Here is a 127655-nt window from a genome sequence, read left to right as displayed (position 1 = left end):
TATTATTTTAAATTATGTACTTTATGCATCATTAGCTTTCTCAATTCTTATGCTAATTCACTATTTAAAATCTTTCGGTACACATCTGTTTGTGAGTATGACACAAAGATGGTACATTTCTCATGTGTATTTCTTGAGTTTACATATATCTTCTCATCCTCATACAGCAAACCCATAAGACAACGGGGGCAATACTGCATATACCTTAGAAATGGTAAAAGAAATTTTTTTAAAAGATTTTATTTATTTATTTGACACAGAGAGAGAGATCACAAGTAGGCAGAGAGGCAGGCAGAGAGAGAGGAGGAAGCAGGCTCCCCGCCAAGCAGAGAGCCCGATGTGGGGCTCGATCCCAGGACCCTGAGATCATGACCTGAGCCGAAGGCAGAGGCTTCACCCACTGAGCCACCCAGGTGATCCTAAAAGAAATTTTTAATACGAAATATGTTACAGTAGCAACTTTACTCTAGCTGAGTGACCTCAGGCAATTTATTTCCCTTCCCAGGGACGGTGTCTTCAGTTGTGTAGACCTTCTAGATATTGGTTCAGGGTGCCAATGACAAAGCAAAACCACTTATATATAGTGTGTAACTTAAAATGATTTGGTACCTATTTTGAATATATTGCCTAGGAATCAGGATGCGGTATCTCTTTTTTGAGAGTAGAAGGTTGTGTTTTCAAATGAGAAAAAGAAAAGAGGTTTCATTCCTACTTACCCAACAGATTTTGGAGGCTGATAAATAAATAAATAAATGTTTCTCATCTCTCTGAAAAGACTGTGTCAGAGTTTTAGCTATATCAGAATTGCTTACATCATACTTTAAAGCAAGGATCCAGAGAGTTTAACTGGAAACATGCAGTCTTCACGACAAGCTGATGAAGTGTGAGAATGAGGTTAGTTGGATACAGGGACATAAAGCAAGAAAAGATGGTTTTGTAGACACTCGGGTCTACCCCAGTGGAGAAAGGTCACACTAACATTCCGTAATGTTGTTGCATTCAGTCAATGGGGGAAAATTCTTCTAAGACTTTTAATTAAGGTGAGGATGACAAACAGCGTATCAACACCTTCCTGGAGAAACATTAGTCACCTGGAGAATCATTTCCATACCCAGACTGGGAACAAGTATGAACAGAAAAACGAGATTTGAAAACGACCTGTTCAGACCCTCATAGAATGAAACACTGTCTGTAGGGATTCATTTCTAACAGCCTGGCGATGGTGGTGGGGGGAAACAGAGAGGGGAAGAGTGGTGGCAGTCAAGGGAGGTTCTGCCTTCAAAGGGTTTGGAGCCGGAATACACAAAGCAAGCAGCAACACTAAAATGCTGAAGGCAGAGGTGTCCAAGCTCTTTCCAGATCGTGGTGTTTGATACTCTCCCCTCTCCTGAAGGGCTCTGTGGACTCCTTTGCCATCCACAATATGAGCTTCCATCTTGAATCTGATTCTTCAGGTGTCCAGTCCACCAGCTGTAAAGAAGGGGACAGGATGGGGGTGGCTGGGAGTAGGACATACTTAAGCATCCTGGCACGGTGCTGATAGGGGTGTAACAGATGTGTGAATAGAGCCATCCGACCTGAAGGGAGGCAGGCCCTGACGGATTCTAGAATGTTCACACAGAGGGTCACCTTTGATCCAGCTCTCATGAGGTAAAGGTGCAGTGGTGAGTGGGGTAAGGGACGGACCAGCCAGGGTATGGGTTGGGAGAACTGGCATTTCACAGAGATGGAAAGGGACGTGCATACAGGCCAGAGAGGCTGCAAGAATGAGGCGTGGTTGGAGCGTGGTTCTTGCTTCTCACCATCCTCACCAGCTTCATTTAGACCATGTTCCTTGAATGTTTCTCATGGCCTTCTTCACCTCCAGCACTCAGTTGCAAATCCCCACCAAAAAAGTCATTGTGAGTGTAACCTGATACAGGATTCTAATTAATTAATTAATTAATTAAAAAAGATTTATTTATTTATTTGAGACAGAAAGCATGAAAGGGAAGAGGTCAGAAGGAGAAGCAGACTCTCTGCTGAGTGGGGAGCCTGATGTAGGACTTGATCCTGGGATTCTAGGATCATGACCTGAGCTGAAGGCAGTTGCTTAACCGACTGAGCCACCCAGGCACCCTAGGATTCTAATTTAGCCAGTCATGGAAGGCTAAAGAAGAGGGCCAGAGACACTAACGACACAGTGTGCTGAGCACTTACGAAGTGTGTGGCTAAGCCCCTTACATCGTTATCAGTTAATCCTCATAACAACTGCATGGACTAGGTACTATCATTCATTCCTTCATTCATTCATCCATTCAGAGTAAGATCTATGCCAAATGTGGGGCCAGGACTTACAACCTCGATTTCAGAAGTCACATGCTCTATTCACTGAGCCAGCCAGGCGCCCCTATTCCCATTTTTTTTAAAAGATTTTATTTATTTATTTGACAGACAGAGATCACAAGTAGGCAGAGAGGCAGGCAGAGAGAGAAGAAGGGAAGCAGGCTCCCTGCTGAGCAGAGAGCCTGATGCGGGGCTCCATCCCAGGACCCTGGGATCATGACCTGAGCTGAAGGCAGAAGCTTTAACCCACTGAGCCACCCAGGCGCCCCCTCATTCCCATTTAAAAAAAAAAAAAGATTTTGTTTGAGAGAGAGAGCCAGCGTGCGAGTGGGAGGAGCAGCAGAGGGGGAAGTGGAAGGAAAACCATACTCCCCACCAAGCAGGGAGCCTGATGCAGGACTTGATCCCAGGAACCTGAGATCATGACCTGAGCTGAAGGCAGACACTTCACCGGCTGAGCCAGCCAGGAGCCCTGTCCCTATTCCCATTTCTTTTTCTTTTTCTTTTTTTTTTTTAAGATTTTTTATTTTTTTTATTTTGTCAGAGAGAGAGAGAGAGAGAGAGAGAGCGCGCGCACAGACAGAGGCAGAGGGAGAAGCAGGCTTCCTGCCGAGCAAGGAGCCTGATGTGGGACTCGATCCCAGGACGCTGAGATCATGACCTGAGCCAAAGGCAGCCGCTCAACCAACTGAGCCACCCAGGCGTCCCCCTATTCCCATTTCTAAGTGAAGACACAGGCACAGAGAGTCTGGGCATCTTGTCTGAAGTTGTCCTGCAGGGAGCTATGGACTGTGGTTCTAACCCAGGCCAAGTGACTGAGGGACCTCCACTGTCAGCCAGTGTGCTGTCCTGCCTCAAGACTGTGAGCACTGCCAGCACTGGGACAACAAACAAAGGGCATCCTATGCTCATATGAGGCTTTCCCTCCTCATGTGAAAAGGACAGAACAGTGAGGGAGTAGGTGACTGCCTACTGGTACTAGACTACCAGATCTGCCTTCAAGAGAGGATGTCCTGCCCAGCTCTGAGGGTTATCCAGAGTCAGCCCTCTCCTGGGCTGCTGAGCTGCCTTGCCCAAGGTCATGCCATTTCCCAGGATGCACCATATCCGATGACTAATTCAGGAGGCTATGTAAAGCCATCTAGGGGCAATAATGCAGAAGGGCCATGCTGGTCCAGAGCCTCCCAGGGAGCTTGGCTGAGTCCGTGGCTGGGTTCACACGGCAGCTCAACTTTTCCCTCCCTCAAAAGGTGTTGACCTCATGGACATTTTTTAATGAACATCTTGCCACTCTGTCTCAGCCTGCTTCCCTGGGAACCCAATTTGGGACAAATCAGTTCCTTGACCAGAGAAGTCTGTGGCCTCTCACTTTGTGTCCAGTATAACTCCATTCACATTACAGATCTGCCTCAGCTCATGACGGAGTTACATCTGGATAAGCTCACGATAAATTGAGAATATCTTAAGTCAAAAATGCATTTAGTAGACCTAACCTACCGAACGTCATCGCTTAGCCCAGCCCACCTTAAATGTGCTCAGAACACCCACATTACCCTACAGTTGGGCTGAATCATCTAACACAAAGCCCGTTTTATAATAAAGCATTGAATATCTCATGTAATGTATTGAATACTGTGCTGAAAATGAAAGACAGAATGGTTGTCTGGGTGCAGAATGGTTGTGAGTGGATTGGTTGTTGATCCTCGTGATCGCTGGGTGACCGGAGCCTTGGCTCCCTGTCGCTGCCTGGCATCCTGAAAGAGTGTGGGTGGACCAGGAAAAGATCCTAATTCGAAATTTGAAGTAGTGTTTGTACTGAATGCATTTCACATTCGCCCCCTCATAAAGTTGAACAATTAAGTCAAAGCACTGGAAGTTGGAGACTGTAGTTTCAAAACCATCTCCCTTATTTTAAGAAACTTTGATTTTTTTTTATGTTTCCTGATAAATACCCAAGAGCATAAGTTTATAAAATTCTCAAAGGTCAGCCACACAAGGATTCAATGCCCTCTTTTGTGTTGATAGACTTTATTTTTTTATTTAAAATTTTCTGAAAAGACTTTATTTTTAAGTAATCCCTATACCCAACATGGGGCTTGAACTTACAACCCTGAGGTCAAGAGTCACACACTCTACCGACTCACACACTCTACTGACTGAGCCAGCCAGGCGCCCCCCCCAGTAGGCTTTTTTTAATCCTTTTTTTTTTTTTTAAAGATTTTATTTATTTATTTATTTGACAGAGATCACAAGTAGGCAGAGAGGCAGGCAGAGAGAGAGGAGGAAGCAGGCTCCCTGCTGAGCAGAGATTCCTGATGCGGGCCTCGATCCCAGGACCCTGAGATCATGACGTGAGCTGAAGGCAGAGGCTTTAACCCACTGAGCCACCCAGGTGCCCCGCCCTACCCCCCATAGGCTTTATTTAGAGCAGTTTTAAGTTCACAAGAGTATTGAGCAGAAGGTATGAGTCCCCTCCACCCTCTGCCCACCCCACCCTCCAGGCACAGCGTCCCCAGATACCCATGTCCATTTCCTTTGATTTTGGCAATAGGTATAGGTTATGGAAATAAGACCTCTTTAAAACCAAAACTTGGGGCACCTGGGTGGCTCAGTGGGTTGAATCCTCTGCCTTCGGCTCGGGTCATGATCCTGGGGTCCTGGGATCGAGCCCCGCATCAGGCTCTCTGCTCGGTGGGGAGCCTGCTTCCCCCCCATCTCTGCCTGCCTCTGCCTACTTGTGATCTCTCTCTCTCTGTCAAATGAATTAAAAAAAAATCTTAAAAAAAAAAACACAACCCAAAACTTTCATTGAAATAGTTTACATGATTTTTAAATAGTCACTTTTAATGTTTGATTCCAATAGGCTCTTGCTATGTGGCGGGCTCCCCAGATATTCTGAGTCCCAGGGTCCTCATGTCTACAATTGGAGTAACAATTTTTGGGAGGATTAAATTAGATAACATATTCAAATGGCACTTAATAAAGATTCAGAAAATGGGCTTTTTTTTTTTTTTGAAGATTTTATTTATCTGTCAGAGAGAGAGAGAGAGATTGAGCACAAGCAGGGGTAGCAGCAGGCAGATCGAGAAGCAGGCTCTCCTCTGAGCAAGGAGCCCGACTGAATCCCAGGACTCCAGTGTCATGACCAAGCTAAAGGCAGACGCTTAACCCAACTGTGCCACCCAGGCGTCCTGAAAATGGGCATTTTAGTGTAAAGGGCACTACACAGGCCATATGATGTGTGTGTTTTTCATGGCTCCTGTAACACATTACCACAAACTTGGTGGATTAAGACAGCAGAAATGTATACTTTCGTTCTCTTAAGAGTCTGGAAGTCTGAACTCTCCGAGTAGGCAGGACTCCCTCCCCCGGAGGCTCTAGGGACCTACCCTTCCTCCTATCTTTCAGCTTCTGGGGGCTGCTGACACTCCTTTACTGAGGCTGCATCTGCTGGCATGTTCCCATCATCTTCTCACCTCCCTTTTCTAAGGTTACCTGTGATCATGCTCAAGGCCCACCCTGATAACCGCGGGATAATCTCCCCAACTCCAGATCTCTAATGTAATCCCACCTGCAAAGACCCTGTTTCCATTTAAAGGAACACTTCCAGGTTCTAGTGATTAGGATCTGAATTCTTTGCTTACCACAGTTAATCACACAGGGGGACACATTTCCTGTCCTCAACATTTCCTCTTTGACCACTAAAGAAGTCCTTTGTCCCTTCTAGTTTGTCATTCAAAACCATCTGCCTTGGGGCGCCTGGGTGGCTCAGTGGGTTAAGCCACTGCCTCCAGCTCAGGTCATGATCTCAGGGTCCTGGATTGAGCCCCGCATCTGGCTCTCTGCTCGGTGGGGAGCCTGCTTCTCCCTCTCTCTCTGCCTGCCTCTCTGCCTACTTGTGATCTCTCTCTCTGTCAAATAAATAAAATCTTCAAAAGAAAAAAAAAACAAAAAAAATCTGCCTTTTTTTTTTTTTTGAAGATTTTATTTATTTATTTGAGAGGGAGAAAGAGCAGATAGGAGGGGCAGAGGGAGAGGGAGAAGCAGACTCCCCACTGAGTGGGGAGCCCCCTACGGGGCTGGATCCCAGGAACCTGAGATCATGAATTCAGGGGAAGGCAGATGCTTCACCAACTGAGCACCCCTCCCCCCACCCGCATCTGCCTTATTTCAAGAAACTTCCTCCCTCTCCCAGAGGAACAGTGGCGCCCAAAGTTCGGTAGTTTCGTTAAGGTTTCAGCACCGGACCATGTTGTTATAGTAGAGGCAACTTTCCAAGGTTTTAATTAATTTGAGGATGGAGCACCGTTTCTCAAACTTGCATATTCCAGGCCTCTGTGAGTCATTAGGTCGTGTGAACTTTGGGAATCCGAATTTTTCAAAGTTCCCCAGGGCAATCTTATCATCAGCCAAGATCTGGCAACTTTTTGATTTCTATGAACTGTATCAAACTTGTGGAAGCAGGGAATTCCCTTTCCCGCCTGCTGGGTGTGTCATGGTTACATGACTAAGGTTTTATTAAAAGGGTGTGGGGGTGGGGAGGGAGGAAGAGCAGCCCTGAAAAATGTACACTCCCGTCTGTACAGTATTTACTGAAAGAGTTCCCTTTCGGGACAATTTCCAATCCCGAATTAAACAGAGGATGACGACTGCCTGGGTTTGGCAGTCCTGCGGCTGTCACTAGCTGGGGACCTCGCGGGTCTGACTGATCCAGCCCCGGCCGCGCCCTCGGCGGGAGCCAAGCCTCTATCACGGTGAAAGCCGCTCCGGCAAGGGGCGGGGTGGGGGCGGCTGGGCTCGTCCAGCCCGGGTGCGGGAGTGGGTAGAGAGGTCCGGAGGCAGCGGGGTGGGCGGGCTCGCTCCGCGCCACTCCTGCAAGCGGCAGCCACTCCAGAGTGACGCGGGCAGGGGGCGTGGGGAAGCGTAGTTCTATTTATTCTGGCTGGGGAGCCGGGCCCCGGGCCGCTCGGCGCTGCCGGAGGAGCTGTCCCGAGTCGGAGAGCGGGCGCATTCTTCGGAAAGGGCTAAGAACCCAACGCCCGCGGTGGGCCAGGTGGGGGCGGCCGTGGTGCGCTGGCCCGACGCACAGAACATTTTCGGGAATTATGGAAGTCCCTTTGGGGATGATGCGGCTCAGAGTCTGGCTCAGGCGGGAGCGATGAAGGCGCAGTGTCCAGCTCAGCGGTGGGGTGCTGGGGCGCAGTCGGGCTCACCCGGGAGGCGGTAGGGGTGCAGTGTCCAGCTCAGCCGTGGAGTGAGGGGGGCGCAGTGTCAGGCTCAGCCAGGACAGGATCCGGAGGGGGAGCCGGCTGCACCGGGGGTGATGGGGCTCATTGTCAGGTTCAGCCGGGGCTGATGGGGGCTCATTGTCAGGCTCGGCCGCGAGGTGCCAGGGGCCCCGGCTCAGGTTCAGACCGGCGCGGTGGGAGTTTGCAGCCGCAGCGGGGGGCGCGGTTCTCCGTGGCCGCAGCGGGAGGCGCCGAGCGCTGGGGTCCGGAGCTCCCGCGGAGCCGGGCGGCGGGAGGAGCCCAGCGTGGCCACCGCCTCCTCCGGCCGCAGGCTCCTCCTCTCCCCCCGCCTCCTCCGTCTCGTCCTCCCGCCCGCCCGCCCGCCCAATCGGCTGCCCTCGGCCCAGCAGAGCCGGGCAGCTCGTCGGGCCGGCAGAGGCTGAGCGCGACCCTCGCGAGCCGCGGCGCCGGCCGACCGGGGACAAGCGCGACTCCCGGGACCCCGCTCTGCCCCGCGCTGCCGCCGCCTCCCATCGCTGCGGGGACGCTGGGGCGCGCGCCGCTGGAGCCGAGGCTCTCTTCCTCCCGGAGGGGAAGACCGGAGAAAGCCGAGCGGCGGCTCCGGGAGCGAGCGAGCCGAGGCCCCTGCCCCCGAGGCTCGGGGCTGGAGGAGGAGGAGGCGGAGGCGGAGGGAAGTGCGCGTCATTCCCGGGAGGAGAGCGTTGCACCTCCGGGCAGAGGCTGCGGCCGCCAGTTGCATAAAAGCAGAGGCGGCGGCGCGGGGCTCCAGGGGCTCTGGCCATGGAGAGAAGATCCGGACACGGGGACGCTGGGAGCTCGGCTCCGTCTCTTTGGACCGCGGTGTAGGCACCTGAAGTAGCCGACGCTAAGTGGGGGAGGGGAAGGTAAGCCGCGGAGGGGTTCCCCCCGCCCCGCCTCCCCAGCTGCCCGCTGGGGCCACTGCGAGGTCGCCGCCCGCGGCCCCGAGCACCGTCCCAGCTCCCAGCCCCCGGCTGCCGGCGGTCTGGCATTTAGGCATTTCTGCTGAAACGGAAAACATCCTCCCGCCCCCCGAAGCCCCCTCCCGTCCCCGCCCCCCGCACTCCGCGGTTCCCGGTCTCTCTCCTGGCTGGGTCCGGAGTCACCGGACTCCCCCCGAGTAAATCCTCTCCGTAAGAAAGGGTCTGGGGAACGGCGTCTTGGTTTCTTTCTCTCCGTCTCTCTTTTCATTGCGTTTACGGGGAAGGAAACAATGGACCTTTGAAAGTCGGTGTGAACAGCCTCAAACTTTCCGGAGAGGGTTGGGGTGGGGGGATAAACCCCACAGGAAGCCGACCACAGTGGAAGGTTGGTGGAACGTGCGTTGCACAGTCTCGGCTTCTGTGCGCGCGCGGACGCGTTTGGGGGTGACCTTTGTCTCTTTACTGTTCCACTGGGTTGGTGAACCAACCCTTCAGCCCTTACCCCGCTTTGTGTTAGTAAAAGTAAGTGGGGGGGGCTTTAAAATCGCTCGCAGCTTTCTTTACAGTTGGGGTAGCCTTGGCACTGGACCCCACTCCCAGCTTTACTCTGCAGAGTTGGGAGGTCTTGGCAAAGGAGGGGGTCCGGCTCTGCGAGGATCCCAGAGTTCAGTAGTTAATGCCAGTTGCTACATCCTTTGCAATCAGAGCAAGGTCCCGATGTCCCTGGTTGCTCTCTGCTGAGGCTTATCACCAGACCTCGCTGTGGAGCGGAAACCGCTCACTTAAATTCTCTGGCTAAGGTTAGGAAAACAGACTTTGATATACATCTCCTTTCATCAACAGTCGGGTTAAGGATGGAGTGCTTAATAATTTTAAGAACTTGCATTCCACACGGGAGCCACTCACTGGCTTGTGTCCACTCTCCTGGTTTCAGCGTGACAATGTGATGCCTTGTTGCATAATTGCGTGTGTTGAAGGTAGGCGGATCTTGCTTTCTGGAGCCCTTACAGGGACGAAATGAGAATTTAGAGGCACTGGGATGGAGGGAGATTTCACCGGAGCTGAGGGAGGCTTCAGCCCTCAGGGCAGCCAGACATACCTGTTGGAAGTGGCTCTGTGTTAGGAATGCCTTTCAAGTGGTTAGCCTTAGGGTTCTTTGGTGGGCATAAAGGAGCTCTTAACCTTTGTTTGACCCTTGAAGGAAGCTTGCTGTTTTCAAAATTGGTCTGGGCATCACGCTCTGGTTGTGTGCCTTTGATGAGCTATTCAAAGGGCTCTTTTGGGTTTGCATTTCTGGGCAAAGCAGAACAAAGTACTTGTGCTTAGTGGACACTGGGTAGAACCTTCTGGTGTTGTGTCCTTTACCTGAAAGTCACTCCCTTCACTTTCTGCGTATCTGCGTACCTGCACTCCAGGGTCTGAGTGTATGCAGATGGAGCCGGAAGTCTGCTTCTGGCTTTCATTTCATTCCACCTGATGCTGTTTGATCTGATGGATGTGTGTGTGCTTTGGCTCACAACAGTAAGGTTAGAAGTGAATTTTGAGTCCTCGCTTACCTGTTCTGCTTTCAGGGCCTGCGGACGAAGCTGAGGCATGTGTGGACACGGAGGTCAGATAGTACACTCTTCCCCTGTGCTTTTTCAGGTTTTCTTGGTCCCAGCGAATTTATTTGAGTCCAAGCTCCTTTGTTGATCTAACCTGAAATCTGCAGATTTTCGGAAGTCTCCGATTTCACAACAGGAAACCTGAATGGGACAACACCTCCTTCGTGTTCTAATGAACCTAATCTTGCCTGTTCCCAGGCTACCTTAGGAACGGTGGGAAGACAGTCTAGAAAGTAAAGTAGTGGTGGGACATGTCCGAAGTTGACAGGCTGCTACTTACCAGCTCTGCGCCTCTGGGCCCCGGTTCTGAATTTGAGAATGATACGATGAGCCACAGTGCAGAAGGAGATCATTGAAAAGATTATTATTAGGTACGGTTTTAGACTCCCATGGGATACTGGATGTAAAGGTGTACTTTGTAAAATTCTATAAAATACGAGTCTTGGATCATCCAGCCACCCCCCCCCCACCATGCATTAAACTAACAGTTTTTTTTCACCTGTTGTGTGTTGGGCACTTGGGAAGCAGTCTGAATGCCCACACCGTGTTCTTGTCTGTAGGGAGACGGAGTTGGATGGAGTGGGTCAAGCTTGGAAGTCACAGGGAGCCAAGATCATCTGTGTGGTGGCTTCTGTCTGTAAGGAGAGAGGAGATGGTCTCTTGCTGTTGAAAGGAATGAGCCTAGGCTGGGAGAAAAGGAAATGAACAATTAGAGAAGGCGCAGTAAGTGTGTATGAATGTTTGGAGCATTGTGCGTAGAATGCTTTAAGAATCCAGAGGAGGACCAGATTGGGAGTGCGGGTGGGGGAGAAAGCAATTATTTAGTGAGAAATAAAATTTTTGAAGTCACACAAAAATAGTAGGGATTGAACACTGGTGTCGGCGGTACCATTTTGAAACATAAAGTTTGGGAGTATTTGAAGTCAGAATTGAGTTTAAAATGAGGCTCTGACATTTGCCGCTGGACAATTCCCCCACTTCTTCCCATGTTGTTGGTTCACCTGTAAAATTCGTTTAAGAATACTTTATCCGATTCTAGGGGCGCCTGGGTGGCTCAGTGGGTTAAAGCCTCTGCCTTCAGCTCAGGTCATGGTCCCAGGGTCCTGGGATCGAGCCCTGCATCAGCTTTCTGCTCAGCGGGGAGCCTGCTCCCCGCCCCCCCCCCCCGCCTGCCTCTCTGCCTGCTTGTGATCTCTGTCTCTGTCAAATAAATAAATAAAATCTTTAAAAAAAGTTAAAAAAAAGGAATACTTTATCCAATTCTTTGAGGATTAAGTTTGATTTAATTTGCTGTGTATGTAATAAAGGACCATACAGGCTAACGCTGTTGGATATCAAAAGGTACTTTGAAAACATGTTCTTTTTAGAGCTTTTTAGCTTCAGATCATAACGGTCTAAACTGAGTCTAAATGGTCTCAGTGACCAATTTGTGTTTTGTTGACGCTTTCTGGAGTGTTCTGAATCTCAGCTTGAGTGCAGTTTTTCAGATGGTTATGGTGGTTATTGTCGAAGAGCATTCCTCAGCGTGTCCAGGCATCTTCCCATCTCAGCCACAGGAAATCTTTTCATTGCGTTTGGGTTGTGAGCAGTAATTACAAGGATGGGCTGGCCCGTACAGTGCCTCAATTGAGAGGGGCTTGTCTTGGTTTATACTGTAACTGCCGCGTTCTTCCCCGTGTCCCAAGCCACGTTAGCCCTTCAGCTTTCCTCTCCCCTAACAAGGTGAATGTGGAAAAGGGAAAAGAAAGGAAAAGCCATGCATCTGCATTTTTGAGACCCTGACAGTGACCCTGACTCGTCTTCTCCATTTTTTTTTTCAAGATTTTATTTATTTATTTGACAGACAGAGATCACAAGTAGGCAGAGAGGCAGGCAGAGAGGGAAGGAGGAAGGCTCCCCGCAGAGCAGAGAGCCTGACGTGGGGCGACGCGGGGCTCGATCCCAGGACGCCGGATCGTGACCTGAGCCGAAGGCAGAGGCGCTAACCCAGTGAGCCTCCCGGGCGCCCCACGTTTTCTCCATTTGTAAAGAGGTGGAATTTTCAACGATGCTATGAAAGAAAGGGCTGTTCCCCCAGTAAGAACAGTTGCTGTCTGGGTGAAACTTGAATCTAGAAGTACTGTTGGTTTTAATCTAGTTGCCTTATTCTCCATGTGAAATGGTCTTAAGCTCATCTCACATTTTAATAAGTTGCCTTTGATAGAAATCTTAGTCACATATTTAAAACTATCACGTTCAATGTGATTTGGGGAGGCGGGGGGGCAGTATGCACATCAGTCAGTTTTTAGGACATGTTGAATCTTAGCATGTAGTTTGAAAGGGCTTTAAACAATATTAAAATGAGGAAGTTGAGACCCAGAGAGGCTAACTAATTAGGTAAGGTCATATAGTAAATTAATGGCTGAGCAGGGACAAGAACCCCTTTGTCCTCATTTCCAGTCAGCATTTTTCCCCCCACTAATATACTCTAATTTGTACCTGTTTGGTTTTGTTAGCAATTTAGTTATTTTAGTGTTTTAATGGGGAAATAATTTGCATTTGGGCTTAGAAACCCCTTGCACCCAAGTTTAAAGCATACACTCTACCTTTTTTCATTTGGTAGGATTTCTACATGATAAGATGCACACAATGGGGTGATACTTCTTGTAAGAAATTTCTGGCAAATAGGGAACTAAGCGTAAAAATAATGTTAGCTTTACTTGCATTTTTCATAAATAGCACACGAATGTAAAATATTATAGAAGTGCACATTTTTTTTTTGAAAAGCAAGTTCCTGGAAACATTCAGATTTGTGTTGTGATTCATAGGATGTAAGTGTATTAGAAATATGTTGTCATGGTCTTTCGTTTTCCCTGTACTTGATTTGGGAAGCCATTAATGTTGGTTGTCAGGAACTATGTTCAGCAAATATTTTATTGCATTCCTAAGATGTGCAAGGCTCTGGGCTGTGAGCAGTACCAAGATGAATGAAACATAGGGTCTTTATTAAAAAATGCCTCTTTAAAAAAAAATGGCATAGACCGGGACTCTGTCTATGACTTAAAACACAGAATTGCTATCTCCCATCGAATCTGTCCTTTAATCGATTAGGCAAATCTGCCTTGAAATTGTAATTAGTAGTCTAACCTTGTGGCCAGAGTTGTAATGTGACATTCATTTTCGTTATGTGGTCACACGTGCTCAAGCTTTGATACTTATGTTATCAGGGTTTCATCTTAGTTTGGACAATAAGTAAAAAATTGACAGCATTCAGAGACTTTATATTTTGAAAAGTTTGCCTGAGAAGGCTCATATGAGACTTAGCTTTCATATAATTTTTAAAATGGTGTTAAGACCGCATAGGAGTGTGATTGCAACATTGTTGCCTGAAAGGATTGTAGTTTCAGGCTATGCAGGTTGAGCCACTGAAGGGTTCTCATTGACTCTGAGTTTGAGATAAGTATCTTACAACATAAGAGTATCCACAAGCCAGATGTCTTGGGTCGTATCTAATGACGAATGCTCTCCAAAGTGAAATTGTTACTGATTTGGGGGCTCCTACCTAATTATTGCCTGGTACTTGGATACCACCCATCTCCTGTTCTCACCATGGTCCTCACGGATGATGACTCACTTCCCTGAAGAATGAATAGGTTTTTTTTTTTTTTTTTTTTTTTTTTTGCATACAATGAGGTTGGAAAATTAATTGTTAACATTTTAGGGAGCGGAAAGATTAAGTTGAGCACAAGGACAATCGCCTGATTCCTGTTTCAGAAAGGAATGAGAAAAATGAGTTGTCTTTTTTTATTGTGGTAAAAAAAACCAGATTGGGTTTTTACTAGGACCAATGCCACCTCTCTAAAATCCACTTTGGGTGAGGATCTCGAAAATTCTCTTTGCTTAATGCCAAAGATGTGGCTTTAATTGTGCAAGGGGTAGTTGATGACAGCCCCTCGCCAATCACCCTAGGACATGCTCAGATAGAAGTGAGGTGCTGGAAATATGGAGAAGCTAGCAGTTTGGTAGCGAGTGGGCTGGGTAGGGAGATAGAGTGGAAAAGGCCAAATGGGAGATGAATCGTCTTTTCAGCACGGTTAATGATGTCTTTTGATGAATGTTAATAGCTGCTTTCCCAAGTGCTTGTGCCTGTCCTGTCCATATGGTTGCGCCTCAGTGTGTATGGTCAGGTCCTGGATAACCCCCCACCTCCACCCCCACCCCTGGTTACCGTGTGGGTTACCATGTGGTCTGAGCTTGGCGCTAACCTTCAAGTATTTCTTCTTGTTCCCTGTTTGTGCTTCAGGCCCTTGAGGTCATCACACAGCCCGTGTTTACCTGTCCCCCTGCCGCTGGCTGGAATCTGTACCTGCTCAGCACTGCGAAGTCTAAGCACCATCTAGTGCTGAGTTCTTGCTGATTCGTTGACGCTCAGGCACTGTTGACTTGTGATGAACTTGGAGGCTGAAGGAGGTGTAATAGGGTCCCTTCCCTAAGCCTAGCTTTCAGACGCCCCAGGAGATCAGGCACTGCAACTGTTTTTATTTTGACCAGGGACGCATCTGCAGCCTTCCAGAAAATACAAGAGACTTCTGTTGTTTCTCCCATATTGGTCATCGTTGGACAGCATGTTGTCATGTTAGTGGCTGAGTTCCGTGGGAGATTTTGGTTTATACATGCAAAGGAAGCTATTAGTAGTGGTCTGGTGGCATGCATTTGGGTAAGTCAGTTTGCCAGGGCTTTTAAAAATGAACTCTGTTGCGTTTGTAGAGATCTAATAAACTTAGGCTATCACCTCTTCCGCCCACCAGCCCAGTGTCTTTGCCTGGACATGCATTGTGCTTGTTTCCTTGGGTCCTCTCCTGACCCGTCCCCTTCTCCCCAACACTGAGCTCCGAGCTCCTTGAAGGTAGAGATTGTGCACCATCGGGTCCCCATCATCTAGCAGAGTCCTTGTCCCATAAGAGATGTTCAAGCCTAAATGTGTTCCCTTTGGTGCAAGCCTTTACTCTCGGGGGTGAACACTGTATTAAAAATAGGCTATGTGCTGTAGGTAAAAGAAACAGTGCATTTGGACTGCAGTCCCGGCCCTGCCATTAATAGAAACTCTGCCTTGATGCTGGATCGTGTGGCCCCAGATCTCTTCAATCTGGGCATCTCATTATTCATCTGGAGTATTTCCCTAGCTTGAAAGTCATGCCCGAACATCCATCTCGTTACCCGCTTTCTACTGTCCTTGCATTTTGATGTCTCAATCTCGAGATCGTAGACTCTTGGTGCATCTCTGCTTCTTTATCAAACAAATCTCTGTCGCCTTTTCTTTTTTCCTACTTTTCGACATTTTAACCAACATAACTTTCTTGGCTCTTTCTTCTTGAGAAGTATTTTCGGGCTTTGTCCCTGGCGCTCGGTGGAGAATGCAGCCCGCAGGCGGCTCTGCCCTTTGCTGTAACCTTCATTAAATCAGCCTCCCCCAGGTCAGACGTTGGCTCTGGTTCTTTCTTTCGAAGGCCAGCTGCAAGGCTGATGACACGCCTGGGTCTGCCATTGTGTGCCTCTGTGGCAGCCATCCGTCACTGTCAGCAGGTTGGGAGCCTGTGTCCGCCCAAGCTGTGGGGGAACAAGGGCGAAGGGGGATGGTGGAAGCAGCGTTGGGAAGGAGGGGAGAAGAGAGGGCAGCTTTTCAGTGGAAAGAATTAAGGAGATAAAGGAAATAATACCCAGGAAAAGGAAATAGGGAAGAGCAGAGGACTGGTAGGTAAAATGACGCAGCCTCCCTTTTTTCAGGGCTCCCAAATTGGAGATTGTTCTGCCTTCCGTTGGGTTTATCCAGTAGTTCTTTCCTCCCCCACCAGGGGCCTACCTCCTTGGCTTTTTTAAATTTAATTTCGACCGGGTAAGGAATGTCAGACATTCTTCATTGTCAGCCTTTCTCTCCCCCGTTGGTCTGTGGGTCTGTTTCCTTTTTTCTTTTGCTTCTCTTTTGTTGCCCATGGTAATGTTCTTTAGCCTTTGCTCTGTCAGCCATCTTGGCTTTGGGGTCAAGCACTGTTTTTCATGGAGATGCTTAACAGATTTGAAAAAGACAGGATTAATGAGTATCCTTGGTGTCGGGAAAGTCAGACATCTGCCTCCGGTGCCTTGCTTAACATGAGAGGACTATAAGGACGAACCAAAAATATTTCTCAAAGGTTTCCTATATAACTTTAAGATGGGAAAGAGTTCACTTGGTTTGCTTTGGGCATTAGATATTATAAATAAATAAAGACTCTTTGTTCCGAGGGATCCATATTTAACAGGAGATTCTGACATAATTTTCAGGGATATATCCACTTTAGTGAAATTGTAGGTGATTTGCTAATCTGAATTCCTTCATGGCAGACCCATAAACCCGGCATTTGTTGCTTCGTTGTTTTCAACATAATCTGACTCTCAGTATTTTTAGTTAATTTTTGTTTTCCAGGGATTTGTTATTTCCTAACTATGGCTTTCTGGCAACGAGCTTAACAGTAGAGCTTAACAAAAAGCAAATTTCTAAGCAGGAAAAAACAAATGTCTTCTGGCTTTCAATAATGCTTATTCTGACTCAAATGCTTAGCGACAAAAAATAATTTTTAGTCAATTTAGTCTTTTTAGGAGATTATAGGTTTGAAAAATCCCTTGTCATTTCTCTGTATTATATTTTAACGGAGTTAGTTATGTACTGGGAGTGTGGTTTCCTCTTGAGGGAGGGGGTGATGTGAACAGTGATGCCCGGTGCTGGGTTAGAAGTCTGGGGGTACTGGTGTTTTCTTACATAATAGTAGCTCAGCTTTGGGGAGTATCATGCATCATATGTGTCTAAATTGACCAGGTGGAAAAAGAAGGTAGGGGAATAAAAATGAAGATTTCTCAGCCCCTTATCCTTTCCCTGCATAGGGAGGAGTTTTTGTTTTTGTTTTCATTTGAGAGACCGAGAGAACTGCGCACAAGCAGTGGGGAGGGTCACAGGGAGACGCAGACTCCCTGCTGAGCTCGGACCCCCCCCCCCCCCCGCCCCCTTGCAGGACTGGAGCCCAGGGCTCCAGGATCATGACCTGAGTCGAAGGCAGATGCTTAACCAACTGAGCCACCCAGGTGCCCCTAGGGAGAGGTTTTTAATGGAGGATTGGTGTTTCCCCTCTGCCTCTGAATATTGCCCTGGGCATGATCAGCTTAGTAAAAGTAAACCAGAGTGAAGTACATAAACTAACCATGCCAAGTGTCTTATTTCTTGGGAACATGACAGGCAGTTGCAGGTGATAGTGACTCATCTTGGTTTGGAGAGTTGAAAGAAAAGACAGAGGCCTGCCTCTGCAAGGTAATGGTGGAGAATATGTCTCGTCTGAGAGCGCTGTTGTGTTTGGAGGTCTCAGGGTGTTGGAGTCTTTGGGTGTATGCTTGCACAAACCAAGCTGATCTCTGAGTGAAACTGAACTTAACTTTCCTCCACCATCTGTCTGTTTTCTCCCAAATAGCTCTAAGTACAAACCTAGCATTTATGTTGAAATGTATTTTAGGGGTGCCTGGGTGGCTCAGTGGGTAAAGCCTCTGCCTTCGGCTCCGGTTGTGATCTAAGGGTCCTGAGATCGAACCCCGCGTTGGGCTCTCTGCTCAGCAAGGAGCCCGCTCCCCCCACCCACCCGTCTCTCTGACTACTTGTGATCTCTGTCTGTCAAATAAATAAAATCTTTAAAAAAAAAATGTATTTTGTCCTGTATGCTCTGGGAATAGGATATGCATCCAAATATATTCCTCTAAGCTTTGTATAGAAGGATGTCCCCCAGAAACTTTTCAACCATTGTTTTTGAAAAATCTTTATAATATGTATTTAAATATATAATTTTCATGAAAGTATTGCTCACACTTAAGTATTTATTTCACATTTTGAGAAACTAAAGGGCCTAAAAGTCAGTTTTGCTAAGCTTATTTCTTACAGAACAGCTTTATATGATTAATGTGTTGAGGTCATTGTTTATCAACTATAGACAGAGTCTGAATCTACAACAAAATGAAAGAAACACCCTACTGACCTCCCCCAGCACCCTAAACCTGATTCCTTGATGTCTTTCTCCTAAAAAATGGGAGATTGGAAGTTGGAAACATTAATTGGTAGGTTCAAGGCCATTAAGAGCTGGTTAAAATTTTAATTAGGTTATAATTACCAATAATTATAAATATCTATCATTTGTTTTCAAGGTAATTCATGGACACCTCTTGTTCCTGGCATGTGTTAACTTTTTGTTGTGACCAAGAGTATACCAGTGCGTGTGTGATAAAGACCTACCAATGCGTGTGTGATAAAGAACTACCAAATCTTTTTTTTTTTTAAATTAACATATAATGTATTATTAGCCCCAGGGGTACAGGTCTGTGAATCGCCAGGCTTACACACTTCACAGCACTCACCATGGCACATACCCTCCCCAATGTCCATAACCCCACCACCTTCTCCCTACCCCCCCTCCCCCGGCAACCCTCAGTTTGTTTTGTGAGATTAAGAGTCTCTTACGGTTTGTCTCCCTCCTGATCCCATCTTGTTTCATTTATTCTTTTCCTACCCCCCAAACCCCCCACGTTGCCACTCAAATTCCTCATGTCAGGGAGATTCTATGATGATTGTCTTTCTCTGATGGACTTATTTCGCTCAGGTTAATACCCTCTAGTTCCATCCATGTTGCTGCAAATGGCAAGATTTGATTCCTTTTGATGGCTGCGTAGTATTCCATTGTGTATATATCCCACCTCTTTTTTATCCATTCATCTGTGGATGGACGTCTAGGTTCTTTCCATAGTTTGGCTGTTGTGGACATTGCTGCTATAAACATTCGGGTGCACGTGCCCCTTCGGATCACTACATTTATGACCTACCAAGATCTTAATGAAAGGAAGTTTCCTCAGCCAGATTTTGGCCATTTGTTCCCAAACTCGACTGTAATTTGGCAGAACTGATGTTTCAAAAATTATGTGCTTGATCAAAGAAGAGTCAGCCTGAGATCAGCCTGAGATCAGATCAACTCATAACAAGTGTAGGTGGGATTTCAAAGACCTTAAATGAGTCAAACGTAGAGCATTTTCATTAGGTGTTCCATATGATGGGGTTGATACGCATGACGTATGAGATCCCCTCTGCACTGGGTTGGAGATGCTGAGTGATTTTGGGGGTCTGAATAGACGGCTTCCAGGGCAAGTGTCCTCAACCACTGTGTGAATAAATAAGCAGGGATAGTAGGTGGTTTGTGGCAGTAGAAAGATGCGAAAACTCAGCCCTTTTAAAGAGCACTTACTGGCTTTGAAATATTGCTGTGTCTGTATTGAGAAGACTTTCCCTTTGATCACAGGACTGTTTTCAAAGTAAGCTCTGTGCCCACTGTGGGGCTCGAACTCACAACCTGCTGATCAAGAGTCAAATGCTCTACTGGCTGAGCCAGCCCCGGGACCCAGCTCACAGCACTTTCTGGCTTTCAGCATAACAGTGTAAAGTGGAATGGAGCACTTCCCTTTTTCCTATGTGCCTGCTGCATTTCCTCCTGTTGTGCTACCAGGATTACAAAATATTGTGAAAGGCTGAGCTTATCTAGTTTGCCGCTCTTTATCTTTAGAATTCCTATTTGCAGTTGGTAATAATACCTTTAGTCACCAGCTAGACTGTGCACTTGGGTTGCATTTCGTAAAAATTAATGCTTTGGCTTTCTTGCTTGAAGTAGTAGATGTTCTCAGTTTTTCCCAAATCAAGGCCATAGATCCAGATCGATGAGACAAAATTTCTCAGAACCTCAAGTATGTTGAGGAAAGATTGAGTGGGACATTCGTGTCTGTGTGTGTGTGTGCGTGTGTGTGTGTGTGTGTGTGTGTGTACTGTAGAGGTAGAGTGTGATCTAAGTTCAGCAAGCACCTGGTGAGGATCTACTGTGTGGAAGGTGCGAATACTAAGTAAGTGAGACTAGTGCCTGTTCTCAAGAAACTTAAGTCAGCCACAGGGGACAGGTACACAAGTCCACAGGTTAACAAACATGAGGCAGAAAGCAAGATGATCAACTAGAGTTTTATTTAAATTTGTTATTGTTGTTGTTAGTAATCTCTATGCTCAACGTGGGGCTTGAACTTTAAGTCAAGAGTTACAGGCTCTACGAACTGAGCCAGCCAGGACAGGAGCCCCCCAACAAGAGTTCTAGGCAGAGCGCAGGGAAGAACAGCCAGGGAAGCTGTAGAATGCTGAGGTGACAGGGCCTCATGGAGAGCATAGCGTGGTGTTTGATGACTTTATTTTTTTTTTTTTTTTTTTTTTTTTATAATTTTATTTTTTATAAACATATATATATATATATTTTTCCCCCAGGGGTACAGGTCTGTGAATCTCCACGTTTACAAACTTCACAGCACTCACCATAGCACATACCCTACCCAATGTCCATAACCCCCCCCAACCCCCCTCTGCCCAGCAACCCTCAGTTTGTTTTGTGAGATTAAGAGTCACTTATGGTTTGTCTCCCTCCCAATCCCAACTTGTTTCATTTACTCTTCTCCTACCACATTAACCCCCCATGTTGCATCTCCTCTCCCTCATATCAGGGAGATCATATGATAGTTGTCTTTCTCCGATTGACTTATTTCGCTAAGCATGATACCCTCTAGTTCCATCCATGTTGTTGCAAATGGCAAGATTTCATTTCTTTTGATGGCTGCATAGTATTCCATTGTATATATGTACCACATCTTCTTTATCCATTCGTCTGTTGATGGACATCTAGGTTCTTTCCATAGTTTGGCTATTGTAGACATTGCTGCTATAAACATTCGGGTGCACGTGCCCCTTCGGATCACTACGTTTGTATCTTTAGGGTAAATACCCAGCAGTGCAATTGCTGGGTCATAGGGTAGTTCTATTTTCAACATTTTGAGGAACCTCCATGCTGTTTTCCAGAGTGGTTGCACCAGCTTGCATTCCCACCAACAATGTAGGAGGGTTCCCCTCTCTCCGCATCCTCGCCAGCATCTGTCATTTCCGGACTTGTTAATTTTAGCCATTCTGACTGGTGTGAGGTGGTATCTCATTGTGGTTTTGATTTGTATTTCCCTGATGCCGAGTGATATGGAGCACTTTTTCATGTGTCTGTTGGCCATCTGGATGTCTTCTTTGCAGAAATGTCTGTTCATGTCTTCTGCCCATTTCTTGATGGGATTATTTGTTCTTTGGGTGTTGAGTTTGCTAAGTTCTTTATAGATTCTGGACACTAGGCCTTTATCTGATATGTCGTTTGCAAATATCTTCTCCCATTCTGTCAGTTGTCTTTTGGTTTTGTGAACTGTTTCCTTTGCTGTGCAAAAGCTTTTGATCTTGATAAAATCCCAATAGTTCATTTTTGCCCTTGCTTCCCTTGCCTTTGGCGATGTTCCTAGGAAGATGTTGCTGCGGCTGAGGTCGAAGAGGTTGCTGCCTGTGTTCTCCTCAAGGATGTTGATGGATTCCTTTCTCACATTGAGGTCCTTCATCCATTTTGAGTCTATTTTCGTGTGTGGTGTAAGGAAATGATCCAATTTCATTTTTCTGCATGTGGCTGTCCAATTTTCCCAACACCATTTATTGAAGAGGCTGTCTTTTTTCCATTGGACATTCTTTCCTGCTTTGTCGAAGATTAGTTGACCATAGAGTTGAGGGTCTATTTCTGGGCTCTCTATTCTGTTCCATTGATCTATGTGTCTGTTTTTGTGCCAGTACCATGCTGTCTTGATGATGACAGCTTTGTAATAGAGCTTGAAGTCCGGAATTGTGATGCCACCAACTCTGGCTTTCTTTTTCAATATTCCTTTGGCTATTCGCGGTCTTTTCTGGTTCCATATAAATTTTAGGATTATTTGTTCCATTTCTTTGAAAAAAATGGATGGTACTTTGATAGGAATTGCATTAAGTGTGTAGATTGCTTTAGGTAGCATAGACATTTTCACAATATTTATTCTTCCAATCCAGGAGCATGGAACATTTTTCCATTTCTTTGCGTCTTCCTCAATTTCTTTCATGAGTACTTTATAGTTTTCTGTGTATAGATTCTTAGTCTCTTTGGTTAGGTTTATTCCTAGGTATCTTATAGTTTTGGGTGCAATTGTAAATGGGATGGACTCCTTAATTTCTCTTTCTTCTGTCTTATTGTTGGTGTAGAGAAATGCGACTGATTTCTGTGCATTGATTTTATATCCTGACACATTACTGAATTCCTGTACAAGTTCTAGCAGTTTTGGAGTGGAGTCTTTTGGGTTTTCAACATATAATATCATATCATCTGCGAAGAGTGATAGTTTGACTTCTTCTTTGCCGATTTGGATGCCTTTAATTTCTTTTTGTTGTCTGATTGCTGAGGCGAGGACTTCTAGTACTATGTTGAATAGCAGTGGTGATAATGGACATCCCTGCCGTGTTCCTGACCTTAGCGGAAAAGCTTTCAGTTTTTCTCCATTGAGAATGATATTTGCGATGGGTTTTTCATAGATGGCTTTGATAATATTGAGGTATGTGCCCTCTATCCCTACACTTTGAAGAGTTTTGATCAGGAAGGGATGCTGTACTTTGTCAAATGCTTTTTCAGCATCTATGGAGAGTATCATATGGTTCCTGTTTTTTCTTTTATTAATGTGTTGTATCACATTGATTGATTTGCGGATGTTGAACCAACCTTGCAGCCCTGGAATAAATCCCACTTGGTCGTGGTGAATAATCCTTTTAATGTACTGTTGAATCCTATTGGCTAGTATTTTGGTGAGAATTTTTGCATCTGTGTTCATCAAGGATATTGGTCTGTAGTTCTCTTTTTTGATGGGATCCTTGTCTGGTTTGGGGATCAACGTGATGCTGGCCTCATAAAATGAGTTTGGAAGTTTTCCTTCCATTTCTATTTTTTGGAACAGTCTCAGGAGAATAGGAATTAGTTCTTCTTTAAATGTTTGGTAGAATTCCCCCGGGAAGCCGTCTGGCCCTGGGCTTTTGTTTGTTTGGAGATTTTTGATGACTGTTTCAATCTCCTTACTGGTTATGGGTCTGTTCAGGCTTTCTATTTCTTCCAGGTTCAGTTGTGGTAGTTTATATGTCTCTAGGAATGCATCCATTTCTTCCAGATTGTCAAATTTGTTGGCATAGAGTTGCTCATAATATGTTCTTATAATTGTCTGTATTTCTTTGGTGTTAGTTGTGATCTCTCCTCTTTCATTCATGATTTTATTTATTTGGGTCCTTTCTCTTCTCTTTTTGATAAGTCTGGCCAGGGGCTTATCAATCTTATTAATTCTTTCAAAGAACCAGCTCCTAGTTTCGTTGATTTGTTCTATTGTTTTTTTGGTTTCTATTTCATTGATTTCTGCTCTGATATTTATGATTTCTCTTCTCCTGCTGGGTTTAGGGTTTCTTTCTTGTTCTTTCTCCAGCTCCTTTAGGTGTAGGGTTAGGTTGTGTACCTGAGACCTTTCTTGTTTCTTGAGAAAGGCTTGTACCGCTATATATTTTCCTCTCAGGACTGCCTTTGTTGTGTCCCACAGATTTTGAACTGTTGTATTTTCATTATCATTTGTTTCCATGAATTTTTTCAATTCTTCTTTAATTTCCTGGTTGACCCATTCATTCTTTAGAAGGATGCTGTTTAGTCGCCATATATTTGGGTTCTTTCCAAATTTCCTCTTGCGATTGAGTTCTAGCTTCAGAGCATTGTGGTCTGAAAATATGCAGGGAATGATCCCAATTTTTTGATAACAGTTAAGACCTGATTTAGAACCAAGGATGTGATCTATTCTGGAGAATGTTCCATGTGCACTAGAGAAGAATGTGTATTCTGTTGCTTTGGGATGAAATGTTCTGAATATATCTGTGATGTCCATCTGGTCCAGTGTGTCATTTAAGGCCTTTATTTCCTTGTTGATCTTTTGCTTGGATGATCTGTCCATTTCAGTGAGGGGAGTGTTAAAGTCCCCTACTATTATTGTATGATTGTCGATGTGTTTCTTTGATTTTGTTATTAATTGGTTTATATAGTTGGCTGCTCCCACATTAGGGGCATAGATATTTACAATTGTTAGATCTTCTTGTTGGACAGATGCTTTGAGTATGATATAGTGTCCATCTTCATCTCTTATTATAGTCTTTGGTTTAAAATCTAAGTGATCTGATATAAGGATTGCCACTCCTGCTTTCTTCTGATGTCCATTAGCATGGTAAATTCTTTTCCACCCCCTCACTTTAAATCTGAAAGTGTCTTCGGGTTTAAAATGAGTTTCTTGTAGGCAACATATAGATGGGTTTTGTTTTTTTATCCATTCTGATACCCTGTGTCTTTTGATTGGGGCATTTAGCCCATTAACATTCAGGGTAACTATTGAGAGATATGAATTTAGTGCCATTGTATTGCCTGTAAGGTGACTGTTACTGTATATTGTTTCTGTTCCTTTCTGATCTACTACTTTTAGGTTCTCTCTTTGCTTAGAGGACTCCTTTCAATACTTCCTGTAGAGCTGGCTTGGTGTTTGCAAATTCTTTCAGTTTTTGTTTGTCCTGGAAGCTTTTAATCTCTCCTTCTATTTTCAATGATAGCCTAGCTGGATATAGTATTCTTGGCTGCATGTTTTTCTCGTTTAGTACTCTGAATATATCATGCCAGCTCTTTCTGGCCTGCCAGGTCTCTGTGGATAAGTCTGCTGCCAATCTAATATTTTTACCATTGTATGTTACAGACTTCTTCTCCCGGGCTGCTTTCAGGATTTTCTCTTTGTCACTAAGACTTGTAAATTTGACTATTAGGTGACGGGGTGTGGACCTATTCTTATTGATTTTGAGGGGGGTTCTCTGAACCTCCTGGATTTTGATGCTTGTTCCCTTTGCCATATTGGGGAAATTCTCTCCAATAATTCTCTCCAATATACCTTCTGCTCCCCTCTCTCTTTCTTCTTCTTCTGGAATCCCAATTATTCTAATGTTGTTTCGTCTTATGGTGTCACTTATCTCTCGAATTCTGCCCTCGTGGTCCAGTAGTTGTTTGTCCCTCTTTTGTTCAGCTTCCTTATTCTCTGTCATTTGGTCTTCTATATCGCTAATTCTTTCTTCTGCCTCATTTATCCTAGCAGTGAGAGCCTCCATTTTTGATTGCACCTCATTAAGAGCTTTTTTTATTTCAACTTGATTAGATTTTAGTTCTTTTATTTCTCCAGAAAGGGCTTTTATATCTCCCGAGAGGGTTTCTCTAATATCTTCCATGCCTTTTTCGAGCCCAGCTAGAACCTTGAGAATTGTCATTCTGAACTCTAAATCTGACATATTACCAATGTCTGTATTGATTAGGTCCTTAGCTTTTGGTACTGCCTCTTGTTCTTTTTTTTGTGGTGAATTTTTCCGCCTTGTCATTTTGTCCAGATAAGAGTATATGAAGGAGTAAGTAAAATACTAAAAGGGTGGCAACAACCCCAGGAAAATATGCTTTAGCCAAATCAAAAGAGTTCACAAATAAAAAAAAAAATAAAATAAAAAAGAAAAAAGAAACAAATAAAAAAAAGAAAACCAATAATGAAAAAAATATAAAAAGGAAAAAATATATATATATTGGATAAACTAGTTAAAAAACGTTAAAAAAGAAAAGGGTAAAAGTTTAAAAAAATTTAGCAGAAGAAGAGAAAAAAATTGAAAAAGAGAAAAAAAATTAAATTAACTGCAAGGCTAAAGAATCATGGGGAGAAAGCCATGAGTTCCATGCTTTGCTTTCTCCTCCTCTGGAATTCCGCTGCTCTCCTTGGTATTGAAACTGCACTCCTCGTAAGTGAACTTGGTCCTGGCTGGGTTTCTTGTTGATCTTCTGGGGGAGGGGCCTGTTGTAGTGATTTTCAAGTGTCTTTGCCCCAGGCGGAGTCGCAACGCCCTTACCAGGGGCCGGGCTGAGTAATCCGCTCGGGTTTGCTTTCGGGAGCTTTTGTTCCCTGAGCGCTTTCCGTAGAGTCCGGAGGACGGGAAGGAAGATGGCGGCCTCCCAGTCTCCGGCCCGGAGGAGCCGAGAGCTCGGGGTCCCACTCCTCAGTGCGCCCTCAGGGAACAGCGTCCAATTACTCCCGTCACCCTGGCCTCCGGCTGCGCTCCGAGCTCACCGAGCCTGCGACCGGTTCAAGGTGAGCCCGAGCTGTGAGCTCACTCCTCGGCTCCGTCTCTGTAGCCAGCTTCCCCGTTCTAATACCTGCGAGCTCTGCGACACTCAGACACCCCGATCCTTCTGTGACCCTGCGGGACCTGAGGCCACACTGGCCCCGCATGGGCTTCACCCCAGTTAAGCCTCTGGAGCGATGTCCCTCAGCGGAACAGACTTTTAAAAGTCCCGATTTTGTGCTCCGTTGCTCCGCCGCTTGCCGGGAGCCGGCCCCTCCCCCCGGGGTCTGTCTTCCCCGTCCCTTTGGATTCACTTCTCCGCCAGTCCTACCTTTCAGAAAGTGGTTGATTTTCTGTTTCTAGAATTGCTGTTCTTCTTCTCTTCGATCTCCCGTTGGATTTGTAGGTGTTTGCAATCTTTAGATAAGCTATCTAGCTGATCTCCCGCAACCTGAAGTAGTCTCAGCTGCTACTTCTCCGCCATCTTGACTCCTCCCCCCCTGATGACTTTAAATGAGAATATATCTGTTTTCTTTCTTTTTACTTTTTTAAATTGTTCTTTATTCTTTCTTTAAAGATTTTATTTATTTATTTGACAGAGATCACAAGTAGGCAGAGAGGCAGGCACAGAGAGAGGAGGAAGCAGGCTCCCTGCTGAGCAGAGAGCCCGATGCGGGCCTCGATCCCAGGACTCTGAGATCATGACCTGAGCTGAAGGCAGAGGCTTTAACCCACTGAGCCACCCAGGCGCCCCTATATCTGTTTTCTTAAAATCATGCTCTTTTTTATAGGCCCAAGAAACTCTCGCCAACCTGAGCTCCTTTATCGTTATTGAAATTCCTAAGGAAAAGAAATTATTTTCTGTGATTACTTCTTGTAATTGAGTGCTCTTGACACATGCACAGACCCCTCCCACCTTGAGTTGCTGTTTGAGGCACTACGCTCTTTTTTATCCAACAGAACAATTTTATTTAAAATAATAGCAAGTTTTTTTTTTTTTAAGATTTTATTTATTTATTTGACAGAGATCACAGGTAGGCAGAGAGGCAGGCAGAGAGAGAGAGAGGAGGAAGCAGGCTCCCCGCAGAGCAGAGAGCCCGATGTGGGGCTCGATCCCAGGACCCTGGGATCATGACCTGAGCCGAAGGCAGAGGCTTTAACCCACTGAGCCACCCAGGCGCCCCAATAATAGCAAGTTTTAAAGTGTTCTTTTGTGAGTTTTTTTTTTTTTTAACAAAAGTAGTGGGTTTTGAATGTTTACCCTTTTTCAGCATTTGCATTGATATCTTTCAAGTTGATGTGGTTTCATATTCTTAGTCGTTTCCTGTATTACGTCCTTTAAATCTTTGCCTAAATTCCCTGTGAAGATCTTTAATGGCATGGTATTTATGTATATGATAGCATGAAATATGACAAGTGATATTTATTTATTTATTTACTTAATGATTTTACTTTTTAGCTAATTAATTATTACTAAGCCTTTCGGGCTGCCACTTTTTACCATCCGATAAAGAAATATGAGGTAATTCTTTGGAATGCCAGAAGTTATGCTTTGAAATCTTCATGGAGTACATTTCCAAACTCAAAGTGAATGAGTTGTCCCCACCCCCCCATTTTGAATTCTCTGTCTGTGTTTAGGGATTTAACTCAGTCTGTACTAGCTCTTCAAATACATCATAAAATGCTAACATGTTCCTTCCGTAGAGTACTGTGTTCTTTACACTAGGAAGATGGCCGTCTTAAAAATGACATGTAATATGAACAAATTAGTAGTGTATTGAGTAAAAACACTGGTCTGTCATAAAAAGTTTAAAATGACAGCTCAGACTCCCCTCAAAGTCTTGAAAGCTGGAGGGAACTCTTCATGCCTTCTTCTGTTAAGTGCCTCTTTGTTCTTGGAACCCCAAACTCACATTAATCCAGCGCTGTACATGAATTTTCTCTTCCTGTGGTTTTTTAAATAGCATTTTCTGTTCTCTAGCTTCTTTTATTGTAAGAATACAGTATATGGTACATATGACATACAGAATGTGTGGTAATCAACGTTTAGGTCCTCCATAAGGCTTCTGGCCAACAATAAGCTGTTATTAAGTTTTTGGAGAGTCAAAAGTTATACATGAATTTATGATTGCTTGTTGAGGGGAGGCGGGGATCAGTGCCCCTAACCGCTCCCCGGTTCAAGGGTCAACTGCCTTGGTCAGTGCCACTCTGCCTTCAAGGAAGTGATTAAAATTGAATTGAGGAAAAGAATTGAACCTAGGAATTGTATTTTTTAGGGATGCTGCACATCTTTTGTCTATCCCCCATAGTGCTTACCACAATTCTTTAGTGACCTCAAGAGCTCACAGTTGCTGACTGAATGAGCGAAATGTCAATTCTTCCCACAAATAACTTAAATCTTTAACTAGCAATCATTATATTTTTAGGTAATTGATTCATAGTACTACTTCTAAAGTAAACTCGTAAATGTCAAGTGAAATTCTAAAGCAGTGTATTTGTATCTTGTATCTTTAAAAATCATGATAAATGCAAAGAGAAATTTGCATAAAGTGATTTTTTTTAGTTGTAATGTTTTAAATGTTTATTTATTTATTTATTTATTTATTTACGTAATCTCTACCCCCAACATGGGGCTTGAACTCATGACCCCGAGGTCAGGCATTGCATGTTCTAATGACTGAGCCAACCAGATGTCCCTGGTTGTAATTTTAAGATGGTCTCAACAGTATGTTTACTTCTTAGGAAAAGAATGATTGTATTTGTTGCTTATGCATTTACATGTTTTCCAGTAGAGTGAAGCTTATGGGCTCAAAATATATGAACATAAATATATTTAGTTTTGGGGCACCTGGCTGGCTCAGTTGGTAGAGCAAGCAACTCTTGATCTCGGGGAGGGGGGTCAGGAATTCAAGCCCCATGTTGGGTGCAGAGTTTACTTAAAAAATGATAAAAATTTTAAAAATCTATATACTGAGGTTTACAAAAGAGTTATGGGGAGAACACAGCCACAAATATTTTTCATTTATTGATCAATTTAATTTATGGCCAACACCGTCTTGAGTTTTCCATGTTAGGATATCGTTTTGTGAATGTGAAGACACAAATTACTCCCAGTGGGTTGGTGGCTTCATTTAGCCTCTTACTGCCTGTGATTATATTGTGGGTACATCTGGAGACACATCATCTCCCACAAAAGGGCCCTCCAGCCTGGTAAGTAATAACAACCTTTCTCACCCCGAAACAATGAAGTATCAGATGATTGCAGCCTTGAACAAAAGCTTCCCACTCCCTTTCAGAGCAGATTATCTTCATGATTCCCCTCCCACCCTGGTGAGCCTGGCACTCAAGAGTATCTAGTTTAGGCCTTTCTTTGTTAATAGGGGATCATAAAGGGGTCTTTGTTAGACTCTCTCATTTGTTCCAGGAGGATGTCTCCATGATTTCATTCTGCTGTTTGGCACATGCGGCAGTTTCTTCAATGGCACCTTGAGTCATATTCACTTCCCTTTGTCACAAAGCTTAAGCTTCATCTAAATAATTACTTCTGTTCAGAAATCAAACTCCACTCACCAAGTGTTTTGACAGAAACACTGACTCTGAGAATGTTCTTTGCCCCGTGTAAAATCAACATCAATTCCTGATTAGATTCCCTTTCTGTCCCCATTAATTTCCAGGTCGTTTGGGTCCTGGGAAGGCTTATTGATGGCTTTTCTAATGACCACATTTTGTGTTTCATGGATTTGCTGTAGTTTAGAGCAATTTGGGGGTACCCTTGTGACTGGGATCTTATTCATTGTTTTGGCAGAAGATGAGGGGATTAATTACAAGGTACTAAATGAAATCAGGTGACTCTGAGATGCTCTAGTTACGAACGAAGGGAAGTAATGGAGTAGATTGAACATCGCGTTTCCAAAGCCACGGAACACGTTTATCCACGGTCCTTGCAAGAACGACATGATAGAAGCGTAGCATTTCTTGCTTCCTTGCATTCTTTCTTTGACTTTGCAAAGTAACAGAATAGCGTTGCATTCAAAACTTACTCTTTCATTCAGAAACTTCCAAGTGCTTACCCTAAAGAATAAAAAGGACTGACCTTGTTTTATGTGTGTGTCAGCTTCTCTTAGACTCATTGGTAGTGAACTTCTGCATGAAGAATTCTTTTTTTTTATACTTTTTTTTTTTTTAAGATTTTATTTATTTATTTGACAGACAGAGACCGCAAGTAGGCAGAGAGGCAGACAGAGAGAGGAAGGGAAGCAGGCTCCCTGCTGAGCAGAGAGCCCGATGCGGGGCTCGATCCCAGGACCCTGGGATCATGACCTGAGCTGAAGGCAGAGGCTTTAACCCACTGAGCCACCTGCATGAGGAATTCTTGAAAATATTAATATGCTCTTTCAGACTCAGCTCATTCTAGCCACACCCTTGCAAATCAGAAAACTGATTTCTTTGACATTATTGCCTCTCGGTTGTTTTGAAAGGCACATTAGTGTTTAAGGTTAAGAGCCTGAACTCTTAGCACCCTGGGTTTGAGTCCTGGCTTTCTCCTATACTAGCTAATGAACAATTCTAGACCTCTGCTTTTCTCATGTGTATGATGGGGACCATGGGAGCTACTGAGATTTGTCATGTTAAAGGTATTAGATGAGTAATATATGTGAGAAGTTTAGAACAGTGCCTGGCAGTAAGGACTGTGAGTTAGATTTAAAAAAAAAAAATTATTCTAACCATAATATTTGAAAGCCTATTTTATATATATATTTAAGAATTTTATTCATTTGACAGAGAGCAGGAGAGCACAAGCAGGGGGAGCAGCAGGCAGAGGGAGAGAGAGAAGCAGGTTCCTGCAGAGCAGGGAGCCCAATGTGGGACTCGATCCTAGGGCCCCGAGACCATGACCCAAGCCGAAGGCAGATGACCTAACCGACTGAGCCACCCAGGTGCCCCTGAACGCCTGTTTTTTTAAACAAAATGTGAGGATTCAAAGAAATTGTTAAAAACAGTATTCAGTTGCGTGAGTTGGAAGATCTAATTGGCTTTACTTAATGATTCGGGAATCAAGCAGCACCTCATGTTAGCAGATAGAAAGGGGCTCCGAAGAGCTGTCAACAATGGAAGGCAGAGGGGGCAGAAAAAGAAGTTTCTAGCAAAGAGTGGGTTGTTTCAGGTGCAGTCACCTTCCTTTGGGGAAAGGCAGGGGTCTGTCAGGCTGATGATCTTACTAGGGCCGACCAGGTAATTCCAGACTGGTCGAAGGTTACATTCCTGAGAGAGCCTGAAACCGATGTTAGGTTAGGTGGGTCCAGTCTTGGTTTGGTAATGTGGCCTTAGCACAGTTTGGTCCTGTTATCTCTTTTTTTAACCAGAGAATGTAGACTTTAGGTGTCCTGACTAAATGAATTCCTAGTCTGTGGCTAAGGGATAACGCAGGTAGAATTGCTTAACTTGCTTCACCGAAAGATAAACCCAGTGGGGACATCGAACACCCAAACGGGAAGGCTTGTCTGTGGGAACCTGTTGGGGCCAACGTGTGGTCTTTCTAGCATGTGTGGACTTTAACTTCAGTGTGAAGAGCTTAGAGTCCTGGTACTCAAGAAGTTTGACCTCTTGCTCACGTGTCTCACCAGGTTTGTGTTTAAGAAATAAAATCCACGGCCCTCCTGGTACCAGCTGAGCCGCAGTCCCTGGGGTGGAGAGCCCAGGAATCGACATTTTTATCAAATAGCGCTGGGGACTCGCAGGCACGATGAGCACTGAGAGCGGTCACCTTAGGAGAGCGGCTGTCAACCCAGGCGCTCATTCAGATCCCTTTGGGGGCATGAAAAAGATGGGGGTGCTTGGGTCCTGACTTTGTTGTTTGGGGTACGGCACGGGGCGGTGATGTTAGTGGTTGACTCCAATGTGCAGCTAGGGGCAAGAAGCAGTGACATACATTAGAGGACAGTTAGTGGTTCTATCAGGCATGTGAGCTGACCTGGTATTTTCAAAGAGTCGTTGAAGTGGTTACTAGGCACTGTGTGGGAAGGGAGGAGCGGGGAATTCTTGCATCATGGCTACCAAGTTCTGTTGGGGATGGTGGAAATGTCCTGGAGATGGTTGGTAGGGATGGTTGTGCAAAACTGAAGGAACTAAAGGCCACTAGACTGTGCACTTTATAATGGTTGAAGTGATGAGTTTTATGTGATGTGATTTGATCATCATAAAAAACACTTAATAAAGCCATTACTGGGGTGTCTGGTGGAGTGTTGGTCCATTGAGCTGCCAACTCTTGGTCTTGGCTCAGGTCATGATCTCAGAGTCCTGGGATCGAGATCCCCTTCAGGCTCTGCGCTCAGCAGGCTCTGCTTTGAGGAGTCTCTCCCTCTCCCTCCCCGGCTCGATTGTGCACACTCTCTCAAATAAATAAATCTTTTTTTTTAAAGATTTTATTTCTTTATTTGACAGCCAGAGATCACAAGTAGGCAGAGAGGCGGGCGGGGGGCCGGGGAGCAGGCTCCCTACAGAGCCCAGAGCCGGACGCAGGGCTCAACCCCGGGATACTGGGATCATGAGCAGAAGGCAGAGGCTTAACCCACTGAGCCACCCAGGCACCCCTCAAATAAATAAATCTTAAAAAAAAAAAAAAAAAGCCATTACAACTCTCACATGTCTGGACCTTAATTTTTTTTTCTTTTCGCAGCAACAGTGTATCATGCATGCCACTGATTCCAGGGGACACTCCCCTGCTTTCCTGCAACCTCAGAATGGAAGCAGCCATCGCTCGTCTGGCTACGTTCCAGGGAAGGTTGTGCCCCTGCGGCCCCCTCCTCCTCCAAAGAGCCAAGCTTCAGCCAAACTGACCTCCATCAGACAGGAAGCCCGGGCCACCTTTGCTTTCTCCACCGAAGAGCAGCAAGCCCAGAGAGAAAGCCAAAAGCAGAAGAGGCACAAAAATACTTTCATTTGCTTTGCTATCACTAGTTTCTCATTTTTTATTGCACTTGCGGTCATTCTAGGGATCTCCTCGAAATACGCTCCAGATGGTAAGTGTGCAAGTTTGCACGTCGTGGGCACGCACGTGTCTAGAGCACGTGTTCTAGGAGAAGAACGAGGGAAGGAAATGGGAGGATAGAATTAAAAAGAAAAACTCACGTTATCTTGACTTGGCTCTAGCTAACTCATATATAGAGAAATGGAGACATAACTTATTAAAGCAATTGTTAAAGGAATCCATTGGAAATGATACAGTTGAAGGATTGCTCTTCCTTTCCATTTTGCTGCTTTGTCCCAGTGCTCAAGACGTTCTTGGAGCATTTTTTTGTAAAGTGTTCATTTTAAGAGTCTTTAGTGAATTCTTGCAGGAGCGCAATTTCATCCTTTGTGGTAGGTATGATTTTCTGACTGCTGGGAATTTTAGTGATAAAAATGACTGAATATAGGGGTACCTGGCTCAGTCCATAGTGTGTGTGACTCTTATGTCCTGGTTGTAAGTTCGAGCTCCATGTTGGGTGTGGAGCCTACGTATAATAAAAGTTTTTAAAAAATACAGTAAAACAGTTACTAAATGTAGTGACAAAGCTACATTTGATTTTTTAAAATTTTTATTTATTTATTTTTATAGATTGTTTGAGAGGGAAAGAACACAAGTGTGAGTAGAGGAAAAGGGCAGAGGGAGAGGGAGAAGCAGACTCTCCACTAAGTGGGGAGCCCAATGCAGGACTGGATCCCAGGATCTGGAGTCATGACCTCAGCAGAAGGCAGATGCTTAATTGACTGAGCAACCCAGGCACCCGATTTTTTTTTTTTTTTTTAATGAGGGAAAGTGCTAAGATATCTGTTCGGTGGCTTGAAATCAGCTGGGGAACAGTTCTAAAAGAGAAGCTTCCAGTATTTTGAGGAAACAATTTGTATCTTTGAAGGAAACCATCCAGTAGGATGATCTGATACATTTATCTAAAAGTCATTTATTACTTCATAGTTAAATATCATGTAGGCAGGTTTTCATTTCTTAAATGGCCTTTGCTTTGCAAGTTGGTAATATAACAATAGTTCGAATGGTTTTGAAGAAATTCATTGTCAGTCAGCCTCAGTATGGTATCATGGCTAGGGTATCAGGATAGAGTCCCATCCACCGGTCTGAAAATCAGAGGGCTCAGGGCTGTCGAAGGAGAGGCAGACCATAACACCCTGGACTGGGCATCATTTTTGTCTGCATTTTTTTTTTCTTTTACTCTGTACAACAGATTTTTGTCAAATCAGATGCCTCCTTAAATGGATATAACGTCTGAGAAGCATGTTATCATTTGTAAGACTTACAAATACTATTTTATTTAGTTTCCATGGGTGCTTTTGGGGTTTTATAGACTATAAAGTCTATAAAGAGACTTGTGTCCATGCTTCTAGAAGTTGTGTCCATGCTTCTAAGGGAATAGACCTGAAGAGAGAGAGATGTTCGTACCAACGTCTTTGTTGACCAGGCCAGTAGGCCACAGGATGAATTTGTCCCATTGGTTTCTATTGGCTCCTGGCATTGATTTTTCTCTTCCATTTTCTCCAGCAAAATAACCAAGTTCACTGCTGTTGATTCATTCTTCCCAAGTCATCTGCAGTAAAGAGATTTCAGATCTAGGGGGAAGATCAGAGCTGAAATCTTTGCCTTTAATTGATGTTTTCATTTTCCCATCTAAGACAGTGATTCACTGATGTGGTTCCTTTGACTCAACATTCTTTAGTTTCACATTTTGGCTGTATACATGTAGAACTTCAGTGGAAATATGTGGTGTGCTGACATCGTTGAGGGTCAGCCTCGCTGTGGTTATAGCTGTTATATAATCTTGATAATGAACCCGCAGCTCAACAGTGGGCAGCCAGGAAGGCGGGGGCTCTGGAGCTATTTGACGGTGCTCTCTGCAGACCGTGTATTTTCTCATTAAGTGTATTTTACTGGAAGGCAATAGACTAGAGTTTTTGGTGATGTTTCCTAAGGAAGCACGCTCTCCTGGGAAAGAATTAAAAGCACCCAGGCAACTCAGTCAATTAAGCGTCTGACTCGATTTCCGCTCAGGTCATGATCTCAGGGTTGTGAGATCGAGCCCTGTGTGGGGCTCTGTACTGGGCATGGAGCTTGCTTAAGATTGTCTCTCTTCCTCTTTAAAAAAACAACAAAGGGTCGCCTGGGTGGCTCAGTGGGTTAAGCCTCTGCCTTCTGCTCAGGTCATGATCTCAGGGTCCTGGGATCGCACCCCGCATAGGGCTCTCTGCTCCGCGGGGAGCCTGCTTCCCCCTCTCCCTCTGCCTGCCTCTCTGCCTACTTGTGATCTCTGTCAAATAAATGAATAAAATCTTTAAAAAAAATAAAAAAAAAACACAAAACCCCAAAACAACAACAGTAAAACAAAAACCAAGAGAAATTATATAACCATTTGGTAGGCTCTACATGTCAGAAAACTGGATTTCCTTCTCAGTAGCTGGGTATAGAGTGCTTGTTACATGGGGCCTGCATTTGCTTGTGATGTAACATCACGGAGAGTTCCAGCTCCATGTTTTATGGGAAGGGAGGGAGGTTGAAGAGAAGTGTAAGTAATCCGTAGTGTTAAGTCAGAACACATTCAAGAGATTTCTTGTTTCTTCAGTGGAAAGAAACATTTAAGGATTATTTCTAGTCTAATAGTGATGATCACTGACTTACCTGAATTAAATATCGGTGATTATGAAACTGCTTTGGGAAAAATTCCATGAGATAATTGCCAAGGACTTCACCAGTGAGGCTGATTTTAACTGCAGAGGTTACTATCCCCTCAGAGAAAGCACGAGCCTAGGGCAACAGGAGTACTTAGAAATGAGATGTTTGCATTAATGGTTACATAATTCAAAATGAGAAGCCAGAATTTCCTTTATATAAAAATTAATATTTTTGTGTTACACTCAGCTTTTCCACATCGTTGAGGGTCAGCCTCGCTGTGGTTATAGCGAAATCCTCAGATTTCCCAACATGTACCTTCCACCTTCATATGATTCCCAAGCACACCCTGCCTGTCCCTACCTCAGCTGAGTTTAAATATGGGCCACACCCACCTTGCCCTTCTGACTGAGCAACCAATGAACTTGGGTAGCGAGGGGCACTTGCATCTCTCACCTTCATGCTCCCCTTCTTCTTCTTCTTTTTTTTTTTTTTGAAGAGGGAGCTGGGGAACAGGCAGAGGGAGAGGGAGAGAGTAAGAGAGAAAGAATCTTAAGCCATGGAACTTGCACAGGGCTCGATCTCAGGGCCCTCAGATTATGACCTGAGCCTAAATCAAGAGTCAGATGTTTAACTTGCTGAGCTGCGCAGGCACCCCATGCTCCTCTTATTTAAGGACTGTGCATCCTTTGAGGGTCTAGGTCTAGTGTCCTGTTAAACCTGCCTCAGGTGCTCCCGGCCACCCCTCCTTTCTCTGAGCTCATTTGCTCATCACCCGACTACCACATTTTAATTATTTCCTACCTGCTGGCTTTTCTCCGAAGCTAGAGTATAAGCTCTGCAGGCTGTGAGTTCCTTCTATGCTTTATAAATTCTACAGTATCTAGTACAAAGTAAGCAAATGGATCCTCCGTAAATACTTGAGTCATGAATTGATCAAAACCAGTGTGATTCCTGCCCCGCCCCCCTGCACCCCCCGTGTATAGCAGCAACTAAAGGTCTCATGCATTAAACAGCTGTTGCAATGCAGAATACTTTCATGTTGCCATCATCATCTGTTCAAGGGGCACGTTCTAATTCTAGTAAAGGAACACAACACGTCCAGCAAACTTCATTTCTTAAGGGGGAACTTGAGTATCACTCAACTTGCTGAGTAATCTTGGATTTGGCTTCTCTGATCTGTAGTTTCCTCATGTCTGAAAATGAGAAGTCATGCCTTTGGCCGTTTGCTTCTTGCAGTTTCACGGGGAAAGCGTGCACGTCTGCAGATAGCTGGTATTTATCAGCCGCTGTCTGTGGAACGAGAGGGGGGCTCCTGTCGCCTACTTTATGATTCACTGTGCACAGGAAGGAACCTGGAAAGACCTAACATACCTATTACTTAGTAGTTCCCTTTTTTTTTTTTTAATTTTTAAGATTTATTTATTTATTTGACAGACAGAGATCATAAGTAGGCAGAGAGGCAGGCAGAGAGAGAGAGAGAGAGAGGGGGAAGCAGGCTCCCTGCTGAGCAGAGAGCCCAGTGTGGGGCTCGATCCCCGGACCCTGGGATCATGACCTGAGCCAAAGGCAGAGTCTTTAACCCATTGAGCCGCCCAGGCACTCCATAAATTTTGTTTTCTAAAACCGCTTCCTAGTGTGGGTCCAGAGATAATTCACAGTTTTGCCTCTTGCTGTCAATTTATTTCCAGAGCAGACGATTCAGGGGAACTCCGTGTTTACCTTATGGAGTCTGACCCGGACTAGATGGTGGCAACTTCGTTTTGTAGAGCAACCTTTTTTATGTGTTGAAGTAAAGGATTGGATATATCTGCTGGGTGGAATGGGATGGGATTTCCATCCTGATGGCAGGAACTTACAATGAGTCTGTCACCTGCAGATTGCAATCAGTGATGGTAGCACTTGGATGTGGCTAAAGAAATTCTTGAATTTTGTTGCATTGATGGGATGCTGGTGTTGCATTTTTTTAATAGAGAATTGCCCAGATCAAAACCCACGTCTCAGGAACTGGGATCCAGGACAAGATTCTGCAGAGCAAGTTGTTATCAAGGAGGGGGATATGTTCCGTTTGACCTCGGATGCCACCGTGAATTCTGTAGTCATTCAGGATGGAGGTGAGGAATGCTCACTGCCTATGGGGGTGGCACGGTTGCTCGTTCCTGTGGGGGGGGGGTTTGATAGTCTGTATGTAGAAAGCTATTCTTAGCCTTTAGAATGTGGTGATGGTCTATCCATGGGGCATGAGAAGTTCCTTAGGTAGCACTGTAGAATTCAAGAGCTAAAATTCCCTTAAATCATTCAAGTCAAGACCTCTGACTGATAGGGAAGGAAACAGTTGCAGAAGGTGCTCTCTCGTAGCTCCATCTTTCTTATGGCGATGGAGAGTGATGAGGGAATTGACGTGGGTTAACATACGTAACAATAATTTGTAGGCTCCTAGATATTTTTCTAAAAAGCATATATTCTTAAAGTGAATGGATTGAAGTTCATGCCCCTTGGCATTTCTGGCATGTTGAGACATGAACTCTCCATTTCTACCTTTACTATTTTGAAAACAGGCTTAATTTCCTAAGCAACCTCTTAACAATTTTTTTCCCCAACTTAATTGCAAGGAGAGTCTTTTCTTCCCCACCCCCACTCAAGGTAAACTCTCTTTCTCGGTATCCCTGAGAGGTGATTGAGGAGTGGGTTGATAAACTTGTTTTGTTTCCTGCAGGATTGCTTGTATTTGGGGATGATAAGGATGGATCCAGAAATATTACTTTGAGGACTCGTTACATCCTGATCAAGGATGGTGGGGCGCTTCATATTGGAGCAGAAAAATGCCGCTATAAGTCCAAAGCGACCATTGCCTTGTATGGCAAGTCAGATGAAGGTGAAAGTATGCCAATATTTGGCAAAAAATTTATTGGTGTGGAAGCTGGTGGGACACTGGAGATACACGGGGCCCAGAAGGTCTCGTGGACGTTGTTGGCGAGAACTCTGCCTTCCTCAGGCTTGACCTTTGGGTCCCACGCCTTTGAAAAGGACTTTTCTAGGGGCCTCAACGTGAGGATCATTGACCAGGACACGGCCAAAATTTTGGAAAGTGCCAGGTTTGATACCCACGAATACCACAATGAGAGTAGACGGCTGCAGGAGTTTCTGAGAGTACAGGATCCAGGCCGGATCGTCGCCATCGCCGTGGGGGATTCCGCTGCCAAGAGCCTCTTACAAGGAACCATACAAATGATCCAGGACCGGCTGGGCAGTAAGCTGATCCAAGGACTGGGCTACAGGTGGGCAGACCTTTAAGCTTCCTCCCCAGAGCCATGTTAGAGCCTGTGTCTGTGTGTCGGGGGCTGCAGAAAGGGACAGAACACACCATAGCCTGGCTTCGGGTGGCAGAATGGCCACTCTCGCTTTGAAACACGGGCCTGGGTGCTGGCCCAGGGGCAGAGGGTGCTGGTTGCAAGACGCTCTTCTCTTGGCATCGGTGGGCCAAGCACTTTGGGAACCAGAACGGCAGGTTTTGGAAAGTGAAGGACAGCCGTGGGCTGAGAAACAGCCAGGCAGCCCCGGGGCAGTTTACTTCCCTCTTTCGACCTTGGGCAAACCACCTTGGGCAAACAGTCTAAAACTCAGGTTACTTGATTCTTCGAGAAGGTGTAGAAGTTCCCCCGGAAAGCCGGGGGCGCGGGGCACTCTTTGCCTTCTGTGGAGCCCTCCGCCTGCTGATTCGCATCTGCCTGTTGGATTGGTGTAGGTCTCTGGAGCCTCGGCCCAGGCGAGGAAGGCAGGGGCTGGAGGGCTGGGACCTTCCCGCACACAGTAGGAGTCATTGTGGGCTTGCGGGACTTCTGGGCGCTCCGCCTCTAGCGCCCCAGGATTTCCCAATCCAGCCCTGAGGCTGGGGAAGTCGCTGGCTCAACATGTAATTCAGAAAAGAGAAGTTTTAAATCTGCTTACTGTTCTTCTTTGTAAAGCCGGGGAGGGAGTCTGCTGTGACAAGGAAGAGGACTTGAAAACTCACACATGGAAAGGCTCTAGTTAAGTTTTCCTTGGATGGTTGGTGGATCTAGTTGTTAGTTTCCTTCCATTGGTTGTTGGAATGGAACCGTAGCTGCGGAAATTCTAGAGAAGGTGAAGCAGACAAAATTAATGAAGAAAAGGGTCTGTAATGGTTCGTAAAATGCCTTTTCTTCACTGTGGGCATTTTGAGGAGGTGCTGAGTGCTGGTACCCCTGGGTGCTGAGATGAAAGAGCCCTTGTTTAATCCAGTGGATAAACACACCTCAATAGACAGGAGTGTGCAGTGAGACCCTCACTTCTAGGCTCTAATGGGAGTGCAAATAGTGGGAGCCACCAAATCGACCTGGGGAACTTGTGGAGGCCTCCCAAAGGTGAGAAACCTGGGGGGGACTCTAGAAGCATGCTCTGTGGGCAGTTGGAGATGGAGATCTTTCTAGACAGGGAGTAGCAGGTGCCAAACTTTGGAGGTGGGTTCTTAAAAAATTAGGATTAAATGTAAGACACACACAGAAAACTGCTAAAAACAAGAATGCACTTTTTTTTTTTTAAGATTTTATTTATTTATTTGACAGATAGAGATCACAAGTAGACAGAGAGGCAGGCGGAGAGATAGAGAAGGAAGCAGGCTCTTGGGGCTTGATCCCAGAACCCTGGGATCATGGCCCGAGTCGAAAGCAGAGGCTTTAACCCACTGAGCCACCCAGGTACCCCAAGAATGCAGAGTTTAATGACTTATCACATCATGACTCCTGGATAGCCACCATGCAGGTCAAAGCATAGATCATTGCCCATGGCCCGGAGTCCCCCTGGCTGTCCCCTCTGTTTCACTGATCACTCCCTCGGCTCACCAAAGATAACCACTCACTGGAATTTGTGGAGAACATGAAAGTTTAGGTTTGCCTATTTCTGGACTTCATATAAATGTGAGCAGACAATATACCCCATTTTGTATCTGGCTTCTTTGTTCAGCTCTGTTAACTGAGGGTTACATATTTTGGTGCATGTGGTGCTGGTTTGTTTTCATTGCTGTTCATTTTCTGTTGTAGGAGTCTATCCCTGTGTATTCACTGCTAGGCATTTCTAACAGTTCAGACCTCTGTTGTAAAAAGGGCTTCTCCTTGGGGCACCTGGGTGGCTCAGTCATTAAGCGTCTGCCTTCGGCTCGGGTCACAATCCCAGGGTCCTGGGATGGAGCCCCACATCAGGCTCCCTGCTCAGCAGGAAGCCTACTTCTCACTCCTCTCGCCACCTCCCTCCCCCTCCGCTTGTGTTCCATCTCCCCCTGTCTCTTCTCTCTGTCAGATAAATAAATAAAAAATCCTAAAAAAGTAAATAAAAAAGGCGTCTCCAAATGTTTTTATCCATCTTCTAAAACCCGTGTATCCATACTTCTGTAATTTATAGACCTAGGAGTGGAAACACGATCTTTTCAAAGTTAGATACCTACTTTGTTTCATTATCCAGTAATGCCAGGATGAAAGCTTTTGTCTCTTTACTCCATTATTCTTCTGGATTTGTGTGATCATTAGCTGTGAATATGTTGTTTGACATTTTTGGGTTTCTTTCCTCCTGGTTTCTGAATTCCCTTTCAAATAGTGGTGCTGATTTGACAGAGGAATTTGAGTTGTGATCCTTTGCCAGTGTGCCAGTGTTCCACTGCTTTGACATTATCTCCAATGTACACAAACACACGCCTTTGAAGATACTGTTCTGTTGCCGTGAAATTTTCCTCAAGTGGAGGAGGGAAGTAGGAGTGTTTTGGAGATAATGTCAGGAGAATAGAACATTGTTTTAGAGTTGCTGAGGCAGCTTTGGTAAATAAAGGAAGCCTCTGATATTTCTTCTCCTTTCTTCTCACATAGGAGATAATAAATTGAAACATTTGGCATTTGATTCTTTGTACTGTACCAAGGAATATAAATAGAGCTGTAAAGCATGGTCAGCTGAGAGTAGCTAATCCACGCAGAGGCAGGTGTGGAATTTATAAAACTACAGGCACGCTTTGGTTAACTTTTATCTGTGACTATCCAGCCATCTGTCTGGCATAGATATCTCTCTCTCTCTCTCTCTCTCACACACACACACACACACACACACACACACACACACACGCACCCCATCCCTCTAGAGTAGGAAATTAACATTTTTCTTTCCGGGTTTTAAACCAGGAATCTTAAGGCAGACACACACACACACACACACACGTGCACACACACACACGCACACACACAGCGTCCCCCTCCTCCACACCCCATCCCTCTAGAGTAGGAAATTGACATTTTTCCTTCCAGGTTTTAAACCAGAAATCTTAAGGCAGATTTTTTTTGGCTTTTTGTCTTTGTTCTTTTTTTATTTTGGCCACAAGTTTGAGCAAGTCCCTGGGATGTTTATTTCAAAAATGAAATGAAATTAAAGGGCATTTTCAAACACAGTTGCTGTCAATGAATAGATATATGGCATGTAAAATTTTAAATCTCTCGGATAGTGATTACACGATTTTGATTTAAGATTATTAAGAAACCTGGGGCACCTGGGTGGCTCAGTGGGTTAAAGCCTCTGCCTTCGGCTCAGGTCATGGTCCTGGGGTCCTGGGATTGAGCCCCGCATCGGGCTCTCTGCTCTGCAGGGAGCCTGCTTCCTCCTCTCTCTCTCTCTCTGCCTGCCTCTCTGCTTACTTGTGATATCTGTCAAATAAATAAATAAAATCTTTAAAAAAAAAAAAGATTATTAAGAAACCAGTAACCCAGTGGTTTTCACTTATGCACTCCTGAGATTTTTTTAAAATCGCATGCCCAAGGCCCCCCTAGAGATTTTTACAGAAGAATCTCTGATGAGTAGGACCCCCAGGTGTTCGATGCACAATCGGGTCTCATCACTACTGCTCTAACCTCTGACCTGTAACTCAGGGGTTCTCAGTGTGGTCCGGAGACCAGTAGCATCAGCCTCACAGGGGCGCAGGGGGAGGGGCTTGTTAGCATTGTGCCTGCTCTGTCCCCACCTCTGGCAGTCAGTGGGTGGGGCCTGGAAGTCTGATCTGACAAGCCCTCCAGGTGTGCTGATGCACACTCAGGTGTGAGAACCACTCTCTGACTCATTGGTTCTCAAGTGTGGCTGCACATTCACATCGTCTGGGGAACTTTGAAAACCTGCCAATGCCATGCCCCACCTGCAGAGATGATGATGGCATCAGTCCGGGCTGGGTCTGAGTGGCTTCCTCAAGCTCGTTCTATTATGTCATTCTATCATGCAGCCGGATTGAGAACATTGCTGAGAGTTCAAAAGAGAGTGGGCAGTACTCACTTTATTTTTATTTATTTTTCTTTTCTCTTTATTATTATTTTTTAATTTTTTAAAAAGATTTTATTTGACAGACAGAGATTATTTGTCAGAGATTACAAGGAGGCAGAGAGGCAGGCAGAGGGAGAGGAGGAAGCAGGCTCCCCGCTGAGCAGAGAGCCCGATGTGGGACTCGATCCCAGGACCTTAGGATCATGACCTGAGCTGAAGGCAGAGGCTTTAATCCACTGAGCCACCCAGGCGCCCTCTTTTCTCTTTAAAGTTTTTGTTTAGATTTCCAGTTAGTTAATATACAGTGTAATAATATTAGTTTCAGGTGTACAATATAGAGATTGAACACTTGCATATAGTACCCAGTGCTCATCATGACAGGTGCATTCCTTAATCCCTATCACATGTTTCATCCATTCCCCTTGCTGCCCCCCACAAGCCCACCTCCCCTCTGGTAGTTAAGAGTCTCTATTGTTCACTGTAGTTAAGAGTCTCTTCTGGTTTGCTTCCCTCTCTCTCTCTTTTTTAACCCCCCCTTCCCCTATGTTCATCTGTTTTGTTTCCTAAATTCCACATACGAGTGAAATCATATGGTATTTGTCTTTCCCTGACTGACTTATTTCACTTAGCATAATGAACTCTAGTTCCATCCATGTCTTTGCCAATGGCAAGATTCCATTCTTTTTTTTTAATGACTGAGTAATATTCCTGTGTGTGTCTGTTTGTCTGTCTGTGTGTCTGTGTATACACATCACCTCTTCTTTATCCATTCATCAGTCAATGGATTCTGGGCTCTTTCCATATTTTGGCTATTGTAGATAATGCTGCTATAAATATCAGGGTGCGTGCCGTACTCATTTTAAAAGAAGGGAAATAAATGGATTTGTGGCCAGAATGATAGGTGAATAATAGGGGTGTGTATTGGGGAAGTGATTCATCAAGATAGTGATTCATTTTAGTCCCAGCCTTCGGTGTTCCACCTGTTACAAGGCCAGACAAACAAGAATTTTAAAAAATCTAGATGCATTTCCTTCTGTGATGTCTGTTACTTCAGTCAAGGTTTGGACTTGCAGCCACATGGAAAAAGAGATAGAGGGTTTGATAAAAATGAAATTCAAGGGCTACGCAGCACCTGACGTAACATCTGTGTCAAGGATCTGGGTTGGGACCATGACAAATAAGGCACATGCTCTTTTCCCCTCCAGGCAAGCGTGGGCTTTGGTTGGGGTCATCGATGGAGGAAGTACTTCTTGCAATGAGTCTGTCAGAAACTATGAAAACCATAGTAGTGGAGGCAAGGCTCTTGCCCAAAGAGAATTTTATACTGTGGATGGTCAGAAGTTCGCCGTGACAGCTTACAGTGAGTGGATTGAAGGTAAGCAAGAATGGTTTAGACTCTTCTAAGACATTGGTAAGTATTGTGAAAGACTGGTTTCTTTAGGTGGAATTGTATCCAAGGGACAGTCTGATTAGGTTTCTCAACTGGTTGAAGATGAAACCTATCATTTCCCACTGTAGTCCATCCTTTGGACTCAAAGAGTTCTTGCTGGGTTGGAGAATGCTCTGTTGAAGCCTGGTCCCTCCCAGCTGGCCTTTGTTCTTGATTCTCGAGTCATAAAGTCATCATGACCTAACCATAAAGTGTGGTTAACTATTAGAGATGGATTTGTTTCCTGGATTTGATACCACTGGAACCAGTCTAGATGTGACAGGGTGAGCTGCCTTTGGTTATAACCTGAGACGGTGAATATGTTTTTGTACTTTGAATCTTCTCTTTATGCAGACATGTAGCAAATAGTACCTTTGCACACATGCTATATAAACAACCCTCATTTTCTTAGCAACTTTTCCTTGGTCCAGCTAATGCAATTGTCTTCTAAACGAGTTGGAAGACACAGGAACATACAAAATAAAAATTAAGTTCTAACCCTGTCGTTAAGAGAGAATTGTTTCTGTGCAAATAATCTAGTTATTTTTCTCTTGTATATGTATTTCTCCCCTAATGTCCATTTTGTTTTAACCTGTTTCCCTTGCTTAAAGTAACATTTTATACAGTTACCTTAGGTCTTTAACATTTTCTTCCACATAATTTTTATTCTCATTCCCCTTTCAGAAGAACAATAATTAGTTCAAATAATGCCTGGCACTGGGTGTTCAGGGTACCTCTGACTTGTTTCTTTAAGGATGTTTCCTCCCCTGCTTTGCTGCCAGGTTTCTTGGCTCAAGGTATGGATTAGCAGGCTCCTGTCTGTGCTTGCCCACTACCTTTCTTTTGCAAGCAAAAATTATCCCAAAATTATTGTGAAACGAGTAATCGAGAGGTGCCTTGTTATCCAGAAAGGTTGATTTTAGGGCTCATACCTCAGTTTTCAGCAGCAGGGGGCCAATATGCTTACTAAGATGGATTTCTGGAGACAGAGAGCCCCGCTCTTTCACTTCCTATGTGATGGTGGGCATGTGACTTGAACTTCCTAGCTCTCAGTTTCCTCATCTGAAAAATGGGCACAGTCAGAGAAACTACCACATAGGGCTGCTGTAGGTGTCTGAGGGGAAGAATATGAAGTTTTTCATAATGTGCCTAAGAAGCACTTGGTGTTAGCTATTTTAATGATGATCCAAACATGACTTGGGTTGTAATGGTGCATTTTGTAGCCTTGTAATTAAACAGAGAAAGTCTTTTGCTTTAAAATAAGCAGGTAAATAGAGTTCCCTGTATGTAATAGAGACTTTCACATGTTCCTTCTAAACAGCCTTCTGGGTTTGGGCCAAGGAGATGGTACCTGCTACGGACAAGGAAGCTCAGGTTTCTGCCTCCAAAACCACTGCTTTCTACCCCGTCATGGTTGCCCCTGGCAAAAAGCAGATGGGAAACATTTCTTAGCAAAAATTTGGTCCCGCATGAAGAGCTTAGTGGAAGGGCTTCCAGTAAGAGTTCATGCAGAGGATAATTACTGACAAACCTCAAATCAACATTTCCTCTGTGGAAAATTTTTGTTTTTATTTCCACATTAGCAGTGACTACTCATTTCTGGAAGAGGGTCCATTCTAGCTGTTGTAGGATATTGGGTCCCGTGTTCTCAATGACTCTTTTCTGGAAGAGGTAGAAAAATCTCTCCAGGAAGCAAGGGGGGCTGAGCTTATTTCCTTTCATGTTTCCAATTCGCTAGTGTTAATGGGAGGAAATCTTAGGCAGGATTTTCTTCTGATGCTAGGAAAAAGTGAGAACTTAGTAAATAACACAGATCTTCCCAATCTAACCTTATGACTTCTTTCTTTAAACAGCAACAAATCCTCATGGTCTTTCAAGTTGAACCTGATGTATCCAGCAACCCTCTTCTTTAAAAAGCAGTTTTTAAAAAAATATTATGTGAAAAAAATGGTTTCTTAGTTCTTTGTTTATTTATTTATTTATAAAGATTTTACCCATTCATTTGACAGATAGAGACACAGCGGCAGAGGGAACACAAGCAGAGGGGGTGGGAGAGGGAGAAGCAGGCTTCCTGCTGAGCGGGGAGCCCAGTGCAGGGCTGGAGCCCAATGCAGGGCTCCATCCCAGGACCTTGGAATAATGACCTGAGCTGAAGGCAGACACTTAATGACTGAGCCACCAGGCACCCCACTTAGTTCTTTTTTTAGATTTTTTTTTTTTTTTTTTTTGGTGAAATCTGAAAATTTGGGCAGTGATTATCCTTGCTTCTGAGGTTCTTGGTTATCTTTGTGTTTATCCTGCCCATTCTGATTCTTGGGCAGGCAAAATAATAAAGAAGTTAGGAGACTGGGCTCTGGAGTTCAGTTAGCATTTAGTTTTGGGGTCTACCATTTTCCAGCTATTCTTCAAACTCCCTGACTTCTGGTTTCTTCATCCCTAGTGTGCATAGCAGTTTCTTTCTCTCCCAGTTGTTTTGATAAAAGCCATTTAGTTATTAAATCTATTTATTTTTTAAGACTTTATTTATTTGAAAGAAAGCACAAGTGCGGGGAGGGAGAAGAGCAGAGGGGAGAGGGAGAAGCAGACTCCCCGCTGAGCAGGGAGCCCAATGAGGGACTTGGTCCCAGGACCCTGGGATCATGACCTGAGCTGAAGGCAGACACTTAACCGACCACCCAGGCACCCTGAAAAGTTTATTTATTATGTATGTAAAGTCCCAGCAACTATTAGCTGTTGTTATTAGAGTCATTATTATTAATATTATTATTATTATTTTTAAAGATTTTATTTATTTATTAGTCAGAGATCGAGCGAGCACAGGCAGACAGAGTGGCAGGCAGAGGCAGAGGGCAAAACAGGTTCCCCGCCGAGCAAGGAGCCCGATGTGGGACTCGATCCCAGGTTGCTGGTATCATGACCTGAGCCGAAGGCAGCCGCCCAACCAACTGAGCCACCCAGGCGTCCCTATTAATATTATTATTTAGACCAAATCCTATCATAGGCTTTAGTATCTGGATAAAAGAAATACATAAATAAGAAAGCTACTTTACTTTTTTTTTTCAGTACTTTTCATTTGGTCCTTTGTGAAAACAAACACATGGTAAGTTGGCATCTCAAGGAATAGAATCCGTGACTTGCTCAGGTTAGGTTTTCTTGGTAGAGTGGGCTCAGGACCGTCAAGGTGTCTGTAGTATTCCTTGTGCCTTGCCCGAATTTCCCTCTTTCTGAGTTCCCTAACTTGAGTCAGTGTGTTTCTTCACTCCTGCCATGGACCCTTAGGGTCGGTATCTTAAAGTCACCCCGGAACAGTGCGCCAGTTAAGTGGAAGGATGGTTGTAAGTACAGATACAAGGAAACAGACAGCTTTGAGATGTGGTGTTTTCCCTTCTCCATTGATCTTACGATGTGGCTTCCATCTTGTGTATACATTTGTATTAAGTCAGCTTTTGGTTTGTGTATCACGGGTGTTTTAGAAGCAGGAAATGCTGCTACACTTGATTGCACATGAAAGAGTAAGTGAAGGAGATGTTGGATCAACTTTTCAGTTTTGGTCAGCTGATACGGAACCGACTTCGAGTTTCGAAAGGATGCACTGGGAGAGATCAGGGATTAGTCCCTGGGTCACGTAGACGGCAGAGTTGACGTCATCCCAGGGAAGGAGCGGAGTTGGACGGGGACACTATCTTGTGGCCTCTGGGTGACACTGTAGATCCTAGTGGGAATGCTGGTCCCTTCAGCGGACATCTGTGAGTTTGCACGAAGAAACAGAGGAGCAGATATACAGGTGGACGTACTCTGCTGCCTTCATGAATGTACCCTCCAAGGAAGTGAGCTATTCTCCCCTTGGACAGGTGTGAATAATACCAGAAGGAACAGTAGAATGAGAATACTGGAGAAGGAGGTTGCTTCCAGCAAGGATGTCGGGGAAGTCCTTAAAGATGTGCCTGATCTTGGGGCACCTGGCTGGCCCAATTGGTAGAGCATGTGGCTCTTGATCTTATGGTTGTGAGTTCGAACTCCACCTTTATAAGATGGGGTAGTATCTTGGTTGGTGGATTAAGAGTGGAAGGACATTGTAGCTAAGGAACAAAGCATGAACAAAGGCCCAGGGACAAGAGATTGCCTAAGCAAATTTGTATTCTTAAGATGATGTATGTTCTCTTTCTCATCCTGCGTCTGGATCACATTGAAACACTGAGTATTTACTACAGACCTATTCCGTGTTTGGCATCGTCTCCTTATGTGTGATATGTTCTTAACTACATTTTAGGACTGCTAGGAAGCCTTATTAGATAGTTTTAGCACTGAGTGCAAGTACAGAGAGAGATTTGGGGATCAAAAAGAGTAGTTGGACATTTCCTGTCCCGTCGTGGTTCGGGGAACATGGGGTGCTCTACCCTGGAGGTCAGGCTGTCCATGTCCATCTTCTTATTATCAGTGTCTGCAGAACGACAGGCACACGGTTAGCGCTGGTAAAAATATACTGACTCGTGTCTAACTCAGCTTTTGATTTGTGAGTCAAGGAGGAGGCGGAAATGCCTACTAACACATCATTTTCTTTCTTACTTTTTGGTTTAGGTGTTTCTCTTTCAGGTTTCCGGGTGGAGGTTGTGGATGGAGTAAAGCTTCACCTGCTGGACGACGTTAGTAGTTGGAAACCTGGAGACCAGATTGTGGTTGCAAGCACAGACTATTCTATGTACCAGGCAGAGGAGTTCACTCTCCTCCCCTGCCCTGAGTGCAACCGCTTCCAGGTCAAAGTCAAAGGTACTGGACTGCTCAGAATGTTTCTTGGCATTTGATTCCTGTACCATCCCCCTTCCCGCCACCCCACCCCAAAGCCAGGGCCCTCCTCATCGCCGTCACTACCACCACCATTGTCATCTGGATATTAAAGATCTTAGCGGTGGGGTGCTTTGAACACCAGATCCCAGGGGATGTTAGCTAAGAGTATTTAAGGAGCAATAGTGTTGTTGTTAATGATGTGTAGCAGGCAAATCAGGGTCTTTTGTGCTGATCTTTGTTTAAAATAAACAAACAAAAAAAGATGCAGCTACACAGATTGATCCCCCTGCCCCAAGATCCTATCCAACTTCTTTTCATTTTTTACTATCAAATAATAATCCAATTATCAACTGATTCATACTTAAATAGAAGTCTTTTTTCTTCTTAAATAAAATCTCATTGTTTTTGAGCACCTACTTCCTTGGCAAAAATGCCAGATCTAATATTTAAAATAGAACTGGAAAGGTATTTTCATAGACTACATTTTTTTATCATAAGTTTGAGTTCTTTGAAGGAAAGCATTATGCAGTGAGATCCGTACTGTAAGCTGTGTTTAGGAAGAACAGCTGACTTCTGCCAGGTACTTATCCTGAGACTGTAATAGGCAAAGCTCGTTTATGTGTGGCTTCACTTGTGGACATTACTACATTGTCTCCCTTCCTTCTGTACTCAAGATTATATATACATTCATGGTATAAAACCAAAGAGTTTATGGTAACTATTTAATAAGCACACAGTCATGGGTAATTTAGAGCTCTAAGTAGTTCAAGGCAAAGTGTTTTTGCTTTAAAAAAAAATAGGACAACTGGCTCCCTTGGCACTTTCTGTGCTTTATTCAGTGTCCTTCTTGATGATATAGAGCATAAGCAGAAAACACCCCCCCCCAAAAAACCATGTTACTATCTGGCATTAATTTTGTTTGGAAATTCCCACTCTTGTTAACAAGTCTACCTGATAATGAATCTCCCATGATCTCAGCTGCTTGATTTATTTGTGTTTTTCCTTCCTGACTTTATGCGATAAAAACATCAGAGAAAAGCTCATTATTAAAGTGTTTCTAGACTTCCAGAAAGGTGGAAATTTAGAAGAATGCGTGCTCATATTAAAATAAGAAGTAGGAAAGATGGCCATGTTTGTAATGTTAATGTTTCCGTGCATATTACTTTAGTTTTGAAGTGAAAGCAAAAATAACTCGATACCCCGTTATCAACATCTGCAAAACCATTCCTTTTTCTGGATTCACTATGCATTTGGTTCTTCATGTGCCCTCAGGGGATTAGAACAAGAGCATTTGGAAGGAACGTGAGAGAGCAAGATAGAGAAAGAGAGGGAGGGTGCTTAGGTACATTCCAGAATATTGGTGCCATTCAGGAGAGGATTAAGCCCCATGTCTGTGTTTGGTTTTGAGATTGAGTAAATGGTTAGAGTAAATAATCTTTAAAATTAATAATAAATAATCTTTTAAATTAATAATAAATAATCTTAAAGAATAATCTTAAATAATAAAAAATAATGGTTATAATTATAATATAATTATAATATAAAATAATGTTAATTAAATAATATTAATAAGAAATAATCTTTAAAATCGCTTCCTTATATTCTGTGATGCTGAGGTATTCAGGAATGGCAGCACACTATCCATTTGGATAATATCTTGGAGTTGCACAATAAAGAGGACTGTCTTTGCGATACGTTTCATGTGTTCTTTGCTAAAAATATTTTTTGTCTCTTGCCCATGTGAACCAGAAGCCCCTCAGTTCCTGCACATGGGTGAGATCACCGATGGTGTAGACATGAGAGCGGAGGTCGGAATTCTCACCCGGAACGTTGTAATCCGAGGAGAAATGGAAGACTCATGCTACGCTGGGAACCAGTGCCAATTCTTTGACTATGATACATTTGGGGGACATGTCATGGTAGGCAAAAGATTTAATGAGTTCCCTGGTTGTTAAATACTTTCAAGGTTTTTTAAAGATTTTTAAAAATTTATATATCTATTTATGGGAGAGAGAGAGAGGAAGGATGGGAGGGAGAATGAGCAGGGAGGGGAGGAGCAGAGGGAGAGGGAGAAGCAGGCTCCCCGATGAGCATGGAGCCCGATTTGGGGCTTGATCCCAGGACCTCCAGGATCATGACCTGAGCCAAATGCAGATTCTTAACCCATTGAGCCACCCAGGAGCTCCCAAATTTGTGGTGGGATCTATATGGATATGAAAAAGAAATCATATTTTATTTTTCTACTCAGTAACAATGAAGAGATTTTGCATAATTAAAAAATTCTATCTTCATTTAGTTGACCTCGACCATTAGTTAAACCATTTTGTCTCATGCATGCAGTCTCTGAAAGGATCAAATGATTCTTTTTTTTTTTCTTTTTAAGATTTACTTATTTATTTATTTGACAGACAGAGATCACAAGTAGGCAGAGAGGCAGGCAGAGAGAGAGAGGAAGGGAAGCAGGCTCCCCGCCGAGCAGAGAGCCCGATGTGGGACTCGATCCCAGGATCCCGGGATCATGACCTAAGCTGAAAGCAGAGGCTTTAACCCACTGAGCCACCCAGGCACCCCAGGATCAAATGATTCTTTTTAGAACTTGATATGAAAGGGGAAGCGGTAGTGATATATACATACAAAATATCTTTCTGTAAGAATATTTTTTGTACGCAGATTTTTATTCTGTAAAAGTATTGAGCACTTACTCTGTGGTAAGCCTTGTCCTGCATACTATCTGCTGTGACTTCTGGGCTGCGTTTTCGGCTGCCTGTGTTTTAAAAACAGTTTTTGTGCACCGAGTAGGTTATGGTTATTAACATTTCTGTTACACTGTTTACTGAAATTGTGGTCAGTGTTATTCCTTTGTTGTTAGTAGTATGAATAAAAATCCAGTGTTTAAAAATAGAATGCTGAAATTGTGGATCACAGAAATATTTAAAAAGAACTGAAGTAAATAATATTGTGTGGGAAGATTAACAAATAACTATCAAACTGTGATGGTATTTACAGAAATGAAAGAACAAGACAAGACTGGAGATGACCAAAATATTTGAACAAATCAAAACACATTACGTATATAGATATAGAAATCATTTCTGTAGCTTTCTTGGTTGCGTTTCCTTTTATTCCTAAGTAGAGGCCATTTTTATGGCTCTTTAAAGTATTCACTTATGTTAAGAAGCATTTGCTGGGGCACCTGGCTGGCTCAGTAAGTAGAGCATGTGACTCTTGATCTCAGGGTCGTGAGTTTGAGTCCCACATTGGGCATAGGGATTACTTAGAAGAAAAAAAAAAGCATTTGCTAAATTAAGAACTGGAGATCCAGGAAAGCAGGGTGCCAAAGGGAGGGGGGTGGGGAATATATATATACATATATATATATATTTTTTTTTTAATAGATTTTATTTATTTATTTGACAGAGAGAGAGATCACAAGCAGGCAGAGAGGCAGGCAGAGAGAGAGGAAGGGAAGCAGGCTCCCTGCTGAGCAGAGAGCTCGATGTGGGGCTCGATCCCAGGACCTTGAGATCATGACCTGAGCGGAAGGCAGAGGCTTAACCCACTGAGCCACCCAGGTGCCCTGAAAATTATATTTTAATATGCATTCACCTTTAGACATTTTCTATTAGAGCCATATTTTTTTTTTTGCTACTCGAATATTCCAAAGTGTATCGCTTTGATTTCGGTTATCTTGTCCTACAGATAAGAAAGAATTTCACATCCGTCCATCTTTCTTACGTGGAATTGAAACACATGGGTCAGCAGCAGCTGGGGCGGTATCCTGTTCACTTCCACCTGTGTGGTGACGTGGATTACAAGGGGGGGTACAGACACGCGACCTTTGTGGACGGCTTATCTATTCATCACAGCTTCTCCCGGTGCATCACTGTGCACGGGACAAATGGTCTGCTGGTACGTAGCGCTCACTACGCTGACGCATAGTAACTCCTTCATTGTCACAACCTCTCCATCTGATTAAGTCCGCTCTTGTAGCACCTGCCTTCCTCTGTCCTCCTCTTACTGAGAATTCTGGTGTTTTCCTCTACCAGGAGATCAGTAACAGTGGGCATTTGGCTTTGCCCGTCCAGTTAAGATGAAAACTTCTCTTTGCATCTGTAGTGAGTGTGCTGCGTAGATGGCACTTGTCACTTGTCACAGTGTCACTTGTCACTTAACCCTCAGTTGATCATGTTATCGATGACATTGCACGCTTGTGTTTCTACAGATTAAAGACACAATCGGATTTGACACGCTGGGTCATTGTTTCTTTTTGGAAGACGGTGTGGAACAGAGAAATACTTTGTTTCACAATCTGGGCCTCCTCACCAAACCTGGCACCCTCCTCCCCACCGATAGGAATAACTCCATGTGCACCACCATGCGAGACAGAGTGTTTGGAAATTACGTGCCTGTGCCCGCCACGGACTGCATGTGAGTGACGGGAAGAGAGAGAGAGACTCGTGTGTGATGCTCAAGGCCTTTAACTTTGGGGGGAAGATGTTTCGGGGGAAGTTTTCTAGTGGGCAGGATTTTTCCATGACTAGTGTTGAAGTCATTCTAAAAAAATGCCTTGCAGGGCCGTTTCAACTTTCTGGATCGCTCATCCCAACAATAACCTGATTAGTAATGCAGCTGCGGGCTCACAGGTAAGTAATGTTAAATGCTTCCGGTTGTGTGGTCTTCGTGTTGAGAAGTGTTCTGGTTTGTGGGGTTGTGACGTCATGGGGGACAGTCTAGCTCAGGCACGGGGTTGTGTTCTGGTACTGCTCATTTCACTGAAAGCGGGATATGGTTGAGAGGGTCCTTTTGTTCCTTCTGCATCATTCCTGCCGGTTAGTACCTATGGGTGTGGTAAGACGGACGCCAGATGGAGGAAAAGAGGTGGGCTCATGTGTGGGGTTATCGGACCTTCCAGGTGCATTTTCGCTGGGTCGTGTGCTGTCTTTCTGGCTTCTCATATTCAAGTTGTGCATGGCTGAATGCCTGATCATTTCAGTTTTTAATTTTAACGAATGAGGAAAGTCTTAGCTTTTCTCTCTGGGAATGGATTGTCCTGTAGAATCTTAGGGCAGCAGTCATTCTGGTCAAGGTGGACTTTCTTCTGTTGAAGTGCAGGGATCATACATACTTAGGGGCTTCATCTCCTTGGTAAAGCAGCTAAACTCTGTGCCTTCAATTAACTGTGTGCCTTGAATCATTTCAGAGACAGGCAGACACATAAGAATAACTTAAGAGAATAAATGAGCCATTTTGGGATGGCAGAAATGTCTCTTGGAGAAACTTGGGAGAGATTTACATTTATAATTGACTGTGATTTGAAACTGTTAATTTATAATGGAAAAGTGAGTCTTGAAGACATTATACTATTATGATTATGTCCGTGCTGCGCACTGTAGTACAGAAATAGGAGCTTTGCTGCAACACCTCCATATTCATATTTATGTATTTATATATAACTATAATATTTATATATATGATATAAATATAATATTTATATGATAAAAATATTATATACACATATTTATATACATTACATACAAATATTAAATATTATATACACATATATAATACATATATATAATCTATTAAATTTTTAAAAGGAAAGAGATACCTAGCATTATTTCCAGGACTGAGTAAAAGATTAGGGGAAGGGAGTATTTCTTCCAGATAATGAGAATATGGGCATCTCTGGGTGATGGTGGTATTCACTTCTGTGATTTTCCTTAAAAACATAAAACATAAAATTCTTACTTACCAGGGCAGAGACCTGGACATTTAATCATTTCAGGTTTCCATCCATTCATTTTTCATCACATGTTTGCTGAACATCTATCAGATTTGTGCCAAGAGTTTCTAATTAGAAGATAGGTTTTGGGGCCAAGATGGCCACAGGCTTGATACACAGCCTCACCCTGGCTGGGATCATCTTCTGATTTGTGTTACATTTCCAATGAACAGAGCAAAGGTTCCTTTCAGCTTGTTTCAGAAGTCGTGGGTTGAAGATGAAAGCAAATTGCAAATGGTTCATGGAACAATGTAAGGGGAGGTTGCCACAGGCCCTTCTTGGAGCTCATGTGAGATATGAAGAAAGCCCGTCTCTCATTTCCCATCTTATATTTGCCCTTTTTCCTTTTCATTCTGTGAGTTCTTTCTTTTCTTTCTAGAAAAACCGTTCCAGTAAAACTCATGTTTTGGCAAGGGTTTACCTCCCCAAATAAATCAAACTCTTTCTTCTTGTACGTTTCCACTGCCTTTTACAAAGCTCCCTTTACCTGTTTTGACACCACAGTGTTGAACAGGAAACAGCTGCTACCCCCTGGATGCCCCACCCCCCAGCCCCCATTGCATCCTGGGAGGGTTCGTGCCACCCTAAGCTTCTAGGGCTGTGGCATGGAGCCTCTAGGTCGTCTTCTGTGCTGTTTTGTGCCCCAGAGAGTAGAGAAGGCACAGAAGTTTTTTCAGGGTAGTTAGTTTTATTAAGATCCATCTCTAAACCTTTATCATGGAAAAATGTTAAATATTGCTTTCATTTTGGTGGGTAAGTATATATGCTTTCCACTGTTCATCTCTCTCTATGCTTCTAAAAAACCTTATTTCTAACAATGAATGTAATACCTAATACATATATTTTAGTTCCCTCTAGATTTCCCATCAGACTATGAATTCTTTGAGACTAGCCTTACTCCACGCTTGGCACAGGGAAGCGCTAAAGAAATGTTTGCCAAATGTGTTTTTCTCTCTATAGCATACTTTTGGACTCTATGTTAGACTATGAACAACCTATTCAAAGTTCTACCGCTTGAACTTGTCCTTCGCATTGGGCTGGTCTTTCATTAAACTGTAAAATAAAACACTTCTGGGGAGTAAGACACTAACTTTGATTTTTAGATCTCATTTCGAGTGCCAAAAATTGTGAAAACTGCCCCGCTTCTCCTGTTCAGGCCAGTAATACCGAAAGTGAACAGACAGGATCCAGACTGAGACAGCATCCTGATTCATGCGTGTGGTGGTTTTTTTCCTTTGGCAAAAGTTTGCCTCGGGACAGGAAGGGCATTGGAGTTGTTTGAAAGAAGTCAGTGAGCTCTGCGTGTTGGTGGATAGTTGTTTAGCGAGTATGACTCATTTATTGATCAGGTTTGGAGGTGGACAGAAAAACACTCACATGGCTAAAAGGCTGTGCTGTCCTGGTCACCTGGAAGGAAGGAAGGCTTGTTTGGTTCTAATACTGCATAACTTTTGAAAGTAGATAATGCTGGGAGAGGTATATTTTGAAGTGAGTTTTGGTATCAGCCAATTATTTCTATCCAGGACTGCAAGTAGAATTAAATTTTTTTTTTTTTTTTTTAAAGCATGATTATAATGACTTGGAGGGTGCTACATCAGTGCACAACTTTCATAGTCCATTCTGAGCTGGAAACAATGAAAAATTAGTGTTGAGAAGATTCAGTTTGCTTATGAAACACTTGGTTTTTTGAACATGTTTCCTCAAGTGGCTTTATGAAGTAAGGCTTTTAATGATCTTGCCCTTTTACTGACAGGATGCTGGCATATGGTATTTATTCCACAAGGAACCTACGGGGGAATCCAGTGGATTGCAGCTCTTAGCAAAACCAGAACTCACTCCATTGGGTATATTTTATAACAACAGAGTCCATTCAAATTTTAAGGTAGGTTCCTAGGTCTTAACAAAATCATTTCATTTGATTTCCAAGGTGAAGGATGGAATGCTGAGAAATGCAGAATGCTGAGAAATGACAGTTTTCGGTAAAACTTGTCATCGGAAAAATTAATTTGGGATTAAATAAGCAGAACCATAACCCTTCCACGTTGAGAATTATGTACAGTATCCACAGGCATAGCACCAGAAGAACACATGTGCCTTCAAACTGAGTAATGAGAATGATGGACTTGATCCCTGCATCCACGTCCCCTCGCTCATTCCTTCCCTCTCCCCCCTCCCCTTCTTTCCAGTCGTTAATATCATGTTTTAGGGATGTACACATTAGATAAGAAGCATCCGTTCTCTCTTCTCCCAGTTCACAGTGTTGGTAGAGGTTCCTTTTGGGCATTTGATACTAATTACGTAGTAAAATATTACTTACGGTATTTGACCTGACTTGAAATGATGCAGATCAAGTCAATAAAAGGCCACTTAGGAAGTCCAGGTTCCATGATATTCATCTCCACCCTTGAGTATAACTATATTTGCCTCATTTTGTGCTCACAAGGCACTTTGTTTTTTTTTTTTTTTTTAAATTTTTTTTTAATTAACATATAATGTATTATTTGCCTCGGGTACAGGTCTGTGAATCGTCAGGCTTACACACTTCACAGCACTCACCATAGCACATACCCTCCCCAATGTCCATAACCCCACCCCCCTCTCCCACCCGCATCTTCCCCCCGCCCCCCCTGCCCTCACAACCCTCAGTTTGTTTTGTGAGATTAAGAGTCTCTTAAGGTTTGTCTCCCTCCCGATCCCAACTTGTTTCATTTTTTCCTTCCCTACCCCCCAAACTCCCCACCTAAGGCACTTAGATATTTTCATTTATACGATACAATGCCCAGATTCTTTACCCTGATATGAGCCGCATCAAAATTCAATTAATGCTTCCCATTTCCGATACGGAGAGGACCCTTTAAAAACCTAAGTGTGGTATAATTTGAAGAGTGGAATCACTTGAAGACTTGAGAGAGCAAAAAACCTCAGTCAGAATTATGTTTTTTTGTGCTCTGAGGAGCTGATTGAGGCTAATCATTGTTGAGATTACCATTTCAAACCGGAAATCCTCAAGATTTTCTAATTACAATGGTATTAAAAAAAATCTCATTCTAATTAAATTTTTAATGTCCTATGCCATGAGGACATGAAGTGATCTGTTAGCTCTAAGAATAGTAGATCTAAATAATAATCTAATAATGGTTAGGTTTTAACTTGTTTAATTTGGGGTTGACTGTCCAGAATAATACTTTGTAGCCAAGGGAAACGGAACCCTGGGAGCTTTCCGAGAGGAGCCGGTGATCTTTGGATCAGTCATAAAGAATAGCAACACCGACCCTTCTGCTGTGGGTCCTCACTAAAAATCCTTCTTTTTATCCTCACACCCATTCCTCTCTCTCTGTTTCACTGAATGAAACCACTGGCCACCTGATTGCCCAAACTTAGATTGCCCAAATAAAGAATCTTTATTGCTCCCTTTCCTTCACCCTTAGACATTTCCTTAAATACTAAAGCATATCGTACCTCTTAAAGAAGGCTTGCCCTATCCATTTTCCCCCGTTAACGACTCCCACAAGTCTAGGGCACCTTAATTTTTCTTCTGGATTATTGAGGTCGTGTCCTACCTCATCTCTTAACCTCCCTTTTTGTCCCTTTCTTTTTTTTTCTTTTTAAAAAATTAATTAATTAATTTAATTAATTGAAATTCAAGTAACAAAGTGTATTATTCGTTTCAGAGGTAGAATTTAATGATTCATCAGCTGCATATAACACCCAGTACTCATTTCATCAAGCGCCTTCCTTTATACCCACCACCCAGTTACGCCATTTCTGTCCCCTTGTAATCCATTAATCTATCCTATTGGTGAGAGCATTCCTTCCTAACATGCGGTTACTTGCATTGCCTTTATTAAAAGTCCTGTGGAGGGGCACCTGGGTGGCTCAGTGGGTTGGGCCTCTGCCTTCGGCTCAGGTCATGATCTCAGGGTTCTGGGATTGAGCCCCGAGTCGAGCTCTCTGCTCAGCAGGGAGCCTGCTTCCTCCTCTCTCTCTGCCTGCCTCTCTGCCTACTTTGTGATCTCTATCAAATAAATAAATAAATAAAATCTTAAAAAAAAAAAAAAGTCCCGTTGAAGTGACTCTCATATATCAACTGTGTTGTCCGCCATTTGCTTCTCTTTAGCCTTCTTTCTTGCGTTTCCTCCCTTCTTACATTTCCTTTGAGTCCATCTGACACTTTCTTCTCAGATGCTCTCTCTCACCTCCAGGCTTTTTGTACAAATGATATCCCTGAGTGCTTTCCTTTGGGCTCTTCAGCTGCTTCCCACCCAGTCCCCGTCCTTCATCCCAACCCATGCTTTTGTGTGGTTATGTCCTCCCCATTCTTCCTGGTTCATCTTTAGGAGCTCCCTGCTTTGCGGGGACCTTCCCTGCAGCCCGTATCTCCCACCTGTGAGAAGGATCTCACTTGATGCCCCTCTCTGTGTTGCTCGAGCGTCGTCTACTTCTTCATCATATGCTTATCATGCTGGATTGTGATTGTTTACTTAATGGCAAGTCTCCCTGCCAGTTTATGTGCCAGCAACAGCAAAGACCATGGCTTTCTTGTTAATGTACAATGCTCATTGCCTCCCAGAAGGCAGGCACTAAATAAATATTTGTTGAATGACTGAGTATAATTAGATCAAGTAAAATATCTGGTAAAGTTGCTGTTTGTTCCTTTCCCCTCTTTTTGGTAGGTGTGAGAAGCTACAACTAATTTTCATGAATCTTTACGTAACGTGTAGCTCTAACTTAGGATTCATATTCATTTCAGTCCCTGATTGTTGTTTTGCAGGCTGGCTTATTTATTGACAAAGGTGTCAAGACAACCAATGCCAGTTCGGCAGACCCAAGGGAGTACCTCTGTTTGGATAACAGTGCAAGGTAGAGTCATCCTTTGACCTCATGCTCTAGCCATATCTTGCCAAAGCAAAACTTCCTGAGTTAAGCCATTGTGCTCTCTACTCCACCAACACATTTAAACTGAAGCTTTCAATGTTTGCAGGAGAGCATTGGGAAAACATTTCTTTCTGCTGTTCTAAGCCCTGTGGCTGGTTTGTTTGTTTTAAAATCTTACTGAGATGCCAAAGACGTCAGTACTTTCTCCAGCTTTTCATAGTTGTAAATCGATGTGAAAGAGAGATGCAGAACGATAAAGAAAAAGGAGAGAGAGAGATGCTGAAAACAGGGGCTACATTTGGCATAAAGTAGAACATGATTCACTGCAAAAACAAGCTAAGATGTTTTAGTGTCATTCCTGAAAACCAAGGCATGGAGAATTTATTGTTAGTGGTCAGAAGGGAACATTGCATTGAATATATTTCACAGGGAAAGGTCTTGAACTTGATGAGCAAGCTAGTTTGGTTCATTTGTCTATAGGCTCAGAGTCCCGTCATTGCTGGGCTCTGTATTACTCTCCTTTATAACCACAGAATGTGGTTGGAATAGGGAGAACATTTCAACAAAGTTCTCTTACGTGCTATATGAGAGCCAAAATAAATAACGTGTCTCCAATGGAAATAAGAGTTTCTGGAAAAGAGATAGCAACTTAAAGTCCTATTCAGCAGAAACTGTATATGTGTTATTTTCTGATACTTCAAGTTGACTGACCCACGTCCGGTTTTGGAAGGGTGCTAGATTTAATAGGCTCTGTTGATAGACATTTAAGAAAAAGATGCCAGGCCCTATTGTTCACGAGGGAGTAAGGTAAGAGCCACACTGTAGGCCGGTGAGTGCGTTTAAGTGTGAGGCAGGATTCTTGCAACACAGTAATATGGCATGAGGTCAGGAGAAAACTGGACAAAGTACAGTTAGTAAAATTACTCATCAGGATTCTTTAAAGGTCAAGTTGAGCCTGAAATATCTTCAGGCAACGATCAGATGGCATGTGAAAAGCCAAGAAACTATGGACATTATTTAAATAAAACACAAGTCACTGGACGTCTAATAGCTGAGTAAGAAATGAAAAAGGGAAAGAGGAGATGAATTTAAAAGAGAAAAAGGAGCATAGAGATGAGAACCGACGGTGAACCAAGAAGATAATATTAACTGGCAAAACAAATAAATCTTTGCCGGCAGGACACTCCTGCTTTTTAAGAGTTTATTTTAACTGGTAGAACGAATAGTGTGTGGTTTGCTTAGTATGAACAAAAAGATCCTTAACACAACACAGTTGACTCTCTTCCCTGCCCGAAAAAAATGATGTGTGTGTGTAGGATGGATGGATGAAAATATATTTTTCAGAATTCATTAGAATTCTGAATTAGTTCAGAATTAATTAGACTTGACAATAAAACAATTTACCCACAGTGGCCTGGATAACACAGTGGGTATGTGTATAGGATATTATGATGATGGTGGTTTTTTCTCTGCTCTTTATTATTTCTCTTGCCAGTTTATAAGTGCATACATATTGGGAATTAGACTCCAATTGGAAGTTGTTATAGAAAAGAACTGATTATAGAAGATGAGTAATGAGGCATTTGGCACCTGGTGTATACCTTTAATTTTGTACAGACTAACGTGTAGGCTACTCCCACATGCATTCATGCAGTGCAGACGTGAGTAAAAATGATAAACCTCTAACACAATGAGTAGTAAGCCATCCCGTGAATTAATCTCCGGCTCATGGGATCCAGAAGATACTTAGTCTGTTCATCAAAGGGGAAGTTGCCTCAACAGTTGATCAGATGAGCCTTTCCTTGTGTCTTCAAGATGTGAAATGACAGGCATCCGAAGATAGGGAAGTGTAACCCAGGAGAACTCTTGGTTTGAGATTGGGACATTTCATCCAAAGGAATGAAAAAGCATGAAAACCCACTAGTCTTTAAAGCCAAGGGCAATTAAGGGAGGTTGGAAAGCGTGCTGAAAGCTCATGGGTGATGATGATGAGAAATTGGGAACGTTAACTATCATCTCCACCTCAAGTGGGAAAGAGGTTGAAAATAAAGAGCGTCCAAGCAAGTGGTCAACGATTGATTTCTATGGCTAGGAATTTGCGAAAGGACAAGATGGTGGTAGCAGTGCTACTTTCCGATACTTTTTTTTTTTTTTTTTTTTGGCCTGATTTTAGAATGTTGTATAGTTTTCTTTCCAGAACTCTTCCATCTGCTTGATATTATGTAAAGACTGTGAAGCTGTTTGCCAGCAAGCACAAGGCCAGAGAATAGACGATAGCCTAGAGCCAGACTTTTCAGTCCTGAGGTCAGAGCTATTTAGCATAAGAGGTCATATACGCGGTCCAAAGGCGGATATAGCGCTTGCCAGACTGGTCTCCTGGGTTCCATTGTCTACAGTCTTTTCACCATGTCCACAGCGAGTGACCAGTTTTTAAGAGAAAGTGAAATCTAGTTGTATTACTTCCTTGCTTCCCAGCTTCTGAAGACTTTCCATCACATCCGTCTGTCTGTCTTTCTGTTTATCCACCTACTTTATTGAGATATTCTCAGCATGTAACTTGTATACAAGTCAGGGAGTTTGGGGATAGGTGTCCAGCCAAGAAACCATCACCACCATCAGGGTCATAGACCTAGCCATCCACTCCCAAAGTCTTCTCTGACCTCCTTTATGATTTTAAAAATTTAAGAATATTTTTTATGTATATGTGGTATGAGAATTTACCCTAAGATCTTAGTCTCTTAGCAAATGTTAAGTGCACAATAGAGGATTATTAGCTGTGGGCACAATCTGTATGGTGGATCCTTAGAATTTATTTATTTTGCACAGGGGCTCCTAACTGGCTCAGTTGGTTAAGTGTCTGACTCGATTTCGGCTCAGGACATGACCTCAGGGTCATGAGATCAAGCCTTGTGTGGGGCTCTTGCTGAGCGAGGAGACTGCTTGAGATTCTCTCTATCCCCCTCCCTCTGCCCCTCTCAGTCTTGGCACATGCACATGTGCTCGCTCTCAAAAAAAATTAGAATTTATCTTGCACAACTAAAACTTTGTGCCCTTTGGCCATCACCTGCCTGTATCCTGCTCCCCCCTGCCCTCACAGCCATTATTCCCACTGCTTTTCCCACTGCGTTTAGAATAAAGAACTGTATCCTTGCTGGGTACATGCTTAGCTCTCTATCCTCTGCCCCATGCTTTTTGTTTATCTTTTCTTTTCTCTCTCTCTCTTTTTTTTTACGATTTTATTTATTTATTTGAGAGAGAGAGAGAGAAAGAGAACACAAGCAGGGGGAGCAGCAGGCAGAGGTAGAAGGGGGCTCCCTGCGGGGCTCCATCCCAGGTTCCCCCCGGGATCATGACCTGAGCCGAAGGTAGACGCTTAAGTGACTGAGCCACCCAGGCGCCCCTGCTCTGTGGTGTTTACTTTCCAGCCAACTTGCTTGTTCTCTGAATGTGCCAAGCTCAGCCTTGCCTAAGAACCTTTGGCTTTTTCCATCATAGCGCCTACTGTGTGCCAGCAACCAAGGTAGGGGCATATCAGCAAATACCTTGCTGACTGCATGTTTAAAAATCTCAAACTGGGGCACCTGGGTGGCTCAGTCATTGAGCATCTGCCTTCAGCTCAGGTCATGATCCCAGGTCCTGGGATCAAGCCCCACATCCGGCTCCCTGCTTGGTGGGAAACGAGCTTCTCCCTCTCCCACTCCCCCTGCTTGTGTTCCCTCTCTTGTTGTCTCTACAAAATCTTTTTTAAAAAAATCTTGAACTGCTGAATTGGTTTTTGAAAAGCTATGTAGTTGTCCCCCCCCCCACCCTGTCCCCAAGCTTTGTAAGATAAAGATAGAAATGATCTTTAAAAAAAAAATAGGTGACCTTATGGAATTATTTATTCAATTTGTTATAAGGGACAGTTTTTTACACCAATTATTTGACCTTTTTATTAAGGTCCTTGTAAGTGGGGACATCCAGGTGGCTCAGTCAGTTGAGTGTCTGCCTTTGGCTCAGGTCATGATCCCAGGGTCCTGGGATCAAGTCCCACATCGGGCTCCTTGATTAGCAGGGAGCCTGCTTCTCCCTCTGCCTGCTGCTCCCCCTACTTGTGTGCATGAGCTCTCTCTGATAAACAAGTAAAGTCCTTAAGGAAAAAAAAAAGTCCTTGTAAGTGTTCTGGAAGGAAGAGAATAAAAGAGGTAAAATTCAGTCTCTGTAATGAATAAGTTAATTAAATACAGTCTGTCTTAAATTTAGGCACGTTTAAGGTCTTGAACTAGTTTTATCTCTGTGTCTAAAACATTTTCGCCAGCATATAACTCACATAATATTCCAGTTCGCATATATGAATGTAGAAATATCTGATGAATTTATTCAGTATGTTTATATTAGTGTCGTGTAGATTAAGAATTTGTGAAAACCTACCAGATTTCCCGGTCTGAGAGTTTGTTTGTTTGGAAATGGTTTTAGTGTTTAGAATGTTCTGTAGTATCCCAGTCTATAATATAAGTTGATTAAAAAAAAAATAAGTTATGAAAGTAGTTCTCTGGAATCTTATGTAAGTAAACAAAATTTTTTTTCTATATCTGAAATGCCAATAATGAGTTTGTAAGTTGTGCCTTAAGATTTTGTTTGTTTGTTTTGGTCAAATATAAATCCTGCCTTTTGATACTTAAGCTTACAATTGTAAATAGTTGGTTTCCAATGCTTTTTTAAAAAACTTCCTTTTTTTTTTTTTTTTTTTTAACCCCAAGGTTTAGGCCTCATCAGGATGCAGACCCTGAAAAGCCACGTGTCGCTGCTTTAATTGACAGGCTCATTTCTTTTAAAAATAATGACAACGGAGCTTGGGTCAGAGGGGGAGACATTGTCGTTCAGAATTCAGCGTAGGTATTCTCTGCAAAGTCATTGTCTGATAGCACTGATGTATGCACGAATTTAATTATTTATTTTCCAGTGTATTTATTTTTTCAAGTCTATTAAAAAGTAAAAAAAAACCCAGGGTACTGAAAGTACAGTGATACTTTCTGGACTTCTAATATTAGTACTATTATTATTTTTAAGTATGTTTATTTTTAGTAATCTCCACCCTCGATATGGGGCTTGAACTCACAATCCTGAGATCAAGAGTTGCATATTCTTCTGCCTGGGCCCGCCAGGCACCCCTGGAATCATATCATTGTTCCTAATAGACAGGGTGAGCTCTGAGGACGTAAGCTCACGCTCACAGACTGTGAATGTTTGGAATCGTCTCATTCTGCTGCTTTTATTGGAACTGAACCTGTCTGGGGACATGAGAGTTTTTTGATGAGATTGAACAGAAACTGGGGCTTTAACTTGGTAGAACAAACATGGTCTATGTCAGAGAGCTAAATAAAGATTTTGAAACTACCTGGATTTCTTTCCTTTGCTTTTGGAAACTCAGAAGTTTGCCTGATGCTCCTTCACTGCCATTCAAAACAGAAGTTGTGAATTCCACCTTAATAAGTCTGTTGACTTATGTCTTAACATGACTTGAGGCAGTAAGCATCTTGCTTTTTTCCCATTTTTGTAATTTTAGGAGAAGTCTTGATGTACGTTGAGCTAAGAGTTGGTGTTCGAGAGTCTAGAAAAACATGTTTTTTTCTGGCTGGCACTCATGTTAGCTCCTTGGCATTTTACCATCACCTCTGACTTTCGTGGTGCAAAAACATTAATTTTGTACGAAGTCTGTAGAAGTAGCTTAGGTATTAGTGTTGAAAAATTTGAAGAGGATGTTACGATCTAATTGTTTAAAAAATAATTATGAAAATAACAGTGACAGGTCACACTGACAGGCTGCTTCCTCTGTGCCAGGCACTGTTTTGAAGGGTTAGAATTAATTAGGATGTTTAATGCCCTCATCAACTCTGATGAGCAGGGTTATGTTTTTTTTTTTTTTTTTTTTTTAAAGATTTTTATTTATTTATTCGACAGAGAGAGATCACAGGTAGGCAGAGAGGCAGGCAGAGAGAGAGGAAGGGCGGGGGGAAGCAGGCTCCCTGCCGAGCAGAGAGCCCGATGCGGGACTCGATTCCAGGACCCTGAGATCATGACCTGAGCCGAAGGCAGCGGCTTAACCCACTGAGCCACCCAGGCGCCCCGAGCAGGGTTATGTTATTGCTTCAACTTGTAGCTGAGCAAACTGAGGGAGAGTCGGTCCGAGTCATTTGCCCAAGGTCATGCAAGGTCACGCAGGTTCCCGCAGCCAGTAATTGGCAAAGCTGGGATTTGAACCGGGTACCTTCTCTGTGGAGCCTGTGCGTTTAGCTGCTGGGAAGCGAGATGCTTTCTGTGGTCTTGGAGAGTAAGCATTATTGGAAGCTTCTGGATTTCCTAAAACTTGAATACTGAGAGAAATGATCTCTTGTTACATGAGATGGTAAATTAAATGTTCTTTTATTCTCTTCTCTTACAGATTTGCAGATAATGGAATAGGGCTGACCTTTGCCAGGTTTGTAATCACTTTGGAAATACTTCCTCGATTATTTTAAAGCTATAAGGTACAATAGCCTGGGTATTTGTTTTTGTTTTTACTTGATGGGACATAAGAGTGTTCTATTATTGTATTAACATTAAAGAAAAAAACAACAACAAAACAGCACCCACTTCCTGATACCACTAGAGGGACAAAAATACATTTTTCTTAATTAATAGAATTTGTATCAAAGTTGGAGGTTAATATAGCTGGAATTCCATAGAAAGGTAGGCCCGTCATATTTTTTATTTGGAAGAAAACACTTGAGGGGTGCCTGGGTGGCTCAGTCAGTTAAGCATCTGCCTTTGGCTCAGGTCATGATCCCGGGGTCCTAGGATCGAGTCCCACATCAGGGCTCTCCACTCAGCAGGAAATCTGCCTCTCCCTCTCCCTCTGCTTGCCATTCCCCCTTTTTGTGTTCTCTCTTTGTCAAATAAATAAATGAAATCTTTTTAAAAAAAAACAACAAGGAGAAGAAAACACTTGAGAAGAAGGAAATAACAGTTGGGAACATATTAAATAACCTCTTTCTTCGAAGCCGGTCTAACTTTGCAGTGATCTCTAATACCTGAACTTTTTATGGGACAGTTATTTTGGCTGCTGTCGTGAACCTGCTTGCCCGTGAACTGTTACATTCATGGCAGGTTCATTCTCCTATGTGCAGTGCTGTTGCTTGAGACTAAACTCACCCATCATTGCTGTGAAATGCAATTTCGTGTGTTTACGCCACAAACCACGTATTGATTTCTATGAGGTATGCTTACAGTTTAGAAGGACTTTTTGATGATTTGATAATAGGTATTTGAAAAAGCTCCTGACTGCTTTGAAAACTAGCTTTTTCAGCTGTAACTTGCTTTTTTTTTTTTTTTAAGATTTTATTTATTTATTTGTCTCAAGGAGAGACACCCCTTGTGTGAGAGTAGCAGGTAGAGGAAGAAGCAGGCTCCCCATTGAGCAGGGAGCGTGACACTGGGACTTGATCCCAGAACCCTGGGGTCATTGTCTGAGTTGAAGGCAGACGCCTAACCGACCGAGCCACCCAGACGCCCCCAGCTATTTATCTGAGAGTCGATTTAAATCTCCTGGCAAGGGGAGGGTAATGTTTATGCTCATTTTCACAGCGATGGAAGCTTCCCAAGTGATGAAGGCTCCAGCCAGGAGGTATCCGAGTCTCTCTTTGTCGGGGAGAGCAGGAATTACGGCTTCCAGGGTGGTCAGAACAAGTATGTGGGCATTGGAGGGATAGACCAGAAGCCCCGGACCCTGCCTCGGAACAGGTAAGCATTGCTTTATCGGCGGACGGTTATATCTGAACAACAAATGAAAACCCAACCCTTATGGAAGCTTCTTTAGTAATCCTGGGTGGATTGGTTCCCACCGTGCAGTTCTTCCCATCTTATCTAATTACCACTACTATTATTTTTGGTGTTCTTGCTATTACAGTTGTGTATAGTATCTTCTGGAATTCTGGAGCATTAACGATCGAACGCTTTATAGATTTCATTATCAGTTGTTTAAACGAAGGAAGCTATCTATCTCATTTTTCATTCCTTGCATGAGGCCTGATAAAAGCTGCTGATGTTTTTGTTTTCTTCTTTCTTGAGCCACAGAAAGTTGGCCAAACTGTAAACTATGACATGAGGTCACTTTTGCCTCCATCTGTGAGGTTGGTTTGCAGAAATAGCCACTGGAAAAAGGAAATAACCTATTGCAAAGAGTCCTAGAAAATAAGAGTGGGCAGTTGCCAAAGCTGACTCAAGCCCTGACCACAGCCCATATAATTACGAGTGTTTCAGCTGCGTGGAGGAGACTCTTGGCACATTTTCTGTCAAAATAATCACAGAGTCATTAAAATAGTATTTACCCCAGAATGATTCTTTGGAGCTTTTAGGGAGCTACTAACTAATTAATCCATACCTTGGTTCTGAGACACAGTTTGGAATCGTCCTTGTTTTCCTCGTGAGAAAAATAGAGAAAAACTCATGTTCTAAAGGTCTCACATTAGAGCTACTGTCAGAAGTTATCAAGCAGCAGTCCCCTTAAAGTTGTGCACCATAGGTCATTGGGCTAGGATAGGTCAGGGGGATGGGCCCAATGGACTGCTGGCTTTGAGGGCCAAATGGACTTTACTAGCTTCTGGCAAAGAGTGAGCTTGCTTCCACTCCCCTTGTGCTGGTCGTTGGGAAGTCTTGAATGCCATTATAAGCTTCGCTCTGTCTAGCACTCCTGTTGGCCAGACTGTGTGGAAGCCACTGGGAAAGAAACTTCATGGATATTTAATAGCTAACATTTATTAAATGCTGATGATGTGTCAGGCCGCGTTCTAAGTACTCCATTCTCCGCTTAATCCTTGCAAAGCCCAGTGAGGTAGGTCCTGTCATTATCCTGCTTTATAAATGAGGAGCTTACTGAACGTGGCTGGGGTGGGATTAGGATCCTGTGAGTCGGCCTTCTGCACGGTCCGTGCCTGTCGGAGTGTTCTACGCTGTACCTGTCTCTTCTGACGTGTCACCAAAAATGGCTGTTGGCGTTTGGTGGTAGTATGATGGCGGCCAGCTCCGTCCTTTTTTATTTTACGAAGCCTTCAGTTTCTTCTTCTTTTTCTTGTCTCTCTCTCTGTTTTTAACTGAAGTATAGTCGACTTAAAGTATTACGTTTCAGGTGTGCGAAATACTGACTCGAGAATCATACATACGTTATGTGGCCTCCAGTTTTATTTCAAAATGCTCACTGCTTCCTTGCGAAGGAGGCTTTTCCAAAACAAAGACTCCTCCTTGGTCCCTGGATCCAGCCTTTGTTTTATTGTGTCTTGACAACTTTTTCTATGTGAGAGAACCATTTGGGGATCTCTCCTCAGAAATGCATCGAGATGCATAGATTTTTTTAACCAGGTGATTTCATCCCTTGCCAGCATGTAGGCTTTTGCTGTAAAACGCTGCCATGTTGTAAAGTAAAGTTGCTGTAGAAATCCTCGGCAGTGCCATTAAAGAATTTTAACAGAGTAGACACCTAAGGGGTCCAGAATATTACGGGTTTTGTACCTTAATTATGATTAATGATATATGATTAGTAGGTTAAGGGGCTTGTGTTTGAACAGAAGGGAGGAAAATGAATAAACTGAATTTCTCACTCCAGCCAGCCCCTCTGACATAGTAAGCCTTGAGAATTTACACTTTTATACTTTCAAGCGTATCATTTCATTTTATTACCGTCATTTAGTGGCTTGAAAGGAGGTTCTCTCTGTGAAAGCTACGGATTTGTCTTTTGTTCTCTTGCCAGAGGTTTTGGAACCAAAGGGAAAGTGTATGAGTTCCCAAAAAAAAGGTCTTAACTGGGTTGATTCAAGCGGGAAATGTCACATCTTCGTAGAGGCCTCCATTCTGTCCCAAAGAGCACGTCTCTCACCCCAATCTGTCGTAGTATTGTGTGTCACTGCCCCCACAACACTTACTAGCTGAAATTACCTTTTGTTTTTCTCTTTGCCTCTCCCACCACAGTATGCGTTTCATTCGAGCAGGGATCGTATCTTGGTTCCACTGGATCCTAGAATTGTACTTAGTGTGTCCGGGAGATTCAACAGTGTTTATAAAACAAACATGTGCGTGAAGGGAGGGGCCCATGTGCGTTAAACAAAATCTCATGTTTCAACAGGACTTTCCCCATCAGAGGTTTTCAGATTTATGACGGGCCCATTCATCTAACCAGGTGTACCTTCAAAAAATACGTGCCCACGCCAGATAGGTACACCAGCGCTATTGGCTTCCTTATGAAGAATCCCTGGCAGATAACCCCCAGGAATAACATCTCCCTCGTGAAGTTTGGTCCACATGTAAGTATGTCCTTATGGTATCTGTGCAGTGAACATGGTGGGAGGGTCGGGGATAGATCATTCCCAAAGACAAAAACACCAAGTATTCGTGATGAGTCTTTACAACTGGGAGGAGAAGTAGATGCAGGAGAGACTCCTAATTCCATGCATACTGTTCCATCGGGTTCAAGGTGAGAACAGAAGTCCCATGTGACCTGAGGTATTTTTGACCTTCATGCAATACCTCGGAAGGGACCATGGCTTAAAGTGATGACACGGCATGGGGATCGGAGAGTGTCAGAGGAGCACCAGGATATAGGATTTGGGGAAGTTCACTGTGATCATCTATGAGGAGAACTGAGTTGTTCCTGGTATTTTACTTGTCTGGGGCTTGTTCTTCTGGAGAACCAGGGGATAAAAGGATGGGAAAGAAGAGGAGTACTGGGATGGTATAAGACAGATACAGGTACAAACTGTTGGGAGGTTTTTATGAAGACTGCAAAGAAGACTGAGAAATAATTGTTTACAGCACAGTAGCCCACAGAAATTGTTTTCTTAGTACCTTCATCCATGCCCTCTGGAGCCTGAGCACACAGGACAGTCTGATTATATACCTTGCCCTCCTCCATCTTGCCTGTTCCAAGATGACTGTGGTCCTGGGGGGATGAGAGTCTCTCCTCATTCACCGCTCCCACAAATGGCTGCAACTGGGGAATGGCTCATATTTCTCTCATTTTTGTCCACAGGCAGACTCTGCAGTTGCCTAGCTTAAAATAGAACATGGGGGGGGGGGGCCTGGGTGGCTCAGTGGGTTAAGCCTCTGCATTTGGCTCAGGTCCTGATCTCAGGGTCCTGGGATCGAGCCTCACATCAGCCTCTCTGCTCAGTGGGGAGCCTGCTTCCCCCTTTCTCTTTCTGCCCGCCTCTCTGCCTACTTGTGATCTCTGTCAAATAAATACATAAAATCTTTGGGGAAAAAAAAAAAAAAAAAGAACATGGGATAGTTTGACCAGAGTCTGTATCCAGATTTCCAGAATGGCTGAGGCATGAAACAGGAGCCCAGGTCCAAATTAGGATCGTTGGCTGGTTCTCTCTTTGGCCCTATGACTCCAGGGGAAGAGGGAAGGCTACACTAGCAGATCATTTCCCACATAGACCTTTCCGTACACAGACTTCTAGTGACCTGACACATTCGTTCTGAAAAATAGCTCACTGGTGCTCTTCAAGGTAGTGGTCATCAGCCTGGGGGTCTGATGGTGCTGGTGCCCTGGGAACAGTTTGCAAAGGGAACAGTGCCAATTTTATTCTCCCTGAAGAGGTGGGAAATGGCCCTAAACGTCTCCTAGATTTAACCACAGAAGGTACAAGGGAAATGGGGGAAAAAGGTCCTACAAATAAGAATTTACAGCTACTTGTCCCAACATCACTGATTTTTCATTGAGTTGCCTATTACTTAGATGTTCGGTTGATTTTACAACATCTGAGGGTGATGAGTACTTAAAAGCATTCTTTTTTTTTTTTTTAAAGATTTTATTTATTTATTTGACAGAGAAAGATCACAAGTAGACAGGCAGGCAGAGAGAGAGAGCCCGACGCGGGACTCGATCCCAGGACCCTGAGATCATGACCCGAGCCGAAGGCAGAGGCTTAACCCACTGAGCCACCCAGGCGTCCAGCATTTTTGAGGTGTATCTGCGAGGCTTGCGTAGTGGGAATAATTTACCACTAATAAGAAGTAGCTAAAGACTATAAAACGTCACCTGCAGCCTGCTTTGCAGCAGTGTACTGTGTGTTTAATAAAAGCCTTAAATTAACTCTACCTGACATGAAAATGACTGAGCTGGGTTTGGTTGATGTTGGGGAGAATGTAAAAATAAAATGATGAGCTAGCTCAGAAGATGGAATTTATAATAGATTTTTATTTAATTGAGGTATAATTAGCAGGCAGGGAAATGCACACACCGTAAGTGTGAAGTTTATAATTCTTTTTTTTTTTTTAAAGATTTTTATTTATTTGACAGAGATCACAAGTAGTCAGAGAGGCAGGCAGGGAGAGAGAGGAGGAAGCAGGCTCCCTGCTGAGCAGAGAGCCTGATGTAGGGCTCGATCCCAGGACCCTGGGATCATGACCTGAGCCGAATGCAGAAGCTTTAAGCCACTGAGCCACCCAGGTGCCCCGAAGTTTGTATTCTTAACAAATATGCGTGACTGTGTGTTTCCCCCTTCCCACGACTGTTCTGATTCTCTTACCAAGGTTAGTTTTGTCTGGAGAGCAGCTAATTCTTTTTAAATGGAAAAAAAGGAAAACACCAACATTAGCTACCTGACCTCCACAAAGCTCTGTGACTTTTTTTTTTTTTTTTTTTTTTTGCCCAACCATGTCATAATTAACTGAACACTTTGATTGATTGGGTGCCATCGTTGACAACTGTGAACTGGGACTCTCGGCTGCTCTAACCTTGAGCAGTTGAAATGGATATGCCTTTGGGTGCTTGCAGGGGACGCCGGCCAGGACGGTAGAAACCTTCCCATTGTGATGTCCTGGTTTTTCACTGCCGGCAGGTCTCTCTGAACGTCTTCTTTGGAAAGCCTGGCCCCTGGTTTGAAGACTGTGAGCTGGATGGTGACAAGAACTCCATATTCCACGACATTGATGGCTCCGTGACAGGCTACAAGGATGCTTATGTGGGAAGAATTGACAACTACCTGATCCGCCACCCAAGCTGTGTGAACATTACCAAATGGAACGCGGTGGTCTGCAGCGGGAACTACGCCCAGGTGAGCCGTTGTGCACTGTGATGCCTGAACTCCGACCCAGCTGCTGACAGCATCTCTTCTGGGAGGAGGGCTCTCCTGCTCTGCAGTGTCATTGATCCTTTCCAAAGCATGATTTTTCTTTAGGAAAAAGGAAAAAAAATTCATAAGGGATCGGGGACTCATATAATTTTATTTCAAGTTCTCCTCCTTCAGAGCAATTCAACAAGTGGAAACGTGGGTCCAAGAGTGGTAGGATGATTTGCCCTTGGTTAAATATGCTTGGGATACAGTTGGGGTGAGAAGCTATGCTTCCTAAGTCTTAGGCCGCGTTTTCTTGCCATGCTGCCGCTGTGCTCACTGAAAGGGGGATTTATTCTTTGCTTTGAGGGTCATTATGTCTGCCAAATTAGAGAATTAGGCAGGGGGATAAAGATTGGAGGAAGTTTTCTGGCTTAATTTTAAAGGAGTATTAGCTTCTTTGTTGTGGGATTTCTTATTCCCATAAGGAAAAAAAGATATGTTATTCTTGCCTAAGTTCTGGGGAAAACAAGGGAAAAAATGGAGAATTAACTATAATAGAGAAGAAAAGAATGTAGTTTGAAATGTAGTTTCTTTTTCCTTTCATCTTACTCTTAATCAGAATTGCCTGCTAAAACTAAGTTAACCTCGGATGCTGTAGAAATTCAAGAATTAAAATAAAACAAAACCAAAAAGCTTTTAGCTCTTTTCTGTAGCTACAGTTTGGTTGAATTTCATGGGTGTGTGTCTTTCTGAGAGTGGTATGTGCTCACCAGTGAAATAGAAAATTATTATAAATGTGCCTGTCAACCCTTTGGATTTCAAATGTATTCGAGAATGTGAATCTAATCCTCCTGTCTTACAAGGCAGAGTAGTAATTCAATTTTTATTGGAGGATGAAGAAAGACGTAAGTCATCTAATGCTTCCTAGGAGGTTCTAGGAATGGTAGGACCACAAGTCAGAAATTTTCCCCTGAGAATTTGAGATTTGGGCTGGGAGCCCAGATCTGCAGTCATTTGCTGTTACTTAGATAATGTTTAGACTGTATGTTTTTCGGTAAAAGGTAGAAACAAAATAAAACTGTATGTTTTTAGGCAAAAGGTAGAAGCACCTGGATCTCAAGATGGAATAATAATTGTTCGGCTATTTGTGAATATATTTTAGCTCTTTGCTAACGCAAGGGCTAAAGGGGCTTAGGAAGAAAGGTGAAAACACAAGGTGAATTTAAGTTACAGGGGCGCCTGAGTGACTCAGTCGGTTGAGTGTCCTGGGATCGAGTCCCATATCGGACTTCCTGCTCAGGGGGGAGTCTGCTTCTCCCTTTGCCTCTGCTGCTCCCCTTGTTTATGCTCTCTTCCTCCCTCTCGCTCTCAAATAAATAAATAAAATCTTAAAAAAAAAAAGTTAACATGTGTCACTTCCTGTCCTTCCTGGATTTGGAAGAAGGCAGGAGATTGATTTTGATATGTCTATTACATATATCCTATTATATAGAATATTTTTTATGTTATAACCTAGTTCTAAAATTATATTGTTATTTTAACGTATATTTGAAATTATACATCTATATTTGTATAATCTATATAATAAGTATAGGTTAAATATAAACATTTTAAAAAATAAGTATATTATGTTCGTGTAGTAACTATGATATAATATGTAGTACATAAATAAACACTAAATAAATATATACTAAATAAATATAAATATTTTTATAACAAATTTTTATACTTTTTATTTTAATAATATATTATGATTTTTATTATATGATTTTTATAATAAATACTATTATAATGTTTACAGTAAATACTAAATAGATATAAAATACTAAGTAAATATATACTGAATAAATATATATAAATGAAGACCATTGGTAGTCTCAAATTATATGTTTCCTATCCTTATTTTAAATCTTCAAGGAGTGTCGTAAAGAAGAGTGTTACTATACTGAAATAGTCAGACATGACTGAGATTTGGGAGTGTTTCTGGCTCACAGGTTGTATGCATGAGGAATCAATATGGACAAAACCATAGAATTGACAGGAAGAAAAATAGAGAACTATTGTGGATTAAATGCAAGCATTTTAATCCTCCTGGAGAGTTCCGTTATGGGATAGTGATTTGTTTTAGGAAATCGTTCTCAGGTGTGTTCTTTGGAGGATGCCTTTGGAGAAGGTTTCCTTTTGGCACAGCAAGGGGCACAGCCACTGGAATGAATTCATTCAGGATTTTTAAATTTGTCTCTGTTGAATGTATTTTTTTCCAGTTTTTGCAAAGTGCTTTATAGCTTTTATTTTATTTATTTTTTTTTGAATGGGTGAAAAAGGACTTCTTGGGCTGATGTAGGTCATGGAAAATTGAAAGCCAAAGCTCTAAGATATTTCAATTTTCCATCTCTTGTTTTAGAGGAAAGGCTTTCAGATTGACTGGTGGGTATCAGTTTTCACATTAATTTACGGATTCTTTGTATGTGTGTTCTTCAGACTGAGGTATTTCTTTGACAAGCTGTGTAAGCCACAGAGGTTTTATGTTCTGATGAATAAGCCGGCCTGTGGCGGAGGAATGGATGATGAAGGTCTTGGCTAGTGGAATGCTTGGTCTGTTTTTACCATTGCCGCTTAAGTTGGCTTCGTTTTACGTATAACTTAGGATGAAGTTGGCTACTATTCATTGAGTCTGGCTTAGGTCACAGAACCTCTGTTCTGTAAGGAGAGACTCTGAACTTTGTGCTGGAAAATCTTTGTTGAGGTTATCTGAGCTTTCGTTCTCTGCTCTTTAATTCTTTTTTTTTTAATTCATTTTTAATTTTTTTTGCAAGATTTTTATTTATTTGAAAGAGAGCACGAGTTGAGGTGGGGAGGGCGAGAGGGAGGGGGAGAAGCAGACCCCCCACTGAGCAGGGAGCCCTATATGGGACTGGATCCCAGGACCCCGAGATCGTGACCCGAGCCACCCAGGTGCCCCTTAAGTTTTTAATTTTAATTACAGTTTAGTTAACATAGAGTGTTCAGTTAGTCTTAGGTGTATGAGGTGGTGATCCAACAATTCTACACGTGGCTCAGTGCTCATCACGGTTCAGTGTGCTCCTGAATCCCCAGTCCCTATTTCGCCCAGCTCGCCCTGCCCCCCACCTCTCCTCCGGGGACTACCAGCACATATGTTCTCTGTGGTTAAGAGTCTTCTCCCCTTTATGTCTTGATTGCTTTCTGAAGGTTTACGTGCAGACTTGGAGCACCCAGAATCTGACTATGACCATCACGCGAGATGAGTACCCCTCCTACCCTATGGTGCTCCGGGGCATTAACCAGAAGGCTGCCTTTCCTCAGTACCAGCCGGTGCTTATGCTGGAGAAGGGCTATACCATCCACTGGAATGGACCGGCACCGAGGACTGCTTTTCTCTACCTCATAAACTTCAACAAGTACGTCTCCATTACTCTTACTTCCCGTAGTGGAGCCAGGCGTCATTTCGTGGGGACAAACCAGACCGTCTTGCTCTCGGAGCAGGGCAAGAATGCCAGTTTTCACGTACTTCGTTCTTAGGTAGAGGCTGTATCTGTCTTGTTGACACAATGATGCAGTTTCATAGATTGACAGAACCCAATCATGTTAAAAACATTTCTCTTTTGTCTGTGGTTGAGCTATTGTGTGCAGCCTCACAAGAGGCTTTACTATAGTCTGCCGAAGGCTTTAATTCCCCATCGCTGGGAGGGGACGAAGTTGTGTTGGGCGCTCCAGTGGAGCTCTTGGTTATCTAGAAAGTGCAAAGATGTTTGAGGCCCACTTTAGACCTGACAGAAGAGAGAGGCGTGATTGACAACTAACATCAGCTACAGGCGAGAGGGGAAGAGCCAGACGTGAATCCCAGGTGCCCACCACCCCTGCCGGAAGGCATCTTTCTGTCCCTTCTGGATTTCAGTTTTCCGGCCTAATAACATTACTTTCAATCAAAGGCTCTGTTTTTCCATCAATGTATGCAAGTGTTTTCTGTGTGCCTTCTGACCTAAAGGTGAGCGAGAAAAGTTCTTGCCTTTCAGGAGCTCCTGTTGTCCAGGTAGAAAAAATTTTAAGTGCATTGACAACCCAGTGCTATTTTTAGTGGACACGGGATAGAGCAGGAATGCTGCCTACTGGGGCCTACCAGGGCCCAGTCGGGCTGCCCAGAAGAAGTGATACTGAGGGCTCAGTCTTGGTAGAAAAGCAGTGCAGTTGAGAATGGGCTGGCTCTGCTCAGGGATGGATGGATTCAGTGCAATGGGAGCATGGGGTGTGTCAGGGCAAGTGACAGATGACCTTGGCAAGGAGGCATGGGGCTATTTTGAAAGGCAGAGGTAACCAGTCTAGTTGCGTGTGATAGTGGCCCCGGGGGAGTCCATGAGACTACTTGGATAGGTGTTGGAAAAATTGAAATGGCCTCTCTTAAAACACCCACTTGAAATGAACAGAGGTGGGCCTATAATGTGTAAGACTTCAGCTCTATGTAGGTCACTTCCAAGGGTCTGTGACATATCAGCGGATGCCCTTTTTTCTGAGATGTTAGGGCCCCAGCACCTGCTCTAAAGCGGACCATGAGTGTTTTCCCCTAACACTTGGCTGCTGTTTCTCTGTGCCTTTGCTGGAGAATCGCACCCCTGCCTTATGGAGTCAGCCCTAGGCAAAAATCCCAGGACTCATCACTGACCTTCTTTTCTTCGTCCCATCCCGTTAGTGACCAAAGCCTGTTGGTCGCATCTCCTTAGTGCTGTGTGAGTCTCTCCACTTCTTTCCACGCACACTGTTTGCGGCTGAGTTCAGACCATTATCGTCTCTCACCTGGATCCTACGTGACCTCCCCGCCTCTAGCCCTTAGTTCACACTGTGTCCAGGGTGAGGTTTCTAAATTTTTTTTTTTTTTTTTTTTTTTTTTTTTTTTTTTTTTTTTAAGTTTTTTATTTATTGATTTGACAGACAGAGATCACAAGTAGACAGAGAGGCAGGCAGAGAGAGAGAGAGGGAAGCAGGCTCCCTGCTGAGCAGAGAGCCCGATGCGGGACTCGATCCCAGGACCCTGAGATCATGACCCGAGCCGAAGGCAGCGGCTTAACCCACTGAGCCACCCAGGCGCCCCAGGGTGAGGTTTCTAAAAGCCAATCCTGTGTGGCCAGTCTCCGGAATGAGCTGCGGAGAAGGCAGTGAAAGAAACAGCGATGGTCAGAGGGGACCACGGGGAAAGTCCAGGAAAGAGTGACCAGGAATGCGAAGACTGGTATCCAGCAGCGTGTGAGCTTGACGTGAGAGATTACAACCAAAGGATACGCAGGGTTCTGTGCAGATCCCATGTAACTTCTGAACAAGCACTGAGCGGGAAAAGATCTTTTAGAGTAAAAATCTTTTAAAGTGAAACAAGGCCGAACCCAGAAGTTTCAAAAATCTGCATGGGCTTTTGAAGTTCAATCAGACTTTCCTAGACTAAGTAGCTCAAAGTGTATAAAAATTACATCATGGGCAGAGGCAAGAGGAAGAGATGGACAGTTTTTTCCCCCAAATTTGATGTGATGATAGAGCAGTCATAGGTTTTGTCCTAGTGCCATGTCCACAAATACCACTTTAAAAATGGTAAGAGCTGTGCTTATTTACTAAACAAAATAAGGAAGATAGAGAAAAATAGAAAGAAAATGGAAATAACCTATAATTCTTCTAATCAGTGAGGCGTTATAAACATAGTATTCTCTCTCTCCACCTCGTTTTTTTTTTTTTTTTTAAGATTTTATTCATTTATTTGACAGAGATCACCAGTAGGCAGAGAGGCAGGCAGAGAGAGAGAGGGGGAAGCAGGCTCCCTGCTGAGCAGAGAGCCCGATGCGGGGCTCGATCCCAAGACCCTGGGACCATGACCTGAGCCAAAGGCAGAGGCTTTAACCCACTGAGCCACCCAGGCACCCGTCCACCCTTGTGTTTTCAGAGCATATAAATATACCACAATTTACTTGACTGCTCTCTTTCTCCATGAGCATGTACCTTTTTCTTCTGCCAGCCCCTCGACACACCCTTGATGCTATTATAAATGATACAGCATAGAGCATCTTTCCTGGTCTATGTTCCTAATTATTCTTTAATGGGATTACTGGTAAAACCTGTATGAATAATTTTAAGGCCTCGTTACATATTATTTAAAAATTCTTTGGAAGAGTGGTGGTAATTGTAGAACCCTGTGAATGTACTTAATGCCACTGAACTGTGGAGTTAAAAATGGATAAAAAGATAAATTTTTGGTTATGTATATTTTACCACAACTTACAAAATGCCCTCTAACAGCAAATGATTTAATGGTTTCCAGAAAGTGTTGATTTTATATCTAAAGACAGGATATTACCTAAGAAAAAAAAAAAAACCACTGCAATTTGGTAACATGCATCGAAAGCTTTAAAAGCACATATGCCTTTATATCCAGCAGTTTTAGCACTAAGTATTTATCCTAATGCAATCATAAAAGAAAAAAAAATATTTATGAACAAAAAAATTCTTTGGAGGGGCATCTGGCTGGCTCAGAAGGTTGGAGCGTGCAACTCCTGATCTCAGGATTGTGAGTTTGAGCCCCACTTTGGGTGTAGAGATTACTTATAAATAAATAAAATTTAAAAAAATAAAAATAGGGGCGCCTGGGTGGCTCAGTGGGTTAAAGCCTCTGCCTTTGGCTTGGGTCATGATCCCAGGGTCCTGGGATCGAGCCCTGCATCGGGCTCTCTGCTCAGCGGGGAGCCTGCTTCCTCCTCTCTCTCCCCCTGCCTCTCTACTTGGGATCTCTGTCAAATAAATAAAATCTTTAAAAAAAAAATCTTTGGAAAGATTTTACCAGCGTACACTCCCACTGTCAGGCTATTAGTGTTTCTTCTGTTTTCATAGACCCCATTCCCAGCCATCTCACTTAATTTTACTCTCCTCTTGCCGTGTCTAAGTACATGTTATCCAGTTTCTGTTCACATTCCTTGAGGTCCTGTTGAGACCTAGATGTTGCTGCAAGCCAGACAGTTGTCTAAGTATATTGATAAGAGAAGTTTGGGGAACATACAGAGGTGGGCGGAATTGCTGGTATGTTAGGGTGTGGAACTTCCGTTGTTAGTGGCTCAGTCAATACACAGCAGAAATTTTGGTTTGTTTGTTTTTTAAAATTTATTTATTTATTTGGCAGACAGAGATCACAAGTAGGCAGAGAGGCAGACAGAGAGAAGGGGAAGCAGGCTCCCTGCTGAGCAGAGAACCCGATGCGGGACTCGATCCCAGGACCCCGGGATGATGACCTGAGCCGAAGGCAGAGGCTTTAACCACTGATCCTCCCAGGCGCCCCTACATCAGAAATTTAAGGCGGAGAAGAATTACGGCTGAAATTTACAAATGCTATAGTACTCAAAATGTACAGGCTCAAGTGTGGATTCATTGTTTTATGTCTCTCCTTTATAGGAATGACTGGATTCGAGTTGGCCTCTGCTATCCATCAAACACAAGTTTTCAGGTTACCTTCGGCTTTTTACAGCGCCATAACGGCTCGTTATCCAGAATGGAGGAGTACGAGCCCGTGCACTCTCTGGAAGAGCTGCAGCGGAAGCAGTCGGAGCGGAAATTCTATTTTGACTCCAACACGGGGTAATTGGGCGCAACCAGTGAATGAGAATTATTGCTATTTTTCTTTAATGGTGAAATTACTAGTTCTTCAGCCTAACTAAGAATAGGTTGGGATGGGGCGGCTGTTTAGAAACGCAGCTGATGTGGGTAATTCTTCGCTCATCACTATTAGAGGTTTAGAGATGTAGAATGACTCGTAATTACAGTTGGAGCAGGAATTGGATGAAGATGTTTGCCATATACCTATTAAGGCAATTTGGAGAGAAAAAATTACCCTGGTCAATAAAGAACCAGTAGGCCCAATTGAAAATTAAAATAATTTTTTTTTTCCTATGGCAACCCTTAAGATGATTATTTACGTGGGCTAGAGTTCATATTTCAGGGAGAGCTCGTTTTTTTCTTCCTTTAAGGTGATCTCTCAAGATGACCTTGAGTTTAAAAAAACAACCAACACCAAACCACTGTGTAACCATGGCATGTTTGCTTTCAACTTTCTCTAGGCTGCATCTTTCCACTTTTTAATTCTAATCCTGTTCACCCGGGGTCCTGTTGGCTTTGTCTGCCTTTATCCAGTTACAGTCTCTCAGCCTTTGGGTTATGGTAGGCTCGATCTCCTGTACTCTTCCAGCAAGTAGCATGCTCCTTCAGCGTCCATCCCTGAAGCTGACATTCCCATCACATATGCCATCGTCTAGGTGCCATAAAGATACTCATGTGACTAAGAGCCATTTCTTCGGCAAATTCACTGTCTGCTGAATGAAGGACGTGGGCTTGTAAAGCAAGTCGTTAGCAAACTTAGAGGTTTAAATGCTGTGATTCCTATAGTGGGGTTTTCAGGGTGCTTTCTGAGGTCACCCAGAAGCTCAGCCTGGGATGCCCAGTGACATCCCAAGAGGGTGACACTGGGGCTAACTCCTGAGGAATGAGTAGGAGGAGGTGGAAAAAGAGAGGGGTCAGGTGTCCCCAGGAGCAGTGTGGAGAGGTGCATGGAGGCATGGAAGAACGCGGCATGGCATGTTTGGGGGAAAGACGGAAGTTCAGAATGGGGAGAAGGGGGTGTGGGGGGGGGTTCCGTCAAGTGGCTTGTTAGTTTTTGAAGGAGATGCCCCTCATTTGCCCTCCAGGGCTCCCTCAGCAGCCCATGTAACCCGCTGAAGTCTTTTCTTATCATAATTGTCGCTGATTTTCAGTTCTTGGTAAGACTTAAGACAACCTACTTGGACTTTTATTCTGCAGATGACAGAACTTCCACAGTCCCTGCTGATTTTCCACAGAAATAAATGGAACACCCCAATTTGTGAGGATGGTCTAGAGATCACAAATGGTGAATGATTAACTGGGAAATATTTTTTTTTCCATTCTGGTATTTTTAGAATCCCTCAGCCTTCGAGGTTCTAATTCTTTTTAATTCTATTCATTTTGTTGATTTTTAATTGTATTCATTTTTAAAAATTTTTTAATTTTTAAAAAAATTTTTTAATTGTATGTCAAAAGGCCCAAGCCTAATTAGGTCCCTTTCATTCCTGACAGATGTATGTTAAAAGTGTTGATGTTAGGACAATGGCTGATTTTTACATTATAACTGCAACTTTTCATTGTTGGCTGACTTCGTATTAAAATATAAATTCGTGATCTCCAGTAATCAATCACATTTGATCAGATGCTTTACAGTCTTGACTTCCTTTGGTTCAGAAAGACTAGGTTTGCTGACAGATGTGGACTGTTGCCTGGAAGTTACTTTTCCTTCCATCTTGGCAGCAGGAGGATAATTCCAAGTGGGCGGGATTGTTCCTTTCCCTTGATTTTGGCCGAAGTACAGACAGAAGGACTTCAGGCCCATCTGCTCTTTGTAAACACCACAGGAATTGATGGGAGACCATAGCAAGCAAGTCACAGTTGCTATTTTTATTTATTTCGAATTTATGCCTTAAACCAAAATGATTTATAAACTCCCCCCCAAAAAAAAAGAAAGCACGCTAATTTACGAAATCTTAAACTCAACATAAGTCTAAAATTTTCCAAGGAAGTTCGAACCAAACCAAAGTCCATCCTCCCAAATTACCTATTGAACTAATTCACTCCAGGAATGAATTTTGGTATGTTCCAGAATGATTATCAAAATATTTCCTGAAAGTAGTGTTGCATTTGACTTAGGGCCCTGGGAGGATAGAAAGGAAGGAGAAACGACTTTATTAGTTTTGTAATTTATTTTCTTTTAAGGAAAAGTTACTTTATTAGAGGAATAGCCTTCTGGGCCACGAGCCAGTGGGAGGAATTTCCGTGAGTTTGTGAGAGGCCGGCTAACATCCCGTGGACTGGTTTGTGTTCTCAGGTTGCTGTTTTTGTATCTCAAAGCCAAAAGCCACAGGGATGGCCACAGTTACTGTTCATCTCAGGGATGCGAAAGAGTCAAGATCCAGGCAGCGACGGACTCAAAAGATATCAGTAACTGCATGGCCAGAGCGTATCCCCAGTATGCCAGGAAGCCGTCGGCCCTCAAGCGTATGCCTTCCATGCTCACCAGGCTCTGTCAAGACTGCGGGACCCGCCAGGTAGATCAGGGAGAAGAGTGGGCTGTGGGTGGGAGGAAGAACCAAAAGCAGTGTTCTGTTTTGTTTTTTGTTTGTTTCTTTATTTTGGCAATAGGCACGTTTTTTCTTGGGAACATGTGTCTTGCCAAGTTATAAGTACTGTGTGATTTCTCCTGAATTTTGGCCCATTCTAGAATGCGATAAGCCTAAGAAGTAAGCTAGTCCAAATTCGTAATAGAAATATCTGATCCCTGAGATAACAGCAGTTTACTGGGGATGGCTGTGGACTTTCTGGTCTTTGTTTTCTTTCCCCCTCAGGTGTGATTCTGTTAAAATATTGCTGTTGGATTTACATGTCAGTGATATAGAAAAGTACTTTCTTTTATTGAGAACTATAAAATTTCTCTTCCAAAAATGCAACTTCTCTATGGGGCACCTGGGTGGCTCAGTTGGTTGAGTACCTGACTTCTGATTTTGGCTGAGGTCCTGATCTCAGGGCTATGAAATCCAGCCCCATGTTGGGTTCTGCGCTAAGCATGGAACCTGCTTGAGATTCTCTCTCCCTCTGCCTCTGCCCTTCCCCAACCAAAATAAGTAAATCTTAAAAAAATGCAACTCCTATGAAAATTGCCCCCCCTTTAAGGTGGAAAGCTACTGTTAATTTTGAAGCACTTGCTATTACATTTACCTGTAATTAAAATTACAAACTAACTTGGGCTAGAAGCAAAATTCTTCTCCTTCTTAATTACAAGGACTCTTTATAGATCTTAAGAACATGTGGCAATGAAAGTAAATCCAAAATAACGAGCTCAGACTGGGCATGGGGTTTTCAGAGGAGGTCAGACCAGCTCCAAGTGAAAAAGAAGTATAGAGTTGATATTGCTCTAATTAATATTTAAGTTTTGCACAACAAATATAGGTTGTGGAAAATGGTTCTCAAAGTGTGGTCCTAGATCAACCACATCAGCATCACCTGGGAACTTACATTAGAGTTCTTGGTCCCACCCTAGTCCTGCTGAATCAGAAATGTTTTTCATTTCTTTTTGCCTGTGGTGACGGTAAGAGCAGAAAGAGGAACATGGGTTTATTCTTCCTGTTATCATATATGAATATTTTTTCAGTGGCAACTCACTATCCACAGTTTCAATCTTTCATATCCTTGTCCCACTTCTATTCTCCACCTCAAATAAAACCAGCCCATCAACCCACCCACCAACCAAGCAGCCAGCCAACCAACTCAGCAACCAATCCACCAGCCAACCAGCCAGCCAACCAATTCAACCAACCCACCAACCAAGCCACCTACCAACCAACCAGCCAGCCAACCAACTCACCAACCCACCCACCAACCAAGCCAGCCACGTACATGAAGAAGTTTATATAGATCCTTGCTTGTCCCATGTAATATGTTGACTGTCAAAGTGATGTTTTATTTATTTTTTATTTTATTTTCATTTTTATTTTCTTGGGGGTAGGGATTGAGGGAGAGGAAGAGAGAGAATCTCAAGCAGACTACCTCCTGAGCACGGAGCCTGACACAGGGCTCAGTCTCACAACCCTTGAGATTATGACCTGAGCCGCAATCAAGAGTCAGATGCTTAACTGACTTAGCCACCCAGGTGCCCCTAAAGTGATATTTTTAGATAATCTTAGTGGGGAAGTAAATTCTTCAGCCTAATTCTCAAGCTGAATTTGTTTAAAGTCGTTCACTACAAAAAAGATTATATAGATGGGCGCCTGGGTGGCTCAGTGGGTTAAGCCTCTGCCTTCAACTCAGGTCATGGTCTCAGGGTCCTGGGATCGAGCCCCACATCTGGCTCTCTGCTCAGCAGGAAGCCTGCTTCTCTGCCTGCCTCTATACCTGCCTCTCTGCCTACTCGTGATCTCTGTCAAATAAATAAATAAAAAAAATTAAAAAAAAAAAAAAAGATTATATAGGGACACCAGGGTGGCTCAGTGGGTTAAAGCCTCTGCCTTCGGCTCAGGTCACGATCCCAGAGTCCTGGGATCGAGCCCCACGTCCGGCTCTCTGCTCAGCAGGGAGCCTGCTTCCTCCCCTCTCTCTCTGCCTGCCTCTCTGCCTACTTGTGATCTGTCTGTCAAATAAATAAATAAAAATCTTAAAAACAAAGAAAAGTTTATATAATTTATTAAAGCAATCACAACATGGTAATTTATAAAAATAATTATCATTGGAAATATCCTAAGCCTATCTAGATGGTTCCATACATTAATGTTTAGCACTCCTAGTTTTTTTTTTTTGTGTGTGTGCTTAAAACATTGATTAGAATTTATTTTTTATGTTTTATTTTTTTTAAAGACTCGATTTATTGCAGGCTCCCTGCTGAGCAGAGAGCCCAATGTGGGGCTCCATCCCAGGACCCTGAGATCATGACCCGAGCCGAAGGCAGAGGCTTAACCCACTGAGCCACCCAGGCGCCCCTAGAATTTATTTTTTAAAAATGTATTGATTACTGACTTGGTGCAATTGCAAAATACTAGAAGCATTTGGAAACCTCACTTTTACTTGGAAATTTGAAGGAATGAGTTTGTTTTGAATATCAATATCAAAATCAAATAACAAAATGAAACACATGTACATGAGGAGTAAGTAGGAAAATTCATGCAGACTTTTGACTCTAAACCTGAGCTTCTTTTTTTTTTTTAAGATTTTTATTTATTTATTTGACAGAGATCACAATAGGCAGAGGGGCAGGCAGAGAGAGAGGGGGAAGCAGGCTCCCTGCTGAGCAGAGAACCCCATGCGGGGCTCAATCCCAGGACCCTGAGATCATGACCTGAGCCAAAGGCAGAGGCTTTAACCCACTGAGCCACCCAGGCGCCCCTCTAAACCTGAGCTTCTAAACGTTGAGTATCATGACGATTGTTTGCCCTTGGAATGAGGTTGTCAACACGCATTCATAAGGAATATATACCTGAAGTGCTGAACTGTGTGAAAGTCGGCCTGCTTTTGATTGAGAGGAAGGCTTTTAAGGAGGAGGTGCAATGTGGGATTTGGAAGCTGGGAGTGATTTCAAGGAGTGGAGGGAAACAAGGAAGGGCATTCTGGGGGAGGAAACAGCATCTGCAAAGGCAAAGTGGCGGGAAAGGAGATAAAGCACTTGTGGGAAATCGAGGTTGCTCTGGTGCCTGCAGAAGGAGATAGAACAGTGGGATTAGGGGACTGGATGTACTGGGTAGCTGGATTTATAGGACACAGTGCAAGTCAGGTCAGGAAGTTAGCTTGGTGATGCACCACTGGCTGAAAGGTTTTGAAGTATAATCCTTGTCACCTTTACTTTTCTTAGTTCTGGAGTGACTGAGTCTCAGTTTAAGATAACTGGTCTGAAAAGGACAAAGATCTAAGTGTGAAGCACATTTATGTAGTCACTTGCAGAATTCATTTCCTGAACAAGATTTCAATTATTTGAGACTGGGATTATTCCAGAAAATGAGGAATATACACTTCTTGAATTAAATCTGGATCCAAAGATGGAATTCCAGGCCATTCAGTCTGTACAAAAAGTTCACTGGGGGGAAAAAAACCCCAGCACCATTGGGTTTCATATAAGTGAGTTGATTTTGAGGCCCCTTTGAAGGAAGATGTGGTTGACAGAAATACGGAATTTCTTCCCCGTTTAGGTGGTGTTTACCAGTGATCCTCATAAAAGCTACCTCCCTGTGCAGTTCCAGTCACCCAGTAAAGCAGAGACTCAGCGTGGAGACCTGACTATTATCTCTGTAAGTACAGTTGGCACATACCCTGCCTCAGCTTCTCACTGTTGTGTTTTGTCTGGTGACATGAATTCTCTCTGGCAACAGTCACTGGGTGGCAAGCAATGTGATCGAGCTACAAATACCTCCTAAACGTTTGCATTTTTACACAAGTTAAATGTATCAAGTCTTTTTTCTCTCTAGATTGTGTTTATTGATGACTTTGAGTGAATGTTAACATTGGTTTGCGAAGTGTTAGTCCTCTCTTCTAGGTGGGTTTATGAAAGTGTAGGCCTGAGGCTCATTGGCAACACGCAGAATTTGGGCAAAGAGCCCGGCTAGCCAGGGGTGACCTGCTCTTGGCATGAAGTCTGTTCCAAATCAGGTTGACCTGAGTGCCACTGTCTAAGGAGCTCTCGGTATGGCAGGTATCTGGCCACCTAACTGATATCTAGCCGGGCCTGGTCCCAGTCTCATGTGGTCTCTTTATTTATTTATTTAAAAATTTAATTTTCATTTTAATTTTTTAAAAGATTTTCTTTATTTATTTAAGAGTCGGGGGAGAGAGCACAAGCAGGAGGAGTGACACAGAGGGTGAGAGGGAGAAGCAGGGAGCCTGATGCAGGGCTCATCCCAGGACTCTGGGATCATGACCTGAGCCGAAGGCAGGATTAACCCACTGAGCCACCCAGGAGTGCCTCACGTGGTCTCTCTAAAGAGCTCATTTTTTCTCTTTTTTGTAACTGAGGTATAGCTGGCCTACAATATTACATTAGTTTCAGGCATTCCACGTAGCGATTTGACATCTGTGTAGGTTATGAAATTCTTACTGTGGTAAGTGTAGTTACCACCTGTCACCATACAAAGTTACTACAATATTATTGACTCTATTCCCTATGCTGTAGTTTTCCTTCCTGTGACTTACACATTTTATAATTGGAAAAGTCTTTACCTCTTTTTTTTTTTTTTAAAGATTTTATTTATTTATTTGACAGAGGGAGAGAGATCACAAGTAGGCAGAGAGGCAGGCAGAGAGAGAGGAAGAAGGAGACTACCCACAGAGCAGAGAGCCCGATGTGGGGCTCGATCCCAGGACCCTGAGATCATGACCTGAGCCGAAAGCAGAGGCTTAACCCACTGAGCCACCCAGGTGCCCCCATGATGTAGGTTTTTTCTGGCATAAAACTTGTTAGCTCAGCATCTCAGGGCAGTCCGCGGCGTGGAGAACCTGACCCCAGCCGTGTTGGCGTGGCAATCCATTGCAGAAGGGAAGCGAGTGGGTGCTAAGTCTCTCTGCTCTACTAACGTCATTAAACACTTCAAGAAGATAATGTTTGGCTCGCCCAAAAAATCTCAGCCAGGCTCTGCTCCAGCGTCTGAAGACACATTTTAAACTGCTTTGCTGCTCACTGGGTGCTCAGGACCCCAGAAAAGTCCCACAACATTGTGTTCTGTCATATTTACCTCTAGTGGTTTACCCAAGCATTGCTGAGGTCTTTGCTAGGACATGGTGTCGCTTTCATCTTTATGGAAACTTCTGGGATTTCTTTAAGCAATAGGTTTTTAGGGGGTTCTTTTCAAGAGGACAGTTTAAGTGTGTAGAGGATCATTATGTATTTTTTCTCAAATATATCTCAGTTTTACGTATTCAGATTTTTAAAAATAAGAGAATCATTTCCCATCTTCCCAAGTATGAAGTGGTACTTGACTCAAGAATTTTCAGAATTGTTCCCTGGATTAGAACAATATAAACGTAGCCAACAAAGTCATTTGACTCCTGTGAGACAAGTAGTGATAAGAAATAAAATTTAGGGGCACCTGGGTGGCTCAGTCAATTGGGCATCTGACTTTGGCTCGGGCCCATGATCTGGGGGTTCTGGGATCGAGTCCCGTGTTGGGCTCTGTGCTTAGTGCAGAATCTGCTTATCTTTCTGCCCCCCTCACCTCGCTCTTTCTCTCAAATAAATAAATTCTTAAAATAAATAAATAAAATTTAAGTGCTATTTCCCCAAACATGAACAAGTGTTGTTAGCTTTTAGCATAGTTTATAATTTTACACATTTTTGCCCAAGAAAAACCTTTTCTTTTTCTTTTTAGTTTTTATTTCTTTAAGTAATCTCTGTATTAGTGCAGGGCTTAAACTCAGGACCCCAAGATCAAAAGCCCCACACTCCTCCGACTGAGCCAGCCAGGTGCCCCAATTTTACATACCTAAAATAAAACAGTGCCTATGGCTTAAATTAGTGTTCAGTCATTTTTTGGTCCAGCGAGTTTTTTTCCCTTCTTTTTTCTGGCTGACGAGTTAATGATATTTGGATGTGTCTGGAGTTCCTTTTTCTTGAAGAGGTCTCAAACCACTAATTTAATTTAGGGAGGACTACTGGAAATTTCAGCTCACAATAAATTATGAACAAAATTTATTAATACCTTGTGGCTTACATCTTGGTGAAATTACCACATTTCATTTTGATTTTAAGTGAGAGCTATGGGTGGAACAAAGGAGATGAGGCCATCTGGCTCCTTCAGTGTTCCAAACCTAAACTCTATTGGGGGGTTTCTGTGTCGGGGAAGGCATGATATTTTTTTCTGAACCAGTGTGACAGTAAGTGAGCGGCGGGAACGGTGGTACCGAGGCTGACACCTGATCGCCGAGTGTGAGAGCTTTGACCCCAGTGAGAGAGTGGGATAGGCATGGAGTCCTCACACCTGCAGTGAAGTCACACTACTCAGCTGAGTGGGGACTGCCATGCTTTGCTCGGAGACTTCAATCCAACCAGCAAAGACCCATCAAAGGCACAGTCTGTGAGAACACTGGCAGGGTTTCAGATGTTGGTAGAGAAAGAGTCACTGAGTTATGCAGTTTGAATCCTGGAAATAGAATTTGATTCATGGGTTTAGAAGACCGAGGGAAAGGCTAGAAAGATTCATCTTAGAGATAGGAACGGGGTGATGACAGCAGATATTTCTCTGTTCCCAGGTCAACGGCACCGACTTTACCATCCAGAATGCAGGTGTCCTCCTCCTTATTGTGGATGCCTGTAGCGTTCCCTTCCGGTTAATGGAAAAAAAGATTTTCTCTCCTGCTGATGTCAGTCGCATGGAAGAATATTTGAGAACAGGCATCCCTCGAAGGTAGGTGACGCAAGGTAGCTGGGGGGGGGCCCTTCTGCAAGAGGGGATGGACCATCGCAACACGTGGTTAACTGAGCTTTGGTTTGTCTTTCCACCCTTTTGTGGTGTGGGCTTTTAGGGCTGTTGAAAGGCGGTCATTTCTTCCTCGTCTCAGATTGGCGCCCATGGTCTAAGCTGCATAGCATTGCTGGGTGAAAGCCCAGATGTGAGCAGAGTTTGCAAATGGTGTGAAGGCTCTTCATGTGGGAATTGTTCAATATTTTGAAATATTAAACAATATTTTCCCACTTTTAGTATTTGGTCAATTATATTGCACCTAACTTACTCAGAAGGTTCATTTCCAGTTTAAAGCAATTTTATAGACAATTTGACCTTCGTGGCCATCCATCGTACTGATAAGCCCTCAGATGGCATTGTGCTGTGAATTCCCCACCTAGCTCAGGTGGAAGTGACTGGAAAGGAGTCAATTCAGTTTTTTGTTTTTTTTTTTAAAGATTTTATTTATTTATTTGTCAGAGGCAGAGGGAGAGAGAGTGAGCCAGCACAGGCAGACAGAGAGGCAGGCAGAGGCAGAAGGAGAAGCAGGCTCCCCGCCGAGCAAGGAGCCCGATGTGGAAGTCGATCCCAGGACGCTGGGATCATGACCTGAGCCGAAGGCAGCCGCTTAACCAACTGAGCCACCCAGGCGTCCCCAGGAGTCAATTCAGTTTTAAGTGGACTAGTATCTGGTCTCTCTTTTAAAAGCCCTGGCCTGATGGGTTTTGTTTTGTTGGTCTCTGAAGAAGAATGCACCTGAGCAAAGCAGCTCTACTTTCTGCTTTGAGGTACTTCTAGGGAATTCCTTTCGAAGGCCTCAATTTTCTTTAAGGATTTAAAGATTTTTGCTGATGGTGGGTATGTTTACTCAGTTCACCTAAACCCCTCCAGGGCATACTGCTCACCAAAAACTTTTAGGATAACACGGCAGTCCTGTAAGGTACCCTATAGATTTAAGAGTTAAAACCAACTCATTAAAAAGTCACTAGGTTGTTTCTGGAAAGGGTACTGAAGGAAGGCTCTTAAGATGTGGGTAGCTCTCTGTTTCTTCATCTAGGCTGGTTACATAAGTACATCATGTGCAGAAATTGAAAATGCTATACACTTAATGATACTTTTCTGTATGTATATTGTATCTTTTTTCCCCCCTTACGATTTTATTTATTTATTTATTTGAGAGAGAGAGAGAGAGAGAGAGAGAGTGTAAGCGTAGAGGGAAAGAGAGAAGCAGACTCCTCACTGAGCAAGAAGCCCAACATACGGTCTAGATCCCTGCACCCTGGGATCTCGACCTGAGCCTAGGCAGACGCTTAACCGACTGAGCCACCCAGGAGGTCCTGTATGTTGTATCTTAACAAAGTCTTCAGAAGTTATGGAGCAGCTACCAGTGTCTTCTAGAGAACTAGGCACACACTGGGGTTTGCGGGTCCCTGGGGATCTGTAAGTGATCTCATGGGACGAGCCTGAAGAAGAGGGTCAGGCCTGTAGGTTTGCTGTGGTCAGACCTCTGTTCTGATGCTGAGTGGTCTTCCCTGCTTTAGGATGACGGCAACATGTGCTCGCTTTGGCAGCACCTATACTAGGATGACGTCAACGTATCAAGACCCACATTAAGAAAATGAATACTGGGGGCGCCTGGGTGGCTCAGTGGGTTAAAGCCTCTGTCTTCAGCTCAGGTCATGATTCCAGGGTCCCGGGATCGAGCCCCGCATCGGGCTCTTTGCTCCGCGGGGAGCCTGCTTCCTCCTCTCTCTCTCTGCCTGCCTCTCTGCCTGCTTGTGATCTCTGTCAAATAAATAAATAAAATCTAAAAAAAGAAAAAAAGAAAATGAATACTAATGGTTATATAAAAGTTGAAGAAAAGAATAGTGGAGGAGTAACTGTGGGAGAGTAATAAAATATTTGTAAACAAAATAATGCAAGGGGCCTGTTTTATAACTTATTAAAATAAATCATGAGGCCATAGTAATTAAGCCCATGTGACACTGGTGGAGTTGAGAGAGAGAGAGAGAGATCAGGAGAAGAGAAAATCTGCAAATGGATTTAAGTATACGTGTTGATAGTCTGCATAATAAACAGGGAATTTAAACCAAAACATGGGGCACAGACTTTATTTCTTTTTGGAACTGGCGTTTATTCATTTATTTTATAAATAGGTAATAGGACGTGAACAGTTAGAGCATCTGAAACAAAATTAGCTTCCCTTATTAATATAAAAGAGGTGAGTCCCAGTTCACTCACTGGGTTAACTAACCTCAATGACCTTGGCTTTCCCAACACTTGGAGACACCTTACAGGAGCAGTGTGGGTCCTAGGTGGGTTCTGGGGGTGGCATGGAGCCTGAACTTGGAACAGCAGGGATGTGAAAAGCATCTGGGTTTTGTTTTGTTGTTTTGTTTCCTTTGTTTTTAGCTCTGCTTTTATCTAGTATTTCTCTGTTGTAGTCAGTTCAGAAAGGCACTCGATTAATACATGCTGATTTTTTGAAATTCCCTCCAATTTTCTGACTTTTATGTACAGGTCAATTGTTCTGTTGAGCACAAGAGGAGAAATAAAGCATTTAAATATTTCCGATTCATTAGTACCTCTGGGATTAGCCAAACCAGCTCATCTTTATAACAAAGGTTTGTATTCGTATTTTTCCTTGAAGTTCTTACGAGTCCAGCCATAGAAGCTTTCTTCGGGTGGCCTAAGCTGCGAGAGCTTAGTTTGCTGGAGTGGGTATCAGTAAGATAATTTGTAAGTAAGGAGACATTAGAGGAAGTGTTTGGGGATGTGGTTTGTTATTTGGGGCAAGAGGTGGGTGGTCAGAGTTCATCGGCTGACGCAAGGAAGTGTAGCTTTTCTGTTTCATAGCCGTCTTTGTTTTTCTCACCTCCGACTCACCTTCTGCATGGTCTTGCCTGGAACGATTAGATGGACAAATGGTGCCTTTTTTTTTTTTTTAAAGGGAGTACCGTATTTTTGGGATTCAGCGGAAACTTTAAACCATCCTGGGCTAAGCTGTTTACCAGTCCTGCTGGCCAGGGCCTTGGGCTGCTCGAACAGTTCCTACCTTTGCAGCTGGATGAGTATGGTTGTCCTCGAGCCAGCGTCGTCCGCCGGAGGGATCTGGAGCTGTTCATGCAGACTGCAAGAGCACATTAGGGACTCACTGTAACTTAAGTGCTGGGGGAAGAAAAAAAATGTGAACTAACTTATTTAATTTATGGCATTTAAAAAATGACACTGTTAACCCAATGGAACCATTTTCCTGTCTGATACAGAGAGGGGACGAAAGGATTTAAAATGATGGCTTGAATACCAGCTCGTGCACCTTCTAGTTGTACAGAGTGTTGAATTTATTTGGGTTGGTTAGGCTGGTGTATTCGGAGAGCATTTCTCCTGCCCCTCACCCGCCACTTCATGTGTCTTAGTGACTGTAAGCAGCTTCACCTTCTGTGTGACAGGATGCCGTGGGGGGGAGGTGGGGACCTCTGAGGGTCGGCCCGAGTCCTTGAGTGGACCAGCTTTTGTAGCACCTAGGACACTTGTAGTCTGATGCCCCGTTGTGTCATTGGCTTTGGGTCAGCAGTTGACTTGGGTGGCAGACGTCTTCCACGAGGCCCCGGGCGCTGGATCGGGGCCCGCAGCCTTTGCAGATTGTATAGGATACTCGATGACAGAGTATCCTATACTCTGTCTTACTTAAGTGGCAACTCAGGCCCAGCTCATGCCCCCCTTTTCTTTTGCCTGGGGCATGTGCTATTTTTATCCATTTGTACATTGATTCCTTCCAAGGGTTGAACTTTCAGACGGAAGGCATACTGGGATGAAAGGGCTTTAGGGATTAGACATCCCTTTAAACTTGCACCTCTGGGGCAAAAATTTTGATCAGCACCGCCGAGGTCTGAAGTTGCTGGGACCATATTTGCAGCTTTAGTCCTTAGCCTGTTTCAACTGTATATTTGTGTTTAACATGCAGAGTTGAGCTGAATATTTACATTTTTTTAAAAAGAAGAAGGCCGTGTTCCTGAACTGTACATGTGGGTCATTTCAAGGGGCACAAGGGAAGTCTGTTCTCGGGGTTGCTCCTGTACCCGGGTTTCGTTGTTGTTTTTGTGTTTTTTTTTTTTTTTTTTTTTTTTTTAAGCTTTTTTTCTCACCCTTCTGCCAAGGAAATTACAGAAAGCTCAACGATACCCCAAAATATTGTACTCAGGGGGAGGAAAATGGAGAGCCTTTGAAGGGCCAGAATCATGGAGGGGGGGGATATTTAATAACAATACTCTGCAGAGCGTTAGAGGAATTGGTCACTCTTAATTAATTAAATTGTTAGAGCCGGTTAAAAAATGAAAGTGCCGCGATGCGTGATTTCCCTTCCCCCTGGGTGCATGCGTGTCCAGCCCGTGAGACTTGCATGTAGCAGAGAGATTAATTCCACAGCCAGAGAGGACACCACACCTAGGGGAGAGAAGGATTAGAAAAACGCCTTCGCCTTTTCCCAAACCTGCAGTACAAGGAGGGTATGACAGACATGGCCATGGCGAGAGGGTAGGAAGTGAGTTCAGGCTGACTTGGCAGTGAACACGGACAGATTCATTCTCCTGCACCAAGAGCAAAGGCTGAGTGAAGGTCTGTCCCTCGGCGTCCCGGACAGGCTGCAGAGCAGGTCTGAAACTTCTGTTACTTTACAAAATATGCTACCTCAAAATGCTACCGATAAACCGTTCTAACTCTTAAGTGCTCTTGCTAAGGGCATGTGTCTTAAAGTTGAGGGTTGTTGCTGTTGTTTTCTTTTGTATATTGATGAACAAGATCTTACCTATTAAATATATTATTGGATCATGGTTCCTGAAGGTGATTCAAGTTTGTGTGTGTGTGTGTGTGTGTGTGTGTGTGTGTGTGTTTTATGACTTAAATATCTTTGATGCGTGTTTTTTAGAGTTTGGTTCTTTAAAGATTTGGAGAGGCTATGTAAGTTCCGGGGCACTCAGTGTTTCCGATTTGTATGCTAATTGTCAGGGCCTAAGTTAAATAAATAAAAATATGTGTGCATGTATTTTTTATATATGCGTGTGACTCAGTCAATCGATCAGCCGTTTTTCATTCCAGCTTCCAGCCGTGGAGACGTTCTTGGCAGGGATGAGGAAGAGAAACTCCCCTCCAGGGAGATTGGGAAACGCTAAGCTTCAGAAGGGCAAGGACCCTCTTCTGTAGTGCAGACCTTGTCCACCGAGCCTAAGCAGTGGAATTGCCTGGGAGCTTTAAAAAACAAACAAACAAACAAAAAAACAAGGCCTGGGACCCACCCCCCACCCTAACACTCAGATTTAATTGGGGTGGGATGCAGCTTGGGTATTGGAATTTTTTTAAAGCTCCCTGGGTGATTTCAGAACACAGCCAGGTTTAAAAACCATTGCACCCATATAAGAGGTCCACTGTTTAACTCGAGTCTGTAATTTTTTGTGACTCGAGCAAAATCACATGTATCTATTATTTTTACATTCCCGAACTCCCAACCCTAAACAACGCTTCACTATTGTCTTCTTTTAATAGAGTTTTAAATATGGTTTTTAGTCCTTAATCACCTCACATGGTTCAGATGGTCAACTAAGTTTTTAAATACATTTCCGGCAAGGGGGGGAGCCAGCAATCTGTTTTATTTCTATGGGAAAAATGGATTCAAGGGTGATTTATAAGTTCATAAGCATTTTCCATCAGGTGAGGCAGTTGGCGGAGCTCCAGAAATGTGGCCGTCCACAAATCAGCCGGCTGATGAGAAACACAGGGCCTTCTCCTATGTCCACAGACGTGGGTTTTAAAGTCTTTGCTCTGAGGTTCCTGCCTCTGCACCTGAGCCTGGCGTGCCACGTAGTCTCTTCTGAAGCTGGAGGAGAGCTTGCAGGAACGTGAACGGCGGGCGCCTGGTTTCGGGATGTGACTGCGAGTGGCCGCTCAGCTGACATTCAGATGTGGGCATGGCGGAGGGGGTTTTAGGACTTCCCTGTTCTCCAGCTTTGTGAGAAGAGAACAAACGCATCCTCATGCCATTAAGTGGGTAACTTCGTAGTGAGGAGGGGCAGGCCATGAGGTGATAGACGCTTGAAGGCTTCAGATAACGAGGTGTTCCTTCCCTTGGAGATGAGGTCATGTTCGGATAAGCCCGGTGGAAGGCATTTTAATAAACAGGAATGCACTTAGTGAATTCAAGTGGGTCCCCCCCCCACCCCCGCCCAGCTTGGTCCTCGTTGGTAAGTGTACAGATCCCATCATGACCATCTTTGTTGATTCTGTGATACAGAGTTGGATCTGACCCTCCAGAATTCTCGTTTGGCTTTCAGATACTTAGGAGACCATGCTTAATAACCAAAGAAGATCCCCTAAAGGTGAAGACTGAATGGGAGTAATTGGGTAACAGATTTGTATCATTACTGTTGTCTTAACTTGGTAACAATCCAGTCTGCTGGAAATGCAAGCAGAGACTCTGGGTGGGAGTGGATTTTCTTTTTCTTTCTTCCTTTAAAAAAAAAAAAGATTTTATTTATTTATTTGACAGATACAGTGAGCGAGGGAACACAAGCAGGGGGAGTGGAAGAGGGAGAAGCAGGCTTCCTGCTGAGCAGGGAGCTCCACTTGGGGCTCAATCCCAGGACCCTGGGATCATGACCTGAGCTGAAGGCCGACACTTAATGACTGAGCCACCCAGGCGCCCCAGGAGCTGATTTTCAACCAAAGGTCAGGGAGGAAAAAAATCAAGGAAAGGCATCCCCAGTCCCTTGTTCACAAGTAACAAAATGCTATTCACATCTTGGTGGGCCATTGGAGTCATCTGGAAGGCAGAGGGTTTTGTTTTTTTTTTTACCTATTTGTCCTCAAAATAAGAGAAAGCTGGGGATATCTGGGTGGCTCAGTCAGTTAAGCATCTGACTTTGGCTCAAGTCATGATCCCAGGGTCCTGGCATTGATCCCTGTTCAGTGGGTAGCCTGCTTCTCTCTCTCTCTCTCTCTCTCTCTCTCTCTCTCATAAATAAATAAATAAATATTTTTTAAAAATATTTTTTTAAAAAAGAGAGAAGCTGAAAAAGATGCTAATCAGGCACTGGTGTTGTGGGGAAGGGCACACACAGACTTTATTTTATGTGATAAAATTAGGGAATGAGTGAACGATGAAGATTTCTAAATGAGGAACTGTGCCCTACAGGGCATCCAAAAATAACAGCCGTAGGAAGGTGTGAAATGTTCTATCTGAAGATACATCAGAGAGTCTGTCAGAAAACAATCTCATAGATTCAGATTTTCAGTTTTCCTAAGATGGACAGTGTGATTAGTCTGGATAAGAGAAATCATCGATTTCGGGCGCCTGAGTAGCTCATTCGGTTGAAAGTCTGCCTTTGGCTCAGGTTGTGATCCTAGGGTCCTGGGGTCAAGACCCATGTTGGGCTCCCTGCTCTGTGGAGAGCCTGCTTCTCCTTCTCTCTCTTTGTGTCAAATAAATAAAATATTTTTTAAAAAAATCATCAATTTCAAGCTCATCCTCAGAACTTAGACCTTAGGAGCACAACTGAATTCCTCAGCGGTTGGCGAAGTGACATAGAGGCCAGATTTGACCCCTGACTGGTTTTGTACAAGTTCTGAGCCAAGAACGATGTTTGTATCTTTAAAGGTGACACGTTGGAAAAAGTCAAAAGAAGAGCATAATTTTGTGATGTGAAAATTAAAGTTCAGTGATGATAAGTGAAGTCTTACTGGAAGACAGCCACATCCGTCTGCTCCCGTGTGGGCTACATGTCCCAGGGGTAGAACTGAGGCGCTAGCTGGGCAGAGTCTACATGACTTCAGAGCTGAAGAGGTTTACTCTGTTCCTTTACTGAGGACGTTTTCTGTCCCTTGCTCTTGGTGAAGGGTCTACTGGTGTTCATTATCCTCTTCTTGGGACTTCTAGAAGACTTGAGAATTTTTTAACTAGAAAGTTAAGGGAAAAAACCAGCATGAGAAACACCTGAGGTGCTTGATGGACATGGAGTATCTCCAGCCTCAACTCAGACCGGAGAATTGGCATCTCTGGGGTTTGGAGCCGGGAACATAACGTTAGAACAAGCTCCCCAGGTATTTCTTCTAAAGAAAAGTCTGAGAATTTTTCTGAGAACCCATAAGGTTTAGTGAGCTCCTGTTACATCTTTCCCTCCTTTCCTTCAGCAGAGAACATATCTGAACAAATCGTAATGTTGTGTTTTTGAACCCTGATCTCCGTGGTCTTCCCCAGAACTTTCTGTGACAGATGCAAGGCAGATCTGATGTGCACAGCACAGTCTGTCACTGTTCCTGGGGCAGAAGTTTGGAGCCTGTGATAAAAGCCTCTCTCCATCATCTGAAATTCTCATTATTAGATGATTCCTTTGGCTTGGGTGTTCCCACTCTGGAGGGCCAGTCGTCCTTTGTTTCCTGCAAGTTCTTGTTAGTTTCAGGAGTTTAAAGGAAAATATACATTAAGCCACAATCAAGCCAAACAGAATAACAAAAGCGTAGTTTCTTTGCTTTGGGATGGAACTGTATATCCACTCTGGTGATTTCACATTCCTGGAAGCACTAATTGTCAACTGCAGACTTCTCTCTCTCTCTCTCTCTCTCTCTCTTTTTTTTTTTAAGGTTAGATTGAATGACTTCATACAAGCAGTTTGATTTGTAAGTGAAAGCCTTTTAACACATAAACTTTATGAAGGTGGTGGGAGGCGGTTGGATGAGCTTGGGAGATTATGAAATTGGTCTTTGCCGACAGAGGGTGGGACACTCTGTGGGAGACTGTGGCAGGGCTCCCTTCTTCCACCTCCTCCCACCAGCCCATGTAGGTCTGAAACACCCAGTTCCTGAGAGCGGAAGGCTTAGATCGGATGGGTTGCCGATGGGAGCCAATGTAGGATCTTACAGATCTCAGGGAGCAAGGGGCATCGTTAGTTCCCAATGTGGCAGGGAAGAAGAGAATTCTGATCCCGGGAGACAAAAGCCATCCAAAACTTGTTGCCTCCCAAAATGTGCACTTGAGCAGTCTTCTAAGGGAAATGATTCTTCATGAGTGGTTAGTGGATTTGAGAATGTGAAGTGCCTAATCCAGTTCATTGCTGTAGGTCTGGATGTCCATCAGGGGTCTTTACCAGCCTTGTGACTTCGGATGCATCCCTAGTCCTGATTTTCAGCTCTCTCACCTATACAATGGGGCTACCGCTACTGGGGTAAAATTACAAAGGGGATTAAATGAGAACAATCATGGTTCCCAAACAAGGTTCATTATCAACAATAACAATGCCTGGGTCATTTGTTTACAAAACAAAATAAAAAACAAAACTTAGACTTCCAGACCCCTGTGAATTCTAATTTAGTAGTTTCAGGGCTAAGGATTAGGGAATCTGTTTTGTTTAAAGCAGACTTTGGAGATGATGCCAGATTTGGGAAGCCCTGAGAAGTGCGTGTGAAAGCCCATGGTCTAGTTCTAACACGCTTTCTGTACTCAGTTGTTTGTATCTGGAAAACAGGACTTTGGGCTGGACAGTACATGTTCAGTGACTCGGTTTGAGCATCCCCAGGGAATGTGCCTTTGTGCGCTTTGTTGTGCCAGCTGTGTACCTCAGCAAGCCAGCCGTGTGCGGGCCAGCGCTACGAGCTGTGGAAGGCAGCTGTGAGTGAGACCCTGCGTCTGCACCTCATTCCTCGGCTGGTGTGTGCGGCTTTCTGCTCTCCGTTCTTGGGAGGGAAAAGTGCAGTTCAGCTAAGAGTTTGCTCTTCCAATCCCTCTTGCCCTAAACTCAACATGGGCTAGAAACAACTTACTTCTAATTATTACTCCATCCTTCAACCACCCACGTTTTTACTTTTACTTTTTTTTTTTTTTTAAAGATTTTATTTATTTGTCAGAGAGAGAAAGCATAAGCAGAGGAAGCAGCAGGCAGAGGGAGAGGGAGAAGCAGGCTCCCCGTTGAGCAGGGATCCCCATGTGGGGCTCCATCCCCGGACCCCGGGATCATGACCCAAGCCGAAGGCAGACACTTAACCCACGGAGCCATCCAAGCATTCGTTCACTTTTGCTTCTTATCAAGCGGGACAGGTGCTAACATACAGTGAAATGGTTCAAAGCTTAGGCTGATACGGCAAGCCGAAGCTGAGAGGAGGACTTGGAATGAGTGTCTTTGGCAGGGCAATTTCCCGAGTTTTTCTGCACCCCATTTCTTGTCACACCTCCTCCCAACTGCCCCAGGGTCCACTGCTGCGGTCTGGTCCGACTGGCCAAGACCACATTCCTGGAACTCTCTGTACCTCTCACACCCCTGCTCACACATTCCATGTCCAGCCTTCAGGAGCCTGAGCCCTTGCTAAACAAATTCAAAGTCCGATTAGTCCTCATGTCTAAAACTAGTTTCCTCTTAGGCAGTGATGCCATTCTAGTATCAGCCGACAGTACTTATAACGCTCCCGGTAATGTGTTGCTGGAAGTTTTGTGTACCCGATTTGAGGTAATTTTACTCTTCTGCATACTTCACCTACAAATGAAGCTGATGCTATCAAAGCCTAGCGAAAGTTGCAAATCTGGAAAAACCACAAACCAGGTAATCAGTCACTGGGTAATGGGATCAATACCATCGACGGCATTCCAGCATTTGTATTCGAATGGAATCCCTTCTGATCATCTTTTTTTTTTTTTTCCTTCTGATCATCTTTTAAGAAGGTTATGGATAATACGATGATTTTCCTCCTTTTTTAAAAAAGATTTTATTTATTTATTTGACAGAAATCACAAGTAGGCAGAGAGATGGGGGTGGGGAGCAGGCTCCCTGCTGAGCAGAGAAGCCCATGCGGGGCTCAATCCCAGGACCCTGAGATCATGACCTGAGCCAAAGGCAGAGGCTTAACCCTCTGAGCCACCCAGGTGCCCCGATTTCCTCCTGTTTAAGCAATGTTCTCAGAACACAGGCTAGATGAGAACTGGATGAGAACCCTACCTGGCTCTGAAACCTGTAATCCATTTGGATTCCAGGCCCTGGGGCTTGGCCACAAGAAAGAGTATTTACCCCAGTGTCTTCCTGGAAGCTGTGCTCTCTGAGCACTGGAAAATCCCTTTGTTTATAGTGTCTTGCATTTCTGTAAATCGCCTTATCTCAGTAGTTTAAAGGAAGAGATTGGGTAATTACAGCTTTCCTTTGTTACAGCTTTATATTGAAAACACATGCCCCCAAGGTTAAATGAGGATCCAAGTGGATAGATAGATGATATATAAACAAGATTAGAGATCACAAGGATTAGGAGTTTCCTGTGCACTTTCAGCCAGAGGAAGAAGGTCAATTACAAATACAAAATTATTATTTTGAGGGGTAAAGCCAGGGTGATTTTATTATATTGATGATCTATATTTTCTGGCTCTTGTTTCCAATTCCTTGAAATGGGATGATTTTTTTTATAATTTCAGTTGTGAATTTTTAATGTGGTATTATCTAAAGTAATTGGATTCAGAATCTATTGACAAGTATGATGATGGGATATTTTGGATAGTCAACTTTGAAATTATCAACTTAATGCCTATGTCCTTGCTACATACTTGAATTAGTAGGATAGGTTATTTTCACTTTATTCAGGTTCTTTATCTTGTTTACAGAAGACAATTACTATGAAGCAATAAGGTACCCAGTGAAAGACTTATTTTTTTTAAGATTTTATTTGTTTATTTGACAGACAGAGATCACAAGTAGGCAGAGAGGCAGGCAGAGAGAGAGGGGGAGAAGCAGGCTCCATGCTGAGCAGAGAGCCCCATGCAGGGCTCCATCCCAGGACCCTGGAATCATGACCTGAGCTGAAGGCAGATGCTTCTCTTCTCGATTCTCTCTCTTCTTGCTTCTGGACTGAGCCACCCAGGTGCTCTTCCATTAACTATTTCTATGCTTAAGTTAGCAGGTCAGAGCCGGTGGAATCTCATTACTAAATTCCTAAATTTCCTTTTTTTTTTTTTTAAAGAAAGCAATTAACTTTTTAAAAAACTTAAATTAATTAGCATATAGTGTATTATTTGTTTCAGGGGTACAGATCTGTGATTCATCAGTCTTATATAATACCCAGTGCTCATTTTAAAGAAATCCTGCCCTCCTTGTTACTCTGTGTGTGTGTGTGTGTGTGTCTAATATGCCTGAGAGTTTATGTTATGCTGATATCACTACAACCATGAAATTAAGTCTTTATCACTTGACCTTCATCTTGAGTTCAGTTTTCAATGCTATTTCACTTGAATTTAATTAAAAGCCCTCAACATGACAACCTTGAATTTAATTTAATCTTCAACATTATGACCTTTATCACATTGTGAACAGATCTATCATTTTAGTGTGTCAAAAAGTATATATTCTTCACAGTGTTTCATGTAATCTAAATTTGTAAATACTGCTTCTGTTTTATTCATCCTTAATATACTTGACTGTCTAACTTTGTGATAAGTGACATGAACTTTATATTACGTATGTTTCTTTGAAACCTCATCTTTTTGGTAATGATAGAATTAATAATTTGGAATGAGAACATGTCAGAAACTCACATTTTATTTTATTTATTTATTTTTTGGAAAAGATTTTATTTATTTATTTGACAAAGAGAGAGAGATCGCAAGTAGGCATAGAAGCAGGCAGTGAGAGAGGGGGAAGCAGGCTCCCCACTGAGCAGAGACCCCAATGCAGGGCTCTATCCCAGGACCCTGAGATCATGACCTGAGCCAAAGGCAGAGGCTTAACCCACTGAGCCATCCAGGCACCCCAGAAACTCACATTTTAAAAACAAAATTTGGTTCCAACCCTGTTAAAGAACTTTGTCTTGCTGAGGGCTACACAGAGAATATTTTACTGGTGTGTACAGTGTTAAAAGAAAAAAAAAATACTCAGTACTCTTGTAAAAGATGGTGAGGTGGACTTTATTCAAGGGGTTATTACAGTGGGGTTTTGTACCAGGAGAGTGGATGGAGCTCAGTTCAGGATACAACAAGGACAAGTGGACTTTCATAGCCAAGGAGCAGAGTGGAGATTGGGTGATGGGAAATTACTAAGAGGAAACTTCTCCAGCAAGGGGATTCCAGCTTTACAGGATTTTTGACAGGGTGATAAGATACCAAGGGTGGGGGAATTTTCCCTAAACTGAGGCAGCAGGATTCCTGTTAAAACTGGATTAAATGGGCCAAAAGGTCCCAAGAACCCAAGGTCAGGGGCCTAGTCAGAAGAAGGACCCTGAGGAGCCTGACTCATTTTGGTCAGGGAGATCATCTTCATCAGTGGTAAGTAGAATATTGCTTTGTGGGTGGAGTCACGTCTACTGTTAATGACCCTGAGGGAAGTTAGCTACTTAGATGTACCATCTGCGTGGTATGAGTTTCTAAGTTTAGAGAGAAAGAACGTTTAGCTTTTCTCTCTGATTAGACTTCTGTGAGATTGCCTTGAAATGGGCTGTAATGTTGAATATTAAGGTTTTAGGTTCTACATGGAAAAAGGATAGTTTTGAAGGAGGGACATCGCTGTTAATGGAATATTACCTTCTCGGTTTTGCATTCTTGATTATTTTCCAAAGCTCAAAATTATCTTATTATTTAATTAATTTATTTATTAAAATATTTTATTTATTTATTTGACTGACAGATATCATAAGTAGGCAGAGAGGCAGGCAGAGTGCAGGGCTCTATCCCAGGACCCCAAGATCATGACTTGAGCCAATGGCAGAGGCTTAACCCACGGAGCCATCCAGGCGCTCCTGGAATTATCTTTTGAAAAGTGAGGTTTATGGGCTATTCCATCAGAACTGGGGAGTTTACTGTTAAAACTGCAGATTCATGGATTCCATTCTAAATAGTTTGAGTTAGAATCTTTGGTTGAAACCCCCAAATCTGCATTTAAATAAGCAGCCTAAACAGTGGAATGAATCACAGCACCCAGAAATAGACCTGTAACAAAGATGGCATTACAATCAGTGGGCAAGGGATAAACTATTCAATAAATAGAGTGAGAATAAATGGTTTTCTATGGAAAAAGATGCAGTTGGAGCCCTACCAAACACCATGAAGAAAAACAAACTCAATATGAATTAAATGTTTAAGTGTGAAATGTAGAACTATAAAACGTTTATTTTATTATTTCTTTTAAAGAGTCTATTTATTTATTCGACAGAGACACAGCAAGAGAGTGAACACGAGCAGGCGGAGTGAGAGAGGAAGCAGGGTCCCCGCAGAGCAGGGAGCCTGATGCGCGGGGCTCCATCCCAGGACTCAGGGATCATGACCTGAGCCGAAAGCAGACGCTTAATGACTGAGCCACCCAGGTACCCCAAACTATAAAATTTTAGAGAAAATACAGAAGAATATAATTTTGACATTGGAAGGGAGAAATAGATGTTAAATACACAAAAAACACAGGGGCACCTGGGTGGTGCAGTTGGTTAAGCATCTGACCCTTGGTTTCGGCTCAGGTGATCTCAGGGTCGAGACATTGAGCCCCATATGGGGCTTTGTGCTGAGCTCAGAGTCTGCTGAAGTTTTCTCTCTCCCTCTGCCCCTCCTGCCTCACTCTCCCTCTTAAATAAATAAATCTTAAAAAAAAACCATAAAAAAAATTTAAAAAAATTTACTAGATTACAATGTAATCATTTTGTATGACAAAAGATACCTTAAACAAAGCCAAGAGACACAGCATAAACTTGGATGAGGTATCTGTTAAGGAGTATAACCAAAAAAAGAATTCGTAGCAAAAACATAAAAAGAACTTCTCTAAATCATTAACAAAAATAAAAGCAAACCAAGGGGAAAAAAGGGCAAATGTCGATCATATCCAACTCAGAACAGGAAACCTGAAAGGTAAACACATATATGAAAAAGATGTCTAACTATATTAGTGTTTAGGGATAATGCAATTAAGTGAGATATTGGGGTGCCTGGATGGCTCAATCGGTTAAGGGCCCAACTCTTGGTTTCAGCTCAGGTCTTGATCTCAGGGTTGTGAGACTGAGCTCCATGTCAGGCTCCATGCTTAGCCCAAGAGTCTGCTTAAGACTCTCTCTGCCCCTCCCCACTGTGTGTGGTCTCTAAAATAAATAAATAAGTAAATTGTAAAAAAAAAAAAAAAAAAAAAAAAAAAAAGGTGAGATACTGTTCAAAGGGTTCATGAATATGTAGAGGAAATGAAACTTTTGGATACATTGTTGGCTGGAAAGTGAGTAGAAACACTTTGGAGATCAAATTGGTAGTATCAGGGCGGCTGGGTAGCTCAGTTGCTTAAGTGACTGCCTTCAGCTCAGGTCATGATCCTGGAGTCCTGGGATCGAGTCCCACATCAGGCTCCCTGCTCTGTAGGGAGTCTGCTTCTCCTGCTGACCGCTCTCCTCTCATGCTCTCTCTCTCTCTCTCTCAAATAAATAAATAAAATCATTAAAAAAAATTTAAAAAGGGGCGCCTGGGTGGCTCAGTTGGTTAAAGCCTCTGATTTCGGCTCAGGTCATGATCTCAGGGTCCTGGGATCGAGCCCGGCATCGGGCTCTCTGCTCAGCAGGGAGCCTGCTTCCTCCTCTTTCTCTCTCTGCCTGCCTCTCTGCCTACTTGTGATCTCTGTCAAATAAATTAAAAAAATTAAAAAAAATTGGTAGTATCTAATAGCTTTGTATATAAGCTACCCTAACTATATATTTCTATGAATATTCTGTTCATATGTGCAAAGAAATATGTGGGGATATTTATGGCTGGGTTTATATGAGTAAAACATTGGACAGAACATGGATGTTCATTATTGAGGAGTCATATAAATATAGTGTATTCATAGATTCCACTACTATTCCAGTTAAAATGAATGAATTATGTATCAATATAAATACATCTAGAAAAGGTAATATTGGTAGGTGTTGGGGAGGAAGAATTTCCTCTTCCTTTCAAAGCCTTTCTAGCTGGACTAAGAATCAAATTAACATGAGACAGATTAATAGAAAAATCAAATTTAATAGCATATATATGGGAAATCTACATGGGTATGGAAATTCCAAAGACAGAACATTTTTCTTTTAAATACAGGCAATTTAAAGGATCCATCATCTGTCCATTTGTGAGTAGGATCTATGAATAGTGACTCAAACCACTATGCCTTAATGGCTTAACCAAAGATGCAGGAGGTGTCCAAAGGGGACATAGATGATGTAGCCCCATGATCCAAAAGTTCACTCTCAGAATTAGCTGGAGAAGGCAAAGATGTTTGTTGCGCAGGTGGTAATGATGGTGTAATGAAAACAGCATCGAAATAATACCCCCCAAATGTGAGATGCCTCTAGCCACAGACCTGCTAATCTGTGACACTGGGCTAGCAATATTTGGATGGGTTCTTTGCACACTACTAAGGAACAAAGGTTAGTGTGACAAAGGTTCCTGTGGTTTGCAACCTCTCACAGCAGACACCCCTGAGAGCTGGCATGACCAAACAGAGAGAAAGAGAGAAAGGGAGAGCGGGAGAGACTTGGATCCCTGGGTCTGTTTGAAGTCCCAAGTTCACCTCTTATACGTGCACCATCAGGATGGTGGAGACCAAAAAGAATGTTCTCATTGGTTATAAAGCCAATGGTCTTAGGACATAAAGCAAGACAGAAGGAAAAATACATGTACATTAATAGTGTTAGCTGATCTTTTGGTCTTTGGAGGCATATTAATACCCAAGAGGTATATGCCATGGGGTTGGCGACTGTGTGTGGTTTTATAGTGTACCTCATTGCATGGAAGTTTTCTTGAGGTTAGCAGATGACCCAGTGTCAATGTGACCCATTCTGTGACCAATTTATCCCACCATGGGCGGCATCTTGAGGTGTGAGCACTCTAAAAGCTTTTAACTGCTAGTGGTTTTGTGGCTTTGGCTTCCAGAATGTTCCTTAGCAACAGCTTTTACCTCATGTGCACATCAAATGACATGGACAAAAGAAAACAAAGACCTTCTCTGGGAAGAAATGCATCAGTCACCAGAGAGTACGCTACCAAACTAGGCCCAAGAAACTGGCTCCGCAAGTATTTTCTCCCGCTAATCTAGATTTGCAAAGAGAGAAAAAGGATTCTCATTACGCTCCTTTCATCCAATGCCACAGATAGAGAGATGTCAGGAAGCTGCCGTGGCAAGAAATATGAACTTGTGTTGGCTGTTTGTCAGGTTTCCCAAGGACCTCTCAGCTGCAGCAGTGTCCAGAGCAAGCAGTGTCCAGTGAGTTCAAGTATCCTGCCAATGACATCAGTTGTTGGAGAGGAAGAATTTCCTCTTCTCTTCAAGGTCCTTCTAGCTGGGCTAAGAATCGGATAGCCATGAGATAGATAAATAGGAGAAAATCAAATTTAATCATGTATGTGCAGGGAATCCACAGACATGGAAATTCCAAATACAGTGAGGCAACATGATGCTCGTGTGAGCTAAAGAGAGCGGTTGGGGGCGCCTGGGTGGCTCAGTTGGTTAAGTGACTGCCTTTGGCTCAGGTCATGATCCTGGAGTCCTGGGATCGAGTTCTACATCAGGCTCCCTGCTCAGCAAGGAGTCTGCTTCTTCCTCTGATCTTCTCCCATCTCGTGCTCTCTCTGTGTCAAATAAATAAATAAAACCTTAACAACAACAACAAAAAAAGCGGTCAGGGTCTGAGGATACAAAGGGGAGAAAGACCATTAACAAGAAGGTGAGAGGAGATGTTTGGAGAGCAGTTTTCCCTCTTATGTAGGTAAGTTTCTTAGGCACAGAGGAATCTCTGTTGAATAGCTTTCTTCCTGGTGTAACTAGGCAGTTGAGGGTGGAAATAAACAGCTTTTCTGGAATCTGCTAGGTTTTTATTGCTTTTAACTGAAAATGATATTCCTGCCAAAGTGGCCCATCTTGGGGTGAACTGCCCTTGGCCCTTACATAGAGAAGGTACATATGAATCCGTAAGTATTGGTGACATTTTTATAGTTGCAAACATATTGTTGAAGCTGCATGATCCAATTTCCTTCTACTCTTGCTAACCTTACAGACTGATTATTTTATATTCAGAAATCAGAATGTTGAAGTTAAAAACTCTCTTAAAACTCATCTCATCCAATTTTTTACTTTTTAAGAAAGATCTTCTTAAATGAACTTTTAACTGTAGAGTAGTTTTAGATGGATAGAAAAATTGTGAAGGTTGTATAGTACAGAGAGTTCCCATATATCCCCACACCTAGTTTTCCATATAATTAACATCTTAACAGTAGTTGGTACGTTTGCTACAATTAATGAACTAAATAGAGTTTATGTTTTATTCAGTCTATGTTAATTTTTAGCTAATGTACCTTATGTGTTCCAGAATGCCATCTAGGATATGTAATGTAATGTAATGTAATGTAAATGTTTTTGTCATGTCTCCTTGGGCTCCTTTCAGTTATGGTAGTTTCTCAGACTTTTCCCTTTTTTGTTGTTTTTAATGGCTGTGGCCGTTTTGAGCTGTAATGGTCAGGTAATTCATAGAATGCTCTTCATTGGAATCTGTCTGATATTTTTCTCATAATTACGTTGGAATTACATTGGAGAAGAACACCTCAGAAATGACGTACCTTTCTCATCACATTGTATCAAGTGTACATATTGTTACCATCTTTGGTGGTAACCTTGATCCTCTGGCAGAGGTGGTGTTTGCCAGGTTTCTCATCTGTTAAGTTATTTTGTTTTCTCCTTTTTCTATGCTGCGCCCTTTGGAAGGAAGTTGTTATGTGCAGCCTGCACTGTTCTCCTTTTTTAGAAAGAGAAATTGTAAGGGCGCCTGGGTGGCTCAGTTGGTTAAGTATCTGACTTCGGCTCAGGTCATGATCCCAGGGTCTTGGGTTTGAGCCCCATGTTGTGCTCCCTGCTCAGTGGGGAGCTTGCTTCTCTCTCTACCTCTGCCCCTCCCTCAGCTCATGTTTTCTTTGTCTCTCAAATAAATAAATAAAATCTTAAAAAGAAAAGAGAGAAATTGTAGCTCAGAATGATGAAGTAATTTGCCCTAGGCCATAGCATTAATCATACTTAGTCCGAGGTATGATCTGGGTCACAGTAAGAGGATTACTTAATGGATAGTAGTTTTTTTTTTTTTTTTTTTTCTGCTTAAGGTTTTATTTATTTATTTGCCAGAGAGAGAGAGAGCGAGAGTGAGAGAGAGAGAGAGCAGGTGCACAAGCAGGGGGAGTGGTTGGCAGAGGGAGCCTGATGTGGGACTCCATCCAGGACCCTGGGATCATGATCTGAGCCGAAGGCAGATGTTCAGCAGACTGAGCCACCCAGGCGTCCCTAGTAGTTTTATTTTAAAACTAATCAATGTGATTCAACAAATTTTATTTTACTTACATTTCAGTTCAATTTACATGTAAAATTAAGGTTCAGGCAGTGGATTTAGTACATATGAAATCTAGCTTCCCCTCGTCCTCAACAACCTTTCTACTCAAAACATAGAGAATTATTAGATAATGTATTTTTTTCAAATTCACCCTGCCCCTGCACATGCACAGCTGAGCTCAAAGTGAATAAAGGAAAATGTATACATGTTGGAAACTTGGAAGGAACCAGTTTAAATAGCAGGAGCTAAAGCTTCACTGGGACTAGAGACTTATACTGAAAGCCAGGCCTGCAACAAGTGCCATCCACGCAGGAGAGTCTAGAGTCCTGGATCATTGAAACATAGTCCAGAAGAGGACGACAGGTGCATGCCCAGAGGGGTGTGTCTTCTTGGGCTCCTGGATTCCTTGGTTCTTAAATATGGGCAATGTGGATCAGGGGTCAGGGGGGAAGAGAAACCCTCTAAATGCTGAGTCTCACGCCCCATCCTGGATACTCAGGTCTGAGGGTGGTGCTGGAAACAACCATGGGAGCGCTCCTGAGGATGAAGAAAAATGATGGCGGGGTGACGCTGTGGGGTCTGGGAAACAATGGTGAGTAAAGAGAGCAGTAAAACATGGGACATGGTTTTAAAAAGTACTTCCCGGAACACAAGTATAACAGTATTTGGGTTTGTGTTTGGAAGCAAGCTGGAAATAAAATACTTCATAATAACTTGGAATTACTGTTCTTGAATCCAACTTGTTCGTGCACCTGAAGTGTCGTAAGCCAGTGTCTGAGACACTGGTTTTGAAGCAAAGAGAGCTTCATTATCAGGGCAGCCCAAAAGGAAGGCAGGGGATCGTTCTCGAAGCTGTGTTGCCCTGCTGAGCCCAGGGCCAGCTTATATATGCTTGGAGAAGGAGGTGGATATGTGAGAGGAGAGTGAGGGGTTTCTTGAAACCTTTAAGGGGGTGGGGTTTGAAACAACCTAGAGCTGTTCGTTCTTCTGAGCAAGGAGGCACCTGTCAGACCTGGTTCTGTCAGGTATGTCAGATAATTTCAAGACAAATGTTACCGTCCAGTCCCCATTAGGTTTCTACTATCAGTGTGTAAACAAAGAGTGGGGGTAAAAAGGCCAAGTCAAGGACTGATTGTGCATGAGGTTAAGAAGTGCATAAAACACTTGAGTAGGGAACAAAACAGAATGTGGGGCTAAGTTAATAGCACAACTAACACAACTTCAGTTCTGCTTACGCTTTCAAAACAGGTCCGGGAGCCAAGTGTCCGGCCTCATCAGGAGGCAGAGGAAGTTACTGTGTGCCAAGGCCCTGTCTTTTTCATAGAGAAAAGAGATAACTGATTAACTTTGACTTTGTCAGCATATTTTAAGTGTAAGAATGTGTGCTAAAAATAAAAAGCATAACTTCTAAACTGGAAAGTGAAAAGAAAGAAGTTTAAAAAATCGATCTATTTAATGAAAGCATAAAGAAGAAAAACAGGATGAATTGCAAATATATATATATATATATATGGTAGAAATTAATCCAAATACATCAATAATTATAATGCACAAATGCAGATTATACTCACTTTTCTAATATTGGATACAAAAATCTCTCAGTTTGGGATTAAAAAGTGAAATCTGTAAGAGGGTAGATCTTAAAAGTTCTCTTTGCAAGAAAAAAATGTGTAAATATGTATGGTGACTTGTAAACTAGACTTGTGGCAGTCATTCTGCAGTAAATACAAATATTGAATCATTATGTTGTACATTTGGAACTAATATAAGGTTATATGGCAATTATACCTCAATTTAAAAAAAAACATAGTAATTACATGCTATTTATAGATATATCTTAAACAAAAGGATTTGGAGTGATCAAAATGAAAGAGAAAATCATATACTGAGAAATTTGATGTAACAATATTGAAAAATATTAAGGGATTCTAATAGGCTTTTAAGCAAGAAATTGTGTAGACAATTTCTACACAATTGGCAGGGGCATTGAGAGACAAAGGGGGGGGGCTCTGGCTTGTTCAGAGGGTAGAGCATAGGATGCTTGCTTTTGGGGTAGTGAGTTTAATCTCCACATTGGGGGCGGAGTTTACTTAAACAACAAAAAAAGAGGAATATCCCTCTTAGAGACTGATAGAGCAAGGAGGCCCAATTAAGGAGTCACCCTGACGAATCATGAAAGTAGGAAATAGGCACTCTCTTGTTCTCCAATTCAAGATCCGTGGTTCAGTTTGCTTTATAGTGAAGGCCGCATATATCCCCCGTATTTCCTAAGTACATATTTTCAGTTCTCCAAACCAGCACGTGTTTTCTCATCTCTGGGCTTCATACACCCTTTGCTCTCTATCCAGATCTCTCCCCCACGACACAAGTGACACAAGTGTTGCAGCCCTGGGGCTGGGCCCTTTTCCCTATTGCAACACAGTGCTCAGCACACTGAGTGCTTCAGTCAATGCAGAAACGAGATATGCAAGAAGAAAATGGGATCACAGATGGGGAGGGTTTAATTGAACCTGAGGAGATGCCTTCAAAGAGGAAGTGCCCTTTTAAAGAAGAATTTAGGAGAAAGACTAAGGGCAAAGGTTGCTTGGGTAAAGGGAACAGTGTGAGCAAATGTCCTGAGGCTACCGAGAGAGCCTGGCCTGGCAGGGAATTTTGAGTAGTCACATTTCGTGTAGCTGGAGTGTGTGTGGTAATGAAGGAGGACGAAATGAAGCTGAAAATAAGAGTGGGGTCACTACACAGAGCCCGGGATGCCATGCTAAGGAGTGTTCACTTTACCCTGCAGGTGGGATATGTCCAAGGAAGATACTGAAACAGTGGAACCATTGTGGTAGCTGTTAGAGCTATTGACTGAGTATTTCCAGTATGTCCTACTTCCAAGCCTCTATCAGGATTGTACTTCTCTGCCTGCCTTGAAGTGAGGCATGGCCACAGACCTGACATTGACCAACGCTAATGAATGAACGTGATGTGTGCTACTTTGGGCAGAAACCCTAAGAGATGCTATCTGATTTGTCAGAGCCTTTTCCTGCCTGAGATCCTATGGAAGTATGGGCCTTTGTCCTCAAGTGAGAATGACATAGAGAAGATCCTCAGCTTGTTTTTCACAGACACAAACAAGACAGAAACCACTGTCTTAAGATTCAGAGACATGGTGGTTATTATTGTAGCATAACCTTGCCGGTTTGGACTATTAATAGGTTTTTTGTTTTGTTTTGTTTCAGATGTAACACTTGTTAGACTTGAAGCCAAGAGAAAAATGAGGAGACCATTTCCACTGGGGTACTGGCGGGAGGGAAGGGAAAGGATAGTCTGAGACCGAGAATAAGGATTCACCGATTTTACGTATTTATGGGTTTCTGGTACCTGGCTCAGTTCCTGAAATGAAAGAGGGGGTTGTGGAATCCTTGTTCTCATGCTTCCAAAAGGACTGTGTAGTTTCCTCCAAAAGATCTGTTCAAATCTTAATCCCTAGTACCTTTGAATGTGACTTTATTTGGAAGTTGGATTTTTGCAGATATAATAAAGTTAAGGATCTTGGGAGGAGATAGCTCTAGATTTAGGATGGGCTCCAATGACCATGACAGGTATCCTTCTAGGAGGAAGGGGAGAAAGATTTGGCCCAGAGACACAGGGCAAAGGTCATGCAGAGCTGGGGACAGAGACTAGAATCATGCAATCCAAGTCAAAGGAAAGCGAGGGATGCCCGCAGCCAGCACACAACGGAGAAGAAGTAAGAAAGGTGTTGTCCCTCAGAGCCTTGAGGAACACAAATGACACCTTGATTTTGGACACCTGGCCTCTAGAACCAGAGGGCTCAGGGAAAGAAAAAGAGCAACTGTTTGAATTCTTTACATAAACATACATACTTTACAAAACTGCTGATAACTTAGAGAAAAGAGAAGAAGCTTTCCTTAAGCCTGGAAAAACGAAACATTAAAGAACCACAGTGTTTCAACTTGAATGATATCCAGGTGGACCCACCCACCCAAGCGCATTATCAGTGAACCTCTTTACATGAGGGAGATCTTCAACTAGGTTGGAAATCGAACGCCGAAACTCAGGGTGTCTCAGTCTGACACAGTCCCTTTCCCAAGTCGGACCCAGTCTGATCTCACCCTTGGTGCAATTTCCAAGTCGCAGCCGGCTGCCCCCCGTCTGACCCAGGTGGGGTTTGGTTTCCACGCGGGACTCAGCCCCACCCATACCCGGACCGGTTTCCGAGTCGGACCCAGACCCGACGGGTTTGCAAGTCGGACCCGGTCTGACTCGGGCCGGTTTCCAGACTCAGTCCTGGGAAAAGAAATGCTGGGGGGCGGGGAGTGGGGGTGCGGGGGGGGGGGTGGGGGGCGAAAGCTCCTCGCAGGATCCGCGAAGCTGGGATGGGAAGGCGACCGCCAGAGCAGCGGGGACGGCAGGGAGCTGAAGGGCTTCGACAGGTGGGTGGCCGGCTTGCTCTCTGCCCCCGGGACACGTGGTGGCGGGGCGTGGGGGGGCTGTGCTTGGAGAGGGTGGGGGCGGGTCTCCTTCAGTTCCCTCCTCTGACCTCAGAACCGTCAAGAGGTAAACTGAGGCACATGCAAAATTTTAAGAATTTATTTGAGCCACGACCTGCGAGTGGCTAGGAACGCTGTACCCACAGCAGGTGGGGAGAGTGTCTTCGGGAGAAAAGGTGGAAGCAAAGTAAGGAAATTACTGATTGGCTATAACCGAAAACCTTTGGCTTTGATTGACGGTTCGGTTTTGTAACCTTGAGGGAGAGACAGAGCCTCTGTCGCATCAGATGGGGTGACATCCCCATAAACCCTTTGGAAGTTGAAAATATCTTAAGTTGAGATTGCATTTAGTGCACCTAACCTAAGGAACCCCGTGGCTTAGCCTAGCCAGCTCGAAACACATCAGCTCCCAGTTGGGCAAAATCAGCTCACACGAGCCCAATTTTACAGCCGGGTTTTGAATATCTTATGTAATGTATTGAATACTGCACTGAGAATGAAAACCAGAATGGCCGAGTGGGTAGAGAACGGCCGTAAGCCCATCGGTCATTTTCCCTGGTGATTGTGGGGCGGACTGGGGGCTGTGGCTCGCTGTCCCCGCCCAGCTCAGGAGAGGGAATGGTACTGCTTATTGCTAAGCTGGGAAAAGACCCAGATTTGAAATTCGAAGTACATTTTCTGCTGAATATATGTCGCTTTTGCACCATCCTTTTAAAGTAGGAAAATCATAAAAGATAGTAAGTCAGGGACGGTCTGTGTAGGCTGAGATTTTGGTTGGCTTCAGTAAGCTGCTGTGGCATTAGAGCCCCATCAATCTACGGCTTCCTTAGTTGATTAATTTAACGGAAGCCAGGGTTCTCAGTGCTGCTCAGGTCTTTTTTACTCTCTGTTGCACATTCCCAAGCTCAAACCCTCTCCTCTGTCCCCTTCCAACAATTGTTCTGCCTTCCAACAATCATAACCTGTTTCTTGTCATTTCATTTTGCTCTGGTCGGTTTTTGTCCCCTGTTGAATCAAGTTTGGTTTGTTCTGAAGAAACAACAAATGCCTGATTCCTCTTCTTTAGAGCTCTGGGGTGAGTTCAGTCTACAGCTGTTTATGAGTGTTGACAATCCCCGCTGGCAGATGTAGGCGTAAGACTTTTGTTTGGGAATGGGCTATCTCGAATGATGCCAGCCGAAGGAGAATTTCAGGAATTTGCTTTCATGTCGACCATTCATTTAAACACATTGAAGAATGGCCCCCACTTTCTTTAGCTTTTATAAGCCCTTTTGAGGCCCAAATTCTCTTGTGCAGTCTGAGAGCAATTTTTTTTTTGGGGGGTATTCTTTCATGTGGTGTGGGGGGATGGGGGAGTGGAAGACAGTTGTTCAAAGGGAAGCTCTTTATTCACTCTGACTCTCAAGTCTGTTTAGTAGGAAATTTTCCATAGGAATTCTAGAAAGAGAAACAAATGACTTAGGCTGAGAGCAACATTTGGTGTATGAAACATTCCAATGGCTCTGTCTGTGGCCAGCAGGGCAGCCAAGCCTACGGAATTTCAAGGAACGCAGCACTTTTTAAAATCAGAGCCCTATGTCTGGCCGCAATGCTAATTGTTTCACAATAGTCACTTGGTATATAGTGTTACGGGGACTTCAGTGGTTTCTTTTGTCTGAAACAGGCTAACTCCTAGTGCTTATTCAAAAAGGTTACAATTAGAAAGGATATGGGAACAGAGCTTGAGAAAGTAATCGTGGGCACCAATATCCCCTTTCATTATAAGTCGCTTCCTCTTCCCTGTTTCTGTAGTTGGGAGATGCCAAATGCTTGAATCGACGGGGAATTCTCTTTTCCTAGGGAAGGACGTGGTGTAACTGGGGGCAGCAGATATCTGAATCCCGTGGTCTAAACAGCCGGCACCCGGAACAGGCATGTCAGCAGAGGCTGGTGGTGATTTTGAACAAAGCCCAAACATGCCCGGGGTTAGCTTGATTTACCAGAATCAAAATAACCTGGAAAAGAACCAAATTGTGGAGTCTTTGTTTGGAAAGTTTTGTAGGATAAAGGCTAGTTGGACTTAAATAAAACCGTTTCATCAGGATTTCGAAACAAAACATTGAAAAAGAACAGAGAGTGTCTCTGTCTTTCCTTCCCACAGGCCAGGTTTTGAGTTCCATGAGAGGTCTAGTTTGTTGGATGAGATGCAGACTCTCTTCCACCTGGAACATAGGACACCCTGGCTTGGATTTATTTCCATTGCTTAAGGGGAAAACTAATTAGTTGATTTTTCCCAATGTTTTTATTGTGGTTGAATATAAATTGGAGGCACTGTTAAGTTGACAAAGAAAGTGGAAGTGACCTATAAATGCCATAGTAGAGGTGTGGCCATCTACCTTCCATTTCTAGCTGCCTTTGCCAGCAAAGTCAGCAGATGAAGTTTGCGTCTCGGTGACATTTTTTTGTGAAATGATGGTACAAAAAATACCAATTTTATTATTTTTTTAAAAGATTTTATTATTTGAGAGTGAGAGAGCATGAGTCGGGGTGGGGATGGTAGGAGGGGCAGAGGGAGAGGGAGAAGCAGGCTTCCCACTGAGCAGGGAGCCCGATGTGGGGCTTCATCCCAGTACCCTAGGATCATGACCTGAGCTGAAGGCAGATGCTTAAGTGACTGAACCACCCGGCACCCCTAAAAAACCAGTTTTAAAACAAGCCAAGTGAAAAACTGCCTGTAAATATAACCTATGATGTTCTTGTGGCTTTGTATGGGTCTGTGCCCGAAATAATATGGTCTCCCCCAACACATGGATTCATCTGTGTGGAGCAGAACACACATGGTAGGTGCTCAGCGTTGTTGAATAACAGAATTTTTTTTGTGTCAAAGTATCATCATCATGCTCTATAGCAAGCAGGCCGACTATAGCTCACAGACCTCTTTTCCTAAATAAAGTTTTATCGGAACACAATGTTGACTATGGCTGCTTTTTGCTACTAGAGTGGAAGTTAGTAGTTGTGACAGAGACCTTCTGGCCTGTAAAACCCCACATATTGACTAACTGGCCTTTTATGGAGAAAATTTGCTAACTGCTGCTCTACCTTCAGACTTCTCTATTTTCCCCTTAATGATGGATCCATGAATGCTTCTAGAACCAATTGTGTCAAAGTCTGTTCCAGGGAACACTCATTCTATGAGCTACTCCTTCCTGGTTTAGGAAGTTCAGAAAATATAAATGAATGACATACTTTGTGCAGTTTGGCAGTCAAAAACAAATGTATAAGGGTGTCTGGGTGCTTAGTCAATTAAGTATCTGCCTTTGGCTTGGGTCTTGGGATCAAGCCATGCATGGGGCTCCCAGCTCAGTGAGAAGTCTGCTTCTCCTTCCCCCAATCCCCCTGCTTGTGTTCCCTCTCTTGCTGTCTCTCTCTCTCTCTCTGTGTCAAATAAGTAAATAAAATCTTAAAAAAAAAAAAAACCCCAAGTGTATAGTTTTGATTCAGTATTTTCAAATTCATTTGATATAATAATAATAATTATTATATTTTTACCAGTTAATGTTTTATAGGAGGAAGCTGCCTCAGACACAGCTTAGGAAATATGGATAACAGAATTGATTTTGCATGCTAACTCCAGTAAATTGGAGGCGACTCCAATGTGTTGCATTGAGAAGTGTCATGAGGTACTGCCAAGGGACTGTGGAAGGAATGCAGCGACTCCTTCCCTAAATCGGCCATGTATCTGTGCCAGCATTTGCCAGCACTGGTTTAGACCTTACTCAAACTACATTATGCTGATGGCCTGTATGGTTTCTACGCCTACCCCTGCTCTGCCTAAAACACGACTTCAGAGATGCTCTTCTTGTGTGGCTTATGATCTAGTGATGAGGAAATTCACAATGAGTTAAAGGGAGAGTTCTTGTCTTATCTTACAGGAGAACTGCTTGGAAGATGAAATTTAATTGGCCATACAGAAGAAAACTTGATTACATCATTCTGTGCCTGGTATTCCCATCACACTTACGTGACACTTTTTATCATTGTTTCACAGCCCTTCAATATTCAGTTTGTTTTTTTTCAGTCCTTGTTCTTTTTGTTTTTCAGATTTTGAAGTTCCTATTGACATTTGCACAAACCTAGAGATTCTTTTCTTAGTCGTATCTGGTATACAGACAAGCTCATTGAAGGCGTTTTTCACTTCTGTTACAGTGGCTAGCATTTCTTTTTAATTTTTTTTTAGAATTTCCATCTCTCCGATTACCCATCTATTTTTGTATGTTCTCAGTTTTTTCCATTATAGCCCCGGGCATATTAATCACAGTGGTTTCAAATTCCCATCTTGTAATAATAGACCTAATAATAGTTCTCATTCCTGGCATATCTGAGTCTGGTTCTATGCTTGTTATGTCTCTTCAAACTTTTTTTGCTTTAGCATGTTCTGTTAATTTTTTGTTAAAAGCCAGACATGATGTAGTGGGTGAAAAAAAAAAAAAAACCTCTAGTAAATAGACCTTAGTAATATGATGGTAAGGTGAGATGTTGGGGGTGGGGAAGTGTTTGATAGTTCTGAGATTAGGTCTCAGTCTTTTATTGAGCCCGTGCCTCCACGCTATCAAGTTCACATGGGCTTCTGCCAACCCTGCCCCTCCCACTTAGGTGGGGTAGGAGAGGAATGGGCTCTAGTTGGATAGTTCCCTTCCCAGAAATGGGTTAGGCTCTGTTGAGAGCAGTTCTTACTACCAAGAAGAAGGAAATTCTTTAGGGTATTTCAAAATGGATGATTTTCCCCTGCTGGAGGCATGAGAGGATTTTTCTCCATCACTGTCTTACTTGTCTGCATTGAGCCTCCAGCAGTTTGTCAATTACTTTGAGGTTTCCTCCCCTGGTATTGGTTGCAATGGAGGTTTCTGCTCTGGTAAGCTGAAATTCTCTATTTTAAGTTGTTGATTTTCAGTTTATTCGGCTTTTAACTCATTGTTAGGAGGGAATGATAGCTTCCCAGCTCTTCACATGCCAGACTGGAAACTGGAAGTCTACAGCTTTCTGTACACCTTCCTGGGTCCTAAAAACATAATAAAGCAGATTCCTTGTCAGACCTTGGGTGTCAAGGAGACGTTATAAATTAATTTTTGAAGCTCCATCTTTGCTCCAAACGTGTAACTGTATAAAAAGAGAAGATGAAAGTAATAGATACATTGACAAGAAAGAATAACATTTTCCCATACCAGAAATACAACAAAAGACAAAGCTATGGTTGGGGCTGGGATTGGAACCTGCTGTGTTGTATGTCTGAAAGCAGATAGGAGCTTCCGGAAACTAGGGCCTGGAGTGAGTCTCCCCTAGTTAAGAAAGGAGACTGGAAATCTCCTTAGGGCTGCTACTTCTATGAAACTTGGTGTCCAGGAAAGAAGGACACTGTACAAGTTCACAACCCCAAAATGAGGAAAGCCCCAAACAGTGGCAGCTCCTTATCTGCAGTGCCATCAAGGGGATGGAGGGCCAGAGGCAGTTACAGACCCACCACTAGAAGTGGGAGGCTGGCTAGAGGGGAAGGAAAGAGATTTCACCAAAGAGAACTTAAGGTGCAAATTCCAGAACATATGAAGAAATCTAGCCTATGACTGCCAACCACTGGAGACAAACTTTAGGTACAATGAAAAGAATGGAGAAATATGAAAAAGACTTTAAATACATGTTTTGAGGATCTTCAGAGTGGTAAATGAAATAAGAACTTCCATAAAAAGAGCAAGAATTAACCAAAGGTAAGCAGAAATGAAATTAAGAAGCATATATGAAAGAGAGCCACTTAGGTATCTTGTGCATGAAAAACAGAGACTGAGATAAAGCACACAGTATGTGGCATTAGCATTAGGCTGACACATGAAGGAAGATGCTGTGCTCTTGATAATTGTGTCAGAACTTCACCAAGAATGCAGTACACAGAGAAGAGGAAAAAAACATATGGAGAAATAGGGGAAGGGCATGGGAGATTGACCGAGAAGCTTACATCCAACAGGAAGTTCAGAAGAAAGGAAGGAGGGTGAGAAGTACTATTCCAAGAGAGATTGAGGATTTTTCAGAGTTAAAGACACAAACCCTCACATGTAAATGAAGACAAAGGATGATGAAGTGGTTAAATAGAAAATAGATGTAGATGTAGATACAAAACAGTAATATTGTGGAACTCCAGGCATGGAGAGAAAAGTCTTAGAAACTATGAGAGAGAAGAATGGCTGCTAATAAATACCTATTAGATGAACAACAGACTTCTTACCTGTAGCCAATACCAGATTATAACAAAGTATCACTTTCAGTTTGCTGATAGCAAGTGCAAAAGTTGAATTCTAAATCCAAATAAAGTACAACTCAAAAATGCGGACCATACAGTTTCAAAAAGCATTAGGAAAACTTGCTGCTTAACATTCTCAGTGAAAGAGCTATTAACAGATATCTAATAATTGGGGTACAAAAAACCAGAAAATAATACGTTATTATTTTAATTAATGATTGACACTATTAACACAGACACGCACACGCAAAATTCTACATAAGAATACCAAGGAAGCAGGAAAGGTGGAAATGGGAGTTGAGGTCTTTTGATTGGGTAGGAAAAGAGGACTTTGGTTGTTTAGAATCACTTGGTACACACAGGTTGTAGGCCCCACCTGGAGTTTCTCATTCCTTAGGTCTGTGGTGAGACCTGAGAACTTGCATTTCTAACAATTACCGGGTGGTACTGATGCTACTGGTCTGGGATCTATACTTTGAGAACCACTCCTCTAGACTTCAGGAGAAATATATTGTAGCTAACTCTGTAGGTTAGAAAAACTGAGTAACTTTGGAAAGCATAGAAACAATGTATAGCTTTAAAACCACAAAGGAGAAAAAAATGTATGTAAAAATGTTATAAGTACAACAGAAGGCAAGAAAGAAGAAAACATAATGAGGAAGAAAAGGAGAATAGTAAACACAAATGGAGACAATCTAAAGACTGGAAGATAATTTTTGCAACACATCAAACTGAGAAGTTATTTGTATGTAGAATGTATTAAGAACCCTTGCCAAACTGTAAAGAAAGGACAAAACCTTGAGAAAATTTGCAAATGCTATAATTAAGCAATTCACGTAAAATGAAACTAGCATGACCAACAAGCCCAGGAAAGTGTTTTGTCTCATTAGCAACCAAAGAGACGCAAATTAAAACATGGGTTCTTACCCAGCAGATCCGTAAACACTTAAAAGCCTGATAATTGTAAATGTGAGTGGGAATGTGGAGAAACAAGACAGAAGTCTCCCACCCAGCTGGTGAGTGGATACATTGGAATGATTCCTTTGTGAACAATCTGATACAACCTCGTAAGGATATGGTCCTCATGTCATAGCCAACTAAAGATGCATATTCTGTGGGACCCAGCAATTCTGCTTTCTAGGATTCTGTCAGAACTCTTGCATGTATACACAGAGGTGTGGGTGTGAATGTTCTTGCGGCATTGCTTGTGATAATGAAGAACTGAAAATAACCTAACTCTTTCACCAGCAAGTGCATAAAAATGTCGGATCTCCACAAAATGGAACTCAAATAATTAAAATGAATTGGTTGCATGTGGAGATAAATTCTATCTGTAAGTTCCTTAATGTTATTTATGAGACAACATTATTGACCCCAACTACTTGGAAGTAGCCTTAGCTAAAATTATCATCAAAACATGTACTTTGCAGGGTTCCTGGGTGGCTCAGTTGTTAAGTATCTGCCTTCGGCTCAGGTCATGATCCTAGGGTCCTGGGATCGAGCCACGTTCTCTGCTCAGTGGGAAACCTGCTTTTCCCTCTCCCACTCCCCTTGCTTGTACTCCCCCCCCCAGTCTCTGTCAAATAAATAAAGAAAATCTTTAAAAAAAATGTAGTTTGAGATTTCAGTGATAAATAAGAAATTTCCATGAAGTCTTTGGCATAAAGGCTTTTGTGAACCCCACACGCTGGGTTAGCCACTGTTTGTTTAGATTAGAAAGATAATGCAGAAAGTTAGAGAAGATTTCCATTCCAGTAATGACAATTTTAAAATTAATCTATGCGTCTTTTATATGTTATCATAAAATTATCTCTAAGTTTGTCTATTAAATGGAACAAAGAACTTTGTATAATGTGTGCAGAAGTTTGTTTAATAGTTCTTGTCCAAAGAGGGTTGACTTGTGAACTTGAAACAATGTCTGTTTATTTTACATTTGTCAAAGAATTTATAATAGATAAGTGTATTTTTTACTTAAAGAGATAAAGTGTTATCTGTTCTTGTATCACTTAGTACAACCAGTATATATATATTTTTAAAGATTTTATTTATTTATTTGCCAGAGAGAGAGAGGGAGAGCGAGCGAGCACAGGCAGACAGAGAGGCAGGCAGAGGCAGAGGGAGAAGCAGGCTCCCTGCAGAGCAAGGAGCCGATGTGGGACTCGATCCCAGGACGCTGGGATCATGACCTGAGCCGAAGGCAGCCGCTTAACCAACTGAGCCACCCAGGCGTCCCCAGTATATTTTTAAAAGTTCATTAAAGTTAAAGCATAGGGGTGCCTGGGTAGCTCAGTCAGTTCAGTGTCCGACTCTTGATTTCGGCTCAGGTTATGATCTCAGGGTCCTGGGATTGAGCCCCAGGTCAGGCTCCGTGCTCCGTGTGGCATCCGAGATTCTCTCTCTCCCTCTTCGTGTGTCTCTGCCCTTCCCCTCATGTTCTCGCTGTCTCTCTCTCAACATAAATAAAATCTTAAAAAAAAATTAAGAAAGCATAATTGAAACCTTGCTGTCTGCAAAAGGATTTTTTGAAGTAAAATTAATTACTCTTTCTAACATTCACTTAAAACTGTAACACTAAATCTAATTTTCCAGTTACATGTATTAATGTGGTAAATCCCAAAAAATGAAAAGGGGAGTGAAAAAAGCAAATTGTCGACACTTACATAAACAATTTCAACATTCAAAACAATGCTGTATATACAGAATATGAATAAAAAATATATGAAAAATGTGTTCTTTCCCCCATAAACTTAATTCTTAGAAACCAATGCCTCACAGCAGTCCTTCTCCATCCTCCTACCCCAGCTTTCGCCTTTGGTTCACACAGATGCTGTGCAAACGTGTGGAAGTCCCGCCGCGGGGGCCTGTAGGGGCAGCAGCAGGCTGTTAGCAGCGAGCCGGCTGTCTCTCCACACCGCACAGGAACCTTCCTGCACATTTCCAGTTAGCACCTTCGTGTTTGTCCACAACTACACACACCTTCATCGGTCTCCGACGCTCCCCAGGCATGCCCCACATTCAGCAGAGGGCACCGTCTAGCATTTAATCAGGAAAGTGGAGGTCAGTAGGCATTCCCAGCTGAGCTGCTCCTGCTGTTTCCTGACCCATGGATCTGAATCCAAAGCCTTTATTCCTTTCATTCCCCTCCATTTCTGTGAGAACTGTGGCCTGCTTTCTACATCTGTTCAGTGACCTGTGTTCGGGATCTCCTCTCGTTTTACTTTTTCAGAATATGTTTATCCATGGCGCCTCTGGCTCCTGTGTCTTAAATAATTTTTTTTTAAGATTTTATTTATTTATTTGACAGACAAAGATCACAAGTAGGCAGAGAGGCAGGCAGAGAGAGAGGAGGAAGCAGGCTCCCCGCAGAGCAGAGAGCCCGATGTGGGGCTCAATCCCAGGACCCTGCGATCATGACCTGAGCCGAAGGCAGAGGCTTTTAATCCACTGAGCCACCCAGGCGCCCCTGGCTCCTGTGTCTTTATTCCCTCTCGATGTGTGTTGATTTCCCTTTGGTCTACAATTGTGCTTCACTGTCTTCCAACTTAAAAAAAAAAAAATCCCCCTTGATTTTCTGTGACCTTCCCATTTCCAGTACACCTATTTATTTCTCCTTTGACAACTGATTTCTGAAAACTTTGTCACCAAACGAAGAGCCATTAGGGTGAAAATCCTTTTCTGACCCGCTATTACATGCAGTGACACAAGCCTTCACCATCAAATTCCTCACAAGAGAAAGCTGCTGGTACTTTCTCCACTGTCTCCATCCACTTCCATGGTGGTCTGGTTTCTGCCTTAGTTCACTAACTTGTCTTGCCAAGAGCATTGTCAGTTCACTGTCTGTGGGTAAGTACAGTGTTTTGACTTGGCTTCTTGGAAGTAGTTCATAAAGTTGATTATTTCCTCTTATTGAATGCCTTTTCTCCCGTGATTCCAGTTTAGTTGAATGGACAGTTATTGATGGGACAGATAGGATGTGCCACAAACCAACCTGGGTGCCAGTGTAAGACTTGGACCCTGTCCTTGAGAACTGAAGAAGCTGGAGATTGGGGGTATGGAGGAGACAGAAATGCTGCTTCACTTAGAAGGTCATGGGCGCTGGGTATAACTCTGCTCATGAGCAAACAGCAGAAACAGTTAGGGTGGTGAGCTCGGGGGAGACCAAGAGAAGGCTTTTCTGGGGAAGGTGGTACCTGAACTGAGTCTTAAAACTTGAGTATTAATATGATTTCCAGCTCTTCTTGTTTCCTTTATATCTTTGTCTTTCCCCATCTCTTCTTTTTTGCTATTTATGTTTCTCAGTCTTGCTTCCTCTATTCTCTATTCCTTTCCTCCTCTGTTCTCATTCTGTTCACTCTTGACATGTGTCTCTGATCTTGATTACCACTTACCTCCTCAGATCTGTCTCAGACTCCAAGCTAGATTTATTTCACCACTTCCCCCTCCACAGGGTTTGTTGAGATATCATGGATATATAACACTGTGTACATTTAAGACACACAATGTAATGATTTGTACACCTATATATTGGAACATGTTTACTGCACCAACTCTGTCTGGTCTGGGTATTTTATAGGCATTTCAACCTAGGGTACCTAAAAATGGCTATTAACCCCTTCCATCCACTTTCCTCCTGTGCTTCCTGTCAGTGAATGCCACTATAATCTCTGTCTAGAAGCCTAGGTCAAGCATTTAAGAATCAACTTTGATCGTCTGTCCGCCTTACCTACCATGTCTGTACGGTGACCGAGAATTACTGATTTGGCTACTTCATAGCTCTCTAGCTCTCCGCTTCTCTGCAATCCCCTCCTTTTGCCTTGGCTTAGACCTTCCTCATTTTCTGCCTGTTGCACTCACCTACTAAGTAGTTTCTCCATCTTCAGGCTTTTCCCCCTTAAAGTCTTTCCATATCCCTATCAAGCAACCTCTCCAAGAATGGATCTGGTCTCTTCATTCCCCTGATTAAGGTCCTTTGATCTCTGCCCCTTGCCATCAGGGTGCAGCATAAACTGGTGGAAGTGGCTCACGGAGCTTCACCTCTGGAAGCTTCACTCCGTGTTCCTGATTTTTAACACAGTCAAACTGCATATGGTTCTCCGAGCATAGCTGACTGTACCCCAGTTACTCAGTTGTCACTTCCAACTACAAAAGGCTTCCCTCTCTCCATCTTTTCCGAATGTAGTTCACTCTGACCCATAGGCTCTGTAGCATCAGTTTTGTGTCTAGCACTTCTGACGCCATACATTTATTACTACTTGGCTTGTCTGTATCTTCTACTTAATCGCTAGGGTCCTTGAGGCCAAGGACGGTGTGTTCTCTGTGGCCTCAGTTCCTAGAGTAGTGACACACAGGCAGAAGACATGTACTCAACAGATGTGTATAAAGCGAATAAATGGATCTAGCCTCCCCTAAAACTTTCCCATGGCTATCATCCTGGCCCTGGTTCCTTTGTGTCTGTGTTATAAAAAAAAAGGGGGGGGGTGAGGAAGTAATAGAAATAAGATAAAAAGATTTTTCAAAAAGTGCTGAACAAATGACTCTTGAATAAAATTTTTATTTTTATAACAGTCAAACGGACATCTACAGCATAACCACACACAAAATTCCTGTTGGGCAAAATGGCATAAAGGATCACAGAAGACTTTTGGATAAATTTTTAAAAAAGCAACACAGTGAAACAAATCCTGAGTAGTAAGTTTGAGGTTTAGTTAAAGGCACATGTTTTAAGACAGTCACAGGTAATGCTTCTCAAAGACTAGAAAGACATCCTTAATAATAAGCAGATGTACTTAAACTATTTTGAGCTAACATTAATGAGCTGCTAGACTGTTTTACATATGTGTTCTCAATTAGTATTTACATGACACTGTCAAGTGTGTATAATTATGATGCCCAGGTTATTGAGAAAACAGGCCTTTCTCTGGTTCCAAACCCAGTGCTTTCTGCTTTCCCCTAAGGAGGCTTTTCCTCAGGGGGCGGAGCTCAGCTCTCCAGGGAATGCAGGGGCTGGACTTTGTCTTCCTGGATAGAAATACACCTTGGCTGATGTGGCCTCTGGCAACCTGGTTGCCTTTTGGGGGATTTCCCCATTTAGGAGTCTTTGAGCAGAGGGAGTCTTGGGGTCGTATATAATAATGGACCAGAGGCTATGGAGGGAGGTAAAATTCTTACTTAATGTCATCTCCTGTGGCAAACTTCCCTCTGAGGTCTCTTGGCCTGAGTACTTAGAATGAGCTGCTGCTTCCAGATGAGGAGGTAGCAGCATGAAGAGCGAGACTCCCTGCTCAGATGTCCCTACGGAGTCAGGACCAGAACAAGGGTCCAGCTGTCACTCCTGGACACTCAGGTGGCTTACACTGGACACATATGTGTGGCAGAAATGGGACCTGAGAGAAGCAAATGCACCTTCCTGCCTGTGTTACACTGAGCCCAGGCACACACACCTGTCTTTCATTATTTTGAGGTTCCTCAAAATCCCTGGTCAGAACTCAGCTCACAAGAAGACCCTCCAGTGTATGTTCCTGATGAATTCAGAAGATTTTACGGACAATTCACTGTCTGATGTAACGTCCACAAACTTCCCTCAGCCATTCAAAGCCCTTCCAACAACGAGGACTGCAGCTTGGGTCCCAGAGCGGCAGCCCTTGAGGTCACGGTCTTCGAGGGTTGCCTTGTGCTCGCAGAGACCATTGTGAAATATTCAGGGCTTCTCAAGCTGGATATTGGATTGCTAGTGGCTTGACATCACATGGTGAGAGTCAACTGCAGAAGTTTGCGAACCCTACCTATCAGGGCTTCCCCCTGCGTACTGGGAGCCAGTTGATGGAACTGGTTTAGTGGGTCTAACCTGTGACTGCTCCAGTGACTATCCCAAGTAACTAGTGTTGCTGTTAAGCACAGGATCACAATCCACTTTACAGCAGCCTCGCCTTAAACGTCCCATGCAGCCAAGCCACGGGACTGCCTGTGGTGTGTCCTTTGTCGGATGGGACTCCTGTGAATAATTAATCCACGGAGTAAAGAGCAAAATTAGTGAGACACCTGTAAAGAGATATTCTTTCCCTCTGCCTTTGATTTCTGTTGAAATGCTGTGAAACTGTCCCGTCTGTCTTTACGAGGTTGGTTGGTTAGCTGGTTGGTCGTCTCCCTCTGCTAGAATGTGAGCTCTCCGAGGGCACAGGCTTCATTTCTGTGGCGTCCCTGCTAGCCAGGAGTGTGAAAGAGGATCAGAAAAATCCCTGTTCCTCAAACAACAAATACAGTAGAAACCAGCAGCGAGTTCAGCAGCAGCAAGCAAGCAGGGAAATGGTTATACTCTCGCTCTATGACTGTGAGAATCTGGTAGCCAAAGAAAGAATCAGGGGAGTCTACAATGGCTGTGCTTAGTTAACTTGGCTTCTTGTCCACTTCCACCTTCCAGAAGCAGCAGAAGGGGAGATAGTAAGTGATTTTTTTTTTTTTTTTAAA

General features: G+C 43.3%; 1 protein-coding gene across 5 annotated transcripts; it reads left to right on the top strand.

Annotated features, from left to right (window-relative positions):
* Positions 1 to 7359: 7359 nt before the first annotated feature.
* Positions 7360 to 94231, top strand: CEMIP2 (cell migration inducing hyaluronidase 2). Of its 5 annotated transcripts, none has more exons than XM_032866620.1 (24): positions 7360 to 7378; positions 32892 to 33234; positions 37844 to 37984; positions 38587 to 39148; positions 44375 to 44544; positions 49177 to 49365; positions 51133 to 51302; positions 53083 to 53292; positions 53606 to 53811; positions 53957 to 54026; positions 56919 to 57047; positions 59937 to 60025; positions 64780 to 64911; positions 66462 to 66497; positions 67643 to 67798; positions 70173 to 70350; positions 72892 to 73107; positions 76318 to 76526; positions 80542 to 80724; positions 83036 to 83255; positions 86877 to 86975; positions 89926 to 90080; positions 92637 to 92740; positions 93067 to 94231. In XM_032866620.1, exons 2-24 carry the CDS (start codon positions 32904 to 32906, stop codon positions 93261 to 93263), a joined length of 4152 nt encoding a protein of 1383 aa, XP_032722511.1. In that variant the 5' UTR covers positions 7360 to 7378; positions 32892 to 32903; the 3' UTR covers positions 93264 to 94231. The 5 variants fall into 5 exon arrangements, with proteins under 5 accessions (XP_032722511.1, XP_032722515.1, XP_032722510.1 ...); XM_032866619.1 differs by lacking the exon at positions 7360 to 7378 and adding an exon at positions 8351 to 8458; XM_032866621.1 differs by lacking the exons at positions 7360 to 7378; positions 64780 to 64911 and adding an exon at positions 8351 to 8458.
* The last annotated feature ends 33424 nt before the right edge of the window (positions 94232 to 127655 follow it).

This window comes from Lontra canadensis, unplaced genomic scaffold (assembly GCF_010015895.1).
Source record: "Lontra canadensis isolate GAN:19392208 unplaced genomic scaffold, GSC_riverotter_1.0 scaffold31, whole genome shotgun sequence".
Taxonomy (NCBI): domain Eukaryota; kingdom Metazoa; phylum Chordata; class Mammalia; order Carnivora; family Mustelidae; genus Lontra; species Lontra canadensis.
This window is presented reverse-complemented; position numbering and strand designations above follow the sequence as displayed.

Excerpts from the sequence above, each read along its gene's own strand:
- CEMIP2 (XM_032866620.1), top strand. The coding sequence starts at position 32,904 with ATGCATGCCACTGATTCCAGGGGACACTCCCCTGCTTTCCTGCAACCT. Across the intron at positions 73,108-76,317 it reads GCAGCGGGAACTACGCCCAG|GTTTACGTGCAGACTTGGAG; the intron begins GTGAGCCGTTGT and ends TGCTTTCTGAAG. Across the intron at positions 86,976-89,925 it reads GAGACCTGACTATTATCTCT|GTCAACGGCACCGACTTTAC; the intron begins GTAAGTACAGTT and ends CTCTGTTCCCAG.